Here is a 144,179-nt window from a genome sequence, read left to right as displayed (position 1 = left end):
AGCGCCCCCTCCCAGTCAGCGCCACCACACCGTATGTTGAAAATCTGAAGCCATCGTTCTACAAAGTCAACCAAACTTGGATTGAAAAATCTAGAAAAATGTACAAACTGAAAACCAGTTTTGGTCTGCATAGCATCAGTAGCAACGCTTGAGTCAGCTTTGTGTCAAGCCGCCATTTTGATTCAACAAAGCACAGGCATTGAAAAAGGCTGAAATTCAGAACTCTAAACTATGGCACCCAACATCCAGGAGCTTGCCATCCGGATCTTGGAGCCTTGTGCTGTTTTCGTTCTATTCACACATCGGTCCACTACTGACATCATCTTATAAACCAACGTTATGTAAATAGTTTTTTAATAAAATGTTTTACCCTGTTTCTTTGCTGGTGTGTTGTCTACATTTTTAATATTTGCATAGGGTTTGTCGTTATTTTGGGCGGGGTGGGTGATGGAGCCGAGCTGTCTTGCAGCCCTCATGGTGTGGAGCTCAGTTCATCTCACTATTTTCGTATTTCTCATGAAGGGTTGTTCCTAATATTTCTATTTTAGCGAGGTCAAAAAGAGATCCAATTAGTGGCCTACTGATTTTGCTCGATTACTTTTATTTTTTTACACGATTTTTCACTATCTGCAAAGACTAAACAGAGTATTGCGCCTTTGTGCTTGTTTGTAAATAGAGAATGATCCAAAGAGAACCAATTCTAAAACAGTAAATGCTTGGACAACAATCAATCAAATGGAGAGACAAGGAGGCACGACGGATTACAACGGGGGTAAAGGCCTGCGTTAACTACCCTTCAGTATCTGCAAAGAGAGAGTACTACTAAGGCAAAAGAGGGGAGGGGGGGGGGTGCAGCGTTCAAAGCACATCAGCGTGCATAAATACGAAAATGTTTTTATCTATCACGTACTTGACATTTTAAAGCTTTTCATATTTGCTATTAAAAAACCAATGAAATTCACAGAAAAAACCATAGGTTATAGTGGATATATAGTTAGGAATTTGCATTTACAAAACCTTGAAAATTCAATGAAAAAACCATAGGTTATAGGCCATATATAGTTAGGAATTCGCATTTACAAAACCTTATTTTACTCGCATAAAACCATTGAAATTCCATATATAGTTAGAAGCGCTAACTATATATCGCGCACCCGCAATCCACTGCTGATGATGTCACATATTACATCATTCATGACATGGTCAGTGACATCACTGATGACATCACTGATGACATCTCAAATGACATCACTGATGACAACTCAAATGACATCACTGATGACATCTCAAATGACATCACTGATGACAACTCAAATGACATCACTGATGACATCTCATTTGTCATCACTGATCACATCACTCATGTGATAATACAATGAACCTCTTCAGACTCTAATATAACCTTACATACACTCAGTATAAACAGACACTCACAGACTGTCACTCATCCATGGAGTTACTCACACACCTAGTCAGTCATGCAAAGAATCAATCACACCTCCATTTCCTCAACTATAAAGTTATACACATCTTACTTATTCAAACATATAATAACACATATTTATTCTCTTATATAATCCCTGATACAAGCTCACAGTGATCGATACAGCCACTCACACATTCACTGGCTCTTATGTTCAGTTATTTATATATCTCAACTCTCACATGTATTGTGTTTTACATACGTACTTACTTGCACATGTAGCAATGAGAAATCCATTCACTCACCAACACACCCATGCACAGTCAACCGCCCATATAGCTGTTTCCACATGCACTCTTGAACTCATACTCCTAGTGAATCAACTGCTTACACATCTATGCAAAGAGTCACGCACCTCCCAGCCACCCACACACACACTCAGCCTCCCATTCAAATACTTGGGCAACCAATCAATAACCCATATGGCCACTCTTATAGCTACTGATCAACACATGCAGCAGCTTACACAACAACAAACATACTGATGCACAAATTAAGACAGTTTAGTCACTAACCCATGCACTCAGTGAGACACATTTAATCACTCACTCATACAGTCAGTCATGCACCTACTAAATTCTTCATCCAGACACTTATACATCCACTCATTCTTCAATATGTGAAACATATTTAAACTTTACAGACACATACAATCACTGGATGTTGTGATCAGTGATGTCATCAGTGATGTCATTTGAGATGTCATCAGTGATGTCATCAGTGATGTCACTGACCATGTCATGAATGATGTAATATGTGACATCATCAGCAGTGGATTGCGGGTGCGCGATATATAGTTAGCGCTTCTAACTATATATGGAATTTCAATGGTTTTATGCGAGTAAAATAAGGTTTTGTAAATGCGAATTCCTAACTATATATGGCCTATAACCTATGGTTTTTTCATTGAATATATATATATATATATATATATATATATATATATATATATATATATATATTACCTACTGGCGGTCGCCAGTAGGTAGTTATAGTTAGGATCTACGTTCCATAGGAAATCCGCAACATTCTATTGGGAATAACTTTGGCGCCGGTGGACGAATCTTCGCGAATTTCTCAAAGTTCGTGGCCCGCTCCTTCCCTGAAAATGTGGGGGGGGGATTCATCAAGTGGGGGCCGAGATAAAAGCGGGTCCCAAAACGTGTTTTCCCCATGTTAATTTCCATAGGGCGGTTGAACTCACTTTTAGCCCGAACGGCTGAATGGATTTCCACCAAACTTGGAAAATTGTAGGGACTGGTAGCCCGATGTGCCTTTGCTATGTCTCAAGATATGTGCTCCAGTGGATTTTGAGTAATTTAGGTACCAAAAAATATATATATCTATAAGCGCGCCCCGGTACGCGCACCGGGCACACTACGCGAGTTCGCGCGCGGAAAGCTGATTGGCTCTCGGGTGTCCGTCAACATTCCAAACAGTACGTAGCGGCCGCCATCTTGTGTCTCGGTAGGATCGAGACACAAGAGGTGGCAAAAAAAAAGGGGAAATGTCGAAAAGGTGGCAGGGTAGACCCCCCTGACCCCCTAGGTTTGATGTGGGGGCCATAAAAGGGCCCTGCAGGGCAAAAAAATATTATTCTTTTTTTTCGATTTGCGCGGGGAAGCGCCCGGTACGCGCACCGGGGAGCGTACCAGGGAGCGTTCCATGGTGAAAACCCAGTGAAACAGTAAAATAATAATTTAAAGTGCTTAGAGGTAGTGATGCATTGCTGGAGTGTGTCACAAAAGTGATGCAACTCCAGCAATGCATCCTTTCACATGGGGCCAGTCCCATGTGAAAGGGCCTGCGTCAGTCTTACGCCTGCTGTGAGGCAGGCGCAAGATTTTGACGCAACGGTGTCCTAAAAGTGACGCAGTGAAATCTCATAGATTTCACTGCGTCACTTCTACGACCCTTTCTTGCGTCAATACGCCCCTTTACATACATTACACCTGGCGCAGGTATAATGTGAAAGGGCTTGCGTCAGTCTTTTCTTACCCCTCCAGACCACCGTTCTTTTACTACATTTTCTTCACTTATTCACATTCCCCATGTTCACTCTCCTTCTCCTCACACTCGTTCCCCACACTCACCTTCTTTCAGTCCCCCTACTTCACTTCCCTTCCCCTCTCGTCCCTTTCTTTCCTTTCTCACTCATTTTCCTTTCCTCTCCTCTCTCACTGCACTCCACTTCAGTTACTCATTTTGAATTTGATAAGAATATAGCTCATTTTTGAGAACTGGAGGTAGTTCTAAAAAGAACTGTTTTTTCTTTTTTTTAATGTTTTTTTCAAAACAAAAACAAAAACAGGGAATGCAAAACTGCTCAACAGGAGCAAAAAAAGGGGGAAAATTAGGGCTGGGGAAGGCAGCAGTGTTCTTGCCTCTTGCGTGCAATGAGCTTGATGCTCTGCTCACCATAGCAAAGCATTTTATCACATTGCTTGCACTTTATAGTAATGTCACTAAAAACAGGTTGAATGTTCGGAATCATCTTCAATTCCGCTGCACGTCCTCTCCCTGATGTTGTGGCTCCTCCTGTAGATGTAGAGGCACCATTCCTTGGGGGATTACGTGCCCGGTCTCGGACACTCTCCCGGGCATAGTTCTGGAGGTGCCTGCGTTGGACGTGGCGAATCATTGTCGAATTGCCAAAACTGTACTTCCTTTTTGGGTCTCCTCGGGAAAGCACAGTTTGGCAGATTTTGCATTCTACTTTGGGAGCATTCACCTTTCTTAATCCTTCAGGTATTGAAACAAATTTCCAAATAATATGCTCCTTGATCTTGGGCTGAGGAGGCTCTTCCTCAATGAAGCCATCTGAGTCCTCACTACTGCTGGATGGTCTAGCTGTCATTCTTTGCACAAAATGGTTGGACAGAAAAAACAGGTCTTGCTGTCTCCAAAGTGAAAGAAGAAATGAAGGAAATGGGTGGGGTTTTCATTAGTTGTAAAAGAAACTGATAACAACCAATGAAAAGAGTTATTTTAAGGTCACATGACCAGGGCTTTCATCATTTGGAAACCAAAACTGTCCTGAACCAATAAAAAGTGTTATTTTTAGGTCACATGACCCGACGCGCTTACGCTACGCGCCCCAGGGCGCGTCGCGTAAGCACGTCGGATGGTTATGTAGCACGATCGTATGCGCTCAAGTGCTTCCGGGTGCGCTTACGCTGTGCGCATCACGCGGACGCGGCTACGCGATACGTCACGATGATGTTTTCGTTCGCGGCAATAGCGCTAACGGGACGCTCACCGGTACGCGCCCCGGGGCGCGCCGCAAAACTGCCTTTACCGGTGCGCTCACCAGGACGCGCACTGGGAGCGCTCCAGGGCACAAAAAAAAACAAAAACCATGAACAATATACATAAACAATAGTATTACATAAATATACAATATAGGATTCATTATAAAAAATATTACATTTCAAATTTGCTATTAAAAAAACTTTGAAATTCACTGAAAGAAACATAGGTTTGCGGCCCTATATATAATTAGGAATTAGCATTTAAAAAACCTATGAAATTCACTGAAATGCCCAGCAAGAGATCGGCTGATCTTGAAACGCGTTGGGTGTTTTCTTCTGCTGATTAAACACTGACAAGCACCGTACTACAATTGGGCTCCGACTCTGGTTTTTTCCGTGGGAAGGATCGTGACCAGGAGTGTGTGGATATATATGTATATATATATATATATATATATATATATATATATATATATATATATATATATATATATATATATATATATATATATATATATATATATATATATATTCACTGAAAAAAACATAGGTTTCACACCAGTTATAGTTAGCTGGAAATTTTACTGACATAAAACCATTGAAATTCCCACGTTATAGTTAGTTGGACTCACTATAACTTGCGCGTGCAATGCACTGCTGATGACGTCACATATTACATCACTCATGACATAGAAATATATATATATATATATATATATATATATATATATATATTCACTGAAAAAACCATTGGTTATAGACCATATATAGTTAGGGATTAGCCTTTTCAAAACCTTATTTTACTCACACAAAACCATTGAAATTTCATATATAGTTAGTTCCACTAACTATATATCGCGCACCCGCAATCCACTGCTGATGATGTCACATATTACATCATTCATGACATGGTTAGTGACATCACTGATGACATCACTGATGACATCTCAAATGACATCACTGATGACATCACTGATGACAACATCCAGTGACTGTATGTTTCTGTAAAGTTAAAATATGTCTTACATATTGAAGAATGAGTGGATGTATAAGTGTCTGGATGAAGGATTTAGTAGGTGCATGACTGACTGTATGAGTGAGTGATTAAATGTGTCTCACTGAGTGCATGGGTTAGTGACTAAACTGTTTTAATTTGTGCATCATTATATCTGTTGTTCTACAAACTGCTGCATATGTTGATCAGTAGCTATATGAGTAACTGTATGGGTTATTCATTGGTTGTCCAAGTATTTGTATGGGAAACTGAGTGTGTGTGTATGGGTGGCTGGGAGGTGTGTGACTCTGTACATAGATGTGTGAGTAGTTGATTCACTATATGTATGGGTTCAAAAGTGCATGTGGAAACAGCTGTATGGGCGGTTGACTGTGCATGAGTGTATTAGTGAGTGAATGGATATCTCAGTGCTACATGTCAAAGTAAGTACATATGTAAAACACAGTACATGTGAGAGTTGACATATATAAATAACTGTGCATAAGAGCCAGTGAATGTGTGAGTGGCTTTATGGATCATTGTGAACATGTATCAGGGATTGTATAAGAGAGTAAAGTAAATATGTGTTAGTATATGTTTGAATAAGTAAGGTGTGTATAACTGTATAGTTGAGAAAATGGAGGTGTGATTGATTTTTTGCATAACTGACTAGGTGTGTGAGTAACTCCATGGATGAGTGACAGTCTGTGACTGTCTGTTTACACTGATTGTATCTAAGGTTATATTGGAGTCTGAAGAGGTTCATGGTATTATCACATGAATGATATCATCAGTGATGTGATCAGTCATGTCAAATGAGAATTTATCAGTGATTTTATCAGTGATGTCATTTGAGATGTCATCAGTGATGTCATTTGAGATGTCATCAGTGATGTCATTTGAGATGTCATCAGTGATGTCACTAACCATGTCATGAATGATGTAATATGTGACATCATCAGCAGTGGATTGCAGGTGCGCGATATATAGTTAGTGGAACTAACTATATATGAAATTTCAATGGTTTTGCGTGAGTAAAATAAGGTTTTGAAAAGGCTAATCCCTAACTATATATGGTCTATAACCAATGGTTTTTTCAGTGAATTTTCAAGGTTTTGTAAATGCAAATTCCTAACTATATATGGCCTATAACCTATGGTTTTTTCAGTGAATTTCATTGTTTTTTTAATAGCAAATATCAAAAGCTGTAAAATGTCAAGTACGTGATAGGTAAAAACATTTTCGTGTTTATGCACGCTGATGTGCTTTGAACGCTGCCCCCCTCCCCTCTTTTCTCTTAGTAGTACTCTCTCTTTGCAGATAGTGAAGAGTAGTTAACGCAGGCCTTTACCCCCGTTGTAATCCGTCGTGCCTGCTTGTCTCTCCATTTGATTGATTGTTATCCAAGCATTTACTGTTTTACAATTGATTCTCTTTGGTTCATTCTCTATTTACAAACAAGCACAAAGTCGCAATACTCTGTTTAGTCTTTGCAGATAGTGAAAAATCGTGAAAAATCGTGTAAAAAAATAAAATTAATCGAGCAAAATCAGTAGGCCACTAATTGGATCTCTTTTTGACCTCGCTAAAATAGAAATATTAGGAACAACCCTTCATGAGAAATACGAAAATAGTGAGATGAACTGAGCTCCACACCATGAGGGCTGCAAGACAACTCGGCTCCGTCACCCACCCCGCCCAAAATAACGACAAACCCTATGCAAATATTAAAAATATAGACAACACACCAGCAAAGAAACAGGGTAAAACATTTTATTAAATAACTATTTACATAACTATTTTATACTTTTTATTGCCCGATCCGGCTAGCTCAATCGATCGAGCATGAAACTCATGCACTCTGATAGCAAGCGTTGCTACTGATGCTATGCAGACCAAAACTGGTTTTCAGTTTGTACATTTTCCTAGATTTTTCCATCCAAGGTTGGTTGAGTTTGTAGAACGATGGCTTCAGATTTTCAACATACGGTGTGGTGGCGCGGACTGGGAGGGGGCGCTTCGCTCCTGCCCCCTCCCCAAATAAGATTTTCATACGTGAAAGTACGTTAATGGTTTTGGTCCCTGAGTTGCTTCAATATCACTGCCATTCTCAAATGGCATAAGTTCTGGATGTTGGGTGCCATAGTTCAGAGTTCTGAGCAGCGCTTGTAACACTGTCTGAAGCTTATTTCCACCTACTGCAGCTTCACTATTCTCAAAGTAAGTGAGTGTCGTTTGTGGACCTGACTGCATTTGAAAACAATGTGATATGGTACCTCCCTAAACCGCTTGACGGAGGCCCCCGAGGGGCGGTGTGATGGCACGGACTCGGAGAAGATGCTTGGCTCCGACCCCCTCCCCAAGTCTTATAGCACCGGTTTAGCCTGAGATCGCCCCCGACACAGGCGGCCGGCTCCCGGCGGAACTTTTTGCCTTTTGATGACTCTTCTATTCTGGACCTTGTCCCACAATCCGTTTGACCTGAAGACACGCTGTAGTGGGGCTCCCCTTTACCGTTTTAGTTGCCATTCCGCCTGCTTTTGCTACACTGTGCCTCTTCCGCCATTCGGCTGTTTACCGCCCGCTCTTGCGACTACAGCGTCTCGCTCACCATGTAGTTGAGTTGCTCCCGCTCTTGCGATGCAACGATAGGCGACTGCCACAGGACTCTCAAAATGGCGGCCGGCTCTTCAGATTTGGGCGTGGTCCACTAAAATGGCCCTGGGACACCTTGGAACTCGGACGCTTCCCTGATAGGGCTTGGGTCCCATTCTCGAAAGCGTCCCCTCAGCCGTGAAGATTCTACAAAAGTCTTGGGGGGCCCCGACTCCCACAGGCTTCTGGTGGGGAGCGGCTGCTATGTCTGCTCGTGGAATGGCCACGACGGAGCTACGAGATGGTAGTGCTCTCATGCTGACGCCAGCTTTAGTCTGAAACATCCAGAAACACTGTAGACTACCAATTCGATCAGTTCCGGTAGCGCCCCAACATGACCCGGTAGAGAAGAACTTACCCTCCCCTCTTTGACTGATGGTTCTTGTTGCCTGTCCCCTCTGTTGTCATTTTACAGAACTTTTTGGACTGCTGAAAGGGGTTGTGTTCCGAACGCTGGTTGGTGGAGACATTTTGACTATATTCTTGACCTACGTTGTCGCGTAATGCGTTATATGACACGCCGCGTTAGCGCACCCGGAAGTGATCCGGGGCGCGGCGCGCAGCGCGTAACGTAAGCATAACAGGTCATGTGACTTGTTAATAAAACTTTTTATTGGTTCATTTTACTTTTGTTATTTTAATAATGAAAAGCTTGGTCATATGACCTAAAAAATAAAAAAATACGCTTTTTATTGATTTCGAACTTTTTTTTTTATAACATATATGTTATAATATTCCAGGCTAATGTACTTTCCCGGAAAATTTTCAACTGTCCTGCAAGTAAAATATATTCCTTTTTCGAGAAAAAGGGCGTTTCTTCGTTCCATGACGGAGCCGTTGAGTAAAAGAGACTCGGCCTGCTGTCTTAGTCGCCGATACGCCTCATTATCAGATTCTTATCGATCACTTTATGTTGCAGGAGTGGAAAACACAACTGCCCTTGACCATTTATCTTTACTGCGTTCCTACATATTATACCTTTTATCCGTCATGTAATTGGACTGCTTTATTTCACTTGCCTTTTACTGATTCGAAAACAGTGACTAAAAGTAAAAACTTTACCAATGTAAATACTACTACCATGTTTTGTTTTAAAAACCTTTATTGTGAAAATGTCAGTATACAAATACGGGCCTATAACCACGTGGGCCGGCCACGGAGCAAACTGAAATCGTATATGATGAGGAGACATTTACATTATAGAGGAACGTAACGAACGAGCCATTAGGTTGCAAGAACTAAGGTGTCTAACAGTTGCGGAATCGGTGGACGTATATTTTGTAATTAAAATACGACAGGGCCACTTACAAAAAAGTTATCTAGATATACATTTGCGTGCAAGTACCATGGGTGACGTTAATTCGAACTTTCAATAGTACAGTAATCAATAACACATCAGAACTTAATATCAATAGGGATGTCGAAATATTCAATCAATTCTCGTCCCCGCCCGCCATGAGCATCAAAACTGCATTCATATCTCGTGATATCAAGGTTGTTCAACCAGTACACAACAAGGAGTTACGAGTCCCATTTATACCGGCGCCATTTTGGGCGAGGCCGGGCAGGTCCAAGATATAGTCAAAATGTCTCCACCAACCATCGGCCAGACCAGAACCCCTTTCGGCCCTTTATGCTACAAGATGGTGTCTTCCATTCAGAAAATATTGTTGGCAGCATTTTGAAAGGAAAGATAAACAGCCGTTCTCCTAGTGAGTCTCACATTGTTACATTTAGGAAGAATGTTGAAGAGTAATATGTGGAAAATCTGAAGCCATTTTTCTACAAACTCTCAATCAGCCTTGGATGGAAAAAAAAATCCTGAAGAATGTACAAACTGAAAACCAATTTTTGTCTGTATAGCATCAACTGCAACGCTTGAGTCAGCTTTGTGTCAAGCCGCCATTTTCATTCAATCAATAGCGTCCCCCTGCACACATTCAGGGACCTGGTCGTGTCTTCAGGTGAAACGGATTGTGGGACAAGAAGCAGAAAGGAAAAGGAAAAAAGTTCCGCCGGACCTCGGGAGCCGGCCGCCTATGTCATGGGCGATCTTTGGCCACACCAGGGCAATAGTGAAGCTGCAGCAGGTGCAAATAAGCTTCAGACGGTCTTACAAGCACTGCTCAGAACTCTCAACGATGGCACTCAACATCCAGGACTTGCCATCCGGATCTTGGCGCCTTGTGCTGGTTCCGACCTATTCACACATCAGTCCACTACTGGCATCACCTCATAAGCCAACGGGGCACCCCACACCGACTTTCGGCGCAGCATTGTAGGATGGCCACACCAGTGCGGCAACTTGTCGGACACAACCTCGGTGCCATCCGGATCTCGGCGCGTTCGAGTCACTGTACTGCAAGAGTGACCGGAACTCAGCTGAACACGCCGTCTTTCGGCGCAGCATTGTAGGATGGCCACACCAGTACAGCAATTTGCTGGACACCACCTCGGTGCCATCCGGATCTCGGCGCGTTGTGCTGCCTTCGGCCTATTCGCACATCGGTCTGCTACTGACGCCGCCTCACGTGCCAACGGATTTTCTACGCTTTTTGTAGCCCTATGCCTCATAACAGGTCATGTGACTTGTTTATAAATCTTTTCATTGGTTCATTTTACTTTTGGTTTCCTAAAGATGGAAGGCTTGGTCATATGACCTAAAAATAACACTTTTCATTGGTTTAGAACATTTTTTTTTCCCAAACGATGAAAGCCCCACCTTGTTTCTGGATGATTCAGACTGAAGCTGGCGTCAGCATGAGAGCACCACCATCTCGTGGCTCCGTCGTGGTCATTCCGCGAGCAATCATGGCAGCCGCTCCCCACCGGAAGCCTGCAGGAGTCGAGGGCCCCCAAGACTTTTGTAGAATCTTCACGGCTGAGGGGACGCTTTCGAGAATGGAGCCCAAGCCCTAGCAGGCAAGCGTCCGAGTTCCAAGGTGTCCCAGGGCCATTTTAGTGGACCAGGCCCAAAACCGAAGAGCCGGCCGCCATTTTAAGAGTCCTGTGGCAGCCGCCTATCGCTGCACTGCAAGAGTGGGAGCAACTCAACTACATGGTGAGCGAGAAGCTGTAGCCGCAAGAGCGGGCGCAACTCAGCTGGATGGCCGCCACCTGGGGAGGCCCGTTCACGCCGCCTCCCCAACGCCCCCCCCCCCGGGCCGCCCCACGCCAATTTTCGGAGCAGCATTGTAGGATACCAAAACCAGTGCGGCAGTTTACTGGACATCACCTGGGTGCCATCCACATTTCAGCGCGTTCTGCTGCCTTGGGACTATTCGCACAACAGACCGCTACTGACGAGGCCTCCCCCCGCACCACCCGGGACGCCCCACGCTGTTTTTCTGAGCTGCATTGTAGGATCCCAAAAACCAGTGCGGCACCCAGGTGACATCACCTGGGTGCCGTCCAGAACTCAGCACGTTGTGCTGCCTTGGGACTATTCGCACAAAAGACAGCTTCTGACCATTGTTGCTTTTTTTGTCAAAAATGTTTAAATGTTTGTTACAGTTTTTGTTCCGTTCGTTATATTTAAAAGTTAATAAAGTTTTATAATCCTACTTTGTTGGAGTGCTATATATTTTTAAAAAATCGGGTGAATGGGGCCTTGAATCGGGTTATTGTCATGTGTGGGCTTTGCAAGTGTACTGCTACAGGATCGGACATTTCAAACTCAAATGCACGTTCTTTTTCTTACCTTTCCGAAGCATGGAGTGCAATAGCAGGCAGAGAAAGGGTGATGCAAGTGTTGAACACTGCCTGGCCTGGCAAGTTGCTGGCAGCGCCCCCCCCCCCCCGCCTGCTCCTGAAAGAGGACACACACACACCGCCGCCCCGAGTACTTCACAGATCTTTAAAAGACCATGCGCTTGTTCATGAGGCTTAAATGGTTTAAATGGTTTATCACCCCTTCTAGAATCCCACTCTGCACTGCAAGAGTGGGAGCAACTCAACTACATGGTGAGCGAGAAGCTGTAGCCGCAAGAGCGGGCGCAACTCAGCTGGATGGCCGCCACCTGGGGAGGCCCGTTCACGCCGCCTCCCCAACGCCCCCCCCCCCGGGCCGCCCCACGCCAATTTTCGGAGCAGCATTGTAGGATACCAAAACCAGTGCGGCAGTTTACTGGACATCACCTGGGTGCCATCCACATTTCAGCGCGTTCTGCTGCCTTGGGACTATTCGCACAACAGACCGCTACTGACGAGGCCTCCCCCCGCACCACCCGGGACGCCCCACGCTGTTTTTCTGAGCTGCATTGTAGGATCCCAAAAACCAGTGCGGCACCCAGGTGACATCACCTGGGTGCCGTCCAGAACTCAGCACGTTGTGCTGCCTTGGGACTATTCGCACAAAAGACAGCTTCTGACCATTGTTGCTTTTTTTTGTCAAAAATGTTTAAATGTTTGTTACAGTTTTTGTTCCGTTCGTTATATTTAAAAGTTAATAAAGTTTTATAATCCTACTTTGTTGGAGTGCTATATATTTTTAAAAAATCGGGTGAATGGGGCCTTGAATCGGGTTATTGTCATGTGTGGGCTTTGCAAGTGTACTGCTACAGGATCGGACATTTCAAACTCAAATGCACGTTCTTTTTCTTACCTTTCCGAAGCATGGAGTGCAATAGCAGGCAGAGAAAGGGTGATGCAAGTGTTGAACACTGCCTGGCCTGGCAAGTTGCTGGCAGCGCCCCCCCCCCCCTCCCCCCGCCTGCTCCTGAAAGAGGACACACACACACCGCCGCCCCGAGTACTTCACAGATCTTTAAAAGACCATGCGCTTGTTCATGAGGCTTAAATGGTTTATCACCCCTTCTAGAACCCCTGCATCGACCCTCTGACGTTTCCTGGAAGAATTACCACGTAACACAATACCAAGCCTTGTCAGCTGAAACCCCCAAGGAATCGTGGGGCATATTATCAAGGGGGTTTATCTCCGCTTTTTTGGCTTTAAAAGCCAAGAAAGCGGAGATAAAATTATTTCCCTATTACCAAGCTGTCGCTAACACCAGTTAGTGACAGCTAAAAGGAGATAGCGACCATCTTGGGCCCCGCTTTGCATGTCAGTGATATTTATCACTAATGACATGCAAAGTGGGCGTGCCAAGATGTTAGCGACTGGAAACAGTCCCTAACATCGCTATCTCCTATTACCAACTTTTGGAGATATTCGCGCTAAGCGCGAATATCTCAAAAAGCTAACACCTGCCCTGAGCAGTTCTTAGCCATGTTATCCAATGGGAGGTGGATAACATGGCTAAGAGCATTTGCTTGATAATGTTTGAATATCGCTGACTTTTCAGCGATATTCGTGCATTGCAGCCGTTTTTTATCGCATTTGCGATAAACCTTGCTAATAGCAAAGTTTATCTGCGATAAAAATCGCCGATGTGCGGCGATAATTTTTGTCTCTGAACAAGTTAGAGACAAAAATTATCGCTAGTTGTTGGTAATATGCCCCCGGGTTTTTGCTTGCAGAAATCGGGAGGCAGGAGACTAGCACTGAAATCAGTAGTCTCACGCCTGAATCGGGAGGGTTGGCATGTCTGGATTCTCTACAGCTGGGGCCATAAACTACATCCGCAGGGCTAGGTGATAGCCTGGGACCGGCCTGGCATCTAAAATGGCTGCCGTGCACGACAAAATTGTGGCATTGGAAAAAAGGCAAGATGGCGCAGACAATGTTTATCAATAAGGATTCATTTATAACAAAATATTTTATCGCACTGACAAATTGGCGGTCAACACTTCCTGATTTCCATCGAATCGAACGTTAACAGACGTCACGCAGCAAAAAAAAAAAAAAAGCTCACGCACAGCCGCTGGAAGACATGTATCAACATATATGAGCCTCATCAGCCACCCTCAGAAAACATAAGGGATTAGGATACGTCTCCCGCACCCCCTTATACCTAGTAATTTAATTAAAACGAAGCACAAAATGGCGAATTCCTGTTTCGCTACCAGTTTGCGGCCCAGTTCGCGGCCCGTGAAGCGCTTCTACCGTGAATTCTTTTTTTTTTCCCCACGGGACCCTTTAATAACCCCAACAACATTCCTAGGGGGTCAAGAGGGGTATACCTTGCCCCCTTTCATTAAATTCCCCCTTCGTTTTTCACCTCTTCTTCTCTCTCGATCCTACCGAGAGATAAAATGGCGGCCGCTCAGGACTGTTTAGAATGTTGACAGACACCGGGGAGCCAATCAGCTTCGCATTGCAAAGTTCCGTTTCGCGAAAAGTAAGCGGACCGGAGCGCAGCCCGGAGCGCTGTTACAGATTCTCAAAATCCACTGGAGCACATATATTGAGACCTAGCAAAGGCACATCGGGCTAACAGTCCCTACAATTTTGCCAAGTTTCGTGCAAATCCATTTAGCCGTTCGAGCTAAAAGTGAGGCCAAAGGCCCTATGGAAATTAACATGGGAAAAACGCGTTTTGGGACCCCCTTTTTTCTCGGCCCCCCCTTGACAAAACCCCCCCAACTTTTCAGGGGCTGCTCAGAAACAAGATGTGCCATTTTCCTGAAAATTTCAGCCGATTCCGTCCACAAACGCCAAAGTTATTAGACATAGAATTTTAAAAAGTCCCATAGACAAAAAATCCTAACTATATATACCTACTGGCGAGACGCCAGTAGGTAATATATATATATATATATATATATATATATATATATATATATATATATATATATATATATATATATATATATATATATATATATATATTACTTACTGGCAGTCGCCAGTAGGTATGTATAGTTAGGATTTTTTTGAATAGGGATTTCTGAAAATTCTATGTTGAATAACTTTGGCGTTGATGGACGGAATTGGCTGAAACTTTCAGGAAAATGGCACATTTCGTTTCTGAGCGTCCCCTGAAAGTTTGCGGGGGTTTCGTCAAGCGGGGGCCGAGAAAAAAGGGGGGTCCCAAAACTTGTTTTTAACATTGAGTTTTCCATAGGGCGGTTGGACTCACTTTGTGCTCGAACGGCTGAATGGATTTCTATGAAACTTGGCAAAATTGTAGAGACTGTTTGTCCAGATGTGCCTTTGCTAGGTCTCAAGATATGTGCTCCAGTGGATTTTGAGAAATTAACGTTCAAAAAAATATATATATCTGTGACAGCGTTGTGCTACATTTGGGCTCTAACATATATATAGCCCAATGTAGCCCAATATATATTTTTTCAAAGTTAATTTTCGTAAAAACCACTGGAGCACATATCTTGCGACATAGCAAAGTGTGGTAAATAAATTTACCTAGTCAGTTTTTCCGTATAATTATCATTACAATACAGCTCATTCAAATGAGAGGCAGAGTCCGTGGTATCTGAGTCATACGGGTTTTAATGAAAACATCGAGGTTGGAGATCATGTTCCGTCACCACTAGGGTTCGGGAAGGGACAGTCAACGTTTTATTAACATTATACATTATATATAGTAAAGTAACATAATTGAATCCAATACAGTAGGCGTAACAGGTGAAAAAGAACGAGATAAGAACACATGTGCGTAAGAGGAGGCGTGAAAGAAGGCGTGTAATCGGCGTACACGGAGGCGTGCACTGTACATGTCAGAGAAACGTCACAAGAATCGTCACATGTGGGTGGATGCATAGAGAAAATTGCAGGATCAGCAGAAAGTGCGGATGCGCGCACAGCTAGCATGACGTGACATAGTCGTGTAACTGGGGAGAACTTTAACACTAGTAGAAGAGACAGAAGTCTGGGATGTCAGAACGACCTGGACCTATAACATATCTGGTATCTTATGTTTGGAGGATGTATTATCTGGAGTAAAAGGTCTCTCGGGCAGAGGCTAGTCTATACCGAATGCTAGTGCGTGCATAGGTGTCTACGTGTCTACGTGCGGGGCCATGGGCCTACTATGGCAACGGGAACTGTAAATTACTTGCATGGAAACAGGAAGGCTTGCTCTTTGCTCTGCACCCGGGGAGATGTTTACCTAAATCACTAGACAGGAATGTATTTTCGAGGAGGCTGAACAGATAACTTGAAGGCAAAATACTGTCTTGGCAGGCAGGCCAGGTTGAGCCAGGCATCGCTTCGCTTGGCAGGAAGTAAGGCAGAGGTCAGGGATACGTGTCCATGCTGCAGCTTTCAGAGGCAGAAAGCAGAAAGGGCTCGGAGACAGAAATCAGGGCCTAGCTCGGCAGAGCCAGGAAAAACGTAAAAGTGTACCATGTAAAGACGTTGGAATGGCATGGTTAGGAACTGAATTATCGATCCATTCATGGTGGATCTGAAAGAGGACATGTTAACGTTGGACGCAAATGTATTTGCGTCTTCATATTCGGTCATGGAGGGAAATTACATGTACTTGTAAGCACGTACATGGAGACGTTGGGGTACACGTTAGGGGACATACTTGACCATAAAAATTTCAATTACCTCAAAAGGCACATCGGGCTACCAGTCCCTACAATTTTGCCAAGTTTGGTGCAAATCCATTCAGCCGTTCGGGCTAAAAGTGAGTTTGACCGCCCTATGGAAATTAACATGGGGAAAACACGTTTTGGGACCCCCTTTTATCTCGGCCCCCGCGTGACGAATCCCCCCCCCCAATTTTCAGGGAAGGACCGGAGAGGAGCGGGCCACCTACTTTGAGAAATTCGCGAAGATTCGTCCACCGGCGCCAAAGGTATTCCCATTAGAATGTTGCAGATTTCCTATGGAAAGTAGATCCTAACTATAACTGCCTACTGGCTACTGGCGACCGCCAGTAGGTAATATATATATATATATATATATATATATATATATATATATATATATATATATATATATATATATATATATATATATATATATATATATATATATATATATATATATATATATATATATATTCAATGAAAAAACCATAGGTTATAGTCCATATATAGTTAGGAATTAGCATTTACAAAACCTTATTTTACTCGCATAAAACCATTGAAATTCCATATATAGTTAGAAGCGCTAACTATATATCGCGCACCCGCAATCCACTGCTGATGATGTCACATATTACATCATTCATGACATGGTCAGTGACATCACTGATGACATCACTGATGACATCTCAAATGACATCACTGATGACATCACTGATGACAACATCCAGTGATTGTATGTGTCTGTAAAGTTTAAATATGTTTTACATATTGAAGAATGAGTGGATGTATAAGTGTCTGGATGAAGAATTTAGTAGGTGCATGACTGACTGTATGAAAGAGTGATTAAATGTGTCTCACTGAGTGCATGGGTTAGTGACTAAACTGTCTTAATTTGTGCATCAGTATGTTTGTTGTTGTGTAAGCTGCTGCATGTGTTGATCAGTAGCTATAAGAGTGGCCATATGGGTTATTGATTGGTTGCCCAAGTATTTGAATGGGAGGCTGAGTGTGTGTGTGGGTGGCTGGGAGGTGCGTGACTCTGTGCATAGATGTGTAAGCAGTTGATTCACTAGGAGTATGAGTTCAAGAGTGCATGTGGAAACAGCTATATGGGCGGTTGACTGTGCATGGGTGTGTTGGTGAGTGAATGGATTTCTCATTGCTACATGTGCAAGTAAGTACGTATGTAAAACACAATACATGTGAGAGTTGACATATATAAATAACTGAACATAAGAGCCAGTGAATGTGTGAGTGGCTGTATCGATCACTGTGAGCTTGTATCAGGGATTATATAAGAGAGTAAATATGTGTTATTATATGTTTGAATAAGTAAGATGTGTATAACTGTATAGTTGAGGAAATGGAGGTGTGATTGATTCTTTGCATGACTGACTAGGTGTGTGAGTAACTCCATGGATGAGTGACAGTCTGTGAGTGTCTGTTTATACTGAGTGTATGTAAGGTTATATTAGAGTCTGAAGAGGTTCATTGTATTATCACATGAGTGATGTGATCAGTGATGACAAATGAGATGTCATCAGTGATGTCATTTGAGTTGTCATCAGTGATGTCATTTGAGATGTCATCAGTGATGTCATTTGAGTTGTCATCAGTGATGTCATCAGTGATGTCATTTGAGATGTCATCAGTGATGTCATCAGTGATGTCACTGACCATGTCATGAATGATGTAATATGTGACATCATCAGCAGTGGATTGCGGGTGCGCGATATATAGTTAGCGCTTCTAACTATATATGGAATTTCAATGGTTTTATGCGAGTAAAATAAGGTTTTGTAAATGCTAATTCCTAACTATATATGGACTATAACCTATGGTTTTTTCATTGAATTTTCAAGGTTTTGTAAATGCAAATTCCTAACTATATATGGACTATAACCTATGGTTTTTTCTGTGAATTTCATTGGTTTTTTAATAGCAAATATGAAAAGCTTTAAAATGTCAAGTACGTGATAGATAAAAACATTTTCGTATTTATGCACGCTGATGTGCTTTGAACGCTGCACCCCCCCCCTCCCCTCTTTTGTCTTAATAGTACTCTCTCTTTGCAGATACTGAAGGGTAGTTAACGCAGGCCTTTACCCCCGTTGTAATCCGTCGTGCCTGCTTGTCTCTCCATTTGATTGATTATTATCCAAGCATTTACTGTTTTTCAATTGATTCTCTTTGGTTCATTCTCTATTTACAAACAAGCACAAAGTCGCAATACTCTGTTTAGTCTTTGCAGATCGTGAAAAATTGTGTAAAAAAATAAAAGTAATCGAGCAAAATCAGTAGGCCACTAATTGGATCTCTTTTTGACCTCGCTAAAATAGAAATATTATAAACAACCCTTCATGAGAAATACGAAAATAGTGAGATGAACTGAGCTCCACACCATGAGGGCTGCAAGACAGCTCGGCTCCGTCACCCACCCCGCCCAAAATAACGACAAACCCTATGCAAATATTAAAAATATAGACAACACACCAGCAAAGAAACAGGGTAAAACATTTTATTAAATAACTATTTACATAACGTTCGTTTATAAGATGATGTCAGTAGTGGACCGATGTGTGAATAGGTCGGAAGCAGCACAAGGCGCCAAGATCCGGATGGAAAGTCCTGGATATTGGGTGCCATAGTTCAGAGTTCTGAGTTTGAGCCTTTTTCAATGCCTGTGCTTTGTTGTTTCCCCTCCATCAAAAACAAAAAAAATATATAAAACTGTGCAAAAATACAAAAAAAACAAAAAATGTTTACAAAAGCAGTGCTTGTAAGACTGTCTGAAGCTTATTTCCACCTACTGCAGCTTCACTATTCCAAAGTAAGTGAGGGTCGTTTGTGGACCTGACTGCATTTGAAAACAATGTTATATGGTACCTCCCTAAACCGCTTGACGGAGGCCCCCGAGGGGCGGTGTGATGACACGGACTCGGAGAAGACGCTTGGCTCAGACCCCCTCCCCAAGTCTTATGGCACTGGTGTAGCCTGAGATCGCCCCCGACATAGGCGGCCGGCTCTCGGGGTCCGGCGGAACTTTTTACCTTTTGATGACTCTTCTATTCTGGACTTTGTCCCACAATCCGTTTGACCTGAAGACACGCTGTAGTGGGGCGCCCCTTTACCGTTTTAGTTGCCATTCCGCCCGCTTTTGCTACACTGTGCCTCTTCCGCCATTCAGCTGTTTACCGCCCGCTCTTGCGACTACAGCGTCTCGCTCACCATGTAGTTAAGTTGCTCCCGCTCTTGCGGTGCAGCGATAGGCGGCTGCCACAGGACTCTCAAAATGGCGGCCGGTTCTTCGGTTTTGGGCCTGGTCCACTAAAATGGCCCTGGGACACCTTGGAACTCGGACGCTTCCCTGATAGGGCTTGGGTCCCATTCTCGAAAAGCGTCCCCTCAGCCGTGAAGATTCTACAAAAGTCTTGGGGGCCTCCGACTCCCGCAGGCTTCTGGTGGGGAGCGGCTGCCATGATTGCTCGTGGAATGGCCACGACGGAGCTACGAGATGGTAGTGGTCTCATGCTGACGCCAGCTTTAGTCTGAAACATCCAGAAACACTATAGACTACCAATTCGATCAGTTCCGGTAGCGCCCCAACATGACCCGGAAGAGAAGAATTTGCCCTCCCCTCTTTGACTGATGGTTCTTGTTGCCTGTCCCCTCTGTTGTCATTTAACAGAACTTTTTGGACTGCTGAAAGGGGTTGTGTTCTGAACGCTGGTTGGTGGAGACATTTAGACTATATTCTTGACCTACGTTGTCGCGTAATGCGTTTTATGACACGCCGCGTTAGCGCACCCGGAAGTGATCCGAGGCGCGGCGCGCAGCGCGTAACGTAAGCATAACAGGTCATGTGACTTGTTAATAAAACTTTTCATTGGTTCATTTTACTTTTGTTAATTTAATGATGAAAAGCTTGGTCATATGACCTAAAAATTACGCTTTTTATTTTTTTCGAACATTATTTTTTTTTCAAACATATGTTATAATATTCCAGGCTAATGTACTTTCCCGGAAAATTTACAACTGTCCTGCAAGTAAAATATATTCCTTTTTCGAGAAAAAGGACGTTTCTTCGTTCCATGACGGAGCCGTTGAGTAAGAGAGACTCGGCCTGCTGTCTTAGTCGCCGATACGCCTGATTATCAGATTCTTATCGATCACTTTATGTTGCAGAAATGAAAAACACAACTGCCCTTGACCATTTATCTTTACTGCGTTCCTACATATTATACCTTTTATCCGTCATGTAATTGGACTGCTTTATTTCACTTGCCTTTTACTGATTCGAAAACAGTGACTAAAAGTAAAAACTTTACCAATGTAAATACTACTACCGTGTTTTGTTTTAAAAACCTTTATTGTGAAAATATCAGTATACAAATACGGGCCTATAACCACGTGGGCCGGCCACGGAGCAAACTGAAATCGTATATGATGAGGAGACATTTACACTGTAGAGGAACGTAACGAGCGGGCCATTAGGTTGCAAGAACTAAGGTGTCTAACAGTTGCGGAAACGGTGGACGTACATTTTGTAATTAAAATAAGACAGGGCCACTTACAATAACATTTTCTAGATATACATTTGCGGGCAAGGAGTTACGAGTCCCATTTATACCGGCGCCATTTTGGGCGAGGCCGGGCAGGTCCAAGATATAGTCAAAATGTCTTCACCAACAATCGGCCAGACCAGAACCCCTTTCGGCCCTTTATGCTACAAGATGGTGTCTTCCATTCAGAAAATATTGTTGGCAGCATTTTGAAAGGAAAGATAAACAGCCGTTCTCCTAGTGAGTCTCACATTGTTACATTTAGGAAGAATGTTGAAGAATAATATGTGGAAAATCTGAAGCCATTTTTCTACAAACTCTCAATCAGCCTAAGTCATGGGCGATCTTTGTCCACACCAGGGCAATAGTGAAGCTGCAGCAGGTGCAAAGGAGCTTCAGACAGTCTTACAAGCACTGCTTTTCTAAACATTTTTTTGTATTTTTGCACAGTTTTATATATTTTTTTTTGTTTTTGATGGAGGGGAAACAACAAAAAACAGGCATTGAAAAAAGCTCAACAGTGCAGGGCGCCTTGTGCTGCTTCCGACCTATTCACACATCGGTCCACTACTGACATCACCTCATAAGCCAACGGGGCACCCCAAACTGACTTTCGGCGCAGCATTGTAGGATGGCCACACCAGTGCGGCAACTTGCTGGACACCACCTCGGTGCCATCCGGATCTCGGAGCGTTCGAGTCACTGTACCGCAAGAGTGACCGGAACTCAGCTGGTCACGCCGTCTTTCGGCGCAGCATTGTAGGATGGCCACACCAGTGCGGCAACTTGCTGGACACAACCTCGGTGCCATCCGGATCTCGGCGCGTTCGACTCACTGTACCGCAAGAGTGACCGGAACTCTGCTGGACCCGCCGTCTTTCGGCGCAGCATTGTAGGATGGCCACACCACTGCAGCAATTTGCTGGACACCACCTTGGGCAACAGTGAAACTGCAGCAGGTGCAAATAAGCTTCAGATAGTCTTACAAGCACAGCTCAGAACTCTCAACTATGGCACTCAATATCCAGGACTTGCCATTCGGATCTTGGCGCCTTGTGCTGGTTCCGACCTATTCACACATCGGTCCACTACTGACATCACCTCATAAGCCAACGGGGCACCCCACGCTGACTTTCGGCACAGCATTGTAGGATGGCCACACCAGTGCAGCAACTTGCTGGACACAACCTCGGTGCCATCCGGATCTCGGCGCGTTCGACTCACTGTACCGCAAGAGTGACCGGAACTCAGCTGGACACGCCGTCTTTCGGCGCAGCATTGTAGGATGGCCACACCAGTGCAGCAACTTGCTGGACACAACCTCGGTGCCATCCGGATCTCGGCGCGTTCGACTCACTGTACCGCAAGAGTGACCGGAACTCAGCTGGACACGCCGTCTTTCGGCGCAGCATTGTAGGATGGCCACACCAGTACGGCAATTTGCTTGACACCACCTCGGTGCCATCCGGATCTCAGCGCGTTGTGCTGCCTTCGGCCTATTCGCACATCGGTCCGCTACTGACGCCGCCTCACGTGCCAACGGATTTTCTACGGTTTTTGTAGCCCTATGCCGCATAACAGGTCATGTGACTTCTTTATAAAACTTTTCATTGGTTCATTTTACTTTTGGTTTCCTAAAGATGGAAGGCTTGGTCATATGACCTAAAAATAACACTTTTCATTGGTTTAGAACATTTTTTTTTCCCAAACGATGAAAGCCCCACCTTGTTTCTGGATCATTCAGACTGAAGCTGGCGTCAGCATGAGAGCACCACCATCTCGTGGCTCCGTCGTGGTCATTCCGCGAGCAATCATGGCAGCCGCTCCCCACCGGAAGCCTGCGGGAGTCGGGGGCCCCCAAGACTTTTGTACAATCTTCACGGCTGAGGGGACGCTTTTCGAGAATGGAGCCCAAGCCCTAGCAGGCAAGCGTCCGAGTTCCAAAGTGTCCCAGGGCTATTTCAGTGGACCAGGCCCAAAACCGAGGAGCCGTCCGCCATTTTAAGAGCCATGTGGCAGCCGCCTATCGCTGCACTGCAAGAGTGGGAGCAACTCAACAACATGGTGAGCGAGACGCTGTAGCCGCAAGAGCGGGCGCAACTCAGCTAGATGGCCGCCACCTGGGGAGGCCCGTTCACGCCGCCTCCCCCACGCCCCCCCCGGGCCGCCGCACGCCAATTTTCGGAGTAGCATTGTAGGATACCAAAACCAGTGCGGCAGTTTACTGGACATCACCTGGGTGCCTGTCGTACATGTTGTGTCAGCCATGTGACACTGGACACAGACCGCTACTGACGAGGCCTCCCCCCGCACCACCCGGGACGCCCCACGCTGTTTTTCTGTGCTGCATTGTAGGATCCCTAAACCAGTGCGGCACCCAGGCGACATCACCTGGGTGCCGTCCAGAACTCTGCACGTTGTGCTGCCTTGGGACTATTCGCACAACAGACCGCTACTGACGAGGCCTCCCCCCGCCCCACCCGGGACGCCCCACGCCAATTTTCGGAGCAGCATTGTAGGATCCCTAAACCAGTGCGGCACCCAGGCGACATCACCTGGGTGCCGTCCAGAACTCTGCACGTTGTGCTGCCTTGGGACTATTCGCACAAAAGACAGCTTCTAACCATTGTTGCTTTTTGTGTTGAGAAATGTTTAAATGTTTTTAGTTTTTGTTCCGTTCGTTAAAGTTAGTAGTTAATAAAGTTTTATAACCTTACTTTGTTGGAGTGTTATCTATTTTTTTAAAAACGGGTGAATGGGGCCTTGAATCGGGTTATTGTCATGTGTGGGCTTTGGAAGTGTGCTGCTGCAGGATCGGACATTTCAAACTCAAATGCACGTTCTTTTTCTTACCTTTCCGAAGCATGGAGCGCAATAGCAGGCAGAGAAAGGGTGATGCACGTGTTGAACACTACCTGACCTGGCAAGTTGCTGGCAGTGCCCCCCCCGCCCGCTCCTGAAAGAGGGCACACACACACCGCCGCCCCGAGTACTTCACAAATCTTTAAAAGACCATGCGCTTGTTCATGAGGCTTAAATGGTTTATCACCTCTTCTAGAACCCCTGCATCGACCCTCTGACGTTTCATGGAAAAATTACCTTGTAACACAATACCAAGCCCTGTCAGCTGAAACCCCCAAGGAATCGTGGGGCATATTATCAAGGGGGTTTATCTCCGCTTTTTTGGCTTTAAAAGCCATGAAAGCGGAGATAAAATTATTTCCCTATTACCAAGCTGTCGCTAACACCAGTTAGTGACAGCTAAAAGGAGATAGCGACCATCTTGGGCCCCGCTTTGCATGTCAGTGATACTTATCACTAATGACATGCAAAGTGGCGTGCCAAGATGTTAGCGACTGGAAACAGTCCCTAACATCGCTACCTTCTATTACCAACTTTTGGAGATATTCGCGCTAAGCGCGAATATCTCCAAAATCTAACACCTGCCCTGAGCAGTTCTTAGCCATGTTATCCAATGGGAGGTGGATAACATGGCTAAGAGCATTAGGTCGATAATACATGAATATCGCTGACTTTTCTGCGATAATAGCAAGGTTTATCTGCGATAAAAATCGCCGATGTGCGGCGATAATTTTTGTCTCTAAACAAGTTAGAGACAAAAATTATCACTAGTTGTTCGTAATATGCCCCCGGGTTTTTGCTTGCAGAAATCGGGAGGCGGGAGACTAGCACTGAAATTAGTACTCACACGCCTGAATCAGGAGGATTGGCATGTCTGAATTCTCTACAGCTGGGGCCATAAACTACATCCGCAGGGTTAGGTGATAGCCTGGGACCAGCCTGGCATCTAAAATGGCTGCCGTGCACGACAAAATTGTGGCATTCGAAAAAAGGCAAGATGGCGCAGCCGCTGGAAGAGATGTATCAACATATATCAGCCTCCTCAGCCACCCTCAGGAAACATAGGGGATTAGGATACGTCTCCCGCACCCCCTTATACCTAGTACTTTAATTAACGAAGCACAAAATGGCGAATTCCCGTTTCGCTACCAGTTTGCGGCCCAGTTCGCGGCCCGTGAAGCGCTTCTACCGTGAAAAATCATTTTTTTTTTTTTTTCCCCACGGGACCCTTTAATAACTCCAACAACATTCCTAGGGGGTCAAGAGGGGGATACCTTGCCCCCTTTCATTAAATTCCCCCTTAGTTTTTCACCTTTTCTTCTCTCTCGATCCTACCGAGAGACAAGATGGCGGCCGCTCCGGACTGTCACGCAGCAAAAAAAAAAAAAAGCTCACGCACAGCCGCTGGAAGAGATGTATCAACATATATCAGCCTCCTCAGCCACCCTCAGGAAACATAGGGGATTAGGATACGTCTCCCGCACCCACTTATAACTAGTAATTTAATTAACGAAGCAGAAAATGGCGAATTCCCGTTTCGCTACCAGTTCGCGGCCGCGCTTCTACCGTGAAAAATCATTTTTTTTTTATTTTCCCCACGGGACCCTTTAATAACCCCAACAACATTCCTAGGGGGTCAAGAGGGGGATACCTTGCCCCCTTTCATTAAATTCCCCTTTCGTTTTCCACCTCTTCTTCTCTCTCGATCCTACCGAGAGACAAGATGGCGTCCGCTCCGGACTGTTTAGAATGTTGACAGACACCGGAGAGCCAATCAGCTTTCTGCGCGCAAAGTTCCGATAAGCGAAAAGTAAGCGGACCGGATCGCTGCCCAGAGCGCTGTTACAGATATATATCTTGGTTTGAACGTTAATTTCTCAAAAACTACTGGAGCACATATATTGAGACCTAGCAAAGGCACATCGGGCTAACAGTCCCTACAATTTTGCCAAGTTTCGTGCAAATCCATTCAGCCGTTCGAGCTAAAAGTGAGTCCAACCGCCCTATGGAAATTAACATGGGAAAAACGCGTTTTGGGACCCCCCTTTTTTCTCGGCCCCCCCTTGACGAAACCCCCCCAAATTTTTAGGGGCTGCTCAGAAACAAAATGTGCCATTTTCCTGAAAATTTCAGCCGATTCCGTCCACAAACGCCAAAGTTATTAGACATAGAATTTTCAAAAGTCCCATAGAGAAAAAATTCTAACTATATATACCTACTGGCGATAGCCAGTAGGTATATATATATATATATATATATATATATATATATATACATATATATATATATATATATATATATATATATATATATATATATATATATATATATATATATATATATATATTTATGCTAGAAAGTTAACAGCTATAGCACCTCCAAAATTGGATCTAAAGCCAAGAGAAAAATCAACTGATTGCTAAATTGAAATTCGGAATTCACGGTGTACTGTTTGGAGTGTCCGTGCCCAAAGCGATATATGGGTAGCACTATCCATCCTGCGAAAAAGCGCATTTTAGAGCAAATGCGTGCAATCCCGAAAAAAGATCCAACATATCCAGTGGAAGGCCATTTCGAGATTGCTAATAACAGTAACTGACCTAGTGTCAGAGCGCCACTTCTGCACGTTGCTCTATGGGCCCACCTCTCGGTACCTCCAATTCTGGATGCTATTGCAGCACTGAAAATAAAAGGGACCAAGTAGGGGGAAGGGTATGAGGAAAGGACAACACCCAAAGTGACTGCTGTGTGGAGATTCAGGGATATGACCCCACACATAGACACCCACACCCAAAGTGACTACTGTGTGGGGATTCTGGGATATGTAGTCTCCTAAAGTTACATCCAGCAGGGAAAAAGGAGAACATGTAGAGGAAAATGAACAATGAAAGGGAAATACAAAGAAAACATATTGCAGTGTTTAATGTACATTTACAGGACACTGCAGCCACCATTTAGCAACAGGAACATTTTGTTTCCCACATTGTACCACAGTGGGGGCAGGCCCTAGAACGCGCCACAGAGGCGATGTTAACAGTACTTCCCCCCTCCAAAGCGCGTTCTAGGGTCCGACTTTGAAGAATGGAGGAGATGAAAGCGTTGAAGAATATAAGGTGCATGCACATTCCGAGCAGGCACCCAAGAGTCATTTTCCGGACCATAACCTTTCCAGGATACTAAAGACCACACAGAGTTGTTTCGCCGTTTAGCGTCTAGGATGGCTTTTACCTCATACTCCCAGCCTCCGCAAACCAACAGCGGGGAAGGACAAGGGCGACAGCGCTGAGGGACCTTCTTTAACAAGGAAGTGTGAAATACAGCGTGAATACGTAAAGTGTGTGATAAGGCCAACTTGTAAGTGACCGGATTCACCTGTTTCGCCACACGATAAGGGCCTTTGAACTTAGGATGAAACATGTGCTTGTTTGAAGGCGAAATGTTTGGTGCAGAGCCACACCTTCTCACCTGGTTGATATATTGGACCAACACAATGACGTTTGTCATATTGCTGTTTATATTTTGTCTTGGCTTTCTCCATGTATTTGCGATTTAGTCCGTTGAATGTCCTGCAATGTAGTCTGTATGGCAGGAGTACTGTCCATTGTAGTGGGTATGGTGATCAGCAAGGTATTTGGATGATGACCATATAAACCAATAAAAGGAGTAGTACCTGTGCATGAATTATAATCATTATTATAGGCTAATTCTGCTAACCAAAGAAGATTCAGCCAAACGTTGACTGCTTCATCAGCATAGCAACAAAGATATTGTTTTAGCGTCTGATTCAAGCGCTTCGTTTGACCATTAGTTTGTGGGTGATGATTTGTGGACAATGTGGATGAAACTTTAAGTGCCTTACACCACGTCTGCCAAAATTGGGAGGTGAACCATGACCCCCTATCGGAAAGGATGATTTTTGGAAGGCCGTGTAAATGTACCACATGTTGCAACACAAGGGTCGCTAATTGGTCAGACGTAGGTAAACCTGTACAAGCGATAAAATGTGCATATTTTGTTAGACTATCCACTACAACCAGAATGACTGTACAATGTTGCAACTTTGGGAGACCAACAATGAAATCGAGAGTGATATGTTCCCATGGTTTCGTGGGAGTCTGAAGTTGTTGCAACAGCCTTCTAGGTCATGAGTGATCTGCTTTATTTCTAGCACATGTATCACAGGCAGTCACCAGAGTTTTGATGTCCTTGCCAAGAGTTGGCCACCAAAAATATCTCTTTACCAACTCCACAGTTTTTGGAACTCCAGGGTGTCCGGCTACAGGATTATCATGCAATCATTAAAAAACCTTTTTCTGTAATTTTAGGGTGGGACTGTTTAAACAATCCTCATGTAAAGGTAATCCATGTTTGATTGCACACTTAGGGTTACCCTTGAGCCATTTTTGCCACTCTGTTATCTTCAAACCATCTCAAACCTGATAAAAAAATTGTTCTGTTTCTGTCACACAAATCACCTTTGAGGGCGGTATAATAACTTGAGGGGGTCCAGCATTGGGCACAAGCGAAAAGTCTTGTCGTGAAAGGGCATCAGCTTTTTGGTTGTCGGATACAGGTCTAAAAGTTACTACAAAATTAAACTCTGCAAAAAAGAGCATCCAATGCAATTGCCTAGGTGTAAGAAGTCTTGCTGAACTCATGTATGAGTATTCGATGGTCTGTGAAAACAGGTATTGTATGTCTGGCCCCTTTCAAATTGTGACGCCACTCTTTAAAAGCGTCCCGTATTGCTATTAATTATTTTTCAGCAAGTACATAATTTTGTTCACTGTCATTTAACTTGCGGACATGAATGCTACGGGATGTAATTGTCCAGTAGCGGGATTTCTTTGAGAAAGTCCTGCTCCTATAGCAATATTGGAGGCGTCCACCTCTACGATGAATGGTTGTTCCATATTTGGATGTGTTCGAATAGGAGCTGAAGTAAAAGCCTTTTCAAGAGTGGCAAAGGCTGTGTCTGCTTCTTTTGACCAGTGAAACACCTCTTTCTTCCTTAGCTTAATAGTTTTGTGATAGGTGCTACAGTATTGGAAAATTGGTCAATAAACTTTCGGTAACAATTGGCGAAACCAATGAAACATTGTATATCTTTTACTGAAGTAGGGGTAGGCCAGCCTGTAACTGCTTTAATTTTCCGTTCTGCCATTTGCATCCCCAACGGAGATAGCGTTCCCCCTAGAAATTCAACAGTGGTGACATGGAACTAACACTTAGTTATTTTACAATAGAAATTATTCTTTTGTAGATCTAACAAATTTGTCTTTACATGCTGCTCATGTTCTGGTACGCTATTGGAATAAATGAGTATATCATCTATATAGTAGGTATGGGCGGAAAATCCGTTTTGCTCGCGGATTTTGCGGATTTTCGGGAAATTCGCAATCCGCGAGATTCGCGAATCTCCCGCAAAATCCGCAAATCCGCGAGCAGCGGATTTTGCTCGCACTGCTCGCACTGTTCGCGTGAGTTCGCGGCTTCCCAGTACAACTTCGCGCCCCGCGAATAAGTGCTAAATTGCAGAAATACGATCTTAGCAAAACTGAAACTACTTGCCAGGTTCAAAAGTTCAGGCTCATCATTAGTAGCCATTTCCTGTAGTGCTTCCTGAGGGGCCCCTCCAGAGTTCAGTTGCCAGTTGCAACTATTATGTGACCCTGCTCTGAACCTCAGAATAGTTACACATATGCCACAAAGGTCCTGAATTACAGCTAAGGGAGACAAGCAGGAGCCAGGCTGGAAGTTAAAATCCATTAATCAGCCCCTAATTCATTATTGTCAGTTGGGGCAGGGCAGGTGTTGTAACTAATTTTGCAACAATGAAAGCACTTAGCAAGTGCAAAAGATCACTAATCAGGGCGCACTAAGGAAGCAGGTGCCAGCTAAAAAAATATTCTGTGACACATTAATCAGCCCCAAATTAATTCAGGTCACTTGAGGCAGGGAAGGTGTGCTTTGCTTTGCCGAAAATAATGTACACTGGACAACCAGAGGGTGTGGTGATGAAACAGAGGGTGGCATGGGTGGGCCAGAGGGTGGCATGAGTAGTCAGAGAGTGGCAGTGGTGACAGAGAGTGGCAGTGATGAAGAAGAGTGTCCCAAACAGGCTGGACACGTAGAAACAACAAGTTCGCAAAACTTGCGACCCGACAGGTAAGTTCGCAAATTGCGAAATTGTAAAAACCCTCGTGAACTGGCAGAAACACGGGCGAACACAAAAAAAAAAAAATCCGCAAATTCGCGGGAATTCGCGGATTTTGCGGATTGCGAGTTCGCAAATCCGCAAAATTCGCGAACGCGAGATCCGCAAAATTCGCCCATGCTTACTATATAGCCAATTACGAATAAATCCAGATAGTCTCTTAGGACATCGTTTTAAAAGAATTGAACTGCGGGATGCCCATTACAAAGTGCAAATGGCATCAAAGTGTATTCATATAAACCATATCTGGCTTTAAAAGCTGTTTTCCATTCGTCGCCAGAACGGATGCGCACCAAATGGTATGCTCCTCGTAGATCTAATTTTGTATAGTTTACAGCTTTTTTAACATGATCCAAAAGAACTGGAATCAGAGGTAAGGGGTATCTACTTTTGACAGTGATCTTATTCAATGCCCTGTAATCTTTACAAGCCCGCAGATCGCCATTTGCTTTTGGAATAAAAAAAAGTTGCAAGGCTGCAGGGGATTTAGAGGGTCGAATGAATCCGTTACCTAAGTAACAGTCCAGGTATTCTCTCAGATATTCATTCTCCTGTTCGGTGAGAGCATAAATCCCACAACTTGGGACGATGGAGCCTGGTACTAAATCAATTTGACAGCCATACTGTCATTGAGGCGGTAAAACATTTGCTTTTTGCTCATCAAATGCGTCTGCGAACATTGCATGCTGCATGGGTAATTCAGTGTTTTTTCCTGCCGCATAGCTACGTGTAGAGTAGATGGCCTGGTGATCTTTTCCTTTATACAGTGTTCATGGCAAAAGGATGATGTAAAATGCATGATTCTTTTGGCCCAATCGATGTGAGCATTATGAAACGTTAGCCATGGTGTTCCTAAAACAAGACCATAGTGTGGTGGCCGAATTATGCCCGAATTATGTAAAATATGATTTCCTCTGAATGCTTTTCGTCTTTGATATGATCATGGCAAATTAACTGTATTAATGTTAATTACAACGACACAAGGCCTCCTGACAGTATACTGCCATCTACTCCTTCCACGACTTCAGGGGTTAACTTCTTCATGCGAGGAATCTGCAGTTGTTTTGCAGTGGAGTCATCCATGAAATTTCCTGTCGGGCCAGCGTCTATTAAAGCATGCATCGTGTGTTTTTTCGTCTGAAAACAAATTTCTACTTCAATTCAGAAATGTGCTGTCTTAGGAATGTTTAACAAGGTACTCATAGTCTTTGAAGGGATGGTAACAACACCCAAGTGTAACCCTTCCTTACTTCTTGGGTGTGTCAGTTTTCCTGACTGTGTTCCAAACTGGCAACACTTTTAGTGGAATGTGGTCCCTTACCTTTAAGTTTTACTGGACATTCTTTTACAAAGTGTCATTTGCAACCATAATATAAACAGTTTCCGTTTCTCCTACGTAACTCTTTTCCTCTTTTGTTAATGGTTGACACAATGTCCCAATCTCCATAGGCTCTGGTACATTGTTTGTAGGGCTAGAACTAGAAAAGGACCTTGTTTTGACAAAATGCCACATTATTTTCTCTGTTTTCTTTCGGTCTCCCTTTCTTTCGGATAGGCGGTGATCCAAACAAAGTGTTAAGTTAATGAGATCAGTGCAATTTGTTGGTTGTGGATCGATCTGCACCAAAACATCTTTTAAATCATCTTTTAGTCCCTGATATAATAGTGCTGACTGTTTCTTTTCAGGCCATGCTGTTTCTGCGACTAATCTGTTAAATTATGATAAATAGACAACCAAATCTTTGTTTTCTTGCTTTAACTCTGACAGTTCTCGATCTGTTGAAAGAGTCACTGCTCTCCAGTCAAAAACGTTATCAAATTCTTGTACAAAGAGTTTCCAGTTATATAACAATGGGCTGTCTTTTTGAACCAATGGAATTGCCCAGGTAGTAGCGTCTTTAGACAAATATGAGATTACAAATGCTATATTGGATTGAGGATCAGGGAACGCGCTTGGTCTACAAGTGAAATGTAACTCTACTTGAGTAAGAAATATTTGAACCTTATTTGAATCCCCAGAAAAACGCTCTGGAGCGGCTAATCGTATCGGAGAAGGAACGGTTACAGCTATGTTCGTCAGTGTAGAATCTGTAGGGAGCGGAGTTTGGTTCCAACCCCTCCTCAAAGGAGTTTGCTCACTAACTCCTACCTTAGTTTGTAGTTAAGCAACATTATCAGCCAAAGCGGCAGTTGCGTTTTTGGATTCAAACATATCTCTTTGCATTTCAGTGATTACCTTCAACAGCTTATCTAAAGTGGCCATGATAAAGCCTCGTACAGACCAGGAGGAATTAAATTCTTGGGCTCATTATTCTGTCAGAGCACCACTTCCTCAGAGTCTGTACGTTGCTCTATGGACCCACCTCTCGGTACCTCCAATTCAGGATGCTATTACAGCACTGAAAGTTAGAGTGACCAAGTGGGGGGAAGGGTTTGAGGAAGGGAACATCTGGGAGGGAGACCTGTAAAACAAACAGATAAACATAAGGGAACGGCTCAAGTTACAGCCACAAAGCCGCACTAGCAACATCGCCGCCGTGAGGGCAGGGAACTACAATTCTCAGGTGCCCCGGCGGTTGAGGCGCCAGCAGAGCGCCCGGAGGCGCGTTAAAAGAGTGGAACGCCTCTCGCCCCGCGAGTCGCGCGCGGGAGCGCGCCGGGCCAAGGCCGGAGGAGGCCGGGTCGGGCCACCCCCTTTTCATCACCCACTCAACATACCCCTGTGAGTACTTTGCCCTTTGTACATTGTTATAGTTAACTAGAAAGTCTGCTATGCCGCCCAAGGAGGTTAAGGGGAGAACGGATGCCGCTAATTTCACGGGAGCCATGGACCAGTTCATAACAAGGATGAACAGTGTTGTTGATGAGGGGATCACCATAATGGAGCGACGTGTGTCTCAGGAGCTGGCTGTCGGAAGAAGGTCTTCTATGGGACATATTGCGATTGTGCGGTCTCCTGACAACCTAAATGTTAATAGTGGTTTAAGTGTGTCCCCAATTCTAGAACTCCCTACCCCTCAGCTTCCGATTTGCGATTTGTCACAGACCTCACTTAGTAGTCAGTCCACAGCCTCAGAATCATTGTTATTATCTCCTCAAAAGTTTCCCCCTGTGCCTAGTATAGTCAAGGTATATAACACTAGGCAACAGTGTGGGAGAGACCCGGGAGCTATCCCAAAGAATAAGCAACAACTAGTAAATAACACTGGTGTGAGGAAAAGAAAAGGTCGGAACGTTATGAAAGAAAATCCACCCACCGTGGAACAACCTGTTGTAAACCCTGGCCCATGCCTAATTGGTCCCCCCCTGCCGTGCAGGGTGAGCCAGGTTACAGGTGGTCCGTCTAACCAAGTTGATCGGGAGGGGGTACAGGAGGTCGAGTCAAACACCATCTATGAGGCTCTAAGGCTCCTGTTTGCCCCACTAGAGGAAAGGCTGTGTAAGATTGAGGTCCACTTAAAGAGGATCGAGCGTGATGTCAAGGGCATCGTAGAACCCACGAGAAATCCCTCCTACAGTTACTAAATCCTTGGCTAAAAACCACAAGGTAATGGTTGTTGCTTCAGCTACCCATAAAGAAACAGCAGTTTCAAATACAGTTCATTCGGATTTACCTGCACCCGTAGCCACCCACCTTATTAAAGATAAAGTACTTGCCAATGTTAATAGCCCATGTCAAAAAAAACAGATCCCAACACAAGATATCCCAGGAGGGGAGGCCCCCACTACTCAATTCAATATGGGGAAAAAAAATTACATTTACCCCCGGAGGTCTGTCCACTTGTAGTAGTCCTGGCAGGGGTACCAAAATTGGGTAAAAATGAGGTGGAAAGTCCCGTAAAACATTGGAATAGGGTCACTCATTGGTTAAATGTGAATAGACCTCTGCCCCCGCACCTTGTTGGCAAAATACTTATGATCCGAAGGGTACCATGGGTTGATCACCTGGCTAAAAACATAAGGGGTGATTGCATTTTGATTAATTTCGACAACCCTAGAATTGTTTACTTTATTTGCAACTGGAGATACCCTAGCACAGGTACGACTATTTATTCTCTCCCATTGACTTACTTTTATCCTCCAGGTTATTTTACCCCATAGCTAGATGGCTGGACAACGGTACAGCGAAGATGGAGGGGACCACCCCCGGGAGGATGGTATATGCCCTCCGTCACTATGGGAAAATTCTTTCATCAAAATCGCTTTGACTGTCTGGAGGCAGTCAATTGACCCAATGCTGGAGTAAGAGAATCGAATATCTCCCCCTCCCCCTTGGGTGGTTGCTCCTCAGACCCACTTGCTTCACGTCAGTCCGTGGGGCATGAGCCATTTGATATAGCTCTGGACATTCTGAGTATTATTAACACTGATGCTAGCCAGGCCTTAGATGAAACCTTAAGTGTTCCAATCCCCAGTAAGGTTTATATTAACAATCTTAAAATTGTTTCGTGGAATGTGGCAGGTCTGCGAAACAAGCTCTTATTACCAGATTGGAATAGCTTTATCGATGGGTATGACATATGCATGTTTCAAGAGACATGGAGTGTTGAACCATTGTACAAACAGGGATTCTCTTGTTTCTATGCACCAGTTACTTCGGTTGAACATGGTCGTCCCTCTGGATGCCTCATGGTTTGGGTAAGGGTTGATCTTAATCTCAAGATCACTCATCACACCTCCTCTTGTTTGGATGTTATGAGACTTTCTATTGAGGGCACGAATGGTGTCCCCACTTGGGATTTCTTTAATGTATATGCAAGAGGTACCAAAGGGGGGGCTAAGTCACCCACTATTGACATTCTAACTGATTTGCTGAAATTATGTTCTCCTGACTCTTTAGTCCTGGTTGCAGGGGACCTTAACTGCTCGTTTGAACCTTTGGCAGCAGATGATATTTTGGGAGTGCATGAGTACCATGCCCAATGGGACGTCCCGCCTGTTACCCTCAGACCCGTGAGGAGATGGTCTCCTGTAGTTATTCAATTAAATGCTTTAATGATTGAAACAGGTCTAAGAGCTGTGAATGGTCGTACTGTCTCCGATGCCCAGGGAGCAAATACATACAATAGAGTATTGTGCGAGAGCAGGATTGACTATATAATGGTGGACAGGAGAGCTTGGAAGTCAGTGGTAGATATAGTCATTATACCATCTGTGGAGAGTGACCTTAACCCCATATCCCTTATTTTGGTGGACCTGTGGAAAAGAAATGAACATACCTCTTCAAATAGTGGGGAGCTAATATCTAAGCAAATCATACCCTCCAACTTTAATAGATTTCTCAAGTGGCCTAAGTTCTGTATGGATGAACCTAGATTGAATGCACTGAATGGAATCCTCGTTGAGCAGTCATTAAGGCTATCTGGAGTATGCAATGAGGCGGCTGGGTCTGCAGAGGTAGAAGCCATTTACACTGTTACTATGGATCAGATTGGCAAACTGTTCATGGTTCCGGGTAAAAAGAGCTTGACAAAAATCAAACCAGTCCAGAAATGGTTTAATAGTAACTGCAGAAGAACGAAAAATTATTTATTACTGCAATTAAATCTCGCAATCCAGTGTCTGTCCGGCTGGCCAGACTGCATTACAGACAAGCCATACCATATGCCAGGGAGTGGGAAGAATCCCACTGGGAAAGCCTTAAAGATGCTAGTAAAACTAAGAATGGTAGTTTATTCCGGGCCCTCGTCAGAAATTCGAATGGCTGTCATTCGAATCAAATCCCCAATCATATCACAGACAGTGATTGGTTTGAACACTTTAGTAAACTCTATGGTGGTAATACACTGCCTGGAGCCCCAGGGCATTTGAGCGGTGCACTGGATGATGGTTCTCGGCAGGCTGCTCCCATTAGAGTTGATAAAAAAGAGGTTCTGACGGCAATAGCTAAAATTGTATCTGCTAAAGCCCCAGGGCAGGATGGTGTGCCGGGTGACCTTTTTAAAGCTAACCCTGATGGTTGGGCTGTTTATTTCACAAATCTGACAAATGCACTATTAGCAGGTTCACCTGTCCCCAATTCATGGAAGGCAGCTGAGGTGGTCCCTATCTACAAGAAGGGCCATAGAGAGGATCCCGCCAACTATCGCCCAATTAGTCTTATAGACCCTGGGCAGAAATTGGTTGGTAGGGTCCTCCTGGAGAGAATCTTCTCCTGGGCAGAGGAGAACAACATCATCTCATCCTTTCAGGCAGGTTTCAGGGCATGCACAGGCATGGTTGATCAAGCTTTTAGGTTGCTACTCCTTCATTGGAATGTGGTCACCATTGGCAAAGGCGGTCTTTATTTGGCATTTATTGACTTAAAGACCGCCTTTGACTTGGTCACCCGTGAACACCTTTGGCTGATATTGGAGGAGATGGGGATTCCCCTACCAATCCTAAATCTTCTGGCACGCATGCATGATGGAACCTATGCCCGCATTAGATGGGGATCTCAAGAGCAGAAAACTGACAGAATACCTGTGAATCGAGGGGTACGTCAGGGCTGCGTGTTAGCCCCAACACTCTTCACGCTATTTGTGAATGGTTTGGTCTCCTTTCTGCTCGAAATAAACGCTGATGTCCCGGTCTTGGCGGGGGACAAAGTGCCCACCCTCCTTTTTGCTGACAACACGCTGCTTGTTTCAAAAATCCCCGTGGGTCTGCAAAGGCTGCTGGATCGTTTCTGTCTGTTTTGTGAGTGGAGGGGCCTGGTCATAAAAACCTCAAAAACCAAACTCCTCTACTTTAACCTAAGCAAGGCTGCCAGATCCACCATTTCCTTAGATGGGGTGTCACTGGAACGCGTAAAAGAATTTGATTACCTGGGTATTAGAATCTCACATAATTTAAAGTGGCAAGGTCACATAGATAAAATGGTATTAAATCACAAAAGGATAGTCGGAGCATTAGGGTGAGAAAATCACACATCCATCTCTAAGCCCATCGCTCCTGCCTTGGATATTTATGCTGCAAAGCTGTAGGCTGCGCCCTTTACGGCACAGAGCTGTGGGGCTTTGATTGTGTTGACGCCCTGACCACCTCTGAGAATACGTTTTTTGGGGAGCTGACATCGCTACCAAGGGGTACCCCCATCAAGCCATTACTGAGCGATTTGGGTCACCGTTCCATTAAGGATTTAGCTAGGTTACGTCCTCTTCTATACTGGGCCAGGTTATGGCGGACCCCCGATCTCTCAAAGTATATAGATGGCTTGAAAGAAGTTATTAACCTTCATGGTGCTCACAAAATTAACTGGATTCGCAATATAAAGAAGCTCTTGCTTGAATCTGGCATGCCAACCGATTGGGAGCCTGAAGTTTCTCTATCCAAGGATGAAACTAAACGAGCCTCTTTCTTTTCAAGTAAACCTAGTGCCAGCGGAATGGAAACTTGCTCAGGTTGTACCAATTAAAAAGAAGCCTGCTTTGAACATTTCTAACCTGGATAATCTTAGGCCCATATCCCTTCTGCCGTTCTGTGCCAAAGTGGTGGAAAAACTGGTGACCAATCAGCTGGTTAAATATGTGGAAGATAACCAGATTCTACACCCTTCCCAGTCGGGCTTTAGGGCGAGGTATTCGACTGAATCTGCCCTCATGTTTTCCACAGAACTGCTTCGTCAGAAAGCGGATGAAGGTCAGACGGCTGCCTTGATATTGCTGGACTTAAGTGCGGCATTTGATACCGTGTCGCACCCGAGACTGCTAGCCCGCCTGAGGGAAATTGGAGTGGCCGGCCCGGCATATGAATGGATGGCTTCCTTCCTAGCAGACCGACAATTCCAAATACATTGCCGCCCCTTCAAATCCACTCCCCAAATTCTCAACCAAGTGGTCCCACAGGGTTCCATCTTAAGTCCTGTATTGTTTAATCTCTACATGGAACCTCTGGCCAGGTTAGTGGAATCGTATGGGGTGGATATCGTATCATACGCAGATGATACGCAACCGGTGGTCACTCTATCCCATAACCCAGTTGAGACGGCCGGCAAGTTTACGGAGTGTCTTGCGGCATTAGTAAGTTGTATGAAGTTTAACTGTCTACGCCTCAATGGCAAGAAGACGGAACTGCTTGTGATTGGCCCCTCACCTTCATTCTGGTCATCAGCTTGGTGGCCTATTGATCTGGGTCCTACTCCGATCCCCTCTGACACTGTGAAGAACTTGGGTGTTCTTTTGGATTCCAAGCTTACTTACTCCCAACACATAGGTAAGATAGCGGGGAGATGCTATGGAATTTTGAAAATCCTGCGGAAGATCTTGGATCTCTTACCTATGAAAGATAGGAACACTTTGGTCCACGCATTGGTTACGTCCCATCTTGATTATGGGAACGTCCTGCTTTGTGGCCTCAGTAAAAGGGGATTGACCCAGTTACAAGGCGTTCAAAATGCGGCGGCCAGGCTTGTGCTGAAGCTACCGAGAAGGTCTTCAGGTAAACGGGCGCTCCGGCGCCTGCACTGGCTCCCTTTGAGGGAACGCATCAGGTTTAAGACCTTGTGCTTTAGTCATCGTATTGCACTTGGCGGGGGCCCGGCCTATCTTCAAAAATTGCTAACCATCCATCGCCCTAGGCGACTTCTGAGATCTATGGGCAGCATGCAGTTTACGATACCTCGCATATATAAAACTCGGATGGGAGACCGATCTTTTAGATTCTTGGCCAGCAAACTATGGAATGACCTTCCTGTTGAATTGCATATGGAGCCGTCGGAATCCAGGTTCCGGAAGAAGCTGAAGACTCATTTATTTCCGGATGAATAGCTTTCTCTTCTCTGAGTCCCCCTCCTCTCCGTGGCCTGCTGTGGGCTCTTTGTGTTGGACCGCATCTTAGCGCGGAGATGCACTGTTTTAGTGTATTCAGGCGCTTAACAAATGTTTTTATTATTATTATTGTTATTACTGGAAGTGGGTTGATGAAAAAGAATCAAGGGACCCAAACCAAGGCAGGCTGACAGAGGCGTTCATGCAGCATAAATTAAAGCCTCGTCTGGAGCCTTACCTGGACTTCATTAAGAAACCAAGAGACAGATCCCTTTTTATCCAGTTTAGGTTGGGAAACCTCCCCCTCCATGATTATACGTGTAAGTGGAAGCCCACACATCAAACCCCACCCGACTGCCCAATCTGTAAAGGTGTCATTGAAAACATCCCTCATGTCTTCTTTGTATGCCCAGCCTATGCAAAACCCAGACAGAAATGGCTAAAACCAGTGTGTTTACTGCTTGGAACCAGGGATCATTCCTCTGCACTCAGAATACTTAAGGCTGACACTAGTACAACCTTAGTGTGTGGGGTGGCCAAATTTCTGAACTGGGCTTGGCTGAGTAGATCGAAGGCTACTAGATGACCATAGTATTAGTTGTTTTTTAAAAAAAATATTACTCACAAAGCTGCTAATGTTTAATATGTTTTTAAACTATTTATTGAAATATGAATGGTTTTATTGTAATGTACTTTTTAAAAAAAATGTAATGTATATGAATTGTCGTTTTATATTTCTAAGTGCTTTTATGATATTCTGTATATCGAAATAAAGCTTTGATGAGAAACAATACCAATCAGTATAAATAATTCTCAGGTACCAGACTCTGCTAAGCTGAGTCTTATTGCTAATGAGTCTTTACTTTATCACAAGCCTGTGATACAAGTTATACAGAAAACACACCAAAAGTACCAAAGGGCTAATCCGAAAGTTCCACATACCCTATGCCAAATGGACCCGGAGCACTAGTCCCTATGTTAACCAACTCAATATGCAAAAATGAGTCAGAGCTCTAAATCGTAATGCTAGACCTAATGCTCGACAACACAATGTTTTAATGAATTCCAAAATGCGCAATCAACAGTGTGAGTGTAAGCATACAATAGTCAAAAAGAATTCCAGAGCGCACAGTTGTATGCTTGCCAAAATGTAGTTTGCAAAATGAGCCCCAAAGCGCACCATAGTTTTCTGCCAAAACACTGAATGCAGCAAATTAGCTCCAAAGAGCACCAAATCTCAACAAGGAAATGAAGTTAATCTGTTGCCTTCAAATAACAGAGGCTTACCTGCAGTCTCAAAGTAAATTGGACTGAACTAACAAGTCAGCACAAGAGAGAGAGGCTGCTTCCACACAGGATCCAGAATAGTGAGCCACAACCAATTGGTGTGGCTCCTTTTATAGGCAGACCACACCCATAGGCAACCACACCCAAAGTGACTGCTATGTGGGGATTCTGGGATATAACCACACCCATAGACAACCACACCCAAAGTGACTGCTGTGTTCGGATTCTGGGATTTGTAGTCCCCTATAGTTACATCCAGCATTGAAAAAGAACATATAAAGAAAAATGAACAATGAAAGGGAAATACAAAGAAAACATATTGCAGTGTTTAATGTACATTTACAGGACACTGCAGCCACCATTTAGCAACAGGAAAATGTAGTTTCCCACATCATACCACATTGGGGGCAGGCCCTAGAACGAGCGCCACAGAGGCGACGCTAACATTTAGTAAAATTCTTCTGTGTAGATCAGGTCCCCAATGTGCCTGAGCCATTAGTTTTGCATATTTTGCGACGATTCAACAAATGAGGCCAAAGTTATTGGCAAGTCAAAAAAACGCTCTTCCTATGGAAACTAGATCCTAACTATAACAACCTACTGGTGACTACCAGTAGGTAATTCACTGAAAAAAAAACAAGGTTAACAGGATAATATAGTCAGGCTCACATTTTACTGATATAAAACCAGAGAAATTCAACATTTAACCTACGCCCAACAATGTACTGCTTATGACTTCATATATTACATCACTCATGACATGGCCAGTGTTATCACTAATAACATCTCAAATGAGCTCACTGGTGACATTATCTAGTAATTGTGAGTGTATTCTAAAAGTTTCCAAGTGTTAAAGACACACACTAAGATACTACAAAAGTTAAATGAGTATAGTTTGTATATTACTAAAGAGTGATCCTATTTGTAATACATATTATGTGAGTGGCTGTGTGAATGTGTGTATCCATGTGTGAGTAGGTGTCTGAGTGGCTCTATGGGTCTGTAAGTACTTGTATGGTGAGTGAGTAGCTGTGTGAGTGACTATATGATAGACTGTATGGGTGAGTAAGTGACTGTGTGTGGCTGTGTGGGTGAGTGAGTGTGTTAGTGATGCATGGATGAGTCAGTGGGTGTGTGAAAGGCTATATAGGTGAGTGATGGGGTGTGTGGAGTGGCTGTAAGTGTGAGTGAGTGGGTGCATAAGTGGTGTAAGGGTGAAGGAGATGGTGTGTGAGTGACTGTATGGGTGAGAGAGTGGAATGTGAGAGTTGCTATATATGTGAGTGTATGCTTGTGGCAGTGACTATAAATTAGTGAGTACATGCTTTAGTATCTGTATGAGTAGAATATTTAAGTTTAGTACACATGTTTTACATTGCATGCCATTACAACACGGTCGTTGCAACGACTCCGTTGTTACAACACAAACCATTACATCACAAGTCATTTCAATACCTTGCTGTAGAGGGGGGGGGGTGCTGGACTTAGGAATAGCATATTTTACTTTTCCTACTCTAGTTTGTGCAACACCAGGGAAGGTGTTGGATTGTAACGCCAATACCTTCTGCCACCTACAGAAAGTTTTTGTAACGACTTGCCATGTAATGGTTTGCGTTGTAACAACACAGTCATAGTAACAACCGCGTTGTAATGGCATGCAAAGTAACGCATGCAATCTAAAGGCTATTTCCAGTATAAGTAAGTGAGTGGGTATGTGAGTAACTGTATGGTAGATGATTGGCTGTGTGAGCGACTCTATGAATGAGTGAGTAGGTGTGTGAGTAGCTGCATTGGTGACTGAGTCAGTGGGTAAGTGGCTGTACAGGCATATGAGTGGAAGTGCTAGTGCCGTTTTGTCTATAAGACTGGATGTGTGAGTGGCTGAATTGGTGAGTGAGTGGGTGCAGAGAGCCTGTATTGGTGAGGCAGAGGTTGTGATGAGTGGTTGTATGAATGAGTGGAGTAGTGTGTGACTAAATGAATCCATGAGTGAGTGGGTTTGAGAGGGCTTGAGTGGGAGTGAGTATATGTGGGGTTGTATAGGGGAGTGAGTGGATGCATGAGTGGTTTGTGGTTGATGTCATCAGTGATGACATTTGACATGCCATCAGCGATGTCATTATTGAGGTCACTGACCATGTCATAAGTGATGTAATATCTTAGGTCATAAGCAATTCATTGGGGGTGAATGTTATACGTAAATCAGGTAACTATAACTGCTGAATTTCTGTTTTGTATGAGTGAAATGTGAGCCTATCTATAACGTCCCAGTAACCTTTGTTTTTTTCAGTGAATTTCTACGGATTTTAAATTCTATAACATCTCTGTAATCTTTGGATTATTTTCAATGAATTTCTAAGGTTATTTAATCATAATTTCTAACTCTTACCTGCCACGTTTGAGAATGAGCGTATGAGTAACTACATATGTGTCTCAGTGGGTGTGTTATTGAGTGTGTTAGTATCTGATTGGGTATGTGAGTAGGTGTTGGAGTGTCTGAGTGGACCTGCGAGTGCCTGTATAAGTGTCTCACTGGGTGTGTGAATTGGTGTGTGACTGTCTGAGTGAGTCTTTGACTGTTTTAGTAAGTGTCTAAGTAGATGCATGAGTGTCTGAGTGGGTTTGTGAGTGGGTGTATGACCCTCTGAATGAGTAAATGAGTTTCTCAGTGGGGCTGTGACTGGATGTGGGAGTTTCTGAGTGGGTGAATGAGTGAGTGGAAGCATGAATTTCAGAATGAGTCTGTAAGTGGATGTGTAAGTTTCTAAGTAAGACTGAAGGTGGATGTAAAAACAAATTCTTTTTTAAACTTTTTTCACTGATATACGTAACTTCATTGCAACGTTAAAATAGGATTGTGCTGACAGTCAGGGCGAATTTACGAATACCGCTAGTGGAAAAAATGCCTTTCTTAAGACATATTCTACCTAAAAGGGGTTCCTCAAACACCCCTATATCCCTTTAATGGGGTCAGGGCACATGCAACATGACCCCTTATACCACTTCCACCCATTTAATTTTATTCGGAGACAGACGTCAGCAAAACTTTGCCAACCGCCAGTGGAGGGGAGTTTACCGCACACTCAACCCTAGACTTAATCCCCAGGAGGCGTGTTTGTAGAGTTGTTGAGAAAGGGGGGCAGGGTCTCTGATGAGGTCTGAGCAATCCGCTGTGGGATGCTTACATGTGGCAACAATAGGGTCTCTTGGCCTCTAACGACTCTCAGCAGCCAAGGAGACTTCATCCCCTAACCAGTAGCGAATCAGGAAACTCCTTTGCAGAGTGTTTGAGAAAGAGGGTGCGGTCTCAGATGATGCCTGAGTAATCCTGGGCCTTACTTTTCACAACAATAGGTGTTCCTATCTCCCCACGACCCTCAGCAATCAAGGGGACTACATCCCTGAAGCAGTAGTGCACCAGGACGTGCATTTGCAGAGTGATTTAGAAAGGGGGAGGTGCCTCTGCTGAGGTCTTAGCAATCCCGCCCGAATCATACTATGGGGAGGGAGGCAGAACAACCCCTGTCCCAGGGCAAAAACCCTTCCCCCGGGACTAGGCCTTTTAAATAATACATTTTTAAAAGGGAAGGGGGCTGCATGCCCTCCTGCCTAAGCCAATTTTAGCCCTGTGGACCCTATCCCCCAGGGCCTGGCCATTTAAAAATGAATTATAAAAACGCAAGGGGCCGCATTGCTCCCCCAGGTTGATTCTGGCCCGGGGGACCCCACCTCTCGGGGTCCGGCCATTATACTATGGGGAAGGGGGTCACATGACTCCCCTCCTAGGGCTGATTTCAGCCCTGGAGACCCCGTCCCATGGGGGCAGGTCTTTTTGCAATGGGAGATAGGGGCTGCACTTGCTGAAAGTGGAGTGTTTGCTGAGGCTTAGTGGGAGCAGTTAAAGCTCCTGCAAAGTGCAGCAAACAGCTATGTCCTGGGACTGTGCACCCTGGGACCCAGCAGGAGCCAGCCATGCAGGGTGGTGATCCACCAGGCCATATATATGACTCCAGGAGGGGGCCACATGACCGCCTCGTTTGATTTAATAGAGCTTGCTCTGGGGAGGTGGCAGTCTCCATGGCTGAGAACGGCCCAGGAGGGAGGCCAATTGGCTCCTTCCATTTTTTAAAAAACAGTATGGCCCCAGTGAGGTGGTGGTCCCCCTGGCCTTTGGGGTCCATGAGGCGCCCCATTACAATGATAATAGCCCAGGGAGGTGGTGGACCCCGGGGTAATGGTGCAGTCTACTAAGCCCCCAGATTTATTTTGCATTAGACCTGTCGAGATGGCGTTCCCTGGTCATGGGGTGTCCACAAGACCACCAATTTCTTTCCAATTAGCCTTTGGGAGGGATGCAGTCCCCAGGAAAGAAAGAGGGGGTCCACATGTGCAATCCTCCTTTATCATTTTACTTAAGCCTGCATGCCCCCTGGACTTGACCCACCCAGGAGCTAAATAATACAGAAGCGTTGTAGCCTGCACTTCTTTAAAAAATATATTTTTCAGCAACAGCCATTGCTCCAGGCCTGGAAAATATGGCCTGGGTCACTCTAGGAACTCCCGAGAGGCCTAGGAGTCAGATATTCCTACCCTGCCCCCTTATCCGAATCTCCATATATACAAATTTGAATTTCTTTTAATAACTAGGCAACTGATAAATGGATTTACACCAAGTCAGAAAAAGGTAATTCTCTGAACCAACATCTGCCTTTCTGCCAAATACAGTGCAATTCAGTTTGGGCAGTAGCTGTGTCTAAAGTTCCTACGAGAAATTGCATGGGCAAAACACATTTTGGGACCCCACTATTATTCATTGCTTCCACCTAATGAATACCCCCAAATGACAGCAGCTGAAGTGAGTGGCAAACTAGTTTTGTAAAGTTTGTGGGGATTCACCAAATGGCACCAAAGTTATTGGAAAAACAAAAAACACTTTTCCTATGAAAATTAGGTTGTAGCTATAACTACCTAAAGGCGACTACAAGCAACGTGGACTTCAACCAGCAGTGTGTAACAAGTCTGAGAAAAGCGAACACCAAAATCTGTCACTTGCAGAAAAAATTGTAGTTATCTGATCCTGGGAGTGCTTCATGTTCATTTGGGATTGTTTGCAGGCTTAACGTGGGTGCACCCCCATGCAACAATAGCACCCGTCTCTGAGTTTTGCAGGGCATTTGGTGACTTTGGAGCATAATATTATATATGTATACATATACACATAATCATAGATTTACTATCTGTAACCCTCCATGTATATATGTATATCTTCAAGGCACATAGCAGTTAGAAACATACATCTATATTTACCTATATATAATTGTGTAACAAAAACAGGGTTTTTTGAATATGTACCTCCACATTTTGCCCCCACTACTAGACTCCTAGAGGCTGATTTTCCACCTCTAATTATGCATTGGGCTCTGCTAACCAGTGCTCTGTTAAAAGGTATATGGTAATTAGATTTAATTCAATTGGTACTAACAACCTACCTGTCAGTCCTTAGCAGACAGGTCATTAAACTTTCCCCCTTGACCCTCCACACACCTTTTTGTTTTACAGTATTGAGTGCAACTTTGTAGTTGCGGGTCTATTTGATCAGGATGTAAACGCAATTCAGTTTACTCCTTTAGCTCACCCAACTCAATTGTGTGCGGCGCTCGTCTGTCTGCCTTCACTGAACACCCCAGGACAATAACATCCTATGTATTAGTATTCAAATATAAATATTTTTTTCATGACGCTTGCCATCTTATTCAATACATAATGACTAATTATGGTACATTTGCTTCTCAATTAAGAGCCCTAGATCTAGCTTCAGAAACTGTAGATCTTCTTTCCCAGTTATCTGATGAGTCACTCCCATTTAGGGGTCTCTTCACTCAATATCAATGAAAGATGACCTCGATTTGCTCTATTTGGCAGCTTTGGTTTCCACAGCGATATAACTGTGCGCTCTAATTCTACACTCCTACCCACACAACACCTCTTATACTCACGTTACCCAGAGTGGTGAATTCCGCCGGTTTCAAGTCACAAGATTGTCACCTCTAGGGACACGCAACCATGTTGGTAGGTTGTGTTTATGCCCAGGCTTACATCTCCCTGATCTTAGGAATTGACCCTGTGGGTGGTGTATGGCGCAATGTTTACATGAGGGCTACACGTATACAAACGAGCGCGCATGCGCGAGAGAGTAATGCGATGCATCTCTCCACGCATGCGCATCCGATTAGCGATTCGTTTCGCAATCCATTCGCGACCCTGCACAGCTGCTTAGCAACGTGGGGTGTAGCGCTTCAAGCAATGAGGCCATTTAAGGAGGCAGGACGTTTCTGCAACTCGCCTCCACTTCCGCTCGCCATCAGTTTAGAGGTACCGACGGAGAGGTAAGACGCCTTGACGCCCGGCGCTTTGCCTTTTACTTCACCAGAGTCTAGGTTTGTTCTAAGGGGACTGTGATTTTGAGCTAATCAGATTAGAGACAGCACATATGGCCTTGTACTTGTTACAGACTCGGCGTGAGGATGGGGAGTCCATCTACTTCTACCCCCTATAAATCAAGCACTTGACATATGAGATTAGGTGGGTAGCCATTCATTGGTGCTTGCTTAGATATTTTACTATCATTTTAGCGCCATAGGCCATGTTTTGCAACAGGTCTTATTTTCTGCAAATATCTGGGATACTAATATTCCTTTAATATCACCAAATGTGCTACATTTACTTGTTCTGGGTGTTGACAGTGTTAGGCTTGGCAGAGGGGCTACTATCACACGTCTGTTGGGTTTATAGTGTAAAGCCATTCGGCTTAGACATGGTAAAGTTTAGTGCTTACTTAGTCTTTTATTTTTACACTACAGAGCGGGCCTCATTCTCCCGAGCGGTTGCCGGGTGAGATGAGGTCGTCACCCACACAAAGCTGGGTGAGTATCACGGTGAGGAAACGCCTCAGTGTGATCAAGCTAGTATGCTTTCAATCCATGTAAAAATCATTTTTCATGCTTGTGTGCCTGCACGGTCTCTATGTGTGTGCGCCGTGGTGTGTGAGTGTAACTAGGTGTTGTTTGACATAGTGTCTTTTTGTTTGTTGACAGGAAGAAGATTCACTCCTCTCCCTTCAGTGGACATTTAAGTATTCACATTTTTGATATAGCAGTAACTTTGTCAGTACATGTCTATTATTCAGCATATATACACCCTGTATTTAGTCGTAGTAGCTAAAAATCTTTATCAACGGTCCTGAAGAAAGCTGGGCTAGATGCCCACAAGGCTGAAACATGTCGACCATATCGCACTGCGCTAGAGGGTAGTCTTACTACCCAGCGTGTTTTTTAATCCTTAACACCCAGACTTCTGTCGCAATGCCATCTGGGGTCTGGGTAGTTAATTTTACCTTTAATATTTTTTGAGCACTGCACACTTTTTTCATTTACATCACTTTAGGATGCATGTTTATGATGATACTTTTGACATCCATTCCCGCACCGGCACTATATGGTCGGACTTGGGCTGGCATGATTAACATTTCCCGCATGACGTAAACTCCACCACATGGGTGGTCTGATGGGAATTGTTTCAGCCTCCCTTTACTAACAGACAATGGTTTTTGGCAACCCTGGTCTCACGCATTCACCACCAGTACCGCACGGCTACTGTTGTAGGCACACATATTTTTTCAGACTTGATCTGCTCTTGTGTGTTTTGTATCTTACTGTTGGGGAGCGAGCAGACAGGTCATTAAACTTTCCCCCTTGACCCTCCACACACCTTTTTGTTTTACAGTATTGAGTGCAACTTTGTAGTTGCGGGTCTATTTGATCAGGATGTAAACGCAATTCAGTTTACTCCTTTAGCTCACCCAACTCAATTGTGTGCGGCGCTCGTCTGTCTGCCTTCACTGAACACCCCAGGACAATAACATCCTATGTATTAGTATTCAAATATAAATATTTTTTCATGACGCTTGCCATCTTATTCAATACATAATGACTAATTATGGTACATTTGCTTCTCAATTAAGAGCCCTAGATCTAGCTTCAGAAACTGTAGATCTTCTTTCCCAGTTATCTGATGAGTCACTCCCATTTAAGGGTCTCTTCACTCAATATCAATGAAAGATGACCTCGATTTGCTCTATTTGGCAGCTTTGGTTTCCACAGCGATATAACTGTGCACTCTAATTCTACACTCCTACCCACACAACACCTCTTATACTCACGTTACCCAGAGTGGCGAATTCCGCCGGTTTCAAGTCACAAGATTGTCACCTCTAGGGACACGCAACCATGTTGGTAGGTTGCGTTTATGCCCAGGCTTACATCTCCCTGATCTTAGGAATTGACCCTGTGGGTGGTGTATGGCGCAATGTTTACATGAGGGCTACACGTATACAAACGAGCGCGCATGCGCGAGAGAGTAATGCGATGCATCTCTCCACGCATGCGCATCCGATTAGCGATTCGTTTCGCAATCCATTCGCGACCCTGCACAGCTGCTTAGCAACGTGGGGTGTAGCGCTTCAAGCAATGAGGCCATTTAAGGAGGCAGGACGTTTCTGCAACTCGCCTCCACTTCCGCTCGCCATCAGTTTAGAGGTACCGACGGAGAGGTAAGACGCCTTGACGCCCGGCGCTTTGCCTTTTACTTCACCAGAGTCTAGGTTTGTTCTAAGGGGACTGTGATTTTGAGCTAATCAGATTAGAGACAGCACATATGGCCTTGTACTTGTTACAGACTCGGCGTGAGGATGGGGAGTCCATCTACTTCTACCCCCTATAAATCAAGCACTTGACATATGAGATTAGGTGGGTAGCCATTCATTGGTGCTTGCTTAGATATTTTACTATCATTTTAGCGCCATAGGCCATGTTTTGCAACAGGTCTTATTTTCTGCAAATATCTGGGATACTAATATTCCTTTAATATCACCAAATGTGCTACATTTACTTGTTCTGGGTGTTGACAGTGTTAGGCTTGGCAGAGGGGCTACTATCACACGTCTGTTGGGTTTATAGTGTAAAGCCATTCGGCTTAGACATGGTAAAGTTTAGTGCTTACTTAGTCTTTTATTTTTACACTACAGAGCGGGCCTCATTCTCCCGAGCGGTTGCCGGGTGAGGTGAGGTCGTCACCCACACAAATCTGGGTGAGTATCACGGTGAGGAAACGCCTCAGTGTGATCAAGCTAGTATGCTTTCAATCCATGTAAAAATCATTTTTCATGCTTGTGTGCCTGCACGGTCTCTATGTGTGTGCGCCGTGGTGTGTGAGTGTAACTAGGTGTTGTTTGACATAGTGTCTTTTTGTTTGTTGACAGGAAGAAGATTCACTCCTCTCCCTTCAGTGGACATTTAAGTATTCACATTTTTGATATAGCAGTAACTTTGTCAGTACATGTCTATTATTCAGCATATATACACCCTGTATTTAGTCGTAGTAGCTAAAAATCTTTATCAACGGTCCTGAAGAAAGCTGGGCTAGATGCCCACAAGGCTGAAACATGTCGACCATATCGCACTGCGCTAGAGGGTAGTCTTACTACCCAGCGTGTTTTTTAATCCTTAACACCCAGACTTCTGTCGCAATGCCATCTGGGGTCTGGGTAGTTAATTTTACCTTTAATATTTTTTGAGGACTGCACACTTTTTTCATTTACATCACTTTAGGATGCATGTTTATGATGATACTTTTGACATCCATTCCCGCACCGGCACTATATGGTCGGACTTGGGCTGGCATGATTAACATTTCCCGCATGACGTAAACTCCACCACATGGGTGGTCTGATGGGAATTGTTTCAGCCTCCCTTTACTAACAGACAATGGTTTTTGGCAACCCTGGTCTCACGCATTCACCACCAGTACCGCACGGCTACTGTTGTAGGCACACATATTTTTTCAGGGTATAGAGACAAAATATCGACTCCAAAATATCGACTGGACATAATATCGAGTTTTAAATATAGACTGGACAAAATATCGACTGGACATAATATCGACTACAAAAATATCGTTTTTCAGGTAAGTGAAGTAATATCGACTGTATAAAATATAGATAGCAAAAATATCGATTTTTTAATAATATATAATATTTTATAGTGTATTTTTATGTAATAATATGTGTGAATAGTGTGTATTAATGTTATAAAATATTTTATTACATGAATTTTGTTTTGATAATAATTGCGTAATGTAATTCTGTAGCGGGTTGTGGGTTTATAGGGGAATAGGGTGGGAAGTAATTTAATAATAATTAATTAATTAATATATGTTGTTAATATTTTTAATTAATAATTAATTGATAATTAATTAATATTAATTAGTTAATTAATTAATATAATTTTGAATATATTTTGTATTAGTAAATAATTGTTAATTAATTAATTGTAATTAGTTAATTACATTAATTAGAGTACATTTTTTATATATATAATTTTGTGTTATTTTTAAGTAATTAATTTTGAAAAAATAATATTAATTATTAAAATAATTACACCCAATGTTCTAATATATTTACTTTATTGTTATTGTTAATTAATAATTAATTGGTAATTAAATAATATTGATAAATTTTGGGTAAAGGAGCATTTTTAGGGTTCAGGGTCAGTTTTCAGTTCATGGGTAAAGGGGTATTTTTAGGGTTCAGGGTCAGTTTTCAGTTCATGGGTAAAGGGGTATTTTTAGGGTTCAGGGTCAGTTTTCAGTTCATGGGTAAAGGGGTATTTTTAGGGTTCAGGGTCAGTTTTCAGTTCATGGGTAAAGGGGTATTTTTAGGGTTCAGGGTCAGTTTTCAGGTCATGGGTAAAGGGGTATTTTTAGGGTTCAGGGTCAGTTTTCAGTTCATGGGTAAAGGGGTATTTTTAGGGTTCAGGGTCAGTTTTCAGTTCATGGGTAAAGGGGTATTTTTAGGGTTCAGGGTCAGTTTTCAGTTCATGGGTAAAGGGGTATTTTTAGGGTTCAGGGTCAGTTTTCAGTTTTTGGGTAAAGGGGCATTTTTAGGGTTCAGGGTCAGTTTTCAGTTTTTGGGTAAAGGGGTATTTTTAGGGTTCAGGGTCAGTTTTGGGTTTTTGGGTAAAGGGGTATTTTTAGGGTTCAGGGTCAGTTTTGGGTTTTGGGTTCAGGGTCAGTTTTCAGTTCATGGGTAAAGGGGTATTTTTAGGGTTCAGGGTCAGTTTTCAGTTCATGGGTAAAGGGGTATTTTTAGGGTTCAGGGTCAGTTTTCAGTTCATGGGTAAAGGGGTATTTTTAGGGTTCAGGGTCAGTTTTCAGTTCATGGGTAAAGGGGTATTTTTAGGGTTCAGGGTCAGTTTTCAGGTCATGGGTAAAGGGGTATTTTTAGGGTTCAGGGTCAGTTTTCAGTTCATGGGTAAAGGGGTATTTTTAGGGTTCAGGGTCAGTTTTCAGTTCATGGGTAAAGGGGTATTTTTAGGGTTCAGGGTCAGTTTTCAGTTCATGGGTAAAGGGGTATTTTTAGGGTTCAGGGTCAGTTTTCAGTTTTTGGGTAAAGGGGCATTTTTAGGGTTCAGGGTCAGTTTTCAGTTTTTGGGTAAAGGGGTATTTTTAGGGTTCAGGGTCAGTTTTGGGTTTTTGGGTAAAGGGGTATTTTTAGGGTTCAGGGTCAGTTTTGGGTTTTTGGGTAAAGGGGTATTTTTAGGGTTCAGGGTCAACAAATAAGATTTAAAAAAATTATTTTTATTATTTTATTATTATAATTTAATTTAAGTCGTTTTAAGTATATTTTAGTAATTAAAATTTAATATTAATTTAATTTAACACTGTTTTTAATAAAGTCGATATTTTTTACATCTATATTTTTGTTAACGATATTTTGTACTCGATATTTTTGTACTTACCTGTTTGTAGATACAAACTCGATATTTTGACTGTCGATATTTTGTCCACGATATTTTGGCAAGTCGATATTTTGTCAGTCGATATTATTTCAGTGATCCATTTTTTCAGACTTGATCTGCTCTTGTGTGTTTTGTATCTTACTGTTGGGGAGCGAGCAGACAGGTCATTAAACTTTCCCCCTTGACCCTCCACACACCTTTTTGTTTTACAGTATTGAGTGCAACTTTGTAGTTGCGGGTCTATTTGATCAGGATGTAAACGCAATTCAGTTTACTCCTTTAGCTCACCCAACTCAATTGTGTGCGGCGCTCGTCTGTCTGCCTTCACTGAACACCCCAGGACAATAACATCCTATGTATTAGTATTCAAATATAAATATTTTTTCATGACGCTTGCCATCTTATTCAATACATAATGACTAATTATGGTACATTTGCTTCTCAATTAAGAGCCCTAGATCTAGCTTCAGAAACTGTAGATCTTCTTTCCCAGTTATCTGATGAGTCACTCCCATTTAGGGGTCTCTTCACTCAATATCAATGAAAGATGACCTCGATTTGCTCTATTTGGCAGCTTTGGTTTCCACAGCGATATAACTGTGCGCTCTAATTCTACACTCCTACCCACACAACACCTCTTATACTCACGCTACCCAGAGTGGCGAATTCCGCCGGTTTCAAGTCACAAGATTGTCACCTCTAGGGACACGCAACCATGTTGGTAGGTTGCGTTTATGCCCAGGCTTACATCTCCCTGATCTTAGGAATTGACCCTGTGGGTGGTGTATGGCGCAATGTTTACATGAGGGCTACACGTATACAAACGAGCGCGCATGCGCGAGAGAGTAATGCGATGCATCTCTCCACGCATGCGCATCCGATTAGCGATTCGTTTCGCAATCCATTCGCGACCCTGCACAGCTGCTTAGCAACGTGGGGTGTAGCGCTTCAAGCAATGAGGCCATTTAAGGAGGCAGGACGTTTCTGCAACTCGCCTCCACTTCCGCTCGCCATCAGTTTAGAGGTACCGACGGAGAGGTAAGACGCCTTGACGCCCGGCGCTTTGCCTTTTACTTCACCAGAGTCTAGGTTTGTTCTAAGGGGACTGTGATTTTGAGCTAATCAGATTAGAGACAGCACATATGGCCTTGTACTTGTTACAGACTCGGCGTGAGGATGGGGAGTCCATCTACTTCTACCCCCTATAAATCAAGCACTTGACATATGAGATTAGGTGGGTAGCCATTCATTGGTGCTTGCTTAGATATTTTACTATCATTTTAGCGCCATAGGCCATGTTTTGCAACAGGTCTTATTTTCTGCAAATATCTGGGATACTAATATTCCTTTAATATCACCAAATGTGCTACATTTACTTGTTCTGGGTGTTGACAGTGTTAGGCTTGGCAGAGGGGCTACTATCACACGTCTGTTGGGTTTATAGTGTAAAGCCATTCGGCTTAGACATGGTAAAGTTTAGTGCTTACTTAGTCTTTTATTTTTACACTACAGAGCGGGCCTCATTCTCCCGAGCGGTTGCCGGGTGAGTTGAGGTCGTCACCCACACAAAGCTGGGTGAGTATCACGGTGAGGAAACGCCTCAGTGTGATCAAGCTAGTATGCTTTCAATCCATGTAAAAATCATATTTTTCATGCTTGTGTGCCTGCACGGTCTCTATGTGTGTGCGCCGTGGTGTGTGAGTGTAACTAGGTGTTGTTTGACATAGTGTCTTTTTGTTTGTTGACAGGAAGAAGATTCACTCCTCTCCCTTCAGTGGACATTTAAGTATTCACATTTTTGATATAGCAGTAACTTTGTCAGTACATGTCTATTATTCAGCATATATACACCCTGTATTTAGTTGTAGTAGCTAAAAATCTTTATCAACGGTCCTGAAGAAAGCTGGGCTAGATGCCCACAAGGCTGAAACATGTCGACCATATCGCACTGCGCTAGAGGGTAGTCTTACTACCCAGCGTGTTTTTTAATCCTTAACACCCAGACTTCTGTCGCAATGCCATCTGGGGTCTGGGTAGTTAATTTTACCTTTAATATTTTTTGAGCACTGCACACTTTTTTCATTTACATCACTTTAGGATGCATGTTTATGATGATACTTTTGACATCCATTCCCGCACCGGCACTATATGGTCGGACTTGGGCTGGCATGATTAACATTTCCCGCATGACGTAAACTCCACCACATGGGTGGTCTGATGGGAATTGTTTCAGCCTCCCTTTACTAACAGACAATGGTTTTTGGCAACCCTTGTCTCACGCATTCACCACCAGTACCGCACGGCTACTGTTGTAGGCACACATATTTTTTCAGACTTGATCTGCTCTTGTGTGTTTTGTATAGTCCTTAGTATTTGGCAGGGCATGTAGATTTAGATATCTCAGTGGATTTAATGAACTTCAGTGTGCACTGCTGGGGTATCTGCTGTCATTTTAAATGCAGTCCTGCTTTGCAGCATGTTTTAAAAATAAAAGTGTGTCCAAATGTGACTTTGGAAATAAAGGTCCTTCCAAAGTCCCCACTAAGGTCTGCTCTAGGTGCCCCAAGGAAAAGGTGTATTGTTCTAATAGGCAAGGACCTTATAACATATGTTTTATATGACCTGGTGATAGAAAAAACTGCCTATTTCATTTGTCCCTACTGTAGTGTGGTAGCTCCACAGGCGAATATGTGAATGCTTTATTACATTTTAATAAAGCCCAATTTTTGACATGAGTAAGCAAGAACAATAATTCAAACTATCAGATTAATAGTTTCAATTAATCCAGCAACTTGTCATGGTTGGATTTGTTGTTGCTATTACAGGAAAGTAGTTATAGAACTTGCTTTTGTTAAGTTGCCAAAAACAGTGCTGTAGCAGCCTCTTCGGATTGGCGAGCCTTTGGCAGGCCGAGCCAAGCTGCTCTGATGAGTTCTGAAGTGGTCTGGGCTGAAATATAGAGACCATCTTGTGGGAGGAGATCTGAAACTGTAGAGGCAGCACAGAATGGGTCTGGGTAGCCTATTTGTCTTCAAAGGGAGAAAGGAAGTTAGGACAGGAACCAGCCCACTTCCATTTCCTGCACCCCTAGCCATATGTGATCTCTATATTTCAATTAGAAGAGGTGCTGGAACTGCAGTATAGGAGAAATTTAGCCACACTTCTGGGTTCGGCTAACGATACCTAAACATCCAGGAGAGACTATTTTCGTTTTGGTTGTTTGTGATGATTGTTTTCTGGTACCAAAATATGACAAACTTCAAAGGAAATGGTCAAGAAGACGGTGGCAGCTTGAACCCCACTGGTTAGGGGTACCCCCTTCCTGTCAGCTCAGAAACTGAAATAATATGGTAGAGCTGCACAGCATCTCCCTGCCTGAAAACATCGACAGAAGAAGGGCTGCCCTCCTGAACCCCTGGTCTGCACTGATAGAGGACTGCACTCTGAAGGACAGCACCTGCTGCACACTCTCAACTACACAAAAGAGGGACTTGCCTGTCTTCAAAAGTTTAAGGAGTGAACTTCCTGAAAACAAGAGGTAGAAAAGAGCTTCAGTACGTTGCCTGCATCAGCTCCACCAAGACAAGCCTAGCTGAACAGCTTCACCTGGAACTTAAAGGATTTGACCAGGTGCATTGTAGAAACTGTAGCGCCAAACATCCAAGAAGCAATTCAGAGCTTTTGGACTCTTGGATGGTAGACCCTGAAAGACCCAAAGGAGTCGTTCTGGAAGAAGTTCTAGAAGCTTGGAAACATTTAGATAATTTTGTAAAAAAACTCAATAAGTTGACCGCCCCAATGATGAGAGTCAAGCTGGTAACATCAAGCCATAACTCGGCCTGCAATTCAGGTTTGCTGTGCACTGAAAACTTCAGAGCTCTTTGCCGTCAATGACGAACACGAAGACCTGCAGAAGTTATTGAGGCATTGCCCTGGAGCAAGCCGCCATTGTGGAACTTCAACCTAACATACTGAGGAGACCTACTCAATGTCAAGGGAAATAGAACCAAAAAGTGAATAAATGTAAAGGTAGAATTTTGAACTGGCCCAACCACCCAGCATATCCGACCCATGGTGCATTGTGGTCAGCCTAAACCTTTGGCTTGGTCCAGGTGAAATCCCACCAGATAGTTTGGCCCTTTTCACTTTTTGGCATTCAAAGCACATTTTTAAATTTAATATTTTAAAACTCATATCGCTGGTTGCCTACATTGGATTTTTGTCATTTTGGAGTAACTTTGAAGAAAAAATAATCTTCCTATGTTTATACATTTTTGTTGGATTGTTATTGTGTGTTGTGTCTTACTTAGTTCCTGTTTTGGTGATATGAAATGCTGCTTTACACACCAGTCTCCTAAGTTAAGCTTGAGTGCTCCTGAGCTAAGCTACCATGGGTCAGAAAAGATTAATTTATTGAGACTTGACTGGACCTTTTTTATGATTGTGGTGTTATTATAAACTGTAGGTACCTACCTGCACCTACTAATGAACTACATTCCAACAAATTGCCTTTGCAATATTGTGGTATTCGAAATTCTGGTCACATATCTGTTTGCATAACAATATTCTTGTAATCAATATTCTGTCGGATGGCACCTGCAGGCAGGCTCATTAACTCCGACCCAGACATTTATCACTGTTTTTTAAGTACCAGGCTTCTGATCTTCTTTCTCTCTCTCTTCTTTCTTGCTGGCTCTCACTCCCTCCTCAAAGTTCTCCCATCATGCTAATCAAATATAAGAAAATATGTTAAAACACTTTATTTCAGATAGAGACTTGGGTATGTACAATATTTACATTACCAATGGCTCTTAGCGAATTTCTTTGTAGGAAAGTTAAGTTATGAATAGCAAGAAATGTCTGTTTCCTTTGTACATAAATAATTCTAAAACATACCTGATAACAAAAAGTTGCTTATTTTTATAACAGTTGAAAATGAAAAATGCAAGACTTGTTTTAACCAGTGCAAGGGATGTAATGTACAGTTCTTAGTGTGTTTTCAATTAGTGATGCATTTTCTTAGGAGCATAAGATATGTAATGCAGCAAAAGGTCCAAGTGGTTGCTACTTACATCAAAAGAGCTTGTCAAGACTTGAGAACAAGTCTGTAGTCATGCTCCTTGGAATTCCTAATTCACTGCGAAAATTAATAGAACTTCAGCTCCTTAGGTTGCTACTGTATAGAAAGAGCAGAAATGGAATAAACAGGACATCGCACAACTAATTTCATAACACAGTATTCAAACAACCTAAAGCTTGTTTTAAAAGTTGCCTTTCTCTCATCTCCCTGTCTTATATTCATCAAGTGGAATGCTCCTCTTAAATCTTCTTCAGTAAAAATGGTTCCTTGTTTAACTTCGTCAAGCAATACTGGGATGAGTAAAAGAAGATGTTTGCTTTTCACCTTAAGTGTATTCAGTGCTCTGTATTCTATAAAGGTTCTTAATTACATATTAGTTTTGAGCAAAAAAAATAATGGTGAAATAGCTGGGAACAGGGAGGGCTGAATTAACCCATTAGACAGGCACTTATGCAAGGACCTCAAGTATGAATATTCTGCATCAGTTTATGCATACATTCCAGGAATAGAAGCTGCAGCAACAAGAATTAGGTCAATCTGACATTCAATGGGGTGGTAATGTTTCAGCTATCTCTTAATCAAAAACATATGCAAACCTTGCACAAAGTTCAGAAAGTAAGACGTTCTTCTTTGCTACTGCAGTTATTTCATGATTTAAGAACAGTGAATTTATAGGGGATAAACTACTTTGTATCTATACTCAAGTAATGAGAGGCAGAATAGGTAGAGGGCAACATTACTGAATGTTTCTCCACGTCATTATAATGGCTGTGGCTGATTAACCAAGCCACCCTGATGATAAACCCACACTGATGGTCATCAATAGTATTCATTTGAATCTACTCAATGTGAATGTCATTCTAACAAGTACAACACAACTTTTATAATAATGTGTGAATTGAGAAGGGTTCAGCAGATAAAGGTTTGCCATACACTGCCACAGCTGCTCCTGGTAACTTTTTAGATTCAATCAGTATTTTCAGTATTTTGATCATCTGAGTAACATCGAAATTCCCAGTAGCTCCGGTACCAAATACAACTCAAATCGTGGTTACAGTAAAATGGAACAAAAACAGGGTTCTAACTCAAAGGATATTCCTGGAAGACAGTTATCAAAGAAGGGATTCTCCAATCATTGCCTAAAGTGGTCCCTCTGTCTGACCTTCGGTGCTCTGGTATTTCCTTCTTTGGGTCAGCTATTGTTCCTACTTTTTTTCTTGATTTCTTCTCTTTGATCTTTCTCTTTTTCTTTCTTTTTTTAGAGTTTTATATAGTATTAACAAGACCCTTTCAGGTGAGAGCGTGCCTTTAATCAAAACAAAAGTAGTTATGATGCAAAAAGTAAGTGATATACATATGTATGGTATAGGCCATGTAGCAATAGTTACAAAGTAAATAGTGAGAAGAAAGACAGGAACACATAGTCATTCATAGTTACTGGTGTGGGCAAAATCTAATAGGTCTTTAGATGGTTGGGAAATGGAGAAATCAGCGTGGATTTCTTTGCCATGGGTGAAGCCATGATGGAATGGAACATCAGACAGGCAGGTGTTGCACATGAGGGAAGAGATGTATGTCATCAATGTGAGAGGAATATGTTGGATAGTAGAACTTTTACTTCTTTCCCAAAAGCAGATGTAGACGGGTTGCATCTGTTTTCCGGTGGACGAGAGCTCCAGATTTTTGGGGCCATGCCAGTAAAGGATTGATTGTAAGTTTTTGTTTCAGAAATCTGTTTCCAACTGATAGGGTCAATTTCTGGATCAGTAAGAAGGGGATTTGTGTTGTTGTGCATTATGGGTCATGCAGGCATTTATGAGATGGATCCTAGCCTCACGGGGAAGCCATTTCAATGACAGGAGGTCAGGGTGATATGATCACTTCTTTTTGAGTTAATGATGAGCCTTGCTGCCACGTTAATAGTAGTCTTCAGCGGTGAACAGACAAAATATCGACTCCAAAATATCGACTGGACATAATATCGAGTTTTAAATATAGACTGGACAAAATATCGACTGGACATAATATCGACTACAAAAATATTGTTTTTCAGGTAAGTGAAGTAATATCGACTGTTTAAAATATAGATAGCAAAAATATCGAATTTTTAATAATATATAATATTTTATAGTGTATTTTTATGTAATAATATGTGTGAAAAGTGTGTATTAATGTTATAAAATATTTTATTAAATGGAATTTGTTTTTTTAATAATTGCGTTATGTAATTCTGTAGCGGGTTGTGGGTTTATAGGGGAATAGGGTGGGAAGTAATTTAATAATAATTAATTAATTAATATATGTTTGTAAATATTTATAATTAATAATTAATTGATAATTAATAATAATTAGTTAATTAATTAATATAATTTTGTACATATTTTGAATTAGTAATTAATTGGTAATTGATTAATTGTAATTATTTAATTACATTAATTAGAGTACATTTTAATATATATAATTTTGTGTTATTCTTAAGTAATTAATTGGGAAAAAAATAATATTAATTATTAAAATAATTACAGCTAATGTGCTAATATATTTACTTTATTGTTATTGTTAATTAATAATTAATTGGTAATTAAATAATATTGATACATTTTGGGTAAAGGAGTATTTTTAGGGTTCAGGGTCAGTTTTTAGTTTTTGGGTAAAGGGGCATTTTTAGGGTTCAGGGTCAGTTTTCAGTTTTTGGGTAAAGGGGCATTTTTAGGGTTCAGGGTCAGTTTTCAGTTTTTGGGTAAAGGGGCATTTTTAGGGTTCAGGGTCAGTTTTCAGTTTTTGGGTAAAGGGGTATTTTTAGGGTTCAGGGTCAGTTTTCAGTTTTTGGGTAAAGGGGCATTTTTAGGGTTCAGGGTCAGTTTTCAGTTTTTGGGTAAAGGGGACTTTTTAGGGTTCAGGGTCAGTTTTCAGGTAAAGGGGCATTTTTAGGGTTCATGGTCAGTTTTCAGTTTTTGGGTAAAGGGGCATTTTTAGGGTTCAGGGTCAGTTTTTAGTTTTTGGGTAAAGGGGTATTTTTAGGGTTCAGGGTCAGTTTTGGGTTTTTGGGTAAAGGGGTATATTTTAGGGTTCAGGGTCAACAAATAAGATTGTAATTTTTTTTTTATTATTTTCATTTATTATTTAATTATTATAATTTAATTTAACTATTTTTAAGTATATTTTAGTCATTTAAATTTAATAATAATTTAATTTAACACTGTTTTTAATAAAGTCGATATTTTTTACATCTATAATATTGTTAACGATATTTTGTACTCGATATTTTTGTACTTACCTGTTTGTAGATAGAAAGTCGATATTTTGTCTGTCGATATTTTGGCAACGATATTTTTGCAGGTCGATATTTTGGCAGTCTATATTATTTCAGTGATCCGTCTTCAGCGGATCAAGTTTGATTTTCAGAAGGCCCAACAGGGTAGCACTAGCATAATCTAATTTTGATATTAAAACTGCTGTTGTTAGATCTTCTGTTTTTGTAGAGCATTTTCTCACATAGGGACCCTTTTTACTATAGTGCAAACAAAGGCCTGATTGTTTTCTATCACTTTTCCATTCTTTGGTAAGCAGAGGGTACACACTACAAATTTCCATGGTTCTTCATTACTCACTGTTGCAGAGGGCTTCAAGGTTCTATCCCAATCTAAATGACCAGAAAATCTATCAGACTTCTTTTCATCCCCTTTTCTTTCACTTAGGCAATGGTCAAGCTTTAAAGTTAGATTGATCATGTTCATATGATATAAAATAAGAGCAAAGTAATGGATGGAATTTTAAAATTATTTTCAGCCACTGGCAACTGCTCAGACTAAATTCCAGTCCATTATCTTTCATTCACCATGCCTCTATACAAAAAGCCCAACCTTTTGCAAATCAGTACCGACCCTACTACTCATGGGATCAGTCAGTCCCGAACTGCTGGATGAGACCACAAGCAACCCCAGAGCAGTTTCACCCTACTTTGGCTTATCATTATTTTAATTTGTCGTTTTTCTTCAACCATGCATCTCTAGACAAAGACCCACCTTATGCAAATCAGTACTTACCCAGCTCCTTATAGGAACAATCTGTTATGAATTGCCAGGCAAGGTACCTTCTGGAAAGGACCTCAAGCCACCCTCAGACCAGTTTTTCCCAACTTGGGGGGCTCATCAGTAAGTTGTAACTTGAGTCCCATGACGCAGACATGGCTCCAATACTCACAGTGCAAAATAGCCCACACAGGGCATTAAAGGATGCATCAGGACAGCAGCTATGAATGTTTAATAAGAGGGTTTGCATGCTCTTTGGTTTTGCATGGTGTTCTTTAGTTTCCTTTTTTTAAAAGGGGCATTCCAGTCCCACCTAGGACACTACCAGGCCATTTTGAGCATTTGGAGTTGCAAGGGGAACACAAGGCCTCCTTGGCTCCAGCCGGCTCCTCAGATCCAGCTACTACTCTACAAGAGAGGGGGCAGTAGTTTTTTCTCTCTGCCTTGTCTGTGCTGTTCCCCTGCAAGTAGGGAGTGAGTGAATGTGTTCTTTGTCAGACCCCCTGTTCTAGTGACGTAGATAGTGTGGCAGGGGCCTCCTGGCAACCCAGGTGATATGTTTCTTCTGTTACTTCAGCTATTGGGTTACCCTGGAACTCCATAAACGTGTTGTGTCATAGGTGGCAGTGTCTATGTGAAGGTATGAGCCTCTGAGAAGGTGTCCCACATATGCCTCCCCACTAATAAGAAAAAACAACAGGTGATGGACAGAATGCAGAACAATGTCATACATTCAGCCTAGGACAGAGATCTGGGCCTAAATCCATCGTTTTTTTGCTCACCATGCCATTCCAGTTTGAACCCAGCCATATGCAAATCAGTCTTGACCCTGTGCCCCATGGGAACAGTCCAGCTCGAACTGCCAAGCCAGGTCCTCCCTGGACTGGAAAAAAGCATCCAAGGACCGGTTTCGGGCTCTCAGCCCTCTTCAGCCTGGATAGCTTGATTCCAGTGGCATGGAGAGCACGGGACTCACGTCTGAGCATACCCGTCTCACTCGGGTGACAAATGCAAAAAACAACATGTGATGGACAGAATGCAGAACAATGTCATACATTCACCCCAGTACAGAGATCTGGGCATAAATATATCGTTTTTTTTGCTCACCATGCCATTCCAGTTTGAACCCAGCCATATGCAAATCAGTCTTGACCCTGTGCCCCATGGGGACGGTCCAGCCCGAACTGCCAAACCAGGTCCTCCCTGGACTGGAAACAAGCATCCAAGGACCGGTTTCCGGCTTTCAGCCCTCTTCAGCCTGGATAGCTTGATTCCAGTGGCATGGAGAGCACGGGACTCATGTCTGAGCATACCCGTCTCACTCGGGGTGACAAATGCAAAAAACAACAGGTGATGGACAGAATGCAGAACAATGTCATACATTCACCCCAGTACAGACATCTGGGCCTAAATCCATCGTTAATTTGATCACCATGCCATTCCAGTTTGAACCCAGCCATATGCAAATCGGTCTTGACCCTGTGCCCCATGGGAACAGTCCAGCCCGAACTGCCAAGCCAGGTCCTCCCTGGACTGGAAACAAGCATCCAAGGACCGGTTTCCGGCTTTCAGCCCTCTTCAGCCTGGATAGCTTGATTCCAGTGGCATGGAGAGCACGGGACTCATGTCTGAGCATACCCGTCTCACTCGGGGTGACAAATGCAAAAAACAACAGGTGATGGACAGAATGCAAAACAATGTCATACATTCACCCCAGTACAGAGATCTGGGCCTAAATCCATCGTTTTTTTGCTCACCATGCCATTCCAGTTTTAACCCAGCCATATGCAAATCAGTCTTGACCCTGTGCCCCATGGGAACAGTCCAGCCCGAATTGCCAAGCCAGGTCCTCCCTGGACTGGAAACAAGCATCCTAGAACCGGTTTCGGGCTTTCAGCCCTCTTCAGCCTGGATAGCTTGATTCCAGTGGCATGGAGAGCACGGGACTCATGTCTGAGCATACCCGTCTCACTCGGGGTGACAAATGCAAAAAACAACAGGTGATGGACAGAATGCAGAACAATGTCATACATTCACCCTAGTACAGAGATCTGGGCCTAAATCCATCGTTTTTTGGCTCACCGTGCCATTCCAGTTTGAACCCAGCCATATGCAAATCAGTCTTGACCTTGTGCCCCATGGGACAGTCCAGCCCGTACTGCCAAGCTAGGTCCTCCCTGGACTGGAAACAAGCATCCAAGGACCGGTTTCGGGCTTTCAGCCCTCTTCAGCCTGGATAGCTTGATTCCAGTGGCATGGGGAGCATGGGACTCACGTCTGAGCATACCCGTCTCACTCGGGGTGACAAATGCAAAAAATAACAGGTGATGGACAGAATACAGAACAATGTCATACATTCACCCCAGTACAGAGATCTGGGCCGAAATCCATCGTTTTTTTGCTCACCATGCCATTTAAGTTTGAACCCAGCCACATGCAAATTACTCTTGACCCTTTGCCTCATGGGAACAGTCCAGCACGAACTGCCAAGCCAGGTCCTCCCTGGACTGGAAACAAGCATCCAAGGAACGGTTTCGGGCTCTCAGCCCTCTTCAGCCTGGATAGCTTGATTCCAGTGGCATGGAGAGCACGGGACTCATGTCTGAGCATACCCGTCTCATTCGGGGTGACAAAAGCAAAAAACAACAGGTGATGGACAGAATGCAGAACAATGTTTTACATTCACCCCAGTACAGACATCTGGGCCTAAATCCATCGTTAATTTGATCACCATGCCATTCCAGTTTGAACCCAGCCATATGCAAATCAGTCTTGACCCTGTGCCCCATGGGAACAGTCCATCCCGAACTGCCAAGCCAGGTCCTCCCTGGACTGGAAACAAGCATCCAAGGACCGGTTTCGGGCTTTCAGCCCTCTTCAGCCTGGATAGCTTGATTCCAGTGGCATGGAGAGCACGGAACTCAGGTCTGAGCATACCCGTCTCACTCAGGGTGACAAATGCAAAAAACAACAGGTGATGGACAGAATGCAGAACAATGTCTTACATTCACCCCAGTACAGAGATCTGGGCCTAAATCCATAGTTTTTTTGCTCACCATGCCATTCCAGTTTGAACCCAGCCATATGCAAATCAGTCTTGACCCTGTGCCCCATGGGAACAGTCCAACCCGAACTGCCAAGCCAGGACCTCCCTGGACTGGAAACAAGCATCCAAGGACCGGTTTCGGGCTTTCAGCCCTCTTCAGCCTGGATAGCTTCATTCCAGTGGCATGGAGAGCATGGGACTCACGTCTGAGCATACCCGTCTCAATCGGGGTGACAAATGCAAAAAACAACAGGTGATGGACAGAATGCAGAACAATGTCATACATTCACCCCAGTACAGAGATCTGGGGCTAAATCCATCGTTTTTTTGCTCACCATGCCATTACAGTTTGAACCCAGCCATATGCAAATCAGTCTTGACCCTGTGCCCCATGGGAACAGTCCAGCCCGAACTGCCAAGCCAGGTCCTCCCTGGACTGGAAACAAGCATCCAAGGACCGGTTTCGGGCTTTAAGCCCTCTTCAGCCTGGATGGTTTGATTCCAGTGGCATGGAGAGCACTGGACTCACGTCTGAGAATACCCGTCTCACTCGGAGTGACAAATGCAAAAAACAACAGGAGATGGACAGAATGCAGAACAATGTCATACATTCACCCCAGTACAGAGATCTGGGCCTAAATCCATCGTTTTTTTGCTCACCATGCCATTCCAGTTTTAACCCAGCCATATGCAAATCAGTCTTGACCCTGTGCGCCATGGGAACAGTCCAGCCCGAATTGCCAAGCCAGGTCCTCCCTGGACTGGAAACAAGCATCCTAGAACCGGTATCGGGCTTTCAGCCCTCTTCAGCCTGGATAGCTTGATTCCAGTGGCATGGAGAGCACGGGACTCATGTCTGAGCATACCCGTCTCAATCGGGGTGACAAATGCAAAAAACAACAGGTGATGGACAGAATGCAGAACAATGTCATACATTCACCCTAGTACAGAGATCTGGGCCTAAATCCATCGTTTTTTTGCTCACCATGCCATTCCAGTTTTAACCCAGCCATATGCAAATCAGTCTTGACCCTGTGCGCCATGGGAACAGTCCAGCCCGAATTGCCAAGCCAGGTCCTCCCTGGACTGGAAACAAGCATCCAAGGACCGGTTTCGGGCTTTAAGCCCTCTTCAGCCTGGATGGTTTGATTCCAGTGGCATGATGAGCACTGGACTCACGTCTGAGAATACCCGTCTCACTCGGAGTGACAAATGCAAAAAACAACAGGAGATGGACAGAATGCAGAACAATGTCATACATTCACCCCAGTACAGAGATCTGGGCCTAAATCCATCGTTTTTTTGCTCACCATGCCATTCCAGTTTTAACCCAGCCATATGCAAATCAGTCTTGACCCTGTGCGCCATGGGAACAGTCCAGCCCGAATTGCCAAGCCAGGTCCTCCCTGGACTGGAAACAAGCATCCTAGAACCGGTTTCGGGCTTTAAGCCCTCTTCAGCCTGGATGGTTTGATTCCAGTGGCATGGAGAGCACTGGACTCACGTCTGAGCATACCCGTCTCAATCGGGGTGACAAATGCAAAAAACAACAGGTGATGGACAGAATGCAGAACAATGTCATACATTCACCCTAGTACAGAGATCTGGGCCTAAATCCATCGTTTTTTGGCTCACCGTGCCATTCCAGTTTGAACCCAGCCATATGCAAATCAGTCTTGACCCTGTGCCCCATGGGAACAGTCCAGCCCGTACTGCCAAGCTGGGTCCTCCCAGGACTGGAAACAAGCATCCAAGGACCGGTTTCGGGCTTTCAGCCCTCTTCAGCCTGGATAGCTTGATTCCAGTGGCATGGAGAGCACGGGACTCACGTCTGAGCATACCCGTCTCACTCGGGGTGACAAATGCAAAAAATAACAGGTGATGGACAGAATACAGAACAATGTCATACATTCACCCCAGTACAGAGATCTGGGCCTAAATCCATCGTTTTTTTGCTCACCATGCCATTTAAGTTTGAACCCAGCCATATGCAAATTACTCTTGACCCTTTGCCTCATGGGAACAGTCCAGCCTGAACTGCCAAGCCAGGTCCTCCCTGGACTGGAAACAAGCATCCTAGGACCGGTTTCGTGGTTTCACCCCTCTTCAGCCAGGATAGCTTGATTACAGTGGCATGGAGAGGACGGGACCCACATCTGGGCATACCCGTCCCACTTGAGGTGAAAAATGCAAAAACAACAGTTGATGGACAGAATGCAGAACAATGTCATACATTCACCCCAGTACAGAGATCTGAACCTAAATCCTTCGTTTTTCTGCTCACCATGCCATTCCACTTTGAACCCAGGGGAGATCACACAGCTGGCCCTCACTCTCTCGGATCATTCCCCGGTCCTCATGAAACTGGAGCCGCCAGGCAGGGCATCCCCGTACCGCTCTTGGCACATGTTGTCTACAGTCCTACTGGACGGCACCTTCTGGGGGAAATACGTCAGGAGATAGTCAAATTCTTTCCCCAAAACATTGACAGTGTTTTTACCCTTGCCTGTGTGTGGGAGAGTTTTAAATGTTACCCTGAGAGGCCACTGTATTGCAAAGAGCAATGGGGTTCTCAAATCCATTACGGGCACACTACACAGACTAGAAGTAGAGTTTAAACAATTAGAGACACAGATTACAGCCTCATTGAGCGCAATGACAAACGCCAGGCTTAAAGAGCTCCTGCTAGAATACTCAGAGAAAGCAGGAGGCTACATTCCGCTTGAAGTATCATACTGCTAGATCCAACAGTGAGGGGGAACGCTCGAGTAGGGCGCTGGCTGAGATTAGCAGAGTCCCAAGATTTGCTAACCACATTTTGGAAAACACGGACGACGGTGGGAGAGGTGATTGGACTCGCAGGAGATTTTAGACATTTTCACTAAATATTACACCGCGCTCTACCACACGGAAGATCGGGATCCTCCAGACATAGCTGCTTACTTTGAGGATACAGCCTTGAGCCGGATCAATGACTCCAGCAGGGAATTCCTGTCAGCTGAGATACAGTAGGATGAGATTAGGGCTGCCATAATGGGGCTAGGCTCCAGCAAGTCTCCAGGGCCTGACGGCCTACCTGCTGAATTCTAAAAATGCTATAGTGAGCAGCTGATCCCCGTCCTCAAACAGGTTTTCGAGGAGGCACAATAAACTGGACGGCTTCCACTGCCTATGCGACCGGCCCTGATTATATCCCTACTCAAACTACGGAAAGCAGCTGACAAATGCGAGGCCTACAGACCTTTATCCCTAATCAATTGTGACACAAAGATGCTGGCTAAGGTAATTGCAAACCGACTATCTCTACTTATGGAGGTGCTGGTACTACGGGATCAGGCGGGCCACCTCCCATAACCTGCGTACCATTTTGGGCGCTTCACCATGACATTGACCCTGACAGCTCGGCTGCTAGAATTTTTTTAGATGCCACATAGGTATTCTATTCACTGGAATGGGACTATATGCATGCAGTCCTTGACCGATTGGGCCTCCCCCGCCCTTTCCGGGCCTGAATTCACCGGTTATACTCTAAACTGGAAGCAGTGATTCAGATCAATGGACTATTCTCTGACCCCATTGTTCTCAAATGTAGCGCCTGCCAGGGTTGTCCGCTCTCCCCATTGCCTTTTGCCTTAGCCATTGAACCTCTAGCGACCAAGATTAGGCAACATCATAGAAACCACGCTATAATCTACCCCCGTCAAATCCTCATATCCTTATACACAGATGACATTACCTTCTATCTCCTCGAACTTGATGTCAGCCTTAACCCCATCTTGAGGGAGTTTATTTAATTAGGCCATCTATCGGGGATAAAATAAAATTGGAGTAAGTCACAGATCTTCCCACTCTCCCCCAATACTCCTAGATTCATGTATCTGGGCATTGATATTACCATAAACCCTGAGGAGACTATGAGAGCAAATTACGGAGTCGCGATTGAGCAAATTGGCACATGGGTGAATCGATGGATCACGCTCCCACTCTCCCTGGCCAACAGAGTAGCCCTGATGAAAATGAACATCCACCCTAAGCTCCTTTACCTTTTTCTCAATATAACTTACTACCCTGGGTGCCATTTTTTCAAACACAATCCGTTCTTTGCTCATAAAACTAGCCTGGGGCGGACGGCAGCCTCGCATAAGCGGGACACTCATGACCCACCAGTTCTCTCGAAGGTATTCAAAGCTACGGATATGGAATTCTACTATCTCAGCGCTCAGACACACTATGTAATATACTGGCTACACCCACCGCATTTTATGCCACAGTTGGCCTTAGAGCATGGTTACATTTGGCCCACGCTTCTGAAGTTAGTACTGGGGACACGAGTCCCAGGTGACAAGGTCACACGGCACACAGTTTCATGCACTAATTATGCCTGAAAGCGTTTAACTGACAAGATGGGTAAGACCTTACTTTACTCCCCCCTTATGCCACTACCAAACCTTGCATACACCCCTTTACAAAAGAAGCAGTGTGTTGAGATATGATGCGCAGGAGGGGCCTTCAGACATGGGGTGATCTTTACTGCGGAGGACATTTTAAAGGCCAAACTGAAATACTGACTGGAGAGGATGTGACCTCTCTGGAAACCTTTCTGTACATTCACTTGAAACATCAAATACGAGCTAATACGCCCTGCTTTTCAAGAGAACCAACCCATCTAGAGGTCCTACACACCACAACCAAAATGTCTGGGCCCTCACATGCTGTGTCACGCATATACCGAACGGCGCTACTTGAAAGGCCACATGGCCCGTCGTGTGCCAGGAATGCTTGGTATCATGACTTAATACGGGCATCGATATGGGGGTACGCGCCGGTGGACAAAATACAAATAGCTGAAAATAGGTTTCTCAGAACATTATTGGCGGTACCTCAGTCGATGCCGACTCTGTCCGTTCATTCTGAATTAGACCTGGGTTACCTATCAGATGACCTAAAAGCAGCCCCATTGATCTGTTGGGCCAAGACGTGGCTCCACGAGGAAATTACCCTTAATCACCTAATCCTAAAAGATTGCCTTGCCCTTGATAGAGCAAATAGTATCCCTTGGCTGGCATACGTTAGAGCGGCGTGTGCCAGACTGGGACGCCCTGAACTATATACTAACCCAGAGGGCATAAGGAAAGAGGACTTGGCATGGATCAACCACACCTATCGATCCATGTTAGAGGCAGAGAGGGAAGAATTAGAGCTGAAAAAATCAGGAGTTAGAACCATTTATGTTTTACAGTCCTCCCCAGACATGGAACCTTACCTTAAGATTGTCACTAAGCCTTTCCATCGCTACTTGTTGACAAGATTTCGGTTTAATTTAATTCATTTCACTGTCGGAAGATTCCCACTTTGGGAAAAACCAGAGGACTCCCCACCATGCTCCTGTGATAATTTCTCTATCCAGGACACTCTCCATGTGATTATGTTCTGTGATAAGTTTTCTATCGCACGCAAAAGATTCTTATATCCAATACTGCGTGAAGCGGGGTTTCTGCAGGTCAGACCCGCACTTTTACATTTGCAATTGCTGAGCAGCGTGCGTATTATTTTTAGCGTTGCCAGTTTTCTGGTAGCCGCAGCTAGAATAAATAACAAAAAAAACATCGACATGCACTAAGCAAAGCAATGTAGTTGGAGAAGAGGAGGGGGGTGTCAAGTCCTTTTTATTCCCGAAAATGAATTGGGGGTTTTATATATTTTTAATATTTTTAATATTGTACACAGTGTGGTCACATAAATAATGTATTGCTTTGCATAACACATGTATTGTTTTGCACATCATATGATCTGTAAATTGTGTACATATATGACTGCTCATAAGTGTATATATTTATCTATTGTATAAAGTCCTTTAATTTGTATTGATTTTATGTATAAATGTATGTATGTCTTGCTGCTTCTTTTATGATTTTAATTAATCGAAATAAAGAGTTTTGACTGACTGACTGATCATGACTTAGAATCCCCTGTGACAGACAAACAGTGGAAATATTGCTGCGAGCAAACTGCAGCTACAACTGTCAGTATCAGGCTGTGTATCATTCACTATACGTTCCTACATAGAATATACTACACATCCACATTACTCCACAAATATAAACTGCTGGAGGATAACTGCTATGCGCAATGTCACCAGGAAGGGGCTGACTTTTTGCATTTGGTGTGGGCCTGTGCTAGTGTTCAGGAATACTGGTGCAAAGTGCTTGACGCACTATCTGAATGTATTGCAACCCCCCACCCACAGTCTCCTTTGCTCACGCTGTTGGGGTACACAGAGGACATCCCAAAAACTCATAGGAAATTCCTCGCCACAGGGCTTCTCCTGGCCAAACCGAGAGTGGCCTGTCGATGGGGCAGAGGGAGGGCTTCCAAATTCAAAGACTGTCTGCAAGATTACATATATGGCAAAGATCAATTATCAGCATACTCAGAATTACTACCTATCATCTCCCTCCCCAGGTTTATCTGGGAACCACTAATCATGTACCTACAAGTGCATACTGAGCGCACTGATGACATCCCCACAGTGGCGACTCAGGGGGCGACCTCCGAGGGGTAACACATTACTTGCCTGCACAGAGACCCTGTCATGCAGACAGTATAGCTGGTTGAAATGGGTAGAGCACATGGGACAATGGACTTCAGTTTATCTTGTTGAGGTTTCTCATGGGTCCCTGATGAAATATGCACTATGGACATGGACGAGTCAACCTAATGCTGCACCTGACTGTTGATATGGCATATGAGCCTGTAAAAGAGATGTATGTTTTTTCTTTCTGTTCTCTTCTAATTCTCTTTTTATTGGTATATACCTATACTCTGGTGTTCTACGGTATTCCTCAAATCATTCTCAAGATGCTGTTGTTGTGGTGTATGACAAACTTAACAAATTAAGTTTATAAAAACCCAAAAATCAAAATGAGTGAAAGAATTATTTATTTGGCTGCTACCAACACAAACTTAGCATTTAATAAATATAGCAACATAGCCCAAGGATTCTTTATGGCAAGAGCCACCCTTGCTACAGTGCAAATTGTTTGTGGTGATATTTCACTGTAAGGACATGTTCAACATCAGTTTATGCATGTCCTACTCTTAAAGATCATGCAACCTACATTTATGGACAATAAGGATTACATATGGGTGACTTCTTAATTTTTTAAAAGAAGGTTCAGGCCTGTGAAAAGGGTTATTTTTGCAGGTCAAACGTGAGTCAAAAAGTGAGTGATCAGTAGTTAAAAATCCTATCATACAAAACAAGCGTAACCCATTTGCAACCCATGTCAACAGTTGCCTATACACAAGTGCAAACATTTCTCAAATTCCTGGTAACATAGGGTATAATGGATAGTCAAAATGATTCTTGAAATTTCAAAATTGTCGAGATCGGGATGCGAAGATGTAACAATACTCAAATATGTTCTACAGCAGGTGAGTGACTTGCAATGTAATAAAATGTTTATCAGTGTTTCATAGTTAAACTTCACATAGCGACATAATGAGTCCTTGTTCAGCAAGGCTCTCCATTTTTTGAGTACATATAGAGAGGCAATTGTAATTTAATCAAAGAAGTTACTCCATCACAACAGTAACGGATATCCCAACTGCTGAAACGTAATTCCTATTATATCCTATGGAATTTATATTTCGGCAGACAGGATATCCATCACTGTTGTGATGAATTAACCAATCCCCCGGGATCTAAATCAGGTCCTAAGTTTGTTAAAAGTATTTTATAGAATGACTTGATGCATGAACTTCATATGAAAGGATAGTTCCCTGTGTCTTAATTGGAGCATTCTTTCAGAATGAAATTAGTACTACCTTTTGCAAATTAAAGATTTCTGCCCTCTGTTGGAAATTGGATTACTGGTTGAGGAGGATAAAACTCTTTTCAAGCAGGAACCACAATCTCTGTCAGGGTGAATACAAGCAAATCTAAAAATCACCTGGCCTAACCCTCTGGTAGCCTGGCAGGAAAGCATTCAGGCCTAATTTACAGGCAACGTGTAAAGTATTTATGCAGCACAAACAGTATTAATGTGGAAACATATCATGTGAAAAACGCTACACTAACTTAGAGAAATAGAGTAAAGTTTAATGAACTATTAGACACCAAAACAACAAAAATCTGATCATCAGAACCAGAGATATGGAAATTTAAAATGTTCAGGTAAATAAAGCACCTAAAAGCAGAAAGCACCACTTGTGGTTATCTGGCCATGCAAGACTGGGCGAAAGTCACAAGTTCAGACTGACCGCGCTGAAATGTGTCTGAATACCCAGATAAGGTTGGTCTCAAAGAAAGAGTTACCAATAAACTCCAGCCTGAAGAATTCCATTCACAGTGAAAGTGACCACGGAGAGTATGGAGGAGTGCAGTGTGTGCTTGTCGATGTAACACGGACAGCAGGCCTAGCACCACAGACAGTAATCCCTGTAGCACGAGGATACTGTCGGGCATCGCAAACAGTCCTGTTGGAGATTTGCGTTGGTGGTCACTGCGAGCAGTTGATGCTGTAGCCCAAACTGCAGATCTTGTGCTGCATGGTATCATTGGTGGTTGCTGTGGCATGAAGAGTCTGATTCACTTGAACAATGCATTGATGGGCAGCAAGAGTTTCACACGATCGGGCCCATTCTTGTCCATGAAGAGCCCAAAATGTATGGATTTCTCCTTTTCTTTGGAGAGGAGCTCAACAAAGTCCTCACCAAGGGTCCAGAATAAAAGGAACAGATCTTGGGGGTCAGGAACTTAGTAAAGCAGAGGCCAGCAGGGCTCAGGCAGATACAGTTGCAGGTCCAGTTGTGAGCCTGGATAGCAGGTTAGCTTGTAAGTTGTATGGAGCCTCAAGAGCTTGTTATGTCCTGTAGCTCTAAACAGGAGGTCAGTCTGCTGATCCTTGGAGTCACTTCTGCCATAAGATTCAGGGGTCAGGTCCAGTCGCTACCTTCTCAAAAAGGCCACAGAGAAACAGAGTAGTAGGACATTAGAATGACAGGACTTATGGCAGCAAAGCAGCACAGAAGTCCTTCTTCTGCATCCTCCATAGGTCCAAGCTATTACTAAGAGTCGTGTCTGATGATTCAATATTTAAATCTGGTTACCACTTTGAGGTTTCTAGAAAATCCCCCTTGAAGTATTTGATGTTTCCTACCACCCATGCCCTGACTCCAACCTGGCTGCATGACCATTGCAGTGGTGCCAAATTCTTTGTGCGCTGTCTATTCATTGACATATGGGGTTGTGCCCAGCTCATACTCCCATATTACCAGTTGATAGACCACCCATACACACACATTCCCTCTGTTGTGTGGTTGTATGGGAGGAGAAAAAAAAGTCCAATTGCCAACTACACCCAGTCATTTGACAAAGTAACAGGCTACAGGCACCAAATTATTGGGACAGTAACATGTTACCTTTCTAAATGTGGCATTTTCAAAATGCATTAGGTTAAAATCAGACTGTACCATTAAAGAGAGCTTTGCATTACAATTCTTTAGACACCAAACTTAGCATTCCTAGCTGCTTCCAATTGAAAGTTATCACTTATTAAATGTAATACGTCAAGCTAATATTAACCTTTGGGAGAGTTAGGCCGTGTAGTAGTGAAAAATGAAATTATTAGTTTTTCAATACCAGGACATTTCAAACTTAAAAGTACATGTCCACCATCTTAAATACACTTCACCCTGACCTCTGAGCTGATTAGGGCCTATGCTAGAGGTAACCTATTTATAGGCCAAATGGTAAAACACAGACCAGGAAATTTATTTAAAGGTGTGGATTTGTCTCATTCAGTGGCTCCACCTGTGAAATTTGTGTTTAATATATTTTAATATGAAGTTAGCCACAGGTCTTGTAGCCAAAATATTGGCTTGCTGCTGACAAATTGCTCTATTTTGTTCCAGATATGTCCCATTCATTGTTTTAACTTTGGGGACAGCAAATGCACAGACTAAATTATATATTCCATATTCTGCAAGCAAATTTGTCATTATTCTTTTACTGGTTCTGCAGTCTTTCTAAATCTGTATGATACTATCTAGTTTACACTCATGATTAATTTCCATACATATTTCTTCTACAATTAAATATCTATAGTTTAGCATTCGTACGCTAAATGTATACTATGTTGCCCTCATTCTGAGGTGTTCAGGACATCAGGTGTTGTAACTTTGCTCCCAAAATTAACTATTCTGCTGGGTTTCAGAAATTGTAGGATGTATATTTAACTGCACATCTATTTATTCCCTTTGGAATAGAATGGAGAATTTCCAGGAAATGTTTACCACCTCAATTTTTACAGCTAATTCACAGTTTCTGAAGACATAGTTTGCTCGGTTTGAGGTGGGAAATATTTCCCCAGACAAAACCCAGGGAAGTAATAATACGGGATACACCGTTTTGCTGTCAAGCGCACTTGTGGACCTGCGCTCACCTCACCGCTTGTCTCCTGTTGTGCTGCTCGCCGCACCCGCTCCGCGGGTGCCGCTTCGTCGAGGGATCCCTTGCTGGTGCTGACTCTGCCCGCCTCTGGTGGGGGTGACTTTGGGTGAACGTAGGAACCCCAGGGCTGCGAGCGTGCAGGGACTACCTTACCCAGGTGTCCCTGCGAGACCGTGGTCAGCTTCCGGTCCGCTCTCCCTGGAGCTCCGCCCCCCGCCCATCAGAAGGCAGTCAAAATCACCTGGGCTTGCTCCTGACTCCTGGGATACACCGTTTTGCTGTCAAGCGCACTTGTGGACCTGCGCTCACCTCACCGCTTGTCTCCTGTTGTGCTGCTCGCCGCACCCGCTCCGCGAGTGCCGCTTCGTCGAGGGATCCCTTGCTGGTGCTGACTCTGCCCGCCTCCGGTGGGGGTGACTTTGGGTGAACGTAGGAACCCCAGGGCTGCGAGCGTGCAGGGACTACCTTACCCAGGTGTCCCTGCGAGACCGTGGTCAGCTTCCGGTCCGCTCTCCCTGGAGCTCCGCCCCCAGCCCATCAGAAGGCAGTCAAAATCACCTGAGCTTGCTCCTGACTCCTGGGAGACACCGTTTTGCTGTCAAGCGCACTTGTGGACCTGCGCTCACCTCACCGCTTGTCTCCTGTTGTGCTGCTCGCCGCACCCGCTCCGCGAGTGCCGCTTCGTCGAGGGATCCCTTGCTGGTGCTGACTCTGCCCGCCTCCGGTGGGGGTGACTTTGGGTGAACGTAGGAACCACAGGGCTGCGAGCGTGCAGGGACTACCTTACCCAGGTGTCCCTGCGAGACCGTGGTCAGCTTCCGGTCCGCTCTCCCTGGAGCTCCACCCCCCGCCCATCAGAAGGCAGTCAAAGTCAAAAGATAACTTTATTTCGATTGAATTTACAATCATAAAAAGTACATTTTAAAAACATTACAACATTATAAAAATTCAATGTGCACATTGGCTTCTAAGGAAGGCATTTTACAGGTAGACACTAACACTCTATATACAAGTATAATAGCACAATAATCAGTAAAAATTCAGTTTGCTCATTTGCTGCTAAGGAAGGCAGGTATTTTACAAATAATCACTAACACTCTTTATACAAGAATACTAGCACAGTAGTCAGTAAAATCTTAGGAGACAGTTGCCAATAGCTGGGAATGAGTTTTCAAACAGGCTTTGAGGAAGCAGGCAACAGTTTTGGCAACGTACGGGGTGTCTAAGTATTGAAGTGCCAAAAGAGCCGGTCTACATCTTCTCAGACCTAAGTGCCGGAGCAATGGAACCAGCCATCGTTTCCGCGGGGATTTATAAAAAGCGCAGAAAAAGGTTACATGCAGAGTTGACTGGCGAGTAAGACCGTCACAGGGGCAGTTTGCTAATTCTCGTGACCAGTCTAAGGGCACAGGCAGTGAGACAAGGCGATAGAATACATCAAACCGAAATCTGGTTAAAACATATCTCTCATGGTTTGACAGAAAAAAAGACAAATAAGGTTGAATGCCATAAGAACTTTGGACCATCGTTAGATGAACATTTGACTTTTTGACTAGTTCAGAACACAGACGAAGATCGCTTAAGTGGTCAGCACATAGCTTTTTCAATGATTTTCTAGATATGCCCAATAGAGATTCAGGGTCGGTGAAATATGCAGGGTGGTTCAAATCTGTCAAAAATTTTGATACATATAACAGCCAAGGAATCTTTTTCCAGTGGGACAAAGTGAGACAGTCAGATATTAGTGACCTAGTTAGATGACATTGCTCCTGGGTCCATATGCGGTGCCATAGTAGAATCGGCTGGTATCTGATGATGTCAGTCAGGTACTCCCAACCGAGTTCCACATGGGCACCGTAAGTAGGAGCACTATGGGGGAGGGCTAATATGTATTTCAAAAAGTAGTTTTCTATGGTTTGTAGCTCGTCTGCAGACACATAGCCCCAGACTCCAGCCCCGTATGTAGCCACGCTCATGCATTTAGCTTGGTAGATCTTCAGAAGCACAGTAGGAGCGGGCTTACCCAGTTTCCTAGAGAACGAAATCAGTGCTGATGTTGTGCGTTGAAACTGCAGTTTTTTACTGGATATGGCAGGTTTCCAGGACAGATGATTATCAATAAGAATACCTAAATAGGGGTAGGTATTAGCAGTTTCTAATCTGGTCTTCTGAATAAAGAGAGATTTACATTTTTGGGCTCTCTTCCCAATATTCATAACGAAAGTCTTGGACTTATTGACTTTGAGACCAAGAGAAGACATAAAGTCACAGTATTTTTCTAGTTGGGTCTGAAGTTGATTGGGTGTCCTAGCTAGAATGACTGAATCGTCTGCATACAGTAATGCAGGGATAGGGCGGGTGCTTATGCAGGGGGGATCTTTACTGTCAACTAGCATCGCTTGCTCCAGTCCATTAGTATAGATGTTAAATAGGAATGGAACAAGGACGCATCCCTGCCTTACGCCTTTTTCGATGTTAAAGGATTCAGTAAGCTCCCCTTTGGTACCGTATCTCACACAAGCTTTTGCGTCCGAGTATAGCTCTCGGAGAAAATTCAGCAGTGCAGGATCTATACCCAGGTTTTTCAGGATCGCCCATAACTTGAGATGAATTACGCAATCAAATGCGGAACTCAAGTCCACATAAACTAGATGAAGTTTACCGCCTTTGGCCCCAGCGTATTTGCCTATAAGTAAAGTCAGGTTTAGGGCCTGTTCCACTGTGCCCAGGCCCTCTTGAAACCCAAACTGTAAATCAGTTAGGATCTTATTCTCTGTGGCCCAGTCCCTTAATCGCTCCAGGATAAGTCTGCCGGCAACCTTGCCTAGGGAATCCAAAAGGGAGATGGGCCTGTAGCAGGCTGGGTTATCCCGATCTCCCTTTTTGAAAATGGGCAGGAGCACAGAGGTAGACCAAGAGTCAATAAGGCCAATCTGGGTAACTGCAGACATGACCTGTGTGACAATTGGAGACCAAAGATCTATGTTGCTCACAAATATATCTAAGGGCACCCCGTCTGGGCCGGGCGCCTTACCGGTCTTTGAGGCAGTCAGTGCTGTGATTACCTCCTCTAGATCGAAGTGGAGGTCGATAGGGAAGATGTTATTGCTAGTGGGAGCTTCCGCATCTGAACTGGGAGCCTCGGTTGTCAGGGGGTTGTCCCCGAAAATCTGCGAGTAATGTGCTACCCATTTATCGGCGGGTACTGCCACATCTAAATGCTGTGTCGCAGTTTCGTCAGCTAGGAAAGGGGCCTTAACTGTTTTCCAAAACATGGTGGAGTCTTTGGTCAGAGTGCTCTGGTGTAGTTGGGCCCAGAGATTATTTTTTAATTCCCGTTTACGGGATTGCTGTGCCATCTTATAGTTTTTCCTTAGGGAGGCGATTATGGGCTGGTCTCTAGTCTGATTGTGTAGAGCACTTTTCAGTGGACGCTGCGCTTTACGGCAACGGGAGTCAAACCACCCTCTGGAGTCCTTATCGTTGTCGTGAGACCTATGTGGGCGGGTAAGCTCTTGTCTGATGACTTCTAGTATCTTAGCAAAGCTGGAGAGAATCAACTGGGGGGAAGATGACGTCTCCAAGCAGTGGTGGATTAAAGGAAGGGTTTTTTGAATGATCTTACTAGTGGTCTCTGTCGAGTTGATCATCGCCCACTTGACAGCATAACCATTAATTTTACTCATCTCCAGAGAGTGCTGCACTAAGAGACTTGTTTTTGGGCAGGCTGAGGATGGAGTATTTAATACTATGATTATGCTATTTGGGTAGTGGTCGCTTGAGGGATCGGTGCCAGTTGTAAATTGCTTCAGTCGGTTGTTTAGGGATTGGGAGCATAAAATAAAATCGATGATTGTGGTAGCTCCTCTACCATGAAAAGTCGTCTTAAACTCTACAGCAGGACACACTAAGATGTTCGCGAATTCAAGTTCTAGTACCGAAATACAAGTATTTAGTGCATGACCCACTGTACTGTGGGTGAAGTGGGCCAGGGGGACGTCGTGCTCATCTAAGAGCCCGCAAATACCTTTGCTATAGTTATTACACAAATACACATTGAAGTCCCCACCCCACACAATATGACAGTTTAACTCTTGGTTCATAGCTTTTTGGTCTTGTAAATACAAAGTAATTTCCAATAGAGATTTTACACAGTCGCTAGATGAAGAGTTATTATACATATTGATGAGATAATAACATGAGTGGTTATCTGGAACTATTTTAAGGATTTGAAAAATTGTCGAGGCTAGCGGAACTTCCATGATCGTAAAAGGAATTAAATTGGAAGCATAGATGGCTAAGCCGCCCTTAGGTCTACCATGTGTGGACGGTAAGGAAGGAAGGTGAAATGTTTTAAAACCCTGGATATGAATAGGGTCAATTGCCCAAGTTTCTTCTAGGCAGATTAACTTAAATTTGTTGGTTACTTCCGCCCAGGACTGAAGATGGATTTTCGATCTTAAGCCAGCTATGTTCCAGAATAGAATTGGAAGGTCCTGGGTTGATGAAAAAGTAGGGTTTGGAGGCTGAGGTTCAGCGGAAAAGTGTGGGAGTTGGGATGGGGACTGAGTGGTTATAGCAGGAAAAGAAGAATTGGGTTTGGGCTCACTAAGTTGAGAAATAGTGGTTTGTAGATTTGGAAGCAGGACTACGGGGGTAACTAACGTGGTGTGACACACGACCTGTTGGGGGAGAAGATAACTGCTGTTGGGTCAGGGTGTGCTGGGGAGGGGAAGACTCAAGCTCGGTACCACTCAAGGGTGGCAAGAAGGAATCAGCCATCCGGATGCTGTTACAGGGGTCTTTTGGGTTGGGAAAGACGCTGTTGTAGCTGCTGTCTGTTGTGGGTAGAGAAGGTAGTCAGTCCACCATATCCAAGCAATCATATCGATTGGATAGTGGTGGACCTCTCCAATTGCTAAAATGGCCTGATGATGGATTATTAAAGCCATACCCCGACCACTGATCTCGGCCTCTGACTCCGCCCCAGTTTCCTACCCTGGTCCAGGACCACGGAGGACCTGCGTTACGTCGTGTACTAGGGGGATAGAAATGCGACAGATTATGGGTAGCTATCCCTTCAGTAGAGATTTGATCACCCCAGGAGCAAATATGCTCGACTGTATTTGGGTCTTCAAAATTTACTATAATACAGTCGCCCTGTGTGTTTTTTGGTAGATTGCCTAACCAAGGCACTCTACGCACTGTAGTAACTCTGTTGTCCATAAAGATTGGAAGCGGTCTATTATTGGACAACCAGAATATTACTTTATTTTTTAAGGACCAAACCGGTTCATCTTGGTTTGGGGGGAGTTCCGGAACCCCAGTCATTATTACTACATATGGAGAGGCCTCAGGTGGGAGATGGATAGGAGGGATCCTTCTCTTACGATTGTTGGGAATGGCATTGAATCCAGTAGCATTATTGGATTGGGCAGGAGCCGGAGTGGGGGCTGCAGAGGTGGGTAAGGAAGAAGGAGGGTTTGGTAGGGAGGGTGCTGTTGGTTTAGGTTTGGTTACAGTGCGGGGTGGTAAAGGGTTGGAGGATTTAGGAGGCGGTTGCGGCTTGGTTGTAGATGCTAGGGAATGGTTTTTAATAGGCTTCTCAGGGACTTTTTGTTTGTTGGAATTGGGGTTCTGTGCAGAGGTTCCAGGTTTTAGCGCTTTGGCGTTTGGAGTGTTTGAAGTAGTAGACCTGCCTTTCGCCAAATTGGAATCCTTCTTGTTTCCTGTACTTTGGGATAGTGCAAGGGACAGTTGGGTAAGTTGAGACTGAACCATATGTAGGGCCTTTTCTATGGGTTCCAAGTGAGATTTAAATAAATCACCAATTCTGGTGAGCAATAGGCTGTCGTTGCTACACGTGTTGGTTGTAAGATTACCAGTTACCATATCTCCTCCGCTGTAATGGCTACTTGAGCTGGTACAGTTGATGTTCAAATTAGCAGAGATGGAATCCACTATATGAACATTTGACAGTGAAGGAGAATGGTGGTGGGGTGAAGGGTTAGGGTTTTGCGGAGGAAAATTAGAGGAAAGAGGAGTTGCAGGGATGGTTGTAACAGGAGGAATGGTGGAATGGGGGGACTTAGTGGTTGTCTTCTTCTTTAGTTTTTTCGGGATTGCTCCTTCTCGTATACCCCTAGCCATTGTGGAAGAGGGGGAGTTATCTTGTTGAGTAGCAAAGATAGCAGGAGATTTTTCCAGGGACAGATGGGATTCAGACAAATCTAAAGATGCAGAAAGGTCCACTGTGTGGGGAACAGTGTGCGTCTCTGCATGCACTGTCACTGGTGGAGGTAGATCAACATGACGTAAGGGGGTTTTTGCAGTAGCCAGTAGGCCCATCGAAGAGCGTCTGGCAATCATCAAGTCCTGTGAGATCCTCCGGTCCAGAAGAATAATGCCCTGCTCAATGGCATCCTTGGCTTTAGTTATAAATTGGTCAATTGGGCCAATGACCTCACCAGCGGATTGAGCCTGCTTTTTAACTGTGTTCCTAGTGGTTCTCGTGGACATTGTATCGTGAGGGTTATTTACAATAGTAAGGAACAATGAGTTTTCTTAAGCCAGAACCAAAAGGTTAGTGTGGTATGACAGTGGCAGAATATTAAAGCACAAACTGCAAATAGGGTGGCCCAGTCCAGTCCTGCCCGGGCTTGAACGGGCTTAAACGGGCCCGCCCTTGGCCCGGGCTTCGCCCGCGCGCGTCCCGCGTTGCGTTTGGGGCTGGTCAGTTTATAGTAGGACAGTTAGGGGGCGTGGCCTCCGGGGGAAGAGGCACCAGCTGTTGGAAGTAGGGGCTGCTGGTCCTCGCAGTCCCCCGGTGAAGCCAACAGCCAACAGATAGCCCCGGAGTCTAGTGCACGCTGGGAGCGTGCAGCCTGTCCGCCGATTGCGGAGAGCTCCCACCAGCGGCGCGACTCTCCCTGAGCAAGGCAAGTGGCAATGCGCCCTCCGTGAGCAGCGTTCTGTGGTCCTTCCTTGTGGCGGATAAAGTTATTAAAAATGAGCGGCACCCGCGAAGCGGGTGTCGCGAAAAGTAAACAGGCGTCCAAGGGGGGCGTGGCCTCCGGGGGAAGAGGCACCAGCTGTTGGAAGTAGGGGCTGCTGGTCCTCGCAGTCCCCCGGTGAAGCCAACAGCCAACAGATAGCCCCGGAGTCTAGTGCACGCTGGGAGCGTGCAGCCTGTCCGCCGATTGCGGAGAGCTCCCACCAGCGGCGCGACTCTCCCTGAGCAAGGCAAGTGGCAATGCGCCCTCCGTGAGCAGCGTTCTGTGGTCCTTCCTTGTGGCGGATAAAGTTATTAAAAATGAGCGGCACCCGCGAAGCAGGTGTCGCGAAAAGTAAATAGGCGTCCAAGGGGGGCGTGGCCTCCGGGGGAAGAGGCACCAGCTGTTGGAAGTAGGGGCTGCTGGTCCTCGCAGTCCCCCGGTGAAGCCAACAGCCAACAGATAGCCCCGGAGTCTAGTGCACGCTGGGAGCGTGCAGCCTGTCCGCCGATTGCGGAGAGCTCCCACCAGCGGCGCGACTCTCCCTGAGCAAGGCAAGTGGCAATGCGCCCTCCGTGAGCAGCGTTCTGTGGTCCTTCCTTGTGGCCGATAAAGTTATTAAAAATGAGCGGCACCCGCGAAGCGGGTGTCGCGAAAAGTAAATAGGGGTCCAAGGGGGGCGTGGCCTCCGGGGGAAGAGGCACCAGCTGTTGGAAGTAGGGGCTGCTGGTCCTCGCAGTCCCCCGGTGAAGCCAACAGCCAACAGATAGCCCCGGAGTCTAGTGCACGCTGGGAGCGTGCAGCCTGTCCGCCGATTGCGGAGAGCTCCCACCAGCGGCGCGACTCTCCCTGAGCAAGGCAAGTGGCAATGCGCCCTCCGTGAGCAGCGTTCTGTGGTCCTTCCTTGCGGCGGATAAAGTTATTAAAAATGAGCAGCACCCGCGAAGCGGGTGTCGCGAAAAGTAAATAGGCGTCCAAGGGGGGCGTGGCCTCCGGGGGAAGAGGCACCAGCTGTTGGAAGTAGGGGCTGCTGGTCCTCGCAGTCCCCCGGTGAAGCCAACAGCCAACAGATAGCCCCGGAGTCTAGTGCACGCAGAAGGCAGTCACAATCACCTGGGCTTGCTCCTGACTCCTGGGATACACCGTTTTGCTGTCAAGCGCACTTGTGGACCTGCGCTCACCTCACCGCTTGTCTCCTGTTGTGCTGCTCGCCGCACCCGCTCCGCGAGTGCCGCTTCGTCGAGGGATCCCTTGCTGGTGCTGACTCTGCCCGCCTCCGGTGGGGGTGACTTTGGGTGAACGTAGGAACCCCAGGGCTGCGAGCGTGCAGGGACTACCTTACCCAGGTGTCCCTGCGAGACCGTGGTCAGCTTCCGGTCCGCTCTCCCTGGAGCTCCGCCCCCAGCCCATCAGAAGGCAGTCAAAATCACCTGGGCTTGCTCCTGACTCCTGGGATACACCGTTTTGCTGTCAAGCGCACTTGTGGACCTGCGCTCACCTCACCGCTTGTCTCCTGTTGTGCTGCTCGCCGCACCCGCTCCGCGAGTGCCGCTTCGTCGAGGGATCCCTTGCTGGTGCTGACTCTGCCCGCCTCCGGTGGGGGTGACTTTGGGTGAACGTAGGAACCCCAGGGCTGCGAGCGTGCAGGGACTACCTTACCCAGGTGTCCCTGCGAGACCGTGGTCAGCTTCCGGTTCGCTCTCCCTGGAGCTCCGCCCCCCGCCCTTTCTCGTGCACTATAAACGCTGTTTGCTCTCCCGCAGCGCGGGACGCAGCCTCGGGGCGAAGACCGGGCTAAGAGCGGGCCGTTTGAGGCCGTTTGAGGACGGCAGAGGACGGCCCTGGCCCTGAACCCCTGCATCTCCGCCTTCCATCCATCGGCAAGGTAGGCAGCATTGCGATTTCCATCCTTTCTTTAAGTATAGAGTGGCCGCCTACTAGATCTAATATTTACTGTTTCTGAGGGCAACTTTGCTGTATCTGGCCCCGCAGCGCAGATGTCAACCATGCGCAATAGAACCAGAAGCTGCACTAAAAAAGCTATGGCCGTTGCACAAGTGACTGGACCTATAGATCATTTCATTTCACGGGTAAATGAAACCATCGACAAAAGTATCATTTTGCTGGAAAAAAGAGTTTCCTTGGATCTCATGAACGCTAAGCGCTCGTCTTTGGGCTCTCTCGCAACTGCAAATTCTCCCTCCCAGCAAGCCTCGAACAATTGTTCTCTACCCCTACCCCTAATTACTGCCGGCACGTTCACAGTCCCGAACGCTGTCGATCTATCAGTGACTCAATCTGACTCCGATCCGTCTTATGTTGACCTTGAGGCCACTCCAGATTTAGAAGCCTGTCAGTCATCTGATAAGCCAGAACTGAGTGCAGATAGGCAACTTGACATAGGAGCAGCTCCTGTATTGATCGACTCAGGGAGAAGGGCCACTATTCCTACAAAGGTTGCGCCTAAGACCAAGACTAAGGAAAAACCCAAAGCTAAAGCTAGGAATCACAACCTGATATCGCCCACCCCGCACTCTGCATCAGGCATACCCTGTTGGGTCGAAAATATGGTAATAGATCTAAAACTGGACCTTGAAGCTACAATAGCAGCGCAAATCAAGCCTTTAATTTCCAAACTTGATAGACTAACGTCGCTAATAAATTTGAAATGGGCTAATAAGATGAGTGGGGCTGGGCCCACTCAGCCGCAAGGGACTAAAGAAGCACTTTTCAAGAATATACCTTGCACCAAGCACGCAAAAGACCCATCCATTAAGGCTAATACTCCATTAGCTACTAAGGATCCAGCTACACTACACTTGACCCAAACAGGGAACAATCCTGCTTTACCCTTACCCTTATCTACCCCTAATGTGGTGGGCTCTACTCCGGCATTACAAACATCTACTGGTCTAACTAAAGCAGACAACTCACAAGCCAAAGACCCAAATGGGAAGTCCATCAACCCAACAGTACCTTCTTCCTCAAACAAGCCTCAAGGTTCTAAGTCAAAACAGGCGCGCTTTAAGACAATTAGCCTGCCACCTGAAGTCTCTCCCTTCGTGGTTGTGCTGACAGCTGTGCCGCCACTGAAGGAGGGAGTAAAAGAAACTTTTGTAGAGCTAAGAAATAAATGCGCCCAGTGGCTCCAGTTACACAAACCTCTACCTAGCCATATGAGTGGTGAAATTCTCACTGTGCGTAGAGGGGATTGGGTGGGCAGGAATACGAAGACCATAGCAGGTGATGTAATTACAGTTAACTTCAGGGATATAGGGGCAGCAAGTTATATATGTAACACACCCAACAGTGGACCTGCTACCCAAATCAATCCACTCCCCTTGTCCTATTTTCTTCCCATGCCCCCAAGACTAAATTCTCATCGGCCTGTTCTCCCAAATAGCAGAGGGTTCGTGTATCCTTCGCAACATACTACCAAACAATGGCAGCAACCTCTACATTTCCCACTACCTCCACAGCATACTACTCTTCAGTGGCAACAACCTTTTCAACCTCCACAACCCCTTTATCATCCTGCTCAGCAGTGGCAGCAACCCCTTCAGCCCTCACAACCTGCTAACCATCAGTGGCAACAGCCGTGGCAAGGTTTGCCCCCTCCCTTTGATCCTTTGTTTTCACAGTTTGCTCATCCAAATAGATTTTGTGTGTTAGATGAGGTAGATTGACTCAACCTCATGGTAGCTCCAGCTCTAAACTCTGATACCAATAGGGATATGGAGGATGTTCCCTTAGCCATCCCTCACCTTATTTGTCCCGAATCTCCAACAGTGGCACCTGTTATACCACTATCCCATGCTCCAAATAGGGATTGTGAAGATCTATCTAACCCCAAAACTACTACCATCATTGGAGGTAATTTAACACATGGTGAAATAAAAATTCTTAGTTGGAACCTTGCGGGGATTACTAGGAAATTAGGTCTGCCTGAGTGGAACGTCCTGATTGAAGCCCACAAGATCTGTGTATTCCAGGAGACCTGGAGCACCGAGCCACTGTATCGAGTTGGGTTTGTTACCATCTTTGCACCAGCTGAAAAACCTAAGCAAAGGAAGGGGCGTCCATCAGGGGGGCTTATCATTTGGGTACGCATCTCGCTCAATTGTCGAATAACCATTAAGCGGACAGGTAACCCAGATATCCTTGGCATTTCTCTATCTGGCCATCGTGGGGGACTAACAGTAGATCTCTACGATGTCTATGCTAGAGGTCCAAAAAATGGGTGTATTTCACCCGTAATATCTGAGCTTGAGGCCCAACTTGGGGATCATAGAGAACCTGATCATATTATAATAGCAGGAGATTTTAACTGCACATATGAGTCACTTCCCCTAGAAGGAATACCTGATCTAGGAGAAGAGGACAGTAGGTGGGGTATTCCCATGCTTTCTATCCCTCCTATTAAGCGCTGGACTCGTAGTGCAATACAGCTTAATGCATTGACTCTAGAGTTCGGACTAAGAGCAGCTAATGGCCGCACATCTTCTGATCAGATGGGTGCCCCAACATTCAACAGAGTTGGTCATTCCTCGAGGATTGACTATATTCTGTTGGACCGGGGGCTTTGGAGTTCGGTCATTGACATGGCTATTATTCCGACCATAGAGAGTGACCATAATTCACTTTCTTTATCCTTAATGAATCCTTGGTCCCCCGGAGTGCCGTTAGTACCACCGAACTGTCCACAGGGGATTACTGTCTCCTCTTGTGGAAGACGCCTTAAGTGGAATAAAATCTCGAGTAATGTTGATAAACTCTCCACTATCGAAGAAGTGCTTAAAGGCTCACAAGAAGAAATCAGTTCCATAGACCCACTTATGGCAGCAGATAGGGTAACACCTATCTATGAAGCAGCCGTAAAAACAATAGGGGACGTTTTCTGGGTAAAAGGGACTGCAGGGAAAACCATGCCTCAAAGCAAAACCAAAGGGAGACACGACTGGTACTCTGCATCATGTAGGAAAGCCAAAACACGCCTAATTGAGGCAGTCAAAGGAAAGTCCCAACCACTAATACAGGCGGCTAGGCGAGAACACAAAAGAGCTCTGGGGCTAGCGAAAAGGGAGTGGGAAGACGCCTACTGGTCAACTCTCAAAGAAGCTAGCTCGAAAAAAGACTCAAAATGGTTCTGGGATACCATAAGAGCTCGCAATAGACCAGATAGCGATCTGTTAACTTGTAATATCCCAAGCCAGGCGTGGGTTGATCATTTTTCTAAACTTTATACCTGTCATGATGATTTAGATGAGGGTGGGGTGGCTCTATCTTCGTTCACTCCAAATCATGTAATCTGGCATACTGACTTTGATTTTACGATCAAGGAAGTGGAATACGCAATAAGCACTATTATTCCACAAAAAGCGGCTGGTCCCGATGGCATTCCTGGTGACCTCTTAAAGTCTGATAGTGCAAAATGGGGTAAATTGATTCATTCCCTCCTTGTTGCCATTTGTAAAGGTGCCCCTATTCCCTCATCGTGGAAAGGGGCCGAGGTGGTCCCTATTTACAAGAAAGGATCGAGGGATGATCCATCCAACTACAGGCCGATCAGCTTGTTAGACATTGGCCAAAAAGTTGTCGGCAAAGTCCTGTTAGTTAGAATTCTAAATTGGGTAGAAGAAAACAAAATTATTTCTGACTTTCAGGCAGGTTTCAGAGTGGGTACTGGGACGATCGAGCAAGCCTTCAGGCTCATGATGGTAGACTGGAAGGTGGTGGTTAAAAACAAGGGCAGTCTTTATCTCGCGTTTATCGATTTAAAGACTGCCTTTGACCTTGTACCTAGGGAATCACTATGGAAAGTACTCGCTGACATGGGGCTGCCCCATTATTTGCTGTCCCTACTAGTTAGGTTGCACCAAGATAGCTTTGCCCAAGTCAGGTGGGGCCCTGGAGGGGAGAAAACGGGTAGTATTCCGGTTGAGAGAGGTGTCCGCCAGGGATGTGTTCTGGCTCCCACCCTTTTCTCTCTTTACATCAATGGGGTGGTTGAGCATCTCCTTAAACATCCTTCTGAGGAACCATCCCTGGCTGGTGAACGCATACCGACCCTCCTCTTCGCGGATGATACGCTTTTAATTTCTAAATCCCCAATGGGACTCCAGAGACTTTTGGACAACTTTCAATCCTTTTGCACCAAACGAGGTCTGGTAATAAACACAAATAAAACGAAGTACCTTGTGCTGAATCCACCGAAGCAACATGTGCGTTCTCCCACCCTGAATGCTGAGCTCTTGGAAAGGGTAAAGGTCTTTGACTATCTTGGGATACGCCTATCGCACAAAATGGACTGGACGCCACACTTAGATAAAATGTTGTTGAGTCACAAAAGAATTACAGGAGCCCTTTTGAAAGAGCAACGATCCAGTACAACAAGGCCTATAGCCACAGTCCTCGAGATTTATTCAGCTAAAGGTGTTAGCTCTGCCCTTTATGGGGGTGAACTTTGGGGCTCATCCACCACTGATGCTCTGCAGAGATCTGAAAACAAATTCTGTAGAGCAATTATGTCCCTCCCACAAGGCACCCCTACACTTCCTTTAATGCTGGACCTAGGCTGCCCCCAGATTGACGATATCGCAAAATTCCGTCCATTATTTCTATGGGCACGCATCTGGCGGGTGGAAGAAATAAGTGGATATGCCAGAGGCCTAGCAGAAATCATGTCATCGCCAAGTTGGCATAAAATCAAATGGCTAAAAGACATGAAGAGCTTACTAACTAAGTTGGGACAAATTGAATCATGGTCGAATAGAACTTCACCCCCGAAGCTAGTCCTCAAAAAGCTTTACTGGGACTGGATCTGTACACAAAGAAATTCTAGTACCACCTTGGGCAGGCTTACAGAGGATTTTTTGAGGTTTAAAGATTGCCCTAGACGGGAACTGTACCTTGATGCAATTGGAAAACCCTTTGATAGGGCCTTGTACTTCAGGTTCAGAGTGGGAACACTTCCACTTAATTCTTTTACCGCAAGATGGAAATCCCACATGGAAATGTCCGAGTTATGCCCAGCTTGTCTTGCCAAACCGGAATCATTGGCACATTTCATGTTCGAGTGCAGCGAGTACGCAACTCCAAGGAGGGTCTGGCTCAAAAACCTATGCCGCCAGTTGGGGACTAGGAGCCATGACGTGGCAATTAGGATACTCATATCCGATAGTAGTGTACCCTATGCTTGTGCCCTAGCCAAATTTCTATCATGGGCTTGGGCTATCCGAGCCAAACGGCTAAAACTAACTGTTTAATTCTATTTTTATAAAATGTCTCAACTGAATGAACTGCCATTTTCTCTTGACTAAGAAATCTGTAAAAATGCAATCAATGAATTGGCTAGTTTTTGATTGTACAAACATTATTACTGAAACTACTGTCTTTTTTAATGTTTTGTACATAGACAAAAATCTTTTTGATCTATTACTGTTTTTACTTGTACTATTTGATCTACTGAGCTGCTTTTATGATAATTGTTTTAATGAAATAAAGCTTTTTGACTTTGACAGTAATAATACTGCCTGCATTATTGCCATATTATTGGATCAGTATTTCACATAACTTTATAATGAGGGCCTCTTTCTTTCCTGTGCAATCTAGGAATCATTCCATCTCTGAAAATTCTGTTGTGAAAGAAAGATCCTTTTCCAAATACAACCATCCAAAGAAGCTGACTGTACAAATGCAAAGAGCCTCTTCACAATGAACTCAATATGCGTTGTTTTATCAACTGCCACAGCAAATCACAATGCATTGTGAATTCTAGATAATCACCAGGGATGAGGCCCATCAACAATATCTACACATAATGACTAGCTGAACTACCTGTTGACTCTGGACTCTGTCCTTGATCTACACTATAGAATCATGCGTGTACAAAAGAGAGGAGTGCTGAGAGAGACTATGAACTGTCTTAATATGTATGATAAAAGCAGTTTATAGACCTACGTGTGAGTAAAGAATCTTTGTGGTATTGAATGTGCTCTTTGGTCCATACAGTCAAGGCTATCATGATGCCTTTTAGATTTCACTTTTCAGGGAATCTATCTTAGGGAGTGTCTCTAGAAGGTTTGACACTGCATGGCAATCAACTGTCAGGTGTAGGAGCATTGCTCCAATGTTTATCAAATGGACAAAATAACAGGCTGAAATATTGGAAATTTCTCTAAATGTCTGAAATATGCAGTAACCCATCTATGATGATGAATGTTTATTGTTAGCACTGAATTGTAATTCGAAAAGTATATGTACATACATGAAAGTAAAATGCATGTTTTACTCCTTATCTTGCAGAATCTTATCTTTGTGCCCGTCCCAGTATACTGCCCCTTGCCCTGACGAAGGTGCGGCCTAACTGGCCTGTCACCGAAACGCGCGTTGGCGTATGTCTCCAGGAATACGGTTATTGTCCTCACTACATCAGGACCCGTAGCTAAAACCACCTATCTGGATTAACACCCTGACATATTCAGCACATGAACCATCGGTGTGCTGTACTTGCAAGGAGTAGAAAAATGAATGGTAGAATGAATGGTGTATGGTACCAGACTAGTTAGAGTGAGTACGGATTGAATGTGAATGATACTGTGTGTGTTAAGTATTGGCCGTTACTGGGTAGGACAAACTTCCTTAATGTTATTGTCTCTATATCTATGTTTGTTTTATTTATGACCTATATGCACTACTGATATACTAAAAAATATATTTCTATATTCTAAGAAGAAACTTTTTATATCTGTGTTATCAGAAAACAAAAAATAAAAAATATATTTTTCAATATGAACTGTTTAGTCTATTTGATTTGACCATGTGATTGTGATGTCTAGTGTCAATCCCTAGGTTAACCACCCCTCTATGTATATCTCTTGGACCCTCTAGCTAGGGCCTTTATATCCTGAGGCAGGGTACTCTCCTTTTCTATTCAACCATCAACAATATCTACCTTTGCTTATTACAACTTACAAGGTAATTCTCAATTGCTTTGCAACTACAGGAGCATTACATAGTTACTTAGGAACATATGTATGAAGATTTTGTGTTGCAACAAGGGTAACACAAAACTTATGTCTGATTTATCAAGCCATGCAGAGCCACCTTGCATGGCCCTGCATGGCTTGATAAATCCAGAGTAAAGCAACACAGCACAAATTCCTGCATTGTGTTACTCTGCCCTGGAAAGATATCCCATGGCTGAAGCATGGGTGTTCTCACTATGGATTTCGGCACATTCCCAGATTTATCAACACGGGTAAACCTGGAGAGGCTTAACCAGAAGAAATATCTTAATTTCTTCTCCTTACTTATTCTTTCTATGTGTGCTGCATTCTGTAGCAGACATAGAAAGAGGAAAATGTGTCTTAGGATTGTTTTTGTGCAGGAAGGTATGCCTTCCTGCAGAAAAATAATCCTGCTTACAACGCAAGCATCCTTGCACCATGCAAGGGAGCCTACATGAGTCTAGGCAGCTAAAAGAGTGCCAGCACAAGGAAAGTACAGGAATCTATCGTATTATGTTCAATACAGCACATTCCTGCCCTTTCATGCTGCGCAGCAAGGTGGCTTGCTGCACTGTGCTGCGTTAAAGCCACATACATATGCCACTTCATGTCTAGGGAAGGGCCCCTTTATGCTCCCCGCAATGTCACTCTAACATGAGCCACTTTTTATGGCATTGTTAATTGTAACTTCAGGAGTTCCAATGCTTTCTATTGTGAATGTTATTGCTGAAATGGTGGGCTGCTTCCACATGAAGTTCAACAACTTAGCATTCTGTATTTCCAGTATGAAACGCAAAGCATTTCTCACATCATTCATTGAAATTAGAGAGGTGTACCTCATTGAACAAAGTCCATGTTTACCGGGAAAAGTGTTCAATAATCTGGAAGTCACCACTTGGAAAACACAGTTTACTTCAATCAGGAAGCAGTTGGTACATTAGCCCTAAAAGCCCAAGACCAACTCCCAACTGACTACCATTCATTTCAAACCTCTAGAACCTTCAACTCCTGAAACATTGCCTCATAAGATGACATTTACAACATTCCTCTCCTAGTAACAAGTCATAACCTATCTTCCCTTTTTAATATTTGCAGTTGAACGAATACAAAAATAAAACTTACATCATATCATAATACAAATAATTGGGTAAAATTCTAAATCACCCATCTGTGCATCAAGGTAAGAGGAAATGTAAATGTAAATGTAAATGTGTGCATCAAGGCATAAAAGAAATCATGTAGAACCAACATATCACTTCTATATCAACTATGCATTAAGTACATACATGGAATCATTCGCATTGACACTAGTAAATATGATTTCTTCCTGCGGACATGTTAGAACATATTCCGATTTTACATAACACTATATACCTGCGTTGCTCTTCGCGGATGATACCATCTTAATATCCCAGACCAAGAAGGGCCTCCAGGTACTCTTAAACTCCTTTAGTAGCTATTGTGAAAAAAAAGGCCTAGAAATCAATATTAACAAAACCAAATGTATGGCATTAAATCCTAGCAGACCGGATAGAGGGATTTTGACCCTGAATGGACAAACTCTTGGAGTTGTTGATAACTTTTCTTATTTGGGGGTGGTGCTTGACTCAAAGTTAACATGGAAGGCCCAAATTGAGAAAAGTAAGGTGTCATATGCTCAAAACGTTAAACCTATAATGAGCAAACTGAATGCTAGTACAAGCAAGAGTGTAACACCTGTTCTTGAACTCTTTAAATTTAAGATCCAATCTGCTACCCTATATGGGGCCGAAATATGGGGTCCTTGGGCTAGAGAGAGCTTCCAAGGATTGGATAACAAATTTATGAGATCAATCGTAAGGGTCCCCACCAGCACCCCCCTAATTCCCCTCCAATTTGATTTAAATTTTAAAAGAACTGATTACCTTACAATTTTAAGACCCCTAATGTTCTGGATTAGAATCTGGTCCACTCCAGAATTACTAGACTACAGGAACAGCCTTCTAGAGGTATTAAACCTCGACTCTTTTAACTCTATCCTATGGTTTGGGCATATTGAAACATGGCTTAGAATACTGGGCCTGTATTCACTATGGGAACACCCAGAGAACTTACCACCCTTTGCTAAAACCATCGTGAAGAGAGCTTTTTGGTCCTATATGAACAAAAGGTTTGTACATGAGAGTAGAATTGGGACCTTAACTAAAGACTTTCTATTGTTTAAAGGCGAACCCTGTTTTGAATTATTTCTGGATGAAATTGAGCCCCCTGCTGCTAAGACCCTCTACCTGAAATTTAGATATGGGAATCTTATGTTAAACTCTAATTTAGAACGCTGGTCGAAGAAAAATGGGGCATGTACAATTGTCAGTAATAGAAGATGTCCTATTTGTTTAGCTTCCTGTATGGAGAACGAAGTCCACATGCTGTTCGTATGCAAAGCGTACTCGAAAGCCCGGAAAAAATGGCTAAAACCTATGTGTGCTCTCCTAGGAACTAGAAATTGCCTTACAGCATATAGGATTGTTAAAACAAATACTGCCCAGTTCATTGTATTTAGTACCAGCAGATTCCTTCACTCAGTGTTTTTTATACGAAAGAAATTGGGTCTAATGCTCTGAGAAATCTGGTCAGATACATTAAGGAGGTCCACAATATTCCACTCCTGCAGCCAAACGAATTATCCTAAATGAATTATGTTAAATGAACCATGTTTTAAGGAGACTGATGAATTTTGACTATTGCACCTTATTTTTAAAAAAACACGCAAGAAATCTTTTATGAAATGATGTGTGTAATTGACTGTTCTTTGTTTTATGTATGTATACATATGTATCTTTTATGGCTATTCTGCCGAAATAAAGATTTTAAATAAAATAAATAACACTATATAATGAATAAACTCTATTTCTCAGTTTAACATCCATACATCACAAATTCTTCATGCCGCTCAGGCTTAAATGTTGACCTTTTTGCATCCAAATCCTCAAAACACTTTCACTCCACACTGCTATGATGATTCTCAGTCTGCACAACTTGAAAAGCAGAACTACCCACTCGTACTAATTCAGACATGTTCTACACATCTCCTGAGCTCTAATCACAAAAGGTCCAATGAAGTTCTACCATTCTTTCTTCATCGTTCCCGCTATTTTCACCAACAGTCTTTCACCCACTTGCCATTATACTCATGCACAGAATCCTTTGCATCATACTGTGCCTTGTATTTGTTTTGAGGTTCCAACCTGTGCAACGCCAGATCATTACTAGAATTCTGTTCTTCTACTTTACTGATCAAGTTTAACCAAACTGGGTTTAGTTAGGGTAAGGCATCCTACCTCTAAATCCTGCAAAGGGTGATATTGATTCTAACCCATTAGGTGTGACTTGATGAGCCCACCAAGCTTCTCTCAACACAATTTTCAGTACTTTCTCATTCAATCAATCAAAGCAGCTTTTCGTTCGGTTAAAGCGACGATAAAGAGCACTTTAATTTAAAACACATAATAACATTTATTGTGACCCTTTACAGTTATTCACAATCCATTGTTGTGCTATATAAAAAACTAGTAAAAAATAAAACTTCCTTTACTCTAGAACTTGTTAAAATTTCAGTCCTTTCTTCCTTTGCATATGACTCACAGCGAGCAGGAATCTGCTGACACCAAATACAACCAGTCGTGTGGTATCTGATTTCAAAATTCTTAAGGCCTCTGAAAATGGTCTAGTCCTCAAACCCAGACGCAATGGTTTTACCCATGTTCTTCTTATAGCAGCTTATACTGGGTAAAAAAAAACATGTGCAATATTTTCTTCGGCATCCAGGTGCCTTTAGTTTCTATCGCTACTATTTGCTGATGAGACCAAAATTGAATTAATTTGGAGTGGCTCAAATAGAAAATTCATGAAAATAGTTTTTGCTAATTGGAGTGGTATTTCACAATGGTTCAAAACTTGACAATGGTTTAAAGCTTATAAACTGTGCCGTAAGTCTTCCTATTCTACAGTCAAGATGAACCTTAATTGTTCTAAATTCCCAATAAATACACCTAGTTCCGTCTTAGAGTGTAGAGTGAATGAACTAGTGTCAGTCCAGGAACTACTCAGGCCCAACTCATAAAATCCAGTATTGCACATAGCGGAACCAGGGGAAAGTGAGCTGGCTCTCAAGTTCCAATAACTCCTTCAATCCTTGCTTATAGGGGCTTAAGGGGCTCATTATGATTGCTGGCAGACATCAGTCCGCCTGCCAACATGACAGTGATGGGATCATCCGCAAGACGTGCCATACTGGCACGCCATACTGGCGGGTACATCCTGGCCTTTTACCATGCAGCACCATATGCAATGGTAAAAGAGCCTGCACAGCATTTCCCTGCAACACGTGGCAGGCACTAGTGCAACCCCTGATCCCCAACCCCCCTGGGGGCCCTTAACGGGCCCCCAAAGCCAATCCCTGCCAGCCCTTCCACGGCGGCTTCACGTCATGTAGGGCCAGTATACCACCTACATCATAATATGGCTGGCGGTGCCTGCTAGCCACCATATTACTGGCCCAGCACTGCACGGCCAGCAATCGGAAGGATTGCCGACGTGCGGAAAGGCGGCGGACGGATTTTGCGTCCGCCGCGATACCCACCGCCATCATAATATGGCTGGGGTATTTCTCGTAATAATGGCGTAATGGTCGCCACAGACGGCTCGACGGTGGCGATCGTTACACCATCGTAATGAGCCCCTAAGCTCTTCTGTAATCACAGATTCTGGTCCAGTATAATAGGGGTCTCAAAAAAGCTAGCTGTTCCAGTCTCTTGATACCAGTATCATGAAACAATGGGATCAGTGGTGTATTTTGGGGAGACACATTAACATCCAGATCATTTTCTCTTTGCCTATGGCAAGTGAGTTCAAGGTCTCCCCACCTCAATGATCCACCCCATAGAGGGTCTCAATCTGAGCTCTGTATCTGTAACCCTCTGAAGCTGGAGAGACCGCCTTAGACTTAGAAGCTGGATGCTATTTAACAATTTGCATCGAGTTTTGGAGCAATACTACCTTTGCCTTGTTAATATGGGGTATCCATGATTGTTTTGAGTCCATGGTTATTTCAAGATTTGAGAAATTTCATACATATTCCAATGGTGTTCGATCAATGGCAATGTCATTCTTGAAACTTTTGTGTGGTCTAAATGGTCATGTATCTGTTCTTGCTGGCACATATTTCAAATCTCTTTAGTCTACAGTAGTTTATGAAGTAGTCTTTGTAAACCCCTTGAAGACTGAGACAAAAGAATTGTGTCATCTGCAAACATTAGTGCACATATGGGGACCCCTTCAATATATCTGTGAATCATGAGTGCAATTTTTTTAATGCTGTCCAGCATCATTGACATACACTGATAAGAGCTTGGGTGCAAATATTCATCCCTGTCTCACCCCCTCATAATAGGAATAGCCTCTGTACGTTCACCTCCCGGTCCGCATTGCACTTTCACGTTGTTGTCTCGGTGGAGCCTAATTATCTGCATCAGGATCTCTTTAGGTACTCCTTGTTGTCTCAATGAGGCCATTTGAAATTAGTACTGGGGAGTGTCATGAATTGTCGGGAGACCAGAAGCATGGCTGTTGCAGGAGCGAAAAAGTTAACTGGGACTCTGGATGACTTTATTGTTCGCACCCATGCATTGATTGATGAGGGGATAATATTAATGGACAGGAGGGTGTCGCAAGATCTGGCTATGGCCAAGAGATCCTCTCTCGGCCTCATTGCACAGGCTTGTACGCCTAACCCTGAGTCCCGTCCCAACACCCTCGCAATGGTACATAACACTGGGGACACTGGCGATTTTGATGTCTTAAACTCACAACAGGACCTGGAAGCCACTCCCAACCTTAACTTTATAACAGAGAGTGGCTTAGATAGAACTGAGTTAGACAATCCACCCCGGGCAAGTGAAACAAATCAAAGGGGCTTGAAAGAAGGGGCAATTCCTAAACAAAAAGGTAAATAAACCCACTACCCTCAAAGGGAAGAAAGCACAAACTGCCCACAATCGAAATAGTTCCATTTTAGACCAGCCAATTCTGAATAACAACTCGGCAGTCTATGCAAATGACACTGGGGGGTACACACGATAAACATTGGTCTGCCTTTAAGCCTTCCAGACGATACCATCATTGACAAAAGTCTGGAGGAAATTCTTGAACTTAGTGGAGAAGTCACTAACATAGTCAGGACGGGAGTGGGTCAAGTATGGTTAATAATAATAATAATATTCTGAACATATTAAAATCCCTACTCGAACCTATTGAGGTTAGATTACGCTGTTTAGAAACCATCTTGAAGAACATCCACAAGGATATAAGTGCCCCTAGCCTTATTTTGAATCCAAAGACATCCCATATCGCTAATACAGCCAATAAGTCATCATCGGCTGGTAAAAGTGTCACCGTGGCTAATAATATTGTTCCTAAGAACACTAGTAATACTCCTAATTTGGGAGGCACTAAAGCCAAGGCCACCGAGTTAAAACCACCAGAGAAGTCAATTAAACCTACGTCAATTCCCCATGATAAACCAAATGATCCTACCCCGCCGACCCCAAACCCTGACCCGACCCCTAGAGCCAAGGTAACGGCCCGTAGAAATATCCATCTTCCCCCAGATGCCTGCCCCTACGTAGTGATTCTTTCTGGAGTCACTGAAATCTCTTCTTCTGAAGTAGAATCTCACCAGGCCTTAAAAAATAAATGTGCCACTGGCTCTCCAAAAACCATCCCTTACCACCAAATATGCCAAGTAACATTCTAATGGTGGAGAGAACCCCTTGGGTGGGAGGGAATATAAAAAACTTACAAGGGGATTGCGTGGTGGTCACTTTTGAGATCACACAGGTGGTAGAATATATATGTAGAGGGTCCTCTAGATATCAAGCAAGCACTGTTACTGCTAGGCCCCTCTCTTATTTCTACCTACCTGGGAACCAATCAGATAATAGATGGAGTTGGTTAAGGGGCCCACACGAGCAAAAAGCAACTCAGAGGTTTAACCCCACACCCTCCGGGCTGGGACGAAGGTGGTGACGAGGGATGGAACCCGGTTAGGAGAAGAAGAGGAATACCGTTTCAAGGGGGGTTTGCTGCAGGGCCTTATAATAGTCACCCATTTCATCACCATCAGCCTGCTAACGGATATACTAATGGATATGATAACCATTTTAATTTTCCGATTGCTAACCGTTATGATTTTCTATCAACCCTGGATTGGGTCGACTGACAAATACAGGTCTCACCAGTTAGACAGAGGTCCAACAACAACTTCCCCACCTCCCTGCAAAAGGAAAATAGCATCCTGGATGGGCAGATGTTAAACCCAATTTCCATTCATGGCAAGGGTGCGGAAGGTGAGGTTCCATTGCAAATAAAAATAGATTAGGCTTGGGGTGGCCGGGACATCACTATGGCAACATGGAACATTGCGGGTCTCAAAAACAAAGTGGATGATCCGATTTGGCGGGACCTAATAGGATCTATGGACTTAATAGCTATGCAGGAGACATGGGACACTCAAAATTCATTGACAGTGGATGGGTTCACTATTTTTTCTATACCGGCTGTTGGGTCAACGAGGGGGCGAGCTAGAGGGGGACTGGTAATCCTGATTTCTGCTAAAATCCCTGGGACACATATGCAAATAGCTACTGGCTGCCCTTATTGTCTTGCTGTTTTAATTACTTATAGGAGTTACCATAATGTCCTGGTTATAAACTTTTATAATTCATTCGATATGGACAGCCCAGTTAGTAATCTGATGATGTTAAGTGCTTTTCTGGTTGATTTCAAAGAGTCTGCAGAGCATGATTGTACCATCTTGTTGATTGGAGACTTCAATATTCACGGTTGTCAGGATAAATGCCCCCCAATGTATTATTTCGTACCCCGGACAAAGAAAATACCCACTTTGAACATTCAGAGCAGGGTATCTTTTTGGAAATAATGTTGGCCGAAAATGGGTTTATTTTGCCAAATAGGGGTGAGGGGGATATCCCCACCTTTATAGGTCACGGCAGTGGCTCCGTGATTGATTATATATTTCTCAGTAGTACTTGTGGAGTCCAAATTATTAGCTATTCAGTTCTAGGGTCCCACGTTAGCGATCATAACCCTGTGGTATTAAAAGCAAAGAACATATTTGTTATCAAGGATAGCTGCCCAAACCTGGTAGATAAACATGATATGCGGTTGACAGACCAAGAACGCAGAATCAAATGGTGCAAGCTAATCCCAGAAGAGTTTTTTTGTAACCTCTGTTTTAGTAGTAGGGATGACCTAATGTTGTGTATGGATGATCAGGCTGGGGACAGTGAAGTAAAGGAGGCGTATAAAAAGGTTTGCCTCGACATTCTCTCCAACCTGACTCGTCAGGGTAAAGGCAGAACACAAGGGAAGGAAGGCTGGTTCGACAAAAATTGCTCAGCGGCCAACCATAAACTTAAGGTTGCACTTAAGTCCGACCCAGTAGACAGACGGCTCGTGGCCATCCTCAGGAAAGAATACAAGACCTCCATTGAAAGAAGGAGGCGTGAAATTAGAGAGGACGCCTGGGCTGATCTGACCTCAACAGATGTCTTAAAAAGCAGCGCCAAGTTTTGGGCGGTGGTCAACCAACCTTATTTCTCGGATTCCAGTAATAATGAATTGGACTGTGGAATCCAAGAAGAGCGATGGCACTTGCACTTTAGTTCTGTTTATGAAGAAGAGACTATGGCGGCAGAAGGTATGACTGCCTTCCCTCAATCGCCTTATACCTTAACTGTGAATGAGGAGGAGGTGGCAGTGGCCATCGGAATGATGACCAGTAATAAAGCTCCTGGTCCAGATGGTGTTCCCTCTGATCTTTTAAAAGTTGATATTTTATTTTGGTCTAAAGTTTTAGCTAATGTTTTTAATAGAGTTTCTAAGACAGGCATTCCTGAGTCATGGACACAGTCGGTCATTGTACCCATTTACAAAAAAGGGGATTGGGGGGATCCTGGCAATTACCGACCCATATCCCTCATTGATTCTGCAGTCAAGGTTTTAGGGAGAGTGGTTTTAGGCAAATTGACTAGTTGGTTAGAGAAGACCAATACACTTTCCCCTCTACAGTACGGTTTTCGAAAGGGGCGCAGTACAATTGACCAAAGCCTAAACCTACAGTTGCTCATCGGGAAGTACACCTTAGCCAAGCAAGGGTCATTGTTCATTGCTTTTATGGATCTGTCCTCGGCATTCAACCGAGTAAACAGATCCAAATTGTGGGGTCAGCTCCTGAACATCGGAATAGACCCTAACATAGTATACTTCCTAGCAGACCTCCATAGGGACCTCACAGCAACGGTCCGTTACTACAGAAAGGGGAACTGCATGGAAAAAATTAGCATCATTAATGGCGTGAGGCAGGGGTCCATTCTTGCTCCCCTGCTCTTTACATTATATATCAATGACCTAGGTAAAGTTTTGGGTGTAGCTTGCAAGGATATCCCAAAGGCAGGGAAATATTTACTGCCGGCCCTACTGTATGCGGATGACGCTGCCCTCCTAGCTAGAACTGCAGTAGGACTCCAATGCCTGTAGAACTCTTTTTATGCCTTTATGGATAATCTTGATTTAAGCGTTAATTTTGGCAAGTCCCATGTTATGGTAGTGGGCCACAAAGCAAAGACCAAAAAAAATGTGATGTCATTATTCTGTAATAATTAAACAACAGGGGGTAATAGACACAAGTTGTCACGAGTTCCCAGATTTCCCTATTTGGGGGTTGTTTTTGATGAAGGCTCCACGTGGCATCCTCAAATGGTGGAGAAAAAAACAGCCCTGGCACGCTCGATTTCGGCGGTGCTGAGCTTCTCCCGTAAACTAGGGGTGAAGCCCATCGAGGCAGTACTAAAAGTATATGCTGCCAAATGTACCGCCATCGCCATGTATGGGGCCGATTTGTGGGGCTTTAGGCCAGTTACATCGCTTCAGGTCACAGAGGACAATTTTTTAAAAACACTTCTTTCCCTTCCAAGATCCACTGCAAGCTTCATAGTTCATCAGGAATGTGGCGTGGGTTACTTGGAGGATAAAATTGCCATGGCCCCCCCTTTTAAAATGGTTGGCAGTCAGAGCTTTAAGTGAACCATGAAATTCTAAAAGATTGTTTATTGCTAAATCACTGGGAAAAGATCCCCTGGTTGAAATATGTGCAACAAATGTGTGAAAAGCTGGGTCGGCCCGAATTGTTCGACAAACCCTTTAGTTTGGTGAAAGGGGATTTGAAAAGGGTCAAAAATACTTTTTTGCTGAACAGAGGAATGGACAGAGAGGGTAGGGAACTGCTAAAGCCCTCTGTCAGGACCCATCAGCTGATTGTTTCCTTTGGCCCTGAACTGGAAATGTACCTCAAAGTTGTAAATGATGCCAATCATAGGTACTTGTTGACGAGGTTCCGATTGAACAAAATTCACCTTTTAATTTCTGGCCGCCCTGTCTGGACCAGGAGCACGGACTTAGATCTATGCAAATGCGATGGCTGTTCAATCATGGACACTGCACACTTTTTGTTTTTTTGCGATCACTTTAAGGGTATAAGATCAACATTTATTATACCATTGTTAAAAGGAAAAGGCTTTAGGCAAGTGAAGCCAACTCTGTTGTACCTTCAACTTTTGACAGAAATATGGGTTATCTACAATGTGGCAACATTTTTAACCATAGCAGTGAGACTTGGCAAAAAGATTGCTTGGTCTTAGTTGATTCTCCATAAATGTCAACTACTGTATGAATTCTGCAATCATGTGATCAATGGTTATGTTGTTGTTTTTAAACTCTTGCCACCATGTACTGCATATTTTATTGGGTACTCCCTGTTTTTTATTTATGTTGTATCTTATCATATATTATGCAGCCTGGTGACTTGTGGACCTTTTTAATGCCTGTACACTTTTATGGTTTTTGTGATTTAAACCGAATAAAGTATCTTTTGAACTTGAGTCCTATTAGAGATCCCTAGGTACTAGATCAAACCCAGCTTTCAAATCAATGAAAGCAATGTACAAACGACCAGCCTTTAATTTGGCATATTTGCGGGCTATACATGAGAGTCTCAACACCTGATCGATCGTACTTATCTTAGTTCTAAAACCCACCTGGCATGATGAGAGAATATCGTTCTCTTCTGTCAAATAGCTGAACTTGCTCAATGTCTGCTTCAAGGAGACTTTTTGGAGAATGTCAATTAAGTTTATAGACCTATAATTGGCCGGACCTTCTTTACTGCCCCTCTTATAGATGGGGACAATTTCAGCCCCCTTTCATGAATTTGGAATTGGCTCTCCTAAAGCCACTGCATTGCTTAATATGTTGACATATGGTACCCATATCTTTAAGTCAGGCTTCTAGATGTCCCCAAGTAGTTTTTCAGGTCCTTGGGCCTTTCCTGATTTAACCCTTTCGATGCTCATTACGGAACCCAGCGGTCATGAGCCACAGGTGGCCTCTGCGCATGGCGGCTGGGTTCCGTCACAACCATGCTCGCGATTGGAATGTCCAGCACCGGCCTGGAATGCCTAGCCGCAGGCAAGGTGTTAATAGAGTCTATGGCTACCCTAGCCCCTTCTTTACTAAAGTGGAGTGTAGGTTCTGTGGGTTGTTGAAAAGGGGATTAAGGGGCTTCATTCAGGTTTGTGCAGGGCTGGGGCCCCAAACTATAACTTGGTAAGAAAGTGTACACCAAGAGCATGGATACAGATAATGATCTGTATTAGTCCTGCTTTTTTTTTTACATCCATGCCTCTTATTCTCCAGAAGGTAGCCTGATCTTTAGATCTAGCTGCATTGATGAGTTCATCCCAGTTAGCTTCATCCAATTCTGCAATCATGTGATCAATGGTTATGTTGTTGTTTTTAAACTCTTGCCACCATGTACTGCATATTTTATTGGGTACTCCCTGTTTTTTATTTATGTTGTATCTTATCATATATTATGCAGCCTGGTGACTTGTGGACCTTTTTAATGCCTGTACACTTTTATGGTTTTTGTGATTTAAACCAAATAAAGTATCTTTTGAACTTGAGTCCTATTAGAGATCCCTAGGTACTAGATCAAACCCAGCTTTCAAATCAATGAAAGCAATGTACAAACGACCAGCCTTTAATTTAGCATATTTGCGGGCTATACATGAGAGTCTCAACACCTGATCGATCGTACTTATCTTAGTTCTAAAACCCACCTGGCATGATGAGAGAATATCGTTCTCTTCTGTCAAATAGCTGAACTTGCTCAATGTCTGCTTCACGGAGACTTTTTGGAGAATGTCAATTAAGTTTATAGACCTATAATTGGCCGGACCTTCTTTACTACCCCTCTTATAGATGGGGACAATTTCAGCCCCCTTTCATGAGTTTGGAATTGGCTCTCCTAAAGCCACTGCATTGCTTAATATGTTGGCATATGGTACCCATATCTTTAAGTCAGGCTTCTAGATGTCCCCAAGTAGTTTGTCAGGTCCTTGGGCCTTTCCTGATTTAACCCTTTCGATGCTCATTACGGAACCCAGCGGTCATGAGCCACAGGTGGCCTCTGCGCATGGCGGCTGGGTTCCGTCACAACCATGCTCGCGATTGGAATGTCCAGCACCGGCCTGGAATGCCTGCCGCGGGCAAGGTGTTAATAGAGTCTATGGCTACCCTAGCCCCTTCTTTACTAAAGTGGAGTGTAGGTTCTGTGGGTTGTTGAAAAGGGGATTAAGGGGCTTCATTCAGGTTTGTGCAGGGCTGGGGCCCCAAACTATAACTTGGTAAGAAAGTGTACACCAAGAGCATGGATACAGATAATGATCTGTATTAGTCCTGCTTTTTTTTTTACATCCATGCCAATTATTCTCCAGAAGATAGCCTGATCTTTAGATCTAGCTGCATTGATGAGTTCATCCCAGTTAGCTTCATCCCAGTTCTTTGACCCCATATTAGCACCTTCTTGCATTTTGCCCTGGAGTGTCTTTCTTGTGCTGTTTTTTAGCCTTTAGTGCCACTAGTAGTCTTCTCATAACTAGTGAACACTCTTTGTTGTAGTAAGGGGTGTTAGATAAACTTTTAGATTCAGTACATACTCGACTATTAAATTGTAAGTTGACAGTAACTCAAACCGCCTTTTTGACCTTGGAAAAATATGTTCCAATTCTCTGCGCATGAAAATCCTAGTAAGTGGTCTCTTGTTCGTCTTACCATGAAAGGTATTCACCACAAGAATTTTTTTTGAAGTGAAGTATGGCCAAAATATGGCTAACGCCTATAGCTCAATGACGGAATACTGTTCTTATGCAACCTTCAGAGAACAAGAGGCACAAGCAACCACTCTTAATTCCCCATTAACCACTTGAGTCAAAACTACACCTAAACATTTTATTCTGGGGGATTTTAGGAGCGTTGTCTTACTTCAACCCGGTTCTATTATGATAGTTCTTCTCAGTGTTTGCCCTTTCAACTTAATCTTACCCTCAACACCATGGATGAGTGAGTACGTAAGTCAGAAGTTATCAGGCCATTATCAATGGGCTTTGACCAGAGTACTAACAATAGGTCATCAGTGTTCGAAAACGTTTGGCTTTGACTATGTCAAATCTTACATCGGATAGACATTGACTACTATGCCTAATCCAGTGTATCACTGTATTCTTTAAGGAGTCCTCATCCTCCCATCCACCCTGTTTCAGCTTTGGAACATTTATCATGAATACTTTATGAGCTCCTCTTCTATATTTATTGTTGTGCATGCCTACAATTGTACTAATTCCTATCAATATCTTCATGATAATGGGGATTTGATGAGAGGTGAATTATCATATTTATCCCAGAACTGTCTGAGACCCTTGCCACGTCTGACTCTCCCACCCTCATGTGACCTCTTGATAAACTTAATCCTGCATAATGTATGTTTGGTTTCAGCCCTGAAATTATAGTTAGATTGTCTGTGTGTTTGATATTGGTTGACTAACTAGCACTCCATTGGGGGCAAGTTGATGTTTTGTTTGTGGCTACTGGTCCTGTGACTTACTAGTTTGGCCCATCCTAGTTTTCCAATCATGTATTTGTTGGTAATACCCTCATTTTCACTCCCTTCATTGCTGTTTTGTGCTGCTAGGTCGCCAATTTGTTTTTTCAAAGCTATTGCTTCATTAGTCAAGGCATGTACTCTCAGATGGAGCACTGCCATCAATTTAGTGTTATTAGCCTTGAATGAGGTTCTAACTTCGGCTGAGGTTTGCGCTGTCTTATCTTTGTAGCTACTTTTGTTAATCTTATGATTTTGCAGAGCAATTGTATTTCCTATATTTTCTGACCCTTCTAGGGTGATTAATGGTTCATATCTGTTTAAACTTATTGAATTTATTTCCCCACATCCATTCCCATTTTCAACAAAATTTGAGGCACTGACAAAGGAAGGGTTAGCCTGAAGTCCTCTGCACTGTTTTGCCCAGATGGAGAAGGCAATAGATCACATGGCCCTTCTTCACTGCAGGAGAGTAAACAATTATATTAAATATAGGGGATTCAGGTCAAGCCAAGCTTTATTCGATTAATTAAAATCATAAAAGCAGTTACATAACAATGTTAATACATTTTAAAAACAATTCATGTGTTAAAAAGATCAGTAAAAAAACAGTACATCATAAGAGTTCATATAATACGTTAAAAAACACCACAAGCAGAGAATATAAGCTAGTTAAAATAGAATCACACCTCTAAAACATTCACCAGCTGTCTTTTGGCCTTAATACGCATGGCAGCAACCAGAAAATTAGCAACCCCCAAAATTACCCTGATGCTACCCAGCAGTTGTAAGTACAAGAGTGCGGGTCGCACTTGTGTAAATCCCGCTTCTTTCAATAATGGAACCAGAAACTGTTTTCTGATGTCAGTAAAATGGTCACAAAAAGTGCATTAGTGACTGATCAGAAATGTTATCACAACTGCAAGGGATGGACTGATCTAATTTACCCCATATGAGGTAGTCACCCAGGGAAAACTGAATGATATTGAATCTGAATCTGACAAGAAGATGTCGGTGGAACAGGATGGTAACAATCTTTAGATAGGGTTCAATTAGTGGGGTGGTCAAGAGCATATAGTTGGCTCTTACAATAGGTTTTGCCACCTCTACTGCCTCCCGTTCTTGCTCAGCTAAACCCAAAAAGTTAGCCTTGATCCAGTTCACATCTCCCTTCTGGAGCAATTTTGGAAATGCATATAAGTCAGTCCGACCCAGTTTACAGAGAGTTTTTTATATGTATGCTAGCCATGGGATATAGGGGATTCTAAAAAGCCTGCCCTCTCCTGCTTGTTGGAAAAATTGTGTTATCTTTTTAGTATTGACACTAGCCGCTTTCTCCTGGACAGACAACATAGATTCAACCTCCTCGATTAAATTGTTGTTTGCGGCTAGGGTACAGGTTTGTCTTGCAGTTTTCTTTATTTTTACTGTGTTTCCCTTCCCAGTCATGGCCTCAGTGCCATTCTTTTGCCCATTCCAGAAAATTAAAGAATTCTAGATGTTTGCTATTTCTCTTTAAAATGTACCAATGTTTTGACTTGCTCCTTGTGATATATGATCATATGGCTTTGAATTCAACAGTTTGTGCCACCTCTATACCACAATTGCCTACCAATATAAAACATAGAATAAGTAATGCAATCAAAGGCAAGTCCACAAGCAAGGGAAATGTTAATTAAATAGTAAGCTGCAAGTCAGATAGATAATCTCATGCTATGTTCAGGCAAAGTTTCCTTGCTCCCAATCAGTAGAGTGTCCTTGTACCAGAACCCCAACTCCTCAGGTTTAATTGCTTGTCGGCATCAGGAGTCTATCTTCGTTTAAAGGTATGAAGTTGTTCACCTACTTGTATTCACAGAGTTCATCATCAATTTAAGCAGAGCCCTTGGGTGGCCCTGTCCTGCCTCTTCCTGACACCGACAGATGAGGGACAAGTTTGTCCTTGGCCCGCACTGCAAGAGTAATGGAATTGCTTTATAGTGCTAGATGATACTCCTGGCTCCTCCTGGCTTGAAGATTCTTGGGACCTGGAGACCCGCCTGCACCACAGAAGCTATGATGTCCCATGCCGTGGGAGTAAGGATGGCACTTTATAGCGCTAGATGATGGTCCTGATGACTCCTGGGTTGAAGAGTCCTGGGACCTAGAATTCCCCCACACCATACCAGCTACAAGGTCCCACACTGCAGGAGTAAGGGATCGCTTTATAGCTCTAGATCAGAGGTCTTCAAACTTTTGGATGCCGAGAACCCCCTGTAAACATTTTGAGATGTAAGGACCCCCTCCTGACAAAACTTTCTAAACCTGTAGACAGGGCTACTGGAATTTTGAGGTGGTGAGGACCAAATTACATGACAGGCTTGACTAAATTGTGTGGGAAGAAAATGTAAATGATGCTATGTGATGCCGGGTATTTTAGGATAGCTTTGCTTCATTATTTTGACATGTTTTACACACAGTAACACTGCGGAAAGATTTCACCCCATAAGTACCCGTTTATAACCAAAATACATTAATTAACATCAGAAAGATGTCTATTTAATTTTTGTGAAGAGCCTTCCACTCCGCAGGAATACTTGCTGCCAAATTAGAAGCTCACCTGGCCCTAGCAGGGGTCCCTTAAAACCCTGGTGGTTTTGTGTAGAGTTAAAAAGTTTACCCATGCCAATTTCCTCTCACCCCCTCAATTCCATCCCTCTCTCCTCTCCTAGCCCGGGTCCTTCTCTCACTTTGCAGGTCATTTTCTTCCACCCCTTTTTACAACTTCCGAACTCTCCCCATTCAACCTCTCACTTCACCTTTAATCACCTATTGCCATTCTGTCTTTTCACTGCCCTCATCTCAAACAGTCTCTCGCATTTATCTCATGGCCTCTCTGGCCCAGTCGCTAAAAAATGTGAGGCATATGTTTACGCTAAGATCTTTGTGTAGTGAACTACAGGAGTAGCAGCAGTGATAGTATGATTGTGGAATCAAGTCTAACCATTACGTAAAAGATTTGGTGTAGCCCATGGTGCTGCTCATCAGATCTTTTTTATAGCTCAATGTCCTGGAAAAACTGTGTATAAAGCGTGGAGGAATGGAAATGAATACTGTTTGTAAGATTTCTGATGTCACAGCTGTGTGCACAATTGTCACTGCAAGTAGCCCACATATGCGGGCTATGCACTAAAACTGACCCCTCCAGAAATACTAAAGTTGACTTTTCTTAGTAAATCACTTGTGGCTTAATTAATTCTATTTTCTACTGAGAGGCATGATTTGGACATTAGCAGATTACACATAATTTTATGGATAATATTCTGTAAACATATTTTATGGTGGAACAAAGTTTATGTTGTGTTCTGTTGAAGCGGGACCACTCTGCATTCACTTCCTCCATTGAATCTTGAGTCAAGCATGTTTAGGTTTAACAGATGAGCTTTTAGTTTTGCCTTGAATTCCAGGAGGTTGGGACTGCTACCAATGTTGGTGGAGAGACAATTCCATAACCCACCCACTCTTGATTTGATTTATATTTGGTGCAGGGAAAAACATCTGGCGCAACAGTAGGCTGTCAAATTGGCAGTGGGTGTCTTTTCCATGCAGGTATGGCATTCCAGGCCTTTGTAGGTACTGTAAAGTATTTTGAATTCAATCAAGGCCTCTATGAGCGTTCAGCATATTGTTCCAAGTTGGGAGGAAGTGGTATGTTTTTTTTTAACCCAAAAGTGTGGTGTGCTGCTGCATTTAGGGCGTTTTTGTTGCCTTCATGTTGCTCGTAGCTAGACCACGCTAAAGGGCAATGCCATACCCTAGGCAGGATTTGAATAGAGGGGAAGGTGCTTGTTTAGAGGACACACAGAGTTCTTTTGAGGAGTTTCAGTTGGTCTAAGGTGGACTTCATTGTTTCCCGTTAGTGTATTATATGTCAAACAACATCATATATTACCACCACATACATGACTTAAATTTAACGATAACTGCAATACCAAACAAAACGGGGGTGCATCTGAAGCGCTGAGCTGTCTGAGGAGGTGGGGTTGGCCTAGGCCTCGAGCTCAGTTTTTTTTGGGCTTCAAACCATCCTGACCTAAAGCCCTTGTGACTTAATTTTATTTTTGGGAGTTTTATATAGCAGAATCGTATCCTTAGCCTCACTTCAACAGTTTGTATTTACAGGCAAACCACTTAATCACCCAGTGCCTTAAAACAACCTGCTTTTCACATTTAAAATAACTTTTTTTGCAGTTTTATATAGTGCTAACTCCACCAAAGGGATCAGAGCGCTTTACATGAGCACCCCATGTGTTCCAGGTGGACACATTAATTTTTTGTCAGGCACGGGGCGATAAGGTGATTTGCACAGAATGTTGACTATCCCTACCGAGACTCGTACCCGGTTCCCCAGCTTCAAGGTCAGCCAGCAGTCCGCATTGAACTGGTCTTCACATAACCACAATAGGCATATTCAGTAATGTAATGTAAATATAGGTTAATATACTGTTTGTGCCAGAGACTGGCTGTGATTTGTACGCAGCTTCAAGGCATAATATTTTAGACTCACTGTAGCTTGATCTACTTTCTATAAAATAAAATTGATCGGGATGGATTTTTTTATGAATAGTTCTAAATTGAGCCCCACACAACTGCTTTTAATCAAGTGTACTTATATAAAAACAAAATCACAAAACAAAATAATGTACTGTTTAATATACAGTAAGCCAAACGTTACTTAATCTATAACTATCGGTTTGTAGCTCTGCATAGTCACATGCTTTGTACAAATGTAAGGAATAGGCAGAGTGGGGACCCAGGGGTAACTGGAACCAGGAATAAAACTAAGCCTCTGTAACCAGTTTACAAAGGCATGTAAATATGCAAACGGTCTTTAAAAACCTGTGAAAAACTCGGGTGCTGGAGATAAGCCTCTAGACACAGCCCAGTAGAGCCCCCAGCAGCTCTAGTTTCACTGCAGCAGCCCAGGCTGAGACACACGACAGGGAAAGAGGGGGGGCTTCACAGACACACTTGGGCAGAAGTGTGACTGTGAAGGCGCGACCCCTTTGCATCGCTCTTCGGCCCCCCTGGGGGTCGCGCCCCACAGTTTGAAGACCCCTGCTCTAGATGATGGTCCAGGTAACTCCTGGTGTGAAGAGTTCTGGGACCTAGAATTCCCCTGCACCATAACAGCTACAGGGTTCCACACTGCAGGAGTAAGGGATCGCTTTATAGCTCTAGATGATGGTCCTGGTGACTCCTGGCGTGAAGAGTCCTGGGACCTAGAATTCCCCCTCACCATAACAGCTACAAGGTCCCACACTGCATGAGTAAGGGGTCTCTTTATAGCTCTAGATGATGGTCCTGGCACTTCCTGGCGTGAAGTGTCCTGGGATCTTGAGTCTTGCCCCTTTGCACCAGAACAGCTATGATGATTTCTTACTAAGAATACTGTACACAACTCTTCACTATTTTAATCATAGTCCAAAGTAATTAATTAGCTTAATCAGGGACTGCCTTAAGTCAAGTTTATATTCACGCATTGCCTTGGCTGGCATATATCCAGCTTTTCTTGTGCGACTTGGGGCATCCAGATTACTTTGAGAAGCCGAAAACATTAGAATTCATTAGTAGGAAAACTCTGGAAAACGAAGGCATGACCCATTTGGAAAACCTCAAATTGAATATTGAAATTCCAAAACCTAGTGTTTTTAAAAGACAAACTGATTTTAACCATGTTTGAAATGCAACCCTAGCTTAAAGTTCTTTTAAATCCCAGGCGCAGGTTCATCCTGACCCTCTTAAGGCTGGATATTTTCCATTACCCAGTCTTCTAAACATGAACAACTAGTCTACAAACCTAACTGTCCATGCGATCGTCCGATGGCCCACAACATAAAGTACTTTTTTTCTGTAAATGTTATTGTCATTTGAGGAAGCGCTATATTTTACCAATTATAAGATCGCTCAATTTTACACAATGTCACCCTGCATGCATTTATTTGTAATCAATGCCTACTATGGAGATCTGTTACAGTATGTCATCTTTTCTTTGGGCTGTCTTTTATGCTATAAAGAAAATTTCTCTTGTCCTTGCTTAGTATTGGGACAAAGCGTATAAACCATCTATAGATTTATGATATGCTTTTAACAAGAAACTTTTAATGAACATGTAATTTATTTTACCTTTACATTTTTATAATTGATCTTGAAAAATGCACTTTGGGATTAGATCGGATTGGAGTACGTGGCGGACCCTATTTGAGGTTTTTGTTCTCCTCTCTTGCACTACTTCCGTTTAATCTCAGCCAATTGTGACAAGGGAAATTGTGCTTATGTTCCTCTCTAATTAGGATGTTTAATGAAACTAGTAACTTAATTTACACTAATGTAAACTTATTGTTATCTATTTTTAAATTACTGCACATTTGCACTCATAATATTGACATATCATGGATCAGTATTAGATTTTATGTGCTCTTATGGTCTATTTTAAATGAGACCAAATAATGATTTTGAATGCATGAATGACCATTAGCTTAAGGAGAATAAAGAGCTGTCCTAAAATGAACTACAGATATCTCTATAAAGAAAAGTTCTGTTTTCCTGGGACACAAATTGTACCCCATTGTCGATAACTAGTCTGTTTGAAATATCTTCCCTTGAGAACTCCTCCTTCAATAATTTCCACTTAGATGTGTAATCTACAAGGAGCATGACATATCTTGCATCATGAGGCTTTAAGTCAAATGGACCAGAAATGTCCTAACCCAGTATGGTCCAAGGATCTGCCGGAATTTCAACAGGAAGCAAAGGTACAGTGTGAGTTTTCTTTGTCTTATTTGCACAATGCCAACAATCCTTCACAACTTTGTCCACATGGTGATCTATTCCTGGCCACCAATACCACTTATGCAGTCTAGCCTTTGTCCTGTTATTCCCAAATGTCCTTCATGGGATAAATTGTTCACATTTCCTCTCAAAGCTCTAGGAGACACTGCATGTCTCCCCCGTGAATACCTTATCCTTCAACAATGCTCAACTCATCTTTTACACACAAAAGATTGCTCACACAGTGGATGGTATTTCTTTTTTTTCCTGGCCACCCTTTCATGATAAACTCCTTCAACATCACTAAATCCAATTTGCTTAAGTTAGCCTCCTCCCACTCTTCATTCTTCTGAGCTGGTTCACATACCCAATTTACTAATGTACTTTCACAATTTTCTCAACAATAGTCAATTGTTAACTGTGATAAACAGTCTGCCATACTGTTTTTGGATTAAGGCACCTATTCGGTCATTAAATTGTAACTAGACAATCCCTAAAACTGCCTTCTTAACATTGGAAAAAATTGTTACATTCTCTGTGCATGAAAATCCTAGTAAGTGGACTATGGTCCCACCCTACCATGAAAGGTACTCCCAACAAGAAAAGAATTTGAAGTGAAGTATGTCTCAATATATGGCTAACGGCTTTCGCTCAATGGCGAAATATCGTTCTGCTGAAACCTTCAAAGAACAAAAGGTGGAAGCAACCACTCTTAATTCCCCATTACCCACTTGAGCCAAAACTGCACCTTCTTACCAATACATTCAAAGGCTAAAAAATTCTGGCGAAATTCTAAATACATTTTCAACAGAATACAGCCAAACCCAGAAATGAGCGTATCATTTCCTTCTTCTCTGGTTTAGGAGGTTGAAGTCCTATTGCCTAATCAATTTTAGAACTAATGCCTTGACCGGAAATAGTGTGATCAAAATAAATTACCATTGATACTCTGAATGGACACTTCTACTTTTGTTATGAGCAATCCTGCATCTTACAGCTGCTCCAATACCTCCCATACAACTTCATCTTGGTCCTGTTGATTGTTTCCATAAACTAGTATGTCATCTTGAAAGATTAACACTTTATCCAGGCCGTCTAACATCTTCTTCATGACCTTCAAGAGTATGCCCAACTGAAGCAAGATCAAAAGGCATGTGAATTAATGGGAATGCGTCCAGAGCTCTCACAAATAAGGGCAAAGGTCTAATATCAGGATGAAGTTTAACCTGGTGGTAAGCAGAGGACCAGTCCATCACACTGAATATATGTGCCTCTTTGATCAGTGCCAATTTTTCAGAAATGTTCGACAAGGACTGCCTGTCCACCCAGGTATTTTTTTTCAATCCCCTCAAGTCTACACACATGCTCATTATGTTACCACCATCTTAGGGTGCCAAGACTGCAGAAGCCATTCACTCAGATCACTCCATGTCTTCAATCAGACCCCTTTACTTTAATGTTTTCATCTCTTTCTCCAATGGTACTATCATCATAAGAAGAATCTTCCTGACTTTAGACACACATGGTAACACACTGTTTTTAAACTTATTTTTTTTGTAATCACAACTCATTGCCAAATTTTATGGGGAACTTTGAACAAATATAATCAGGCATCTCCTCATTTGACTCATCAGTGTTGCTTGAACATAAAATACCTTGAAAAAACAAGAGACAGAAGGCTTTTGGCAAAACATGAACAGTTTGTTTAATTAGGCAGAGCAGTTGGGAGAATATTTACAGGACCGGGATCTGAGGACTGTCTCAATTTACAATTGGTCTTCAGCCTCTTTTTATATAGCTCATCATAGATTCCGGATGTTCAAGCATGGTAAGAAATGTAAGCTGCTGCCTATGGAGTCATAAATTAATTGTCTAATGGTAAGTACAGTTGGGCTTCAACCTTGATTGGACACAATGTGACCAGTGGGTAATGTGTCCAGATGTCCAGCATGGGGAGTGTGTGATCACTGTGTGTGCTGTGTTCTGATTAGCTATATGTGCCTAACTCACATGGAATCTGACTTTTTGATGCTTTGGGAGTACTTATACCACTCTGACCATATGTGCTCTATGAGTGTAGTTTTTTTGGGTCATGCGCAGGGTAGTCTTTTAGGTTGTAGGGTTGTGCTTGAGTAGTGTATTTGAGTTTAGGGTACTGCCGGGGGTCATGTAGGGTAGTGTTGGGGAGTAGAGACAGGACTAGGGGTTGGGAGAGGGATGTGCAGGGTATAGTGCTTTAGGGTTTAGGGTAGTGTTGTGGTGTAGGGTAGTGTTTTATGGTTAAGGGTAGGGTAGTGTTTGATTGTAGAGAGCAAACTGGGGGAAGGGGCAAGGACATACACACTACCCTAAACTCAAATACACTACTCTACACTACTCAAACAAAACCCTACAACCTGAAAGACTACCCTCTGCAAGACCCAAAAAACTACACTTACCTCTCTCTCCTCGGTGGTTCCTTTCTTTCCAGCTTCCAGCGACGTCATATCTACACGTCTACACCATGCTAGGAGGAGGACGGAAGCAGTATGCGTCTCATGCCGCTTTCCTCTAGCACCAAAAAGTGCTTGGACTTTTTTCAGGACGTGGGACTAGTGATTTGGGAATGCAATCTACCTTTCCCAGAAGACATCAGCACACTTGTAGGAGGGTGGAAGCAGCTGAAATCCTTCCCAGAATGCTTTTCAGGAGCATGAAGGCAGAAGGACCGAATATATGATGTTGTTTTCGAAACGATGTAGATAGAGCATATCATTACAACCCATGCATTATAACAACGCTTGCGATGTAAGAACTTGAGTACTAATGATACGTGTTGTAACATCACAAGCGTAGTAACACTTGCGAAGTAATGATATGCACACTAGCAGCCGCGAAGTAAGGGTTGATTACCGCTTTTGGGGGATGACTGATTTTCCTGGAGGCGTGTGCTGAAATATGAGGTCATATGCGATCTGTGTGCAACCCCTGGCTTACATTCGCTCTTTCTTGTGGGGTAATGCTGTTTTTTGCAAATCCCTCAGATGTATTTTTTCTGTTTCTGTGTAGGGTTCACCCTGAGTGGGTTTTGTCTCTGAGGCTTGCTGTGGGGGAGTATGTGCATCTCCCCAATCTATCAGTAATAGGATCTCTTTGCAAACTGGTCAGCTAGTGCATTTTCTCATGAAAGAAAGTGCTTGGCACCTGTATGCACAATGCATTTCACCACAGCCACGCCTTCCGGCAGGGTCAATGCATTGATTATGTGTTATTCCTAGCAGGGTACAGATGTTAACATATCCACAATGAGTGAGGGTATCAATTAACTCTGTTGTCTGTGCTGAGAGATGTGGGAGGAGAGCCAGCTGCGCTGTAACCTGCAATGCTTCCGAAGGCATAAGGCTACGAGCCATTACTACCATTATACCTGTATGTCTCACCCCTGTCTCCTGGTCTATCACAGAGGACCCATAGACGAACAGTGCATCACTGTCTGGGATGGGATCTTCTTCTACATGGCTGATCCCATCAGGGGTGTACATTGCACATGAAAAGGAAGAAGACTAACAAAGTCCTAAGAGGATACTACTTCCTAGGTATTCCTGGGTATCCAAAAATATTGAAATAGATGCCTCACTAACTTTAACGTGGCATACTTCATCATTGGCACCTATCCACACCGGGGGTGGGTAATACCACTAGGGTGGACTCAACCAAAGAGATGGTAGTTCCCAAAAATATTGTTCCTAGATAAGCGAGGTCCAGATGAAGAGTAGAAGTCTGAAATTACCTCCAGGTATACCGAAATAATTTTTTTATTTGGAGGGTACCTAGGGTATGGATTAATAGTTTTATTGAGATTTTTATTGAATCTAGTACTTCAAAGCCATCATGTTTTGGCCCACACTAAGAGCCCATCCGGGTCTAGGGTCTTTGTCAGGGTTGATGTTTGATAATCACCGCCTTTCTAAGTAAGCATACCATGCACATATATGAGGCCTAAGGGTCTCACCTGACTTGATCCTCCATCATTGGGGGAAAGTTTATGTTGCTGTAGTTTTCTGTTTTAACAAACGAACACTGTATACTATTGTTAAATATTTATAATAACTCAAGTAACCATACTAAATGATCCTGTTTGTTTGTACTACTACTTGAACTGCAACAATGCCACATTTCTATGATGTTTTTTCTTACTTGTTTGCTTTTAGGTTCACAAGAGAAGAGACATCGCCCACAATACTGCCAGGCAGCAGTCCTGTGTTCAACGTGGCGCATGACTGACTACACAACACAGTAATCTCTTCAGCTTGTTGTGAAGCTAAGTGCCACTGTCCACTGACAGCTTCAAGATGTCCTCAAAAAAGGTGAAGCTTAGAAAGTTGCTAGTGGGGAGCAGAAGAAGCAGATTTCTACCACTTGGGTGCCAACTGCTACCTTTTTCAGGAAAGTTGTGCCTGCCGTACTGGCCTCCGCGGAACAAGCTGAGAGCAGCACTCCTGCATCAACAGTACCACCCCACAACATCAGCACAGAACTATGTCTGTTAGTGCATTTTGTCTCAGCGTAGTGGATGAGAGTCTCTACTGGTGTGGACTGCGGTCCTGCTCCAATTATCTTTTAAAATCACGCTTTCTATTGTTTTAACTGTTGTGCTCCTCTTGCGTTTCACTTCCGCCTATGATACTGCTTGCACTGATTGGGTGGCCTTGCCAAATCAGACACAAGGTCGAGAAGGGCCAGTTGTGCCCCTCTGCCATTTCAGGCCAGATGCAGTGCTGACGCGTTAATCTGCATTTTATCTCACTGTAGAGCGGGTGAGTCTCCACTGTGGACCCGCTCTAATTATCTTTTTAAATCACGCTTTCTACTGTTTTAACTGTTATGCACCACTTGTGTTTTACTTCCCCCTGCGTCACTTCTTGCACTGATTGGGTGGCCTTACCTAATCAGATGCGAGGTCAGGAGGAGCCAATTATTCCCCCCGGACACTTCAGGCCGGTCCCATTGCGGATACGCTGCTGGCACGCAAAAGGCATGCCAAAGGCAAGACCATCTGTGCTTGTAGCCTGGCACTCTGAAGTACTATATAAAAATAACTTAAAGGGCTATACCTACCAATAGTCCCAATCCCATTACCAAATAATCAGTCAGTTGGCAGTGAAGAAAGTTCCACCATTTATTAAGCAAAATACTCTATAGAGGAGCCTCTCCAACCCTCACCCATCAGGTGCAGGGAGAAGACTGTTGGCTCGTATTCAAACATGAGGTTATATACTTTTCAGTTTAACACATATAGTCACTGTAAAAGGAAAAACACCAGTTGGCCCTCGAGCTCCAGGGAAGGACCATATATGGCACACATGATTAGTTCAAAGATTAACTATTTATTACTGGGAAGGTCAAAAGGGGTGACTCCCTTTCCTCTTGGTGCCCGGGAGTCTTGGCACCGCGCCTCCAGGAATGCGCTTATCGCACCCAAAAGCCAGATGCGACCTTGAGTCTCAGGACAGTCGAGTAAACAACTTACGTTCAGCTGCTCCCAGTAACTCAGATGAACTGGGGCTTGACAATTACTGGAGATTAACACGTGATCACAGCTCATGTTCGAGCACATGTTCGAAAATGGCGTTTGTATGGTTCTCGGCCTACTCTGTTAGCAGTGGATTTACGCAAGGAGTGAATAAGTACTGTCCTCCCTGCAAAAGTAACATATATATATATATATATATATATTACCTACTGGCAGTCGCCAGTAGGTATATATAGTTAGGATTTTTTCCCTATGGGATTTCTGAAAATTCTATGTCTAATAACTTTGGCGTTTGTGGACGGAATTGGCTGACATTTTCAGGAAAATGGCACATTTTGTTTCTGAGCAGCTCCTGGAAATTTGGGGGGGGGTCGTCAAGGGGGGGCCGAGAAAAAAGGGGGGTCCCAAAACACGTTTTTCCCATGTTAATTTCCATAGGGCGGTTGGACTCACTTTTAGCCCGAACGGCTGAATGGATTTCCACGAAACTTGGCAAAATTGTAGGGACTGTTAGCCCGATGTGCCTTTGCTAGGTCTCAATATATGTGCTTCAGTGGATTTTGAGAAATTAACGTTTAAATCAAGATATATATCTGTAACAGCGGTCCGGGCAGCGATCCGGTTCGCGTACTTTTCGCGTAACGGAACTTTGCGCACGGAAAGCTGATTGGCTCTTCGGTGTCTGTCAACATTCTAAACAGTCCGGTGCAGCCGCCATCTTGTCTCTCGGTAGGATCGAGAGACAAGAGGAGGCCAAAACAAAGGGGGAAATTTCCATAAGGGGGCATAGTAGATCCTCCCTGACCCCCTAGGTTTTATGTGGAGGTTTTAAAAGGGCCCAGCAGGGTCAACATTTTTTTTTTTTTTTTTTTTTCGCGATGAGCGCCTAGTACGCGAACCGGAAAGCGTTCTGGGCAGCGTACTATAAGGATAATAGAATGATACACTTTTCAAAGACTGTATGTTAATTGTTTGTTGTTTTTGTTGTTTTTTTTTGTTTTCTTTATTTTTAAAGTTTTTTTTTATTTTGATTGTTTTTCATAATTTATTAAACTTTCTAACATTTCAGTGTCTGAAATGTCATTATTTTCTTGAAATATTGTTTGCAATCTGTGAGGTTGTAAAATGTCCTCATTTGCAAGGAGGGCATCTACTGCTTGGACACATTGCAGCAGTTCATTATCCAAGCTTTCATCCATAAATTCCATGTCAATTTGTTCAATCAATTCCTGGCTGCTTTCTTGCAGGTCCATTTCAAAAGAAACTTGGTTTTCGCCTTCCATTTTGCCTGAAATTTGGATTAAAAAAATATATATTAGTAGAGATAGGGCACTGTTGGGATTAATTTTAGATAGGCAGTTTTTATCAGTGAATTTATCTTTTGGCAGTGTATAGTATCAGAGTGGAAATAGGACTATAAAAAAGTGTATGTGATTTAACCAAGACAAGCCTAACTCCATTCATAACTATAACAGAGAAGTCTATCTAAATACATTACTACTACAGAGGGATAGTGTATATCTAGCAGAAAAATTCTATTATATTAAGTTATAGTGCACAATATATTTCGTTTTTAAAAATTATAACTTACCTTCACAAAGAAGTTGAAGTTTTTGGAAGCTATTGAAATGTGAGGTACAACAAGAAGTAGTAGTCAAAATGGCTGTGTTTTCTTCTCTTCCTTTATATATATTCAAGTATATAACCAATCAAATGTCAGGTAATAAAAGTAGAAAATGAAAGTAACATTTTCATTGGTTGTCAATTCCAACAGTTCAGATGTGTTTTGTGAAGTAATTTACCTCACGGTACTTGGAGAGGTCTAAAGGCTAAATGGCTAAATGAAATTTCAATCAAATTTGTGAGAATGAAAGGGATTGTTATGTAGTATGAGCTAATCTATATTTGGTGAGAGTGTCTGTAGTCGTTTTTCTGTAAATTACTTTCCCACCTTTTTTTTGGGCCGCTTCCCGGAAAGCGGTCCGGTCCGCGAACTAGGAGCGTAACGGGAGTCCACCATTTTGTGTTTCGGTCGAATCAAGGTATAAAATGGAGGGTAAATAATGTTCTGAATGGGTAGAAGGGGGCATGGTACAAGTATTTTGCCCCCCTACGTTTTCTGAGGGTGGCTGAGGAGGACTATATGTGCGAAGAAAAAACTTTTTTTTTTAAATTTTGCGCGGTTAGCTTTCAGTTCGCGTACCGGATAGCGCTCTTTGAGCGTAGTTTGTTGAAAATTACAGAAAAAAGTTAGAAAAAAAATAATAAAAGTGTGTGATCAGATGAAGGGTAGCTCTGAGAAGAGCTTTTGGGTTTATGGTACATTTAGGTACTTATAAGTAGGTACCAATGCACAGTCTTAAATTCAGAATGAAAATTCTGTTGCCCTCATCTGAGAAGTGAACTCCATCTCCTCTGTAGATATCTTGCATGTAGTAACGCAAGTTATTGTTGTACAGAGAGCCCATTCCATGGTCTCTCATGAAAGCTGACACAGATTTGTTTACATGCTTCCTCGCTTTCTCAATTTGTGGACAAAATTGGTTGGACCACCTCCATTTCTGTCTTTGGCATATATTGGAATATACCAAGGCAGTTTGAGGAAAAAGTGCCATTAATTGCTCAAAGGTGTCCTTTAAAAGTATTTCCAGACCTACCCCAGTCAAAGTGCCCAAATCATTACCTCCACAGTGCACTATTAACAGGTCAGGTTTTGGCAAATGCATAAAGGTTTTCACCAATGGTATCAATTGGTGACATTTTAATCCTCTTTGGCCCAACCACTTAATTTCCACATCCTGTAAATTGAGGTTAGGTAAATTTCTGTTCTCAGCATACCTTTGAGCCCAGTGGATGTAACTATGTCCAACAATCCAGACCTTAAACATGGTGGGAGAAGGTTGTTCTGCAGTCAGATGAAGTGTGGTAATGAAAGGGCAGTTGAAACAGTAGGAGTTTGTAAAGAAAAAAAACTGTGGATTTCCAATGCTAATGAATCATTAGCAGTGATTGGTGCATTTCCATTTCTGAAAACAGAAAGTTAGGGTGCATGGATGTGTTCTTTGAAAGATGTAATTTGAATGGTCAAGGAAGAAACATTTCATGAAAGATTGCACTGGATACGCAGGTGCACTGAGAGTTCAGAGTTCAATTGAAACATTGTTGTGTGAATTTGCAAACATGAGAGGTCTTCCAGGAGGTGGTTGCTATGGAAAAAAGGCAGAGAGGGCAGAGGGGGGAAGGGTTTTGATTTGAAAAAAGTGAGGGAAGAGTTATGATTGGCTAATATGAGAGATATGTGAAATGAATATCTGTATTTCTGTGCTTTCAATAGCTGCAGCCTCTGGAGTGCATCCTTTTTCTTCTGCTGAAGACAATTTGGTGTATTTCTGAGACTGTTTTCAAAACTCAAAAAATATTTGCTAAGGTGAGCAAAGATTTATTTAATTTAGATAGAGAATAGTATGATTTAAGGAGAAAATGACGAAGAAAGCTGTGTTTTTAAAATGTGGTTTTGTCTCTAGTGATATACAAATAGAATTAGTTTCTTTGAGAAATTGTAATTGCATATTCGGTGTAGCATTCTGGCATGCAGTAACACAAGTTATTGTGGTACATGGAGCCCATTCCATGGTCTGTTATGTAAGCTGAAACAGATATGTTGTTTTTAAAAATGATTTTAGAAATCAATTACATTTCTGGATATGTACTGTTAGAGCTTCATAGGTTGTTTGGGGTCATATTTAGAAGGCATTTTAGTGTCTTTGATGTTATGTTTACCTTTTTAAATGGAAAGCGTTCCTCATGGGGCAAGTGTCTTGTAAATACGCTCCCACTTGCGCTTGGCAAATTTAGATTTTGATTATGGGAGTTACCTAGCCATGTTAATACTGTCCCAAAAATGGTGCTAGGGCATTCCAGAAAACACTTTCATGTGTCTCAAGGACATTTTCAGTCATTTCTTCATGAATGCAGGTATACAATTGATTTATATGCTGTGTTTAAAAACGAATTTTGAAATCAATTAAATTTCTGGATATGTGCTGTTAGAGCTTCATAGGTTGTTTGGGGTCATATTTAGAAGGAATTTTAGTGTGTTTGATGTTATGTTTACCTTTTTAAATGGAAAGGCTTCCTCATGGGGCCCTGAGCAGTTCTTAGCCATGTTATTTAATGGGAAGTGGATAACATGGCTAAGAGCATTTGCTGGAAAATGCATGAATATCGCTGACTTTTCAGTGATATTCATGCATTGCGGCCGTTTTTTTCGCATTTGTGAGCAGTTCTTAGCCATATTATCCAATGGGAGGTGGATAACATGGCTAAGAGCATTTGCTGGATAATGCATGAATATCGCTGACTTTTCAGCGATATTCATGCATTGCGGCCGTTTTTTATCGCATTTGCGATAAATCTTGCTAAGGAGAAAATGATGAAGAAAGCTGTGTTTTTAAACTGTGGCTTTGTCTGTAGTGATATAGAAATAGATTTTGTTTCTTTGAGAAATTGTAATTGCATATTCGGTGTACCATTCTGGCATGCAGTAACACAAGTTATTGTTGTATATGAAGCCCATTCCATGGTCTCTTATGTAAGCTGAAACAGATATGTTGTTTTTAAAAACCATTTTTGAAATCAATTACATTTCTGGATATGTACTGCTAGAGCTTCATAGGTTGTTTTGGGTCATATTTATAAGGCATTTGAGTGTCTTTGATGTTATTTTTCCTTTTTAAATGGCAAGCATTCCTCATGGGGCAAGTGTCTTGTAAATACGCTCTCACCTGCGCTTGGCAAATTTAGATTTTGATTATGGGAGTTACATAGCCATGTTAATAATGTCCAAAAAATGGTGCTAGGGCATTCCAGAAAACGCTTTCATGTGTCTCAAGGACATTTTCAGTCATTTCCTCTTGAATGCAGGTATACAATTGATTTATATGCTGTGTTTAAAAACGAATTTTGAAATTAATTAAATTTCTGAATATGTACTACTAGAGCTTCATAGGTTGTTTGGGGTCATACACCATTTTTGGGAAATTCTTAACATGCCTATGTAACTCCCATAATCAAAATCTAAATTTGCCAACCGCAGGTGGGAGCGTATTTACAAGACATGTGCACCATAAAATAGCATAATAGACACTCAAATGCCTTATAAATATGACCCAAAACAACTTATGAAGCACTAGCAGTGCATATTTCCAGAAATGTAATGGTTTTCAAATAATGACTTACTTCATTGGTAGGCCTTTACATGTATTTTCTCCTTGGTTTTTTTCAGTGAAAATCTTATCTGCAACCATGTGTTGGCCTCACCTCAAATAAACAAAACAGGTGATGGACTGAATGTGGATCAATGACACACATTCACCCCAGTCCAAAGATCTGGGCCTAAACAAACCTTTAGATAGGCTACATCTTATCGTCATCCTGAATTAATCATTTAAAATATTAGGGAGTGATTTATGATTGTTCTATGCCTGTTTTGTACCATTGAGTGTCATTTTTGTGATGCAGTGCTGGTGCAAAAGATTTGCTATGTTAAATAATTAGTAGGGCATTAAGTTTTAGATGACTGTTATTCATTTACTGTTTGGTAATAGTGGTTAATAACATTTTTGATTATATTTTTCCACAGATTCAACTGCAGATTCTTTCATAGTTTGGAAAATGCCTACAAAAAATAGAATTAGAAAGGCTAGAAAACGTCAAAGACAGCAGGATGATGTTTTATTGCAGCAGTCCTCTTCCCCAAATACTTGTCAAAACACCAAGAAAGGTCCGGGTAAGAGCACGAAATCATTCTTAAGAAATATTTGTAGTAAAAAAAGTATTTCTCCAAAAAATGTTTCAGTCCACAAAAAGAAAAGCAATTTAAATGGAAAGGAGAGACCCATCAAAAATGTTACTGGTAGAGGAAGAGATAACTCTGTGCATGATAGTAGAAGGAAACAACAGTTTAGGGACATTCGAAATCGAATGTTCCGTAACAGGATAATAGTTAATTTATTGAAAAATATTTAAAAAAAAGGCCAACAGAAAGCGGCATTTTATAAGAAGAAGAAAAATGTAGAGAAAATTATTGATCATGCTTTTGAAATTAAGCGAAAGTTATTTATTTTGGTAATCAATAGAATTAGGAAACTAAGCAAGGTAATTTCTGATTTCAAAACAAAAAGTAGATGGAAGAAAGTAGTAAATCGTACTAACTTTTGTGAAGTTTTTTCCGGAGAATGGATGCATAGTTCAAGTTGTGAGGCATTTTTTGATGAGGAGAGTTATTTTCAGGATAATGATTTGGTGTTTGCAGTTGACACCAGTGGTCGAGCTTATGAAGTGAAGGATGGTTGTCCAGTTGAAAAAGAACAACTTGTGACAACAGAGACAGAAGAGGCGCTAAGTGATGAGGTTTTAGGAAGACGTCCTAAGGGTCCTGTGTACATTTGGAAGTGTAGTTCTATTTGCAGTGTGCGACAGGTTTCCATCAATTTGCTTTGTGATTTTATACGGACATTTAATAAGAAAAGTTTGAAGCAGAAAATAAAGTTGTTGCAAGATTTAGATCCTTGCAGAGTGAGACAAATGACAGGTTTGCGTGGTCATTCACTGGCTTGTCTTTCCAGGAGAGTATGCCAGAGTGTTTTTCATCATTTCAGAATGCTAGCAGTGCATCATAATAAAGTGAGAAAATTAGTGAAAATGTTGTATTATGCTAAGAGTCCAGCAATTATGCTTAAACAATTATGTGCTGCTCTTTTGCATGGTTCTGAAATAGATGTGAAGAATATTTGTGAAGAAATTGAGTTTTGTTACTTTGGTAGTAAAGATGAGAATGTTCAAATTGACCCAGAAGTAGAGGGTTATGTTGAAGATAATATACAGGTTTCTAGTTCAGATAATTTTCAGAAGGAAATTGCCACGTTTCAGATGAAATCAAGTGAGAGGCCTAATTTCACGTGTGTATGTTGTCGACGCACTTATTATAAGAATCAGACTAAGTTAGTGGATTTATATGCAAAAACTGAAAGGGAAAATAATAGTGAATGGAAGGATTTTGCCACATACTTGATGGTAGAAAATTGTTTTGATTTGGGAGTGGACCAACGTGTGTGTACTTATTGTTGTAATAAATTAAATCAAAACCAGATGCCTGCTAGGGCAGTTCATAATAATCTGGAATTGGTTGAGATTCCTTCAGAATTGAAGGATTTAAATACTTATGAATCTATTTTGATTCAAAGTATCCATCCCTTTCAGGCTATTGTAAGAATGGAGCCAAAGACAGGGAAGTTGCCTCCAACAGATTTACAGAGAGGATTAAAGGGAAGAGTTGTTTATTTGCCTCTAGATTTAAACAAAAACATTAACACAATTGGAGTTGAGAAAGTGGAAGAGGAACCTCTGGTTATCTTGGTTAATGGGGTTCCGACAAAGAATAAGAAAATATGGCAAGATTTAGTGGATGTTAGGAAAGTGAAAAATGCAACTTTGTATTTGAAGAAAAATAATAAGTACTATAAGAATGTATATGTAGCAGAAGAGGAAGTAAGTGATGAAGAGGATAGCGTTTTGTGTGCTGGCCAAATTGAGAAAGTAGAGGTGTCTAATAGTGAAGAAATATATGAACATTATAGTGTTCATCCTTTGCATTCCAAGGAAGTCATTGGGAATGCTATTGAGTTGTTTCAAATGAAACAAGCCAAAGGGAGTCCCATTAGTGTTTGGGAGGAAAGTTTGGAAGCTCGGTGTTTCCCACAGCTATTTCCCACAGGTCAAGGAGGAAGATATGATGAGCGACCTCATCAAATTCCTGCGTCTGAATACCGGACTTTACGATTGTATGCAGAAGATCCTAGGTTTCGTCAATGCATTCCCTATTTGTTTCATCTCCTGTTTGAAAGCGATCTGTCAGGACTGTCATATGCAGTGAACCACATTTTAAAAAGTGGTATACAGATGCGAAACATCTCGGCAAGTGATTTTATGCATAAAATCAATGTCCAAGACAGTATTTTGGATTCTCACTTAATTAATCTCATGGCGTGTCAGCGTGGTACTAATGAGTACTGGTACCGTCGTCATGGTGATTTAAAATGTATGCTGAGGAACTTAGGAACTCCGACATGGTTCCTCACTCTGAGCTGTGCCGAGTATGGCTGGGAAGACTTACTTGAATTTCTACGAGAGGCAAATGGAAATATTGAAAACATTGAATTCAAGACACCTGGAGAACTGTGTTCTTTGGATCCAGTGAATGTATGCAGGTACTTCAATCATAGATTTGAAGCTATGATGTCTTTCATCACAAATAAGAAGAATCCACCTCTTGGAGAGGTGTTGGATTTCTTCTGGAGAAAGGAGTACCAAGCAAGAGGTGCCCCTCATATACATATGTTGTTGTGGATCAAGGATGCACCTAAATTTGGAACAGATCCGGATGACTTAGTGATGAATTTCATAGAACAGTATTCTACGTGTACTGCTCCAAACGCAATGGAGAAGAAAAGCCTAAGAGAACAAGTTCTACGTTTCCAAAGCCATCGTTGTGGAAAGTACTGTCGTCGTAAATTCAGAAACAAGGACAAGTTCTACACCAAATGTCGTTTCAACTTTCCACGACCGGTGATTTCTAAAGGAAGAGTGAACAGTTTGATGTCTTCGCTGCGACATAATGTGACGAGGAAATCACCCAAGAATACATACAATTTGAAAAGGAACGAAGAGTCCAAGTACATCAATGACTACAACCCAGTGATTTTGTCCATGTGGAATGCTAACATAGATATACAGTTTGTGGCTGACAACTGTATGGCTGTGGCTCGGTATGTGACATCTTACATCACCAAAAAAGAAAAGACAGAACTGAAGGATATGTGGGAGGACATTTCCCATGAAAAGAGCCTCAGCAAGAAGTTGTACAGTTTCAGTCTGAAGATGTTGTCGCATCGAGAAATCGGAGCTTACGAATGTTCTGATCGATTGTCTTCAGCAAGTCTCTATGCCAAATCCAGGAGTATCGTTTGGGCGAGTCTTGGTCTTGCTGCAACGCGAAATCGAGTTCTAAAACCTGTCCGGGAAATTGAGTATTTGGCAGAAAAGGAACCAAACAGTACCGACATTTTGAAGACCAACATGTTGGATACATATTATCCAAATCGAAGCAGTCACCTTGAGAATGTTTGTCTATATGAGGTTCTCCAAAATTATATATTCAAGAGGAACATCAAAGAAGATATTGAGAAAGGAGTGTATGCTGTAATTGGAAGTGAGGGATGCCTGGTCAAGCAAAGAAAATGCCAATTAGTAAACCATCGAAAATTGAGTGGTGAATCTCCAGAAAAAAAGGAGTTTTTCTATTTAGCACTTTTGCAACTTTTCAAGCCTTGGCGTGCAGAAGAGGAACTGCTTGGAGATTTCCTCTGTTACGAAGACTCTTTCAATGCAGCCAAGGAGTCCATAGAATGTCCTGCTTTTCCTAAATATCAAGAAATGCTAACTTTGGAAATTGAGCAGGAAGCAAACGATTGCAGCCGAGATTGCCAGAGACAGTTCTCAGGACAGTCAGAGTTCTGTTTCATTGAGTCAAGATCCACTTGGAGGACCTATTATCGAAAATGAAGCTGCCACTGCTATGAATGAAGTGGAAAGAGCCATGGCACATGCTCAGGAGGATTCAGTTAACTTAGAAGACTTGGAAAAACAACTCAACGTTGAGCAGAGGAAAATATATGATGAAGTTACCAAGGAAATTGAGCACGGATTAAGTCATGAGAAGAAAGAGTGCTCATGTACATCGTTGAAGCCTGTCCGACTGTACGTGAGTGGAGAAGCGGGAACTGGAAAAAGTTTCCTCATTAAAGCAATTTCTTGTTATTTGCAGGAAAGGACTGAGTCATCGCTGTCTTGTGTTGTCACCGCTCCTACTGGACTGGCAGCACATAACATTAAAGGTATTACTTTGCATCGTCTACTGATGCTGCCAGTGGAGCATGACAACAAATTACAATACCACAAGTTATCTGGGGATGCTTGCTGTGAAGTTTCAAGAGTCTTGAGGAAAATGAAACTACTTATCATTGACGAAGTAAGCATGGTTTCCAATGTCATGCTTGCCTTTGTGCATTTGAGAATGCAAGAAGTACTTAAAACTGAATATGATGTGTTATTTGGTGGCAAACACATCATTGTTTTTGGAGATCTTCTGCAGCTGACACCAGTAAAAGGTCAACCTGTGTTCAAAATACTCACGCATGAAGATACCAGGAAGTGCCTAGGGAGCATTGGCAACGTCAATATATGGTTAAACTTCAATTATGCTGAACTGCATGAAAATATGCGTCAGGCAAAGGATGAAGATTACAAGAATATTCTACAAGATATTAGAATTGGAAAAGTGACCGAACATGGGAAAGAAGCTTTAAATGCACGATTACTGTCAAATTTATATCCCAAACAAGAGATTGTGCCTGAGAATATTTTTCAGAAAATTACTGAGAAGAAATCCGGGATATGTTTGATGCCAACTCTTGCAGAATGTGCCATCTTCAACAATAAAATGTTGAATTTAGAAAAGCAAGAGATTGTGAAACTTGAAGCTATCGACAAAATAGAGCATATGGGATCAACAATTATTTTGTCAGACAATTTGAAATCAAAATTGGATTCATTAGAGAAGACTATATCTAAAACAGCGGGTTTTGAAAAGACTTTGAATGTGTGTTTAAATTGCCGAATCATTTTGAGAAGGAATTTACATGTAGAAAGAGGTCTGGTGAATGGATCAATGGGTAATGTTGTTGATTTTGAGAAATACAGAAATAGAGATGGAATAGAATTTTTAAGAATTAAATTTGATGGCATTGAGGAAGTACAGCTAATTGGTCGTTGTTCTGCTAGGTTTTTGCTTGTTAAAGACTTATATGTTCGCCGTAAACAGTTTCCTGTTTGCTTGGCATATGCGGTGACAATCCATAAATCGCAAGGTTTAAGTGTAGACAGTGCATTGGTGAATATTGGCAGTTCTGTGTTCAAGGAGGGTATGGCATATGTGGCATTGTCACGAGTTAGAACTTTATCGGGATTGTACTTGATTGACTGTGATGTCACAAACATTTGTGCGGATCTAGATTGTGTTAAGGAATACAATAGGTTAAGAAGAGAGTATGCGCCACATTTGCCTCAATATCCTTTGTTTGAGAAACGTGTGGTAGGCCGGAAACGTAGAAATATCAGTAATAGTAGGGAGGTTGTTGCAAAAAGACTAAAAGTCAATGAACCGAAAATTGTTAGCAGAAAGAAAGTGGATTCTGTTGAAGATGTTGTCGGTTTTCAATTTGAAAACAGTTCTGGTGTCAACTGCTATGCAAATGTAGTGGTTAATGTTCTCTTTTCACTAGAGAGTTTAAAAGAACAGATTCTGTTGAATTCAGAACAAATTTTATGCTGTTTGTTGAATTCTGTTTTCGAGAAATGTAGCACTGATCGAACAAAAGTAGAAAGTGTGTCTGAAGTTCGTTATCTGTTAGATGAATGTTCAGGTCAAACAGACTTCTCTGAAAATAATCAGCAAGATTGTCAGGAGTTTTTAATGTATATGCTTGATGTATTGCAAGATGAGGGTGTAGATGTAGATCACCTGTTTGGGCTTTCTTATCAATGGCAGCATGACTGCGAGAACTGTATGGTATCAAGTACTACTAGTGTAGACTCAGAAAGATTTATATATTTAACTTTGCCAGACAGTAAATCAGTCTCCTTTAATAAGCTAGTAAATGCAGCGGATCACAACATGGAGTGTAGCCAATGTAAATGTGATATGATGTCAACATTATTTATACGTAGATATGGCCAGTATGTCATTTTAATGATCCAACGATGTAGGCCTGATGGATCAAAATTGTCAACTTTAATAAAAAATTTTGTGGCATCTCAGCTGTCAATATCAGGGAGGACTTTTGTAACTGTAGCAATTATCTATCACGATGGTCCTTCAACAACATCAGGACATTATACAGCTTACTTAAAGTCTCGAAACGGCTGGTCATTCTGCAATGATTCTGTTGTAACTTTCAAAAAAAAATTGCCGTTTGACCTTAAAAATTCTTACCTGGTGTTTTTAAAACCCAAATTTTAAAGAAAGAATTTTGGGATTTCCTGTGAGGAATTGGAAATTGTTCATCAAGTAGAGGGAATGTAAGTCTGCAATGTTGTCTAGATTATTGGTCCAAAACTTTTAATTATAATGTCAATTTTAAAATCCAACTATATAAACCTGATGCAAGTAAGTCTGTTTCATAGTAAGCAGTATCAGTGTCATAAGAAAAGGAGAACATGAGTGACAAAGAAGAGTAAGATATTAGTAGTCCAGGATTGTGAAAATAATCTCAAATGTTTTCTTTTTGAAAGATGCGAAAATAGAAAATGACGGGATTTGATTGGAAGAATTACAAGAGTTGCGAATCGCTGCAACATGATTTGGCCTAGTGGAAACATGTGATAGAATGTGAGAAGTCTTTTCTTGTATGTAACATATTTTTCGAAATGATGGAGGTTTTCTTTCAGAAAGTGGCGGGCTGAAAATATTTATAGCACAACAGAGTGGATGCTGTTCATAGGAGATCCTTTGACGTTATTGAAAGTAAGTTAATTTTAAGGAGTTTTGAATTCAGATTTCTTAGGTTGTATGGGTTTTTTAAACACAATCATTTTGATTGTGTTTTTTTTTCCCCGCTGTTACATGATGAATACCTTCAAATCACTGATTTAAGTGAAATTTGATACATTCTGAGAACAGCAAAAATAAACCATTTAACATGTATAATTAATGTTCTGCTTTTTGTAATTATGATATACATTTAGAAATGTGAGGTAGATATGGAGAAACTGAGTCTTCTGTAAGTGTCAATTTTAATGCTTGCAGTGCTGTACTTCTGGATACTGTTTTTTTTTTAAAAAAAGAAATAGGCCTCACCTCTAAGAAAGCTCTTGAAAGCACACATCTTATTTGCATCCTGAAACAATCATTTAAAATGTTTGACACAATTTTATGATGGTTTTACATCTCTTTTGCGCTGTTATTGCATCACTATTGTGAGACATAAGCAATGCAAAAGAAGCATTATGTTTCAAAATAGGCCTCATTTCATCAGCATGAAGATACTGTTTGTTTAAAATAAATATCTTTAGGATTGTGTACGGGTCGTAGAGAAGTAGAGGTTTCTGTAAGTGTCAAAGTTGTTTAAAAACTGTTTCTTCTTGAACCTTTTCCCTTCTTTTTTCTAATTTTTAAATACATGTTTTAATATTTTTGTAAATGTTTGTTCTCTCTTTTACAGATTGAATGTATGAAAAATTTTCTTTAAAAGTTAACAAGAATTATAAGGTAAATGTTTTCTACTTTTTTAACCCGCATTCCACTGCTGATGATGTCACTGACTATGTTATGGATGATGTAATAAGTGGGCATGTTTTACTACAATGGTAGGTCTTCACATCTATTATCTCCTCTGTATTCTTCAACAAGCATAAATTTGATATGCAACCCAGAGTACGGTTCACCTTAAACAAACTTTTAGAGAGGACACACCTTATCGTCACCCTCAATCAATCATTTAATCTATCACATTTAACATCTATTAGTTCTACTGCTTCATTTCTTTAATCTTTACTTTCCTGTGTTTGCTACTTCTCTCATTCCTTTCTCTATTACTTAATATTTCTACTCCTTCCAGTATTTTTCTCACTCCCTTTCTTCTCATACTTCTTCATTATTATTCACTAATTCTGTCTCTATTAATGTTACTGTTTCTGAATGATCTCCAAAATTTTTTAAAACAAGAACAGTAAGTATAAGGATAGGAAAAGACATTTATGTTACAAGAAAGACAGCTATAGGAAGTAAACAAAAAAAACTGTTACTCGCAATCCACTGCTGATGATGTCACTAACCATGTCAAAAATTATGTAATATATGACATGATCAGAAGTGAATTGCGGGTAACAGTATCTTTTCTTTACTCCCTATAGCTGTCTTATTTGTAATATAACTGTCTGTTTCCTTTCCTTATACTTACTGTTCTTTTTTTAAAAAATTTTTTTTTGGTTCGCTCAAAGTTCGCGTACCGGAGTGCGAACTGGGAGCGAACTAATAGAAATAGAGCTTGGCAGAGTTCAAAGAATTCTACCAATTTTTTTTAATAATGGGGAGGTAGTTCTGAAAAGAACTTTTTTTTTGTTTTTGTTGTTTTAAATTTTTTTTATTAGATTTCTGAACATTTTTTATATTTTTTTGTTTTTTTCTGAACATTTTGTATTTTTTTTTATTTTTTGGGGGAAGGGGGGAAACAAAAATGATTCATCGAAGAGGGCTCAACAGGAGAAACAAAAAAAAGAAGAATTTATTTTTGGGGGCGTTTTGGACATACATGATTTTTGATGGCTCTAATTATAAGAGTTATGCTACTTTCGCGGTAGCATAATATTTGATTGCACCTCACACAAACTTGTTTCACTTCCCCCATGTCCATTTGAATATTTGGGATCAACTCCCTTGCTTCAGGTCCCGTAACTTCTGGCACAACCGATCTTCTGGCTATTGCTGGTGAATTCTGTTGTTCGTCTCGAAGCTGAGCTGCACTATAGTTATTTGGGTGCCACCTGCTCATGTGTCTGTGCATAGTGAAATTCCCATAACTATATTTTTTGTCCGTGCCTCTAGAAAGACGATCATCACAGATTCGGCAAAAGACATACCTGGCGTTCACTTTCTTTTGCCCTGGTGGAAATTTAAAAAATTGCCAAATGAAATTTTCCTTCCTGTTGTACCTCCTGGGCTCCTCAGGCAAATATTAGGCTCTTCCTCCTCTTCCTGATCTTCCTCTTCTTGAAAGATTGGTTGAGTTGGTGGTCCTTTCTTTCCATGAGGAGGTGGAGGTGGTGGTGGGGGAACACTACCAGAAGCAACAACAGAAGCCATTTCTCTGGATTGTACAAAGGTCTTTCTCTCACCAAGATGAAAGTCAGAGTGAGGAAAGAAGGAGGGGTTTTCATCATTTGGGAAAAGCCAAAGTTCTAAACCAATGAAAAGTGTTAATTTTAGATCACATGACCTAGTATTACATCATTAGGAAACCAAAAGTGAAATGAACCAATGAAAAGTGTTATTACCGAGTCACATGACCTGCTGTGTTTACGTTTCGCGCTTTGCGCCGCTTTCAGTCCGCTTCCGGGTCCGCTAACTTGGCGCGTCCGATGACGTATTACGCGACAACGCAAAACGTCATTCTAACGTAACAGTTATGCTGAAAGAACGTTTACCGGTTCGCGGACTAGGAGCGGCTTTAAAATGAGCTAACGGAAAGCAGACCGGTTCGCGAACTGGGAGCGGAACAAAAAAATATTTTTTTAAAACATGTATTAAAAACATGTAAAATATATTTAAAGATTTAAAAAAGAATAGATTTTACAGCTTCAGATATTAGCTTTCAAAAAACCATTGAAATTCAATGAAAAAACCATAGGTTATAGTCCATATATAGTTAGGAATTTGCATTTACAAAACCTTGAAAATTCAATGAAAAAACCATTGGTTATAGAACATATATAGTTAGGAATTTGCATTTACAAAACCTTATTTTACTCGCATAAAACCATTGAAATTCCATATATAGTTAGATGCGCTAACTATATATCGCGCACCCGCAATCCACTGCTGATGATGTCACATATTACATCATTCATGACATGGTCAGTGACATCACTGATGACATCACTCATCTCATTTGACATGACTGATCATATCTCTGATGATATCATTCATGTGATAATACCACGAACCTCTTCAGACTCTAATATAACCTTAGATACAATCAGTGTAAACAGACAGTCACAGACTGTCACTCATCCATGGAGTTACTCACACACCTAGTCAGTTATGCAAAAAATCAATCACACCTCCATTTTCTCAACTATACAGTTATACACACCTTACTAATTCAAACATAGTATAACACATATTTACTCTCTTATACAATCCCTGATACTTATTCACAATGATCCATACAGCCACTCACACATTCACTGGCTCTTATGTACAGTTATTTATATATGTCAACTCTCACATGTACTGTGTTTTACATATGTACTTACTTTGACATGTAGCACTGAGATATCCATTCACTCACTAATACTCTCATGCACAGTCAACCGCCCATACAGCTGTTTCCACATGCACTTTTGAAACCATACATCTAGTGAATCAACTGCTCACACATCTATGCACAGAGTCATACACCTCCCAGCCACCCACACACACACCCAGTCTCCCATACAAATACTTGGGCAACCAATCAATAATCCATATAGTTACTCATATAGCTACGTATCAACACATGCAACAGTTTACAGAACAACAGACATAATGATGCACAAATTAAGACAGTTTAGTCACTAACCCATGCACTCAGTGAGACACATTTAATCACTCACTCATACAGTCAGTCATGCACCTACTAAATCCTTCATCCAGACACTTATACATCCACTCATTCTTCAATATGTAAGACATATTTTAACTTTACAGAAACATACAGTCACTGGATGTTGTCATCAGTGATGTCATCAGTGATGTCATTTGAGATGTCATCAGTGATGTCATCAGTGATGTCACTGACCATGTCATGAATGATGTAATATGTGACATCATCAGCAGTGGATTGCGGGTGCGCGATATATAGTTAGCGCATCTAACTATATATGGAATTTCAATGGTTTTATGCGAGTAAAATAAGGTTTTGTAAATGCAAATTCCTAACTATATATGTTCTATAACCAATGGTTTTTTCATTGAATTTTCAAGGTTTTGTAAATGCAAATTCCTAACTATATATGGACTATAACCTATGGTTTTTTCATTGAATATATATATATATATATATGTTCCCAGTTTGGCTCCGATTTGGCAGACCCCTGGCGCTACTTCGCTTCGGTGCGTTATCCTCGGCTGAGCCCAGCCTTAATTAATTGTGTCCAACTCTCCTTCGAGGAAGGAGAAATGAAAACGCACTCACAATGTCAGCAGTAGTTTCCTTCGGATTTATTTACCAAGTGGCATTCAGTCTTTCAGAAAAAAAGCACCGACGCGTTTCGCTGTGCACACATAGCTTTCTCACGGTCAATACAAACAAACACTAGTGAGCCACTCCTATATCAGTAGAGAGTCGCCAGAAAACATTTACAAAACGTCACTTCCTTTGTTAATGATGGAGGTGATGTGGGAGTTGTAGTTTGTGTTGAGATTTCAGACTATTTTGTTTTGATTGCTATACATTAAGCACATGGATGTTACATATGAGTTATGTTGTCACATTTTAGCCATCAAGTACCCAGTTATTTCAAAAGCGCATGGTCGTCTTTTTCTAACCGCCTTTAAGCGCTACGCACAGTGCTAACACAAGCCTTGAAAAACCAATAACCATTCATGCCCTCTAGTGGGCAATTCAATTTGTAATTTTTCACTGTTTTTTACCTGATCTGTTCGGAAGACAAAGAATGGAAAAGGACAAGCTTCGAAATGGCACACAGGTTCAAAAACAGAGGATATAACAAGAAAATCATTGAAAGATGTTGGAGAAGAGCTAACAACAAAATAAGAAGGGAAACACTCACATCCAAAAAGGAAAACACTGAACTTAATGATCAAACTGACGACAGAAAAATACGATTCTGGACTATACGAGGGAATCTAAACAAATCGTGACCATCATCAGGAAGAATTGGAAATTGTTACAATTAGACCCTGTCATAAGCAAAATAGTGGGCAAGCACCCGGAAGTAACATATAGAAGATCAAGAAACCTTAAAGACAGACTGATTCAAAGCCATTTCAGAGACAATACCAAGAAAAAGAAAGGCATACAGTGGATGAAAACAAAAGGTTTCATTAAATGTCAACACTGCAAGGTGTGTCAAATAGCGGTGAATAAAAAGGAAGTGACAATGCCGAATAACAAAACATGGAAAATAAAAGAACTAATAAACTGTGTAAGTACTCATGTGGTATACGTGATAGAATGCCCGTGTGCACTCAAATACATCGGGAGCACTAAAAAGGAATTAAAAAAAAGAATTCTGGAACATGTGAGAGTGACAGTAAATAAAGACCGTAATAATGCTGTGGCCAAACACATGGAACAATTACACAATGCAGATTGGACACTTCTCAAGTTCTATGCCTTGGAAACAGTCCTCCCACATGACAGAGGGGGGGATCGAGAAAAAACTTTAAGATGCCGTGAGTCACGACAAATTTTAAATTTCAGGACAATGGCTCCGACAGGTCTTAACCAAAGTGAAGAACTTTATGTACATCTATGAAAATTGGGTCTTTGCTATGAACTATGATCCTTGTTTCAAATATAGACAGAACGGACAGTAGTACTCAGTAGATTGTGAAACATAAGTGGGAATGTGGTTTACGAGACTAAGAGTAAATGTAATGATATGATAGAATTACCATGTTTGTCACAGAAGTAGATGGCAATGGGAATAATTGCACAGTATACAAGTATGCCCACTGGAGGGCATAAAAGGGTAAAAAACTGTGAAAAATAACAAATTGAATTGCCCACTAGAGGGCATGAATGGTTATTGGTTTTTCAAGGCTTGTGTTAGCACTGTGCGTAGCGCTTAAAGGCGATTAGAAAAAGACGACCATGCGCTTTTGAAATAACTGGGTACTTGATGGCTAAAATGTGACAACATAACTCATATGTAACATCCATGTGCTTAATGTATAGCAATCAAAACAAAATAGTCTGAAATCTCAACACAAACTACAACTCCCACATCACCTCCATCATTAACAAAGGAAGTGACGTTTTGTAAATGTTTTCTGGCGACTCCCTACTGATATAGGAGTGGCTCACTAGTGTTTGTTTGTATTGACCGTGAAAAAGCTGTGTGTGCACAGCGAAACGCGTCAGTGCTTTTTTTCTGAAAGACTGAATGCCACTTGGTAAATAAATCCGAAGGAAACTACTGCTGACATCGTGAGTGCGTTTTCATTTCTCCTTCCTCGAAGGAGAGTTGGACACAAAAAAAAAAAAAAAATATATATATATATATATATATATTCACTGAAAAAAACATAGGTTATAGACCATATATAGTTAGGAATTCGCATTTACAAAACCTTATTTTACTCACACAAAACCATTGAAATTCCATATATAGTTAGTTGCACTAACTATATATCGCGCACCCGCAATCCACCGCTGATGATGTCACATGTTACATCATTCATGACATGGTCAGTGACATCACTGATGACATCTCAAATGACATCACTGATGACATCTCAAATGACATCACTGATGACATCACTGATGACATCTCATTTGACATTACTGATCACATCACTGATGATATCATTCATGTGATAATACGATGAACCTCTTCAGACTCTAATATAACCTTAGATACAATCAGTGTAAACAGACACTCACAGACTGTCACTCATCCATGGAGTTACTCACACACCTAGTCAGTCATGCAAAGAATCAATCACACCTCCATTTCCTCAACTATACAGTTATACAAACTTTACTTATTCAAACATATACTAACACATATTTACTCTCTTATACAATCCCTGATACAAGTTCACAATGATCCATACAGCCACTCACACATTCACTGGCTCTTATGCACAGTTATTTATATATGTCAACTCTCACATGTACTGTGTTTTACATATGTACTTACTTTGACATGTAGCACTGAGATATCCATTCACTCACCAATACACTCATGCACACAGTCAACCGCCCATACAGCTGTTTCCACATGCTCTTTTGAAACCATACATCTAGTGAATCAACTGCTCACACATCTATGCACAGAGTCATACACCTCCCAGCCACCCACACACACACTCAGTCTCCCATACAAATACTTGGGCAACCAATCAATAACCCATATAGTTACTCATATAGCTACTTATCAACACATGCAACAGTTTACAGAACAACAGACATAATGATGCACAAATTAAGACAGTTTAGTCACTAACCCATGCACTCAGTGAGACACATTTAATCACTCAATCATACAGTCAGTCATGCACCTACTAAATCCTTCATCCAGACACTTATACATCCACTCATTCTTCAATATGTAAGACATATTTTAACTTTACAGAAACATACAGTCACTGGATGTTGTCATCAGTGATGTCATCAGTGATGTTATTTGAGATGTCATCAGTGATGTCATCAGTGATGTCACTGACCATGTCATGAATGATGTAATATGTGACATCATCAGCAGTGGATTGCGGGTGCGCGATATACAGTTAGTGCAACTAACTATATATGGAATTTCAATGGTTTTGTGTGAGTAAAATAAGGTTTTGTAAATGCGAATTCCTAACTATATATGGTCTATAACCTATGGTTTTTTCAGTGAATTTTCAAGGTTTTGTAAATGCTAATTCCTAACTATATATGGTCTATAACCTATGTTTTTTTCAGTGAATTTTCAAGGTTTTGTAAATGCTAATTCCTAACTATATATGGTCTATAGCCTATGGTTTTTTCAGTGAATATATATATATACATACATATATAAACATATATCATCTGTATATCTGTATAAATACAAACATAAATGCATGCATACATATACTTATATGCATACAGATGCATGTTATTTACATGAAAGTTGAAAAAACACTAATAAAAGCAAAGCTAAAAAGCCACCTCATTACAAACAGAATGGCTTTAACTTAAACGAGGGCGAGATCTATTGCATTTTCAATGCTTGTTTACTTTGGTTCCATCAAGAAGGCATTCAGATGTGTCACACATTTGCCATAAATTCTGAATGTTAGCACTCTAGTTGCACATTAGATCACTGTAGTAAAGCTACTGCTCACCAGGGATGTCTGCTGCTGGTATTCAAAGTGCATGTTTCAGTCTGCATGTCAGAATTTTTTTAATGAAATAGAAGAGTATTTGAGAAGTCACTCAAAATGATCCCTAATTTTTCTTTCTGAAGCACTAATCATACTTTCTATGGCAAAATTAACCCCCTCATGTTGTTCCTTTTTAAATTGGGTGTTTTCAGACTTACCACTTCATTCCAATCAAGATGGCTTCTGGTGTGCCATACTTTTGTCATAAGTTAGACTGTTAGCGCTCTAGTTGTTCTTTAGAACACTCTGGGACATTCTGTCATTGGGCTATACTTGGGGTACATCTGGGTGATATTTGGGCTACATGTAGGCTCTTTTGTCTCTGGTGGCCATCTTGGGAGACTGTATGTCAGAATGTTTTAATGAAATTGAAGAGAGTTTGAGAAGTCACTCAAAATGTGCCCTAATTTTTCTTTCTGCAGCACTAATCATATTTCATATGGCAAAATATACCCCCTCATTTTGTTCCTTTTTAAACTAAATGTTTTAACAGTTACCACTTTATTCCAATCAAGATGCTTCAGGTGTGCCATACCTTTGTAATAAGTAGGACTGTTAGCGCTCTAGTTGTTCTTTAGAACACTCTGGGACATTCTGTCATTGGGCTATACTTGGGCTACATCTGGGTGATATTTGGGCTACATTTGGGCTCTTTTGTCTCTGGTGGCCATTTTGGGAGACTGCATGTCAGAATTTTTTTAATGAAATAGAAGAGGATTTGAAAAGTCACTCAAAATGTGCCCTAATTTTTCTTTCTGCAGCACTAATAATACCTTCTATTGCATAATATACCCCATCATTTTGTTCCTTTTTAAATTAAATGTTTTAAGAGTTACCACTTTATTCCCATCACGATGGCTCCAGGTGTGCTATACCTTTGTAATAAGTAGGACTGTTAGCGCTCTAGTTGTTCTTTAGAACACTCTGGGACATTCTGTCATTGGGCTATACTTGGGCTACATCTGGGTGATATTTGGGCTACATTTGGGCTCTTTTGTCTCTGGTGGCCATTTTGGGAGACTGCATGTCAGAATGTTTTAATGAAATAGAAAAGTATTTGAGAAGTCACTCAAAATGTGCCCTAATTTTTCATTCTGCAGCACTAATCATACTTTCTATGGCAAAATATACCCCCTCATGTTGTTTCTTTTTAAATGAAATGTTTTAAGAGTTACCACTTTATTCCAATCAAGATGGCTTCAGGTGTGCCATAACTTTGTAATAAGTAGGACTGTTAGCGCTCTAGTTGTTCTTTAGAACACTCTGGGAAATTCTGTCATTGGGCTATACTTGGGCTACATCTGGGTGATATTTGGGCTACATTTGGGCTCTTTTGTCTCTGGTGGCCATTTTGGGAGACTGCATGTCAGAATGTTTAAATGAAATAGAAAAGGATTTGAGAAGTCACTCAAAATGTGCCCTAATTTTTCATTCTGCAGCACTAATCATACTTTCTATGGCAAAATACACCCCCTCATGTTGTTTCTTTTTAAATTAAATGTTTTAAGAGTTACCACTTTATTCCAATCAAGATGGCTTCAGGTGTGCCATACCTTTGTAATAAGTAGGACTGTTAGCGCTCTAGTTGTTCTTTAGAACACTCTAGGAGGCTGCAGTAGAACACAAAGGAATCAACTGACAGTCTCTGTCCTTGTTGGATGTACATGTTTTACTGAGAATGTCAGATTTCATTTTCACATGACTGAGAAAGATAATGTGAATTTACAGAAAATATGCTTTCAGTTTAGCTTATAGATCCCCTTCCAAACCACTGTGGGAAAATCATGAGATATTAGTTTTCTTTCAAACAATATTCATGATATCACAGCAGAAGGTTTTTTCACATGGTAAAATCACCTTAGAACCCACCACAATTCCTAAAACGAGTATGGTACCATCAACAAATGATTTATAATGTAACTAAAGTCCTAAAACCCTCTATTAACTACAATGCTTTTTAATGAGGTGCTATCATGTATATTGGTCCCAAGATGGCTGCCAACACTTCTTGGATGAAGTGCTGACAGCCAATCAGATCAGATGTGTGGTTAGGCTCCGCCCAGATATATATCTTTTTTTGAACCTAAATTACTCAAAATCCACTGGAGCACATATATTGAGACCTAGCAAAGGCACATCGGGCTAACAGTCCCTACAATTTTGCCAAGTTTCGTGCAAATCCATTCAGCCGTTCGAGCTAAAAGTGAGGCCAACCGCCCTATGGAAATTAACATGGGAAAAACGCGTTTTGGGACCCCCCTTTTTTCTCGGCCCCCCCTTAATGAAACCCCCCCAAATTGTCAGGGGCTGCTCAGAAACAAAATGTTCCATTTTCCTGAAAATTTCAGCCAATTCCGTCCACAAACGCCAAAGTTATTAGACATAGAATTTTCAAAAATCCCATAGAGAAAAAATCCTAACTATATATACCTACTGGCGACCGCCAGTAGGTAATATATATATATATATATATATATATATATATATATATATATATATATATATATATATATATATATATCTATATATCAAGCAAAGAGGGCACATATAGATACATCACACTAACATAATATGGTTCAATACTCCTTATGTATGGGAAATCTATTATTTATCCCTCAGAATGGCCCTTTTAGCATGATGTAGCTAACTAAAAATGGCTCAATCTTCAAATATTCATTAAATCTTTGAGCTCCTGCTGACTTAATTGAGCCTTTACTGCTGCTGGGGATGGACCGGCCAAGGAGGAGGTGAGTTTAGTTGCGCAATAAGAGCAACATGCAGGTCCACATTGTACACAAAGACAACATGTGAATATGATACCGGCTATACCTGCCAGCACTATCAAAATTTTCCATCCCCAAGTAGACAACAAACCCCAGAACCAACCAGAGAGGGACCACATACCAGTCTCTGCAAGTATTTCGGAAGCCAAACGATGTAGCTTCTGGATAGCCAGATGAACGGTGGGGGCGGAGTCAGGAATATAAACACAGCAAGAACTGCCGATTACACGGCATGCTCCTCCTCGATCTGCCAAGATAACTTCTAAAACCATACGATTTTGAAGCGAAACGAGTCTAGTCGCTTGCAGCTCCACGGTCAGATTAGTCAATATTCCTGCAGTGGTGTTAATTACCCCTTCAACTACTCTGGACAAACGGTGTACTTCTTTGCTTGTGATTATAGGCCCCCAGACGGGAAACACTCCTTTTACAATTTCGGTAAAATGCTGTTCAGGAGTATCTGTCTGATCTACATCGGTAGTAACTATCATTCTTTTATTTCTCTTAACTGGCATACTTCATTTATCTAAACAGTGATCCTTGTGATAATTAGAAGGGGCAATATAGACTGGAGGATACAGGAAGGACAGGTAGCAACGTCCAGGCCAACCTCGTGGAAGCCAAGTATAGGCATTTTCTCCAAAAACAAAATATATATTGGGAGGTGTTAACAATGGAGGGCTACTAAAAGTGCGCAACTGATAAGTGTTATTACATCGGCTTTCTCCTACTGATATGTACCCTACTCTCTGAACACGGAATTTAGTATAGGCCCTGGAATAGCCCTATCTTCAGTAGCATTACGGTCTTGAAAATGTTTAGAATACTGAGTGAAATTGAACTCAACAAAATCCAAAATCTCATTTTTCAACCAAGTGGTATTTTCATGCATTGTATACATATTAATACATGCATTCAGATCTAAGGTTTCCTCTCCATTATTCTCATCGGGGTCGAATCCATGATGAACCTCGATATATGCAAAAATAATTTCCTAATCTCTTTCCGAAAACCTTTGAGTATCTACAGTGTAATACATATACATCATTGAAAGCAATTTAAACCAAGCCTCACAACTACCCAGATGAGACAAGGGTAGGGATATAAATAAGTTGTGCTTGTGCATAACAGATGGCAAAAGGCCAGAAACCCAACAATTTGTAGTATTGGTGGCACTGTGTGTTTGATGAAGCATTTCAACAAATACATTTTTCACATAAGTCTGACGATGCCTTTCCTTATGTGGGGCTAAAGTATAAAAAACATGTTCCGGAGGTGGGGCAGTTGTTCCTAAAACAGTATGCATAGGGTGACGAAATTCTAAATAGATAAATACTCCCATTAATGTGATTATCAATATCGCTATAATAACTATAAATGCAATTTTAACACGTTGAGTCCAACTAGAAAAGACAGGCATATATGCAGGGAAATAACGCGGTGCAAAAGGACGTTGCTCTTCAGGAACAAAACGAGCAAAGGGATACATACTAACTAAAAGTTCAAAAATAAACTTGGGCAATGCAGTCCAACCTGCCAGAGGGTGCTTTTTTCCTGTGTCCGTTTAGAGCCTTACAGGCAGGCTCCTATCAAACATCACAAATAAGACCAAAGCAAGCTTCTCATGTTGGAGTTATGTTCTCACACAATTCTTGAAGAAAACACAATCTGTGCCTCTTTAAACAAGAAAATCAGTATTTCTTTCTGAACAGAGCAAGCAAATGTTCAAGGCTCCCAGCGCGTTCAGTCCAGTCTCAGTACCCCAAAAGCGCATCTAACAGACGTTCGTGGATTAGGTCTGTACCCTATCACTCAAGTCTCTCCCTATCTCCTTCCATATTCACCTGGGGTACCGCGTTGTTTTCTGGGCCACAGGTTGTATCGAGCATGGCCAGGTACTTCCTGATCAGAGAACAAAACAGAGGATGATGAGTCCGTTGCAACAGGGGTACTGCGAGCCTCTAGTTCGAATGTAGGGGCAACAGAATCTGGGGCAATCGCTTGTGCTGATGACAGAGCCCCTTCCGAGCCTGGTACCCGTTCTCCTTGTCTCTCTCCAATTACCTGGGCGTCAGAAAAAGGAACAAAACAAGGAACTCGCTCACTTTCCTGGGTCAGAACACCTTCCCGGTTTCGCTGATCATATGAAAGCCGGAGGGGTAGTTTTTTCAGATGTGACACATGGATCCAGTGTCGCTTGCCGTTCATCTTTACCACCGTCCCCGTGGCTAACAAGATTTGGAACGGTTCAGACCAACGGGGATCCAAGCTGGATTTTCGCTGATAGTTACAGACCAGAAACCATTGTCCTGTCTCTAAGCTATGTCCGGGACCCTCAGGCAGGGGCTGCAAAACTGCTGAGACCTGTTGATGAATGGAACGGAGATCTTTAGTAAAAGCATGCAGATAGTCTGACAACATAGGATACTCTATATCAATCAATCAATTATAACTGTATTCGATTAATCAATCATAACCATAAAAGTACACACAAAAAGTTCATTAGAAATAAGTATCATACATAAAATGTGCATTAAAGGAAAAAACCATTTTAAGCTAAAAAGTTTAAAATTCATACTCTATATCATAAAACGTTCTGGGTCTCGGGACGCCCCAAAAATTAGCAGGGCATCAAAAAATGACCTCATATGGAGATAAGCCAGAACGGGAATGTGGGGTAACCGTTATTGATATTAATGCCAGTGGCAGAGCATCTAGCCACTTTAATCCGATACTTTCTTGAATTTTTGCTAGTTTGAGCTTCAGTATTCCACTATAGTTCTCAACCAACCCAGCGGACTGGGGGTGTCGAGCCGCATAGAATTTCTGTTTAATCTGTAGTCCATTACCAATGTGACTGATGAATTCTGCATTAAAGTGTCCCCCGTTATCACTCCAGATCACCCGAGGCAATCCATAGCGTGGGAAGTATTTTTTTACCAACGCCTTTGCTGTGGCCAAAGCAGTATTTTCTTTGGTCGGGTAGGCTTCCACCCATTTACTGAAAACGCACACCACGACCAGGACATACTTCACATTATTTACTCGTTCCAGCTAGATATAATCCATTTGGAGCACTACAAAAGGCAAAGATGGTGGTGCAAAGTTTTCACTCAGAACAGGCTCC

Source organism: Lissotriton vulgaris, chromosome 9 (assembly GCF_964263255.1).
Source record: "Lissotriton vulgaris chromosome 9, aLisVul1.2, whole genome shotgun sequence".
Taxonomy (NCBI): Eukaryota; Metazoa; Chordata; class Amphibia; order Caudata; family Salamandridae; genus Lissotriton; species Lissotriton vulgaris.
Note: the sequence above shows the minus strand (reverse complement) of the source record.